The sequence below is a fragment of the Nicotiana sylvestris genome, chromosome 3, assembly GCF_000393655.2.
Source record: "Nicotiana sylvestris chromosome 3, ASM39365v2, whole genome shotgun sequence".
Classification (NCBI taxonomy): domain Eukaryota; kingdom Viridiplantae; phylum Streptophyta; class Magnoliopsida; order Solanales; family Solanaceae; genus Nicotiana; species Nicotiana sylvestris.
Window position 1 is genome coordinate 117,031,855 of NC_091059.1, and position 144,179 is coordinate 117,176,033.

A 144,179-nucleotide genomic window follows, 5' to 3' on the forward strand; every position below is an offset into this window, starting at 1 on the left:
TCAGCAAGTACACGACCTCGTAGGTCTCAACAGTGATCACATAAGGCCTAAACATGATTTCTAACATGAAGTACAGTCAATTTCTATGAAAACAGAGGGAACATGTATTAAACAGTAGGCCAATTAATTCCATAGTCTCATGGGACGGACCAAGTCACAATCCCTACGCTGCACGCCCACACGCCCATCACTAGCATGTGCATCACCTCCAAAATAGTCATACGACACAATGTCCGGGGTTTCATACCCTCAGGGCCAGATTTATAACCGTTACTTACCTCAATCCGAGCAAAATCTTGCTCTGCAATGCCCTTTCCGCTCAAATCGACCTCCAAATGCCTAATCTAGCCACAATAATTCGATTTAGTCAATAAAAATTATAGGAATTAATTCCATATGAAATTCTATATTTTACATTAAAAATTCTAAATTGCACTAAAAATTTGCACGTGGGGCCACATATCGGAACCCGGCAAAAATCACGGAATATGAACCCTCATCCAACCACGAGTCCAACCATACAAATTTTACTAAAATCTGACAATAATTCGGACTCCAAATCATCAAATCTTATTTTCAAATCCCTAGGCCGAAATCCCCAATTTACACCTCAAAAACATGTAATCTAGTCGGATTATTCGATGATAATTCAATATTATTTACTAAAAATGATCACAGGGGACTTACCTCAAGAATTCCCGTGATTTCTCGTTCAAAATATCCCAAAATCCGAGTTTGAAACTCAAAAAAATGAGAGAAAAATGGACTGCTCGCCCTTTAACTGCCCAGAATTTTTGGGGGTACCGTTCACTCGTACTGTTCAAACTGCTATAAAAAAATCCAGCAGCTGTCCAAAATAATTTCCGCAGCTTTTCTTCAGTCTGAATCAATCCATTAACCTTCCGAAATCCACCCGAGGGACTCGGGACCTCAACAAAATACATCACTAGTCCTAAAACATAATATGAACTTAGTCGAAACCTCAAATTGTATCAAATAACGCTATAACCGTGAATCACACCCCAATTCAAGCCTAATGAAACTAGAAACGTCCAACTTTTATATTCGATGCAAAAACCTACCAAATCAAGTCTGATTGACTTCAAATTTTGCACACAAGTCATAAATGACATAACGAAGCTATGAAAATTTTCAGAACTGGATTCCGACCCCGATATCAAAACGTCAACTCTCGGTCAAACTTTTCCAAAAATCTTCTATTTTCCAACTTTCGCCAAAATGCGCCGAATTGTCCTACGGACTTCCAAATCCAAATCTGAACATGTGCCTAAGTCCAAAATCACCATACGTAGCTATTGGAATTATCAAAAATCTAATTCGAGGTTGTTTGCTCAAAAGTCAAATCTCCGGTCAAACTTAAGAAATCTTTAGCCTTAGATTTCTATATTACGTTAAATGTTAATTTGATCTAGGGACCTCCGAATTCGATTTCGGGCATCTGACCAAGTCCCAAATCATGATACGGAACTACAGGAATGGTCAAAACTCGGATCCGGGTTCATTTGCTCAAAATATTGACCAAAGTCAACTCAGTTGAGTTTTAAAGCTCTAGTTCACAATTTAATCCATTTTTCACACAACAACCTTACAAAAATTATACGTACTGTGCACGCAAGTCGAGGAATTATTGATAGTGCTTTTCAATATCTTAAAACACCGAGATGATAATTTAATTTAAAGATGACATTTTGGGTCATCACATTCTCCACCTCTAAAACAAACGTTCGTCCTCGAACGTACTAAGAATTATTCTCAAGTTACTACATTGATGATTTTACTTTTACACAAATATCCGCGGTTGATCCCAGCTTACCGCATTCGACATAAGTCCGACAACACCATTTCAATTGAGATTATTTTCTTTATCCATATTTGTAAACTAAAGACCAAATTTCTTACACTCCAATCATTTCTAGAAAGGTCTGATTTTCACGTCAACACACGATATTAGTCTCGACTGGCTATAGCAGCTCGTGCCTACGCACCCATCAAATATGGGGAGTTACATTATCCCCCACTTAGGGTCATTTGTCCTCAAATGAGAACTAGAGTTCGTCCTCAAACACATAATATAACTTATCTCTTTCTTTGTACATCTCAATATCCCAAATTTTTCTAACTCCCAAATTTTCAGAAATTTCGGCAGAGTCTCCCCAGTAATTGGGACTATCCACCTGTCATATTAACATCAAAACAACTTCTAACAACATGTCCACAACCCAGCAAAGCACCACAAAGTATATATCAATAACACTAATCTCCGCATTACAAGAACGACATTATCACAATGATATCTTGACATGAAACGCATCATATGTATGACCATAACCACATCTCTGGTCTTAATAGTTGTTCATAATAGATTACCACATCGCCAATTAACCTCATGTTGACAAAATCTCGTTTTAAACCTCCAGTTTACTAACAACAAGACATGAAGATCTCATAATTACTTACTCGAATTAACGAGTAACAATTTACATCCCCGAGCACTAACCTCGTAGTCTAAAACTCAATAAATACAATACAAGCCTAGCAAATTATGCAAAAGATATTCATACAGGAATTTTTTTTTTTGGCAGATAAGTCTAATAGGCATGACTCCCTATAAGTACAATAGTACAAATTTTAATTTCACAAAGGGAGCATTTAAACAAATAATTTTTTTTTCACCACAAGGAACTCGTCCTTATATAACATATACCACAGCTTGTAGCCCGGTTTAAATACTTCACATTATATAAAACATGAGGATCTCGTCCTCAACTCTGTACCACAAGTAATATGCACATCGTGCCAAATTGGAACATTCCATTTTCTTCTTTTGAATAATTTTCCGTTTAACAAAATCACAACATATAATGATAGATATAGCTATCTCCATCGAATCTCCCAACAGGAGTATTCACATAAGAAGATTTCAGAATTACGAAGCTCACTCATAAGTGGAGCTCAATAGGAGGACTTGCCTCGATACTCATAACCGAATCAAGTTAACAAAATTGTTACTTTATAATAATTCGAGACCGTACTTGTAACAACACCATCTGGTGTTGCGACCTCAGCGATACCATAGGAAATATATCAACGGCTCGGTCTCCACTTCTAGGAGTCTCACCTCCACCTCTAACATCCTGACCCCTACCTTTGGTTGGTCATGTAAGTGGAGTAGTAGCTGTAATGGGGCACATAGCCTGAGTGCTTTTACAAAATATGTTTCTCCCAAGTCTAGGACAATTTTCCCATGATGTGCCTAGTACTACCACATTCATAACAATCCCTTTGAGGGTTCGGCTTCTCATACTGAGTCTATGCTAGATAACTGGAATAACCATTATACAAACCTCGTGGTGGTGGTGCATTAAAAGAACTTTCTAGAGCACCCCGAGTAATTAGATATATTGACTGGGCTGGCCGGCTGCCCGAGCCCCTGTCATAATAATTTGTAGTGTTAGAGTAGAATCCGCTGAATCCTTTAAAACCTCAAGACCTCTTGGTCTTCTTAGCTTCCTCTTTTCCTCATCCAGAACACATTCTAACATTTTGGCAATTTCTACCACTAGCCGAGATGAAGCATTAGCCTGTAGCTTCCCGAATTGTACAAAATTTCAATATCATAATTGAGTCCTTTAATGAGTCTATGGACTCGCTCTCTAGCTTAGGAACCAAAGTAGGAGTATGACGTTTAACTTATTGAACCTGATGACATATTCTAACACTGTCATGCTGATCTGACACAACCGTTTAGACCACATATACCACATATTACAGAGAATCCGGGAGACAAACTCCTTCAAAAATATTTCTGAGAGCTAAGCCGAGTAGGTGGTGTTGCATTGGCTAGTCTGCCCTCTTCATAGGCTTGCCACAAACACTGGCAACTAATTTCCTCTTTTGCTATGTTGACTCAACACTGTTGTGCTAACCTATTTATTTATATACTCTTCGATTCTTCTTTGGGGTAACTCTTTCCCATAATTATGCACAATAATCACAAAAGTATAGCTCCATCAAGAAAAATCTTGGCGGAACTCGTCATCTGAAACACAGTAAAATCAACCCCCATTGCTTTCAACTATTCCCATGTTCTCTAATACTTCATAGCAGCGGTTGAGAAAATTATGTGGGTCCTCAGAAGGTATACCACTGAAATGGATTGGAAATAGCTTGGTAAACTTGTCCAATCTCGGCAAAGCCTCAAAAGACAAGGAAGGCCTCTCATCATCCAGTGCCGCAATAACTGGTTGAGCTGCCCCAACTAGATGAGATTAAGCTAAATCCTTCATAAGCTCATGCAACACAACCCATCTAATTCCTCAAACCATTTACAAATCTCTCATTCACCCTCGTAACAATCAATCTAACTCTCATATGCGATCCAAACTCAAACTGCAACACGTATATTTCACTGGTAAAAGAGAACTGCCAACCAACAATATAAGGATCACACAAACTTCAGAATATCCCGCAGGAGATAATCCACTTGCTTAGCCTCAAACTGGTATCTCTCTATACTATTCAATAATCATAACTATTACACAATCACTTAACCTCCCTTTAAGTCTGAACTCATAACACAACATGAAGATTTACGCCGCTCAACAACTAAACTACACGAGAGGTCTTTCAATACACCCATAGCTCGAGGCCATATGCCAACTCAAGACAAAAGTCAAACACCCAATAATCCTTGCTACATCCTCAGCAAACTCTTCCCGTCACATTTGAACAATTTTAACAAATCTCCAATCAAATCATACGCACCCCCTAGTCATCCAGTCACAAATACCACCAGTAAGGACACAAACGGACATATAAGTCCCAAATGCACGTGCTCACACAATCGAAATCTCAGTACTCAAGCCACAGACAAAACCTGGACTCAAATCCTTCAGACTGGCCCAACATCACATACAGAAATCACATCTCGCACCTCATCCAAGAATAATAAGTTGTCGATGCACAGCAGATACCGAGCGCTCTTATGCACACACTAATGCGTGGAAGGAATTCAAGGAATTATGCTTCAAGTTTAATCAATGTCGCACAATAAGAATTCAAGAATGTGGAATTTCCTAAAGGGTTCTGCAGCCTCTCGAAGATAAGTACAAACGTCTCTGTACCGATCCGCAAGACTCTACTAAACCTGCTCATGACTCGTGAGACCTATGTAACCTAGTGCTCTGATACCAACTTGTCACGACCCAAAATCTCACCCATCGTGATGGTGCCTATCGTGGTACAAGGCAAGCCTCATCTCAACATCTCAACACAGTAGAACTTTTAAATAAAGGCGGAAGTAGTTAATATTAAATAAAACATTTTAGAACAGAATATAACTCCAAAAGTACTAACAATCCATCCCCAAAACGCGGTGTCACTGAGTGCATGAGCATCTAAATGATAACAACATCCGACTGATAAAACACTGTCTGGAAATATAGAACAGTACAACATGAAAGGAAAGGAGAGCCAAGTTCAGCGAACGCCATGCAGCTACCTCAATAGTCTCATGAGTCTGACTCCTCAATCAGCAACCGCCATGACCAGAAGTGTCTAGATCTGTACACGAGGTACAGGGGGTAACGTGAGTACACCAACTCAGTAACTAACAGAAATAAATAAGGAACTGAGAAGTAGTGACGAGCTATGCAAATACAGTTATCTCAATAACTTTCAAATAAGAGTAGTCATACCTTCAATTTAATAGTTTAAGTCACATCAGTGCGTACTCAATAAACCAGATATCGAATTTGACTGAGTAGTAAGTAATATCTTTCAAAAAATTTCAAAACAATGATATGACATTTGCGATGCAACAGTAATGAAGTAAATGTATTTTCTCAAAATAACAATCACTTTGTCCTCTCATTCACTCCAACCTCACAATCACTCATCCTCACATTCACTCATTCCTCCCAGTCTCTTAGCACTCGGCACTCGCACTCAGTAGGTACCTACGCTCACTGGGGTGTACAGACTCCGGAGGGGCTCCTTCAGCCCAAGCGCTATAAACTGCATGGACAACTCACGTGCTATAATAATATAGTATCTAGATCCGCACGGACAACTCACGTGTTGCACGGACAACTCACGTGCTATAATATAATATAGTATCTGGATCCGCACGGACAACTCACTAGCTATAATATAATATCTGGATCCACATAGACAACTCACGTGCTGCACGGACTACTCGCGTGCTATAATATAATATCTGGATCCGCAAGGACAACTCACGTGCTATAATAATATAGTATCTGGATCCGCAAGGACAACTCACGTGTTGCACGGACAACTCACGTGCTATAATATAACATTGTATCTGGATCTACTCGGACAACTCACGTGCTTTAATATAATATCTGGATTCGCACGGACAACTCACGTGTTGCACGGACAACTCACGTGCTATAATATCAATAACCTCACAACTAGGCCCTTGGCCTCACTCAGTTATCAATCTCTCCAGTCTCTCGAGCTCTCAAAAATCATATAAACAGCCCAAACAGAGGTAATGTCATGTATCAATAATGAACAGCAAGAGACGGAGGCATATTAAGTAAGAAAAGCTATGACTGAGTACAAAACAGCAATTAGCAGCTAATTCAGCAAGTACACGACCTCGCAGGTCTCAACAGTGATCACATAAGGCCTAAACATGATTTCTAACATGAAGTACAAAAAAATTCTATGAAAATAGAGGGAACATGTATTAAACAGTAGGCCAATTAATTCCACAGTCTCGCGGGATGGACCAAGTCATAATCCCTACGGTGTACGCCCACACGCCCATCAGCTAGCATGTGCGTCACCTCAAAAATAGTCATACGACACAACGTCCAAGGTTTCATACCCTTAGGACCAGATTTATAATCTGAGCAAAATCTTGCTCCGCAATGCCTTTTTCCACTCAAATCGACCTCTGAATGCCTCGAATCTAGCCACAATAATTTGATTCAGTCAATAAAAACTATAGGAATTAATTCCATATGAAATTCTACATTTTTCATTACAAATCCGAAATTGCACTAAAAATTTGCCCGTGGGGCCCACGTCTCGGAATCCGACAAAAATCACGGAATATGAACCCCCATCCAACCACGAGTCCATCCATACAAATTTTACAAAAATCCAACAACAATTCGGCCTCCAAATCATCAAATCTTATTTTCAAATCCCTAGGCCCAAATCCCCAATTTAAAGCTCAAAAACATGTAATCTAGTCGGATTATTCGATGATAATTCAATATTATTGACTAAAAATGTTCACAAGGGACTTACCTCAAGAATTCTCGTGATTTCTCGCTCAAAATCGCCCAAAATCCGAGTTTGAAACTCAAAAAAATGAGAGAAAATGGACTACTCGCCCTTTAACTGCCCAAAATTTTCGGAGGTACTGTTTACTCGTACTGTTCAAGCTGCTATAAAAAATCTAGTTGATGTCCAAAACAATTTCAGCAGCTTTTCTTCAGTCTGAATCAATCCGTTAACCTTCTGAAATCCACCCGAGGCCCTCGGGACCTCAACAAAATACATCAACCAGTCCTAAAACATAATACGAACTTAGTCGAAACCTCAAATCGTATCAAATAATGTTAAAAGCGTGAATCACACCCCAATTCAAGCCTAATGAAACTAGGAACGTCCAACTTCTATATTCGATGCAAAAACCTACCAAATCAAGTCTGATTGACTTCAAATTTTGCACACAAGTCATAAATGACATAACGAAGCTATGAAAATTTTTCAGAACTGGATTCCGACCCTGATATCAAAAAGTCAACTCTCGGTCACATTTTTCCAAAAATCTTCTATTTTCCAACTTTCGCCAAAATGCGCCGAATTGTTCTACGGACTTCCAAATCCAAATCCGAACATGCGCCTAAGTCCAAAATCACCATACGAAACTATTGGAATCATCAAAAATCTAATCCGGGGTCGTTTGCTCAAAAACCAAATCTCCGGTCAAACTTAAGAAATCTTTAGCATTAGATTTCTAGATTCCGTTAAATGCCGATAATTTGATCTAGGGACCTCCGAATTCGATTTCGGGCATATGACCAAGTCCCAAATCACGATACGCAACTACCGGAATGGTCAAAACTCGGACCGGGTTCGTTTGCTCAAAATGTTGACCAAAGTCAACTCAGTTGAGTTTTAAAGCTCTAATTCACAATTTAATCCATTTTTCACATAACAACCTTACGAAAAATTATACGTATTGTGCACGCAAGTCAAGGAATTATTGATAGCGCTTTTCAAGATCTTAAAATATTGAGATGATTATTTAATTTAAAGATGACATTTTGGGTCATCACAATATACGCATACACCAAAATTGTGTGTGTGATATATATATATATATATATATATATATATATATATATATATATATATATATATATATCAAATCTTGGTTTCCAATTTTGGCAGGTTTTAATTAGATCAAGCAGAGGTTATATACCAAATTTTTGTTTTCAATTTTGGCAGGTCTTAAGATCAATCTATATTTTTTAAATTACATCCTGGTTGGGGTGAGGGGAGAAGGAAAACGAAAGGGGATACTACAGTAATGATGGGGTTTAAACCCTCAACATCAAGTGTAAAATTCAGAAATTTCACCGAGTAAGCCAACCCCGATCAATTTATCGGGGTTAAAGTGCACAAAATACAACTAGGAGTGTGCCAGCTAGCAAAAACAAAAAGGTAGTTAATTGACAGCTGTACATATGCTGTCATCTAAGTAGTGGAGAAGCTGTATATACAGCCTTGTATGTAACGAGAAAACTCAGATTTTAGAATACAATTTCAATTTCTCTTCTTCCTTCTCAATTCTCTCTCACAATCTAACATGGTATCAGAGCGGGATTTAACTCCGATCTAGCTCCGGCGAGATTCAACTTTACGGCAGGAACACGGAGGCAAAACTTATGTGAACAGTGCAACTAGTGAAGAGAAACATGTTCCAATGCTCCCCACACAAGGAAATTTCTTCACTGAGGAGCAGTACAAATAGCTGGTAAATCTATTGCAGAAGACTACCACAGATGAGTGTTCCATTAATACTGCAGGTATCTTTACTTTAATGTCAAATACAAGTGTTAGTGATCAAGTTTGGATAGTGGATTCAGGTGCTACTCACCATGTGACACATTGTAAGGATGCCTTAAATAACCTTAGAAAAGCAGATCATAAAGCAGATGGAGTATAGTTGCCTACAGGCAGTAGAGCAGAAATTACACATACAGGAAATGCAGTAGTTTTAGGGAATAAAACTATTGAGGGAGTACTGTATGTTCCAGACTAAAATTCAACCTATTGTCAGTGTCTAAGCTCACTAGGCAATTATGTTGCTCAGTTGGATTTTATCCTGATTTTTGTATATTTCAGGGTCTCTACAATGGCAAGGTGATGAGGATTGGTAGAGAGAATAATGGGTTGTACCTAATAAGAGAAAATTTGCCAACAGCAGCAATCAATTTTTTGAAGGAACATGGAGAAATGACACTATGGCATCTGAGGCTTGGTCATGCATCAACCAAGGCAATGCAGCATATTTCAGAACTAAAGAATAAAATACAGACAAGAAGAGAAAACAACTGTGAAGTATGTCCCTTAGCAAGACAATGTCGATTACAATTTCCAACTAGTAGCACTAGATCAAGTAATTGTTTTCAACTCGTACACATGGATGTTTGGGGACCTCATAAGGTACCTACATATGACAGAAAGCTTTATTTTGTCACAATAGTAGATGATTACAGCAGGTTTACTTGGGTGTGCTTAATACAGTCTAAATGTGAAGTGGTTACTGTGATTAAAAACTTTCTTGCAATGATAAAGACCCAATTTGAAGCTGCTGTGAAGATTGTTAGATCAGATAATGGTATAGAGTTTTTCAACTCTCAATGTAATACTTTATTTGCTTCTCTGGGAATTATACACCATAGTAGTTGTCCATACACCCCACAACAAAATGGGGTGGTTGAACGAAAGCATAGGCATATACTGGAGGTTGCAAGGGCCTTGAAATTTCAAAGCTCAATTCCTAAGAGATTTTGGGGTGACTGTGTAAGAACAACAGTATATTTGATAAATAAGCTACCTACCAGTATCTTGCAAGGAAAATCTCCTTATGAGTTGTTGTTTGGAAAGTCAGCTAGAATAGATCACTTAAGGGTGTTTGGTTGCTTATGTTATGCAAGCAACTTACCTAAAGGTGATAAGTTTACAGCTAGAGCTAAGAAGGCTGTTCTCATTGGATACTCAGAAACGCAAAAGGGTTATAGGTTGTATGATTTAGAGAATAGAAATATTTTTGTTAGCAGAGATGTGATCTTTAGGGAGCAGAGTTTTCCTTTTGCAAGGGTTGCTGATTCAGACTGTACAGAGGATCTATTTGCTTCACAACCTCCAGTTGTGGAATCACAAGCTCCTATAATTACAACTCCATCTCAGAACATACAAGTGCCAGTTAATGCAAATGGCACCACAGAGGTGGAGACTGCTGATATGGAGTTGGTCACAGACCATGCAGAATGTAGTGATAATTATGAAACTTTAGATAATCTGGATTCAGCCACAGTTCATGCAGAGTCCCATATACACCATAAGATCCCAGCAGATGCTTCAGCAAATGAGAATCCCTCTCCTATCATCTTGGAACCAGAAGCCCAGACAAGCATAGAAGAAGCAGGGTTAGAAGTTGTTCACTCACAGCCACCATCTATAGTGGGACCTCCTAGGAAATCTGATCGATAAGGAAAGGGAAAACCTCCTATATGGCTTAAGGACTACATCACTGAGGCCAAGACACATACAAATACTGTGTACTCTATCTCTAATGTCTTTTCATATGATCATCTATCTCCTGCCTACCAGTCATTCCTCAATGTTTTTTCAGTTTTAACTGAACCACAATCCTTCAAAGAAGTTGCAAATGATCCAAGGTGGATAGAAGCCATGGATCAAGAAATCAGGGCACTTGAAGAGAACCATACCTGGGAAGTAGTTGATTTACCAGAAGGAAAGAAACCTGTTGGTTCCAAATGGGTGTTTAAGATCAAGTATAAGTCATCTGGTGAGATTGACAAGTTTAAGGCACGGTTGGTAGCTAAAGGATACACACAACAAGAAGGGCTAGACTATCATGAGACTTTTTCACCAATTGCCAAAATGGTAACTGTGAGAACTGTCTTAAGTATAGCAGCCTCAAAGGGATGGAGCCTCTATCAAATGGATGTCAATAATGCATTCCTCCAAGGGGACCTTTATGAAGAAGTTTACATGGTTTTGCCATAGGGTTTTAAACGACAGGGGGAGAACAAAGTCTGTAGGTTGTTGAAATCACTCTATGGGCTGAAACGGGCTTCAAGGCAATGGAATATTAAACTCACAGATGCCTTAGTGGGAGCAGGGTATCAACAGAGTGCATATGATCATTCTCTATTCACCAAACAAACGTCACATGACATTATGATTATATTGGTGTATGTTGATGATCTCTTGATTACAGGCAGTAATATCTCCTTAGTAGAAGAGGCCAAACACACATTGCATAACAGCTTTAAGGTCAAGGATTTGGGTGAGCTCAGATATTTTTTGGGGATTGAGGTGATGAGATCAGACCAGGGGATATTGTTGAACCAACGAAAATATGCACTGGAATTAATCTCTTCCACAGGCTTGGCTGCTGCTAAACCTGCATCTACCCCTATTGAGCTAAATCAGAATTAACCACTACAGAATATGACAAGCATGTTGGGCACAATGGTGATGAAGAGTTGCAAGATGTGGGGAGCTATCAAAGACTAGTAGGCCAGTTACTCTATTTAACCATTACACTGCCTGATATTTGTTTTGTTGTGCAAGTTCTTGGCCAATTCATGCAGCACCCCAAACAATCACACTTAACTGCAACACTTCGAGTGGTTAGGTACATTAAGGGGTCACCTGGACTTGGGATTTTCCTCAAGAAAGGTCCTATCGCCCACCTTTCTGCCTTCTATGATTCAGACTGGGCAGCTTGCCCAAACACCCGAAGATCGATCACTGGATATGTTGTCAAGCTTGGAGATTCCTTATTGTCGTGGACGTCAAAGAAGCAGCAGACAGTGAGTCGTAGCTCAGCTGAAGCTGAATATAGAAGCCTTGCTGCAATAACAGCTGAAGTTACTTGGCTTGTTGGATTGCTGCAAGAATTGAGTATTGAAATACATCAGCCTGTTGATGTCTATTGTGATAGTAAAGTTGCACTTCAAATAGCAGCAAATCCCATTTTTCATGAACGAACAAAGCACATTGAGATAGATTGTCACTTTGTTCGAGAAAAAATCAAGTCTGGCTTGCTTGCTCCTCATCACATTTCGACCAAACTTCAGTTGGCTGATCTCTTGACAAAGGGACTTGGTGTTGCTCAACATTCCTTCCTTCTTTCCAAGCTTGGAGAGTTCGATGCTTTCCACCCTCCAGCTTGAAGGGGAGTCTTAGCATATGGGGGTTAAAGTGCACAAAATACAAGTAGGAGTGTGCAAGCTAGCAAAAACAAAAAGGTAGTTAATTGACAGTTGTACATATGTTGTCATCTAAGTAGTGGAAAAGTTGTATATACAGCCTTGTATGTAAGAAAACTCAGATTTTAGAATACAATTTCAATTTCTCTTCTTCCTTCTCAATTCTCTCTCACAATCGAACATAAGCCAACCCCGATCAATTTATGTTATGTATTCTTTTGGGGTAAAAAACGAAGCTAAATCAAATACTCCATATATTTTGGCGGAACTCGTCGCTTTACCGGAAAGTTAAATTTTGCTTTAAACGCAACGTCGGAAAAAGAAAAAAAAAACGAAATGGGTATCTAACTTTGTAAATAAACAACACTCAATAGTCTCGCTTCATTCAGTGACCGTCGATAAGATTCCAAAAATACGAAAAAGAAGGCTATCTTATTAAACAATATACTTCACTCAGGCATATTGTTAACGAGTTCGTGCTGACACCTCTACGTGTAAGTTGTAAATTAAGGACCTGATTGTTCATAAAAGAATTTCTTTTCGAAACTCATCTTCAAAATATTATTTGGGTATAAATTGGACTAAATTTTTGAATTTTTCTCAAAGACGAGTTTCAAGTTTGAAAAAGTAGTTTCTACCACTTTTTCAAGTACAAATTTATTTTTCCTCGTAAAATTGGAGTAATATTTTTTAAAGTGAAATGCATGTCCAAATACAATTTCAAATTTTAAATGCCTTTTTTAACTTAGCTCCACATGCTAGTTTTTTTTTTTCAAAAATTGCAATTTTTATATGCAAACGCCTACTAAGTATACCATGTAGCAAGATTTTGTATCCATCTGCTTAAATTTTTAAATCCACCTAAGGTTGGCATTGGTTATTTGGTATATCATCTGAGTAATAATTATAGCTCTATTAGGCAAATTAAGTACACATTTTTATGTAATATATGAATTCGGCCTTAGCTTTGAATAGTTTGAATGACTGTCAATATTGCTGAATAGCAAGAAACACAAAAGAAACAATGGAAGGAAAGAGAAGGGCAGTGTAGCATCACGTAGGGGCAGAGTCGTCTTCTTACATAGCGGGGACCAAGACCAGACCTCACTCGCCGTTGCGTTATCAGTTACTTTATCATCTCTCTCTCTCCCGTTGCTGCTCAATTTCATTTCAGAGTACTGCTCCCAACTCTTATTATAACAACCTCCTTCGTTCCATTTTTTCGTTGCATTTTGCAACAACACAATTCCAAATTCCAGAATCATCTAAACTCCATTTATATACATGTTTTTTTAACCATCTCTCTATCTTTCCCATTCACTATCTCTCTTCTGCTTCCACGGCATTTTCTCCATACTTCAGTGTCTTTAATTTCAGCATATACGATAGGTATAAACAAAGCTTTTCATTTTCTCTCTTATTTTCTTCCTTTTATTTCTCACTTCAATCCTCAATCGCCTCAGTAAAACTTCGTCTTTGTACTCTTGCGCATGAATAATATCTCTGACTCTTTCTCGCTGTGTGTAAATGTTTGTATCGGTGTGTGCCTGTGTGCATAGACGGGAAGGGATATATGACAGTTAGGGTTTCTTTCTTTTGATGCTGTAAATATTTTTCCAAGAAACCATCTTGATTCTTTTTCTCGGGAAAGAAAAATGGAGTACTCTAGGATGTTCGATCGAAATTGCAACCATTTTCATGTGTTTATTCTCTTTAGTAAACTAAAATCTCCAAAACAAAACAAAAAGATCACAACTTCTTGTTTTTTGGTCTTGCTTTGATATGAATATGAAAGTTCATGAATCATTTATTAGAGATTTCCGTAAGGTTACAGCCTTTTCAGATTGATCAGCAGCAGTTTAGTCAAAAAGCAGTGGGATTTTTCAACTTTTTATCAGTGCTTGAACTGCTTGTGTATGATGAATATTATATGAATATACAAATATTCAGTTGGCGTATACAGAAGAGCATGAGAGTGTTGAAATGTACGGACACTGAGGGTTAGCGCAGTTCATGTCTGGGTTATTTATCCGTATGAGTGTTTTTGATCTTTTTGCTTTTCAGCCGCTATCTTTAATGCATTACTATTCATGGAACTGATCGTTTCTGGGAAAAAACCCTAATGGCAGCTCAACTCCACTTTTCTTTTGATTTCTGTTTTACCCAGATAGTCATTTTCAACTTTTTCAAATTTGACCCCAAAAAATCCAACTTTTTATGCTAATCATTAGCGTTAATCACTCATATTTATATATTCTTTGCTTTATTTGCTTACAGATAATGGCAACAATGGAAACTTACTACAGAAAAAGATCCAAAAAAGCCATTCAAGCCAACCTCGTAAGCTCTCTCTCTAAACGCTTTTTCTCTCTCTAGATAGGTGCACTACTTCAGGCATGGAGGTGGTTTTTTATCAGATCTGAAAGTCTCCTTTTTCTGTTATGCTATTCTTTGGCTTCATTAAATGTGATTCCTTTACACGCGCCTTTAACATATTGTTATGATCAAATGCACGCGCCACATTAATGGTATTTTTACTTGAGCAGTAGCTTTCAATACTAGTGCGTGCATGTATTGTGTTTTCCTGCAAAAAGACAAAAAGAAATCTGCTTGATAATGATGATGGTGATTGCTAAATAACCCGCATGAGTGGGTCGAAAGAAACACTTATTAGACAAATACTATCAGATTATGCATATGTTAATAGTATAATATTCTAAACTAAATGATCATATCATAGTGTATATATTAAACTCGTGTAGAGTATATTCTGTGACATATATTTGAAGAAGAGAGAGAGAGAGTACGTGCATATATATTGCTAGTCTGAGAGAAAGGATAATGGTGGTAGTGGGTGTTCATCTTTTGTAATACAGCTTTATTTATATATATACGTACAGGAAATGGATTACCTGAAAGGGCAAAAGCAAGGCAGTGTCGCCTGCGCAGACACTCCAGCTTTGGCCAGACATGACAACCAACCTCTTCTGCCCACATCTGATCGCTGTACCCTAAAACGCAATGGTACTCACTCACTCACTCTCTTTCTGCACTAGTTGTACTGTATTTTAACCTCATATGAATCAATTTCTTATACCCCCATTTGGCCATTTGTTTGTGTAGTAGTATCTACATATCTAATACTAAGCTTTTGGGTTTGCAAAAGTAACTATAGTTTCTGGGAAAATGTATTCTTATTATGATCCTTTTCTTTGCTTTTCAGCAGACCATGAAATTCTGCAGAATGCAAAGATGAATATTGAGATGGGTTCTATTTACGAGATTGATCATATGTATTTGCCTCCTAGGACCCCAGTTCAACTCAAGTCCATCCGAGTTGCTATGGTGAGAAAATCCTGATGTTATAGTACAAAAATTATTTTCTGGTTTTAAATTTGAACCTAGACTAATTAAGCGAAATATGTTCTGATTTTTCAGGTGAGCGAGAGAACTGTATTGAATGTGGCAGTGAGGTACCCGAGCATGCAGTCACTACAAACATACTTCAGCAATAGCAAACGAGAGATGTATCCAGCTTTTGATGAGAAGTTCGTAATGGGAACAGCTCTGGCTAGTAAAGTGCTTCTTCGTCAAGTTCCTTCTCAGGAGTTTGCCGAGAAGAAACATCTTCATAGCTTTTGGTTAGTCAACTATACTACTTTGGGCGCTGTTCCTGCTGCAAAGAATGGCATCTGCTTATCTCAGCTCAAGGTCAATGGTATGGTTACTTGGGGAATACGCCGGCAGGTCAAGTTTATGGGGAGACACGAAGACCAAAGCAACAACACCAAGTCTTCTTCCAGTTTCGTTCAAGGAGAAGAAATTCCAAAACTGAAAACACCAGAAAAATCTGAAGAAGAAGATGAAGAGGACGATGATGAGGAAGAAGATGAAATTGATGGTGAATCAGTAAAGCAAGAAGATGAAGAAGCAGAAGAGGACGATGATGAGGAAGCTGTAACAGAAAAGACTAACAAGAATCTAAAGAGAAAGAGGTATAGCTTTAGAGCAACTACAGTAAAGAAAAAGGCAAAGACAACAAGGGGTCCTGAGAAGAAAAATAAGATTAAGAAGAAAAACAAATGCAGGGTTTTGTCAGTATACAAAGACCCCAAAGACCGTTGGTCTGCTGAGAGGTAATTAAATACTTTATATGTATTGCAGTTTCAGAAGGAAACAAAAGACCCCTGAATCATTTCCTTTTTCTAATGTGTTAAGGTACGAGTTGGCGGAGAAAAACTTAATGGAGGTGATGAAGGCAAAGGGAGCAACGGCTAATAACCCTATTATCAGGCCAGAGTTGAGAGCAGAGGCGCGGAAGCGCATTGGAGATACGGGCCTTCTGGATCATCTGCTCAAGCACTTGGCTGGTAAGATTGCACCTGGAGGAACTGAACGTTTTCGCCGTCGTCACAATGCTGAGGGAGCAATGGAGTATTGGCTGGAGAGTGCTGACTTAGTCAACATCAGGAAGGAGGCTGGTGTTAATGATCCTTATTGGATTCCCCCACCTGGTTGGAAGCTTGGAGACTCCCCCATTCAACACCCCATTTGTACTCAGGAATTCAAGCACCTGAAAGATGAGATTTTTGTACTCAAAAGGTTAAGCAGAAAATTCTTCACTAGTTTTTTAATGTGCATATGTCTGTAACAGAAAAAAATTGAAGTAGTTCTATGAATATTATTCATGTGGAGCACTGATGAGTTTTGTTATGTCTGTAATCGTAAACAGAGACTGGGAGGAAATGGCGAGTTCCAAGGAACAGTTGGAAGAAGAAGTTGGAAGACTGAAAAGGTGAATACTGTACTGATGATTACTGTAATTCAAAGTTTTTGTGTTGGTGAAATATAATCTATGATTGTGTTAATATGTTCCTTTTTTTTTTTGGTTTGAGCAGAAGGATTGAGGAGCTTGAATTCAAGAAGAAGCAAAGCCAAGCTATTGAGACGGCAAAGACAATGGTAATTTATTAATTTCTAAAAGACATAGTAGTAGTTTGCCATTGAGTTGTTTCAAAGTTATTACTCCGAGATTTATACTTCATGTTCCATTTTTGTGGCAGGAAAAGTACAAGAAGCAATTAATGATGACCACTTCAGATTTTATGGCCAAAATGGAGGTATTCTAATCAATTAACTAAACTTTTTGAATAAATTCTAGTCCTGCGATTTTATTTTAAATTAGTATTGGATATCCCAAAGTCCAAATTGGAGCCATGCTATTGCTTTGCATGTAGCCACATGAATGCTGGGAATTAATTAGAAGCCACTAACACTTTCACCTTGTGCTTCGAGTTACATCTGAGACACCCAACTTATTCATTTCTCTAATCCATCAAACATGCAATATTCCTCCTCTCTGGTTCTCTCTGTTTTTATGAATGTGGGTTGAGGCTAAAGTTTGACTGGTTAGGAAGTAGATGCATATTACTGTAGCATGTACTATGATATGTAATAAATAACTACTGTATGGACTGGTAATTAAAATGGGTGCTCTGGTTATGAATACAGGAAAAGTGTCTGAGCCTAGTGTCTAAACTGGAAGAAAAAGAAAAGTCAATCTCCACATTAATGTTGTCGACAGAAGAAAAGAAAAAGCAAGTGGAACCAGAGAAACAGGGAGTGCAAGAGGTAGTAACAGTGGGAGAAAAGAAGAGATCAAAAGTAGCTGATGATCAGAGCAAGGAGGTAATAGCAGTTGAACCCAAGCTGAAAGCAGCCACAAAAGCACAAAAAACTACTCCAACAGCTGAGGAAAAAGCTGCCAAGATACAAAGACTTAAGAGTGGCTTCAGGATCTGCAAGCCCCAAGGTAGTTTCCTCTGGCCAAACATGGTTCGCAACAACAAGAACAATGGTGGCAACATGTCCAATCAGGTTATGGTCCTGGTTGAAGATGTTCATATGGTCCCAACACCACCTTCAGTCTCTTCTTCCACTGCCATAGCAGCTCCTTCACTGCTGCCTTACTATCAGCATAATAAGCAGCAGCAGCCAGTTTCCCCTGTCAAGCCTGTCCCCGAAAGACGAGCTGTCACTGTTACTGTCTCCACCATCTCTAGTGAAACTCGCTATGAAGCTGGGGATAACAATTACTCTACTAGCAACAAGACAACCACTTTGATCAACTTAAATGATGTCCCTTTTAGCGCTGGTGAAGGATTTCAACAAGCCCCAACATCAAGGCAAACTATAACCACAACTACTGTCATGCCTCATGTGAGTATACCATCTTCTCTCTTCAATGCCTATTGCATTTTAGTGAATTCTTCATGTTGTAGAAAGGACTTAATAACTGATTGCCACTTTCTCTATGTATGTATTCAAGACATTGTCCTCTCCTGTGAATGGAGACAAGATGAGTAAACCATGGCAAGCTTCAAGAGATGACAGGGCTAGCCAGGTGGCCCTGAGTGGGAAGGACTCAGGTCAGCAACAAGCAAGCAAATGCTGCTCTTCTTCAGCCACATCCTTGCCCCAGGGAGCTGCAAGTTGGTTAGTTCTGGCTACTCCAAGCAACACTGACGCCTCAGATGAGTCCATCATTGGATGAGAAATTGGCAACTGGTTCATATTTAGGGGAACTATATAGAGTATAGTATCTAGACTATTATTAGGTCCTTTCGTTTCCAAGCGTATATAAGTTGAAGATTCTGCTTTTTTGGCCTTGTTTTGCTTTTGCTATGGATGCTGTTATTCCAAGGGTATTGGTAGTAATCTGTGTATGGAAGGAAAAATACTCCAGCATTTGATACATCCGGAACCTTTGGAAATCGAATTTCCTGGGAGACTCTAGTACCAAATATTCCCAGTAGATTCAGTAATATATTAATTCACATAATATCTTGCATGATTGAGAAGAAAAAGTCTCCTCGTCTTCCTATTTAGAAGCCACAGCTTACTTTGATGCGATCATGAATCAAACCAGATCGAAACAGTATCAAATCAACAATACAGTGGAAGTGTATTGAATCAAGAACCGACAGTAAACTAAACGCACCTATATCCAACCTCGAATTAAAGTTGCGAGTTCAACTGACACTTGACAAAATGATACTATGATTTATGGCATTAAATTTTTCATTTAAACCAGAAAGTGGCTGAGAACAGATTTTTCATTTAAACCAGCAAGTGGCTGAGAACAGACTTCGTACCCTTCATCAATTGGGTGCCAAAATTATTACTATTGAATTTCATTAACTGCTAGATTTCATAGCCAGATGGGGCAAAAACCATGTAAATAATGCACGACTTCACTTACTGAAGAAGGCATCGTTTTCATTAATTGCGGCTCGTATTTACTGTACGAAAAGAAGACCTGCTCAATTAGTATTGAATGCTAAGAACATTATAAGTCACTCTTGTGCAGATGTCTTCACTTACTGAAGAAGGCATCGTTTTCATTAAAATTCACTCTTCTACAAATGCAAATGAATATAACTAGAGTCTGGCATTCCAGCTTGTGCAGCAGAATCCGATCTCACTGAAGCTGACACATTGAGACAGCGCCGCTATGAGCTTTCTTATATCATCCAATGTGTGAGCTGCACTCAAAGTTATCCTTAACCTGAGGAGAGGAGAGTAGGCAGGAGAGAATTTGAGTTCAGAGAAAATGAGAAAAGAAAGTAAAAATTAACCTATTGCATTTGTAGGATAATATTCTGAAACTGCTTAACAAGTAAAAGCCCAAGATAAGCCACTGTCAGAAAAAACAAATTAAGCAAGGTGCAATTGATGACCGAAAACATCATAAAAGCATGTCAACATTTGAGGACAGCTTCATTCAGAGTTCCTCGAAAACAAAGAGGAAATGCAAGAAAACCAACCCAAAATTCTACACCTAGCCAAGTACGAGACGCCCCAACACTATGAATTGCAGACTAAAAAGAAAGTAATGTAATATATAATTATCATGCAGATGAAGATGTGAAAAAATCATCAGCAGTCATCACAACTTCAGAGAGATAGATCAGCGACAAACCTGCATGAGCTAGGAGCCACTGTTGGCGGTCTTATTGCAGTTATGTGAAAGCCAAGTTGCAAAAGATGTCTGTTAAGAAATGAATGAGACAGTTATGAACAAATTAAGAGAGACCGTGCTGGACAAAGAGAGATGGATAGTAAGAAAGGTAACCTGCTAGATTGCAGAGCCGTTGCTTCATTTCACACAATAAGGGAGATGATAGGACTTGTAATGGGGATTCCTGTTAAATCACGGAAACCTTGCACCCTATTCCAAATAGCTCTTCTACGCCACATCTCCTTTTTTGCCACAACAACAGCAGCTACATATGTTACATCATTAACAATGTATAAGTAAGCCACAATAAGCTCGCAGTTCAGAAATCATGTCCAGTCTCCATCCTAACATGGTTCAGTTTTCCAGCTCACACTTATTTTTAATAGGCCACATTTTGTTTGCACTTTTTCCATCTAGGATAAGGAAAAAATTGCCCATAAATATGGGAATGAGAAAGACAACATTTCACGTAAAGTGCCAGATAAGGCTATCCATTTCTTGCAGCCTATCAGTCGATGAAGATGGAACGAAGACCATGAGAGACCAGGGTTCGAATTACACCAGAGACAAAAAAGGGTAATTTCTTCTCTTCTATCTAAGATTTGGCAGGAAGAGTTACTCAGTACTTGTGGAAGGATTAAGGTACGACAAGATAGTTGAGGTGCATGCAAATCGGACAGATACCACCATTATTTAAGTGAAAAAGAAGGAAGGAAAAGGCAGGAAGGAACGGAGGAGAAACTCTCCACTTCTCCGCTAATAGATGAGATCATGAGATACAAAAACAAATACCGTCATCTATAAAATGGCCTCAAATAAGAGCAGTAACTGAATTTTCCATTCTGATAAGTCGATTTACCATGGGCAGCAGCAATTACAGGCACCGGGGTAGAAGTTGAAAATATGAAAGAGCGGCCTCTTGATTGTATCAATTGCTTCCATTTCTTGCTGTTCATTTAGCATTTCAACCCCAAAAAATAGAAGAACTGTAAATAATAACTTCTGATTGAAAATAATGGTCAATATGACTATCTAACATGTACCTAGTAGTCCAATTTTTTTTTATAACCGAGAGATCCCCGAGGCTAGTGTGTCCATAAAGCAATTGTGGCTCACAACAAGCAATTTGACTTTCAAAAAGGTGGGCAGTGTGGCCATAATCAAATTTCTTTCTGTTCAGATAAAGGCGGCTATCATTGGATTGTTCAATATCTATGTGCTGTTGTTTGAGGGAAAAATTCCACATGTAATAGGAATAAAAGCAAATACAGCACACCAGGTATTGCCTTTTGCATGGATAAATATCTTCAACTGAAACTTCACGGATAGAGAACCAGATCTAAACCCAGAGTTTTATGCATGATCCGCACAAATAAACGTAAGCAAAACCAATCTTCTACATAGACTAATTCAAGTTCTCATGAAGCGAGACTGGCACCAAAGTGTTATTCAACTGTCAACCGGTTTCAATGTTGGGACTCTCAGCAGTACATAAAATATTTTGCTCCTAAATGCAAGTCTCAGGTCCATTGAACAAATTAATCAACAGAAGATGAGAACTATAAATCCATGCAGTACTCGACAATGTTAAATCAGAGAGCATATATATCAAGTTTCCTCTGTTCTTTCAATAGTTGTACCTGCATGCTATGAATCCACCATGGCAACCTGCAGCCTTGCTCAGAGTACCTAGGCAAATGTCCACATCACTTTCACAATTGAACAACTCAGCGGCCCCACCACCAGTTTCACCACAAACAAATGTTGCATGAGCCTACAAGTGAGAGGGAAAGAAGAACTAAATTATGTCACAATCAATTACGCTGTCATAGCAACTCAATTTAACTATACAAGTAGAAAAATGCAGTTCTCTTTCACAAATGATTACACGAACAGGATTTAGGGAGAAAGTAAATGAACATGGAGACTGAAATTTTAATTTGTTTTATTGTTATATCCGAGAAATCCCCCATGCTAGTGGTGCCTGGTTCGAAGATCGATGGATAATGGGGCCGCAACTCTATCCTTCTCCAGTTAAATTCCAGGCGGGTTCAACTACGCGACGTACGCCTAACCCACACATCACGCTTTACGCACTTACCTCTACAAAGACCGGGGGTGAAATTTTAATTATCATTTACTTTGTAAAATATTTCAAACAAAATATGCACTAGATTTATGTATAAAAGTGCACTAGATTTATGTATAAAGGGAGGAAACTTTAATATCTAGAGCTATGTGAGATTAGAGTAACAAAATAAAGTGACAGGTGTTGGGCATCAGAAGCTCTGAAACTTGCATCATCAATTGATAAAATGACAGATTTTTGTATCAGGTGCTTTGAAACTTACATCATCAATTGCCAATAAAAATCCATGCTTCTTACGAAGCTTCACAAGCTCAAGCATTGGGGCAAAGTCTCCATCCATACTAAATAAGCTGGTAATAAGAACAAAACTGAGGATTCATCAAATATTCCTACAACTACTTTTCTCAATCACTGCATCATCTCTGCACAGCAAAAGTTATCATACAAGTAACTCAATCAAAGAGAAGCAATTCTCTATGTACATTATGACTTCAGCACCGCCGTAATTCCTTCGTTCTTTTATCTCAGCTTTTGAGTTTACTGCTTGTCTTTCTTTTCATTGTAGATTTCTTGGATGATGCCAGTGCACATGAAATTCATAAACATTGAAACTTTAATCGAGGCTAACCTGTCAGTAATGACAACTTTTCTCTTCATTGTACAATTTGTTCTGTTAAAAGACAAACACACGATTAGTCAAGGAGAAAATAACATCCACGGAAGGTAGAAAAATAAAATAAAATAAGAACATACAATAGCTCATTAAGATGGCGCATGTCGCAATGCCGGTAGACAAAAACAGCTATGCTCTTTTGTTTCTCGGCTAGGCGCATACCATCAATAATTGAAGCATGATTCAGGGCATCAGAAAAGACAGCAACCCTTGCATCTACTGAAGGTTCACCTCCATTGGCTAAGAGCATACTGACATTGCCTACAGCAGTCATAAAAGCCATGTTCGCTGAAAAGCCTGTGGGACAAAGAAGGCAATCCTAATATGAAATTAGAGGAAGAATGCATCAGTTTATATCAGTGATTCCCCTAAAAGGTGCAGGTTCCAGCATCATACTCTTCAGCAGTTAGACTCGAAGCAAATTTTGAATTTTTTCATGCAGAGAAAATTTTAGAAATTATCAGCCAGTTAAAATGATTCCCAACGGGTTTTCTCATTTTAATATGTATTCTGGAGCCAGATGGTAAAAACGAAAGTCTGTGACCAACACATTCTTGTAACAAGAACATGAAGGCAGACAGAGATGTAATTTGATAGTAGTTCATGGCAATCAAGTCTGTTAGATATGTACATAATGTAATCTTGTGTCATATTGGAATAGGAGTAGTATGTCCTTGTATAGTATAGCTATAAATAAGGACCTCTTGTATTGTATTGAACACACAATATCAATATATCATATTTTCTCCCGTGCCTTCTCACATGGTATCAGAGCTATCGTGAGAGATTTATCGCTGTGCATAAATTCCAGCGATTCCGGGAAGTGAAATCAGTCACCGGAACCCTTTTTTCGTGTGACTTTTCAAAGTTGTTTTGCGTCTGCTTTGTCTCGATTAGTGTTGTGCAAAATCCAACACTACCACAAAAGTAGTCACTGTCCGGCGACCAAATCCCAGTGAAAATCTCCGGCGGTAGTGTAGCGGTCGGAAGAAAATTTTCCGGCGAAGTTCTGACGTCGCGTGGGCCACCTTGCGGCCATTTTTTGGCGACGATTCTTCAGGACAGATTGTTCCCCTTGCAATTCCGAGCCTACCCATCCAGGTTACACCAAATTCCGACAACTTTTATACTTTTCCGGCGTGAACAGTGATTCCAGAAGTGGACTTCCGGCCATTTTTTGAAAAAGTTTCTTCAGAACAGTTGGGTCGTCTGGTAATTCCGATCCTACCCCTACTGTTTTTATTTCATTCCGACCACTTTGAATTTTTTCCGGCTGCTACAGTAATATTCCGAGAGCTACAGTATTCCTGGAGTGAACAGTGTTTTCCGGCGCAGAACAGTGTTCTGTTTTCCTGCTGTAAACAGTGTTTTCTCAGCGATTTCTTCCGTTTTCCCAAAGGAGTTACTAATTTTCACTATTTCAAGTTAACCCTACTTGAATTAGGGTTAACCGATACTTCGAATAGTCGGATGGTTTCTTTAGTGGATTATTTTGAGTTTCTTCAATACAAAGCAGGTAAGCAGACATCTTCTGAGATAGTTTCCGTTGTTCAAACAGGTAATAGCATGACTTGTGTCTCTCAATCTTCATCCTCTGAGTCTTGGGTCATTGATTCGGGTGCATCGGATCATATTTCTGGTAACAAATCTCTTTTCACTACTATTTCATATTCTCAATCTCTTCCAAGAGTCACAATGGCCAATGGATCTCAAACCATGGCAACTGCAATAGGTCAAGCAAGCCCAATTTTTTCCTCACCTTTAGATTCAGTTCTTTATGTCTCTAATAGTCCTTTTAACCTCATAGTTGTTAGTCGCCTAGCCAAATCACTTAAATGTGCCGTTTTATTTCTTGATGACCATGTTTTTATACAGGAACGCAGTACAGGGCGGATCATTGGTACCGGGCATGAATGAAATGGACTTTATTACCTTATCCTTGCTAAATCACATGAACTCACATCTTGTCTTCCTTCAACAACTTGTCCTGTTACTGATTCACCAGATTTATTACATAAACAGTTGGGACATCCTAGTTTGTCAAAACTTCAAAAAAATGGTACCTGATTTATCTCACTTGTCAGCTCTAGAGTGTGAGTCTTATCAGCTCGGTAAGCATACTCGCTCTCATTTTCCTCGACGTATTGATAATCGAGCAGAGTCACCTTTTACTTTAGTCCATTCAGATGTTTGGGGTCCTAGTCGGGTCAGTTCTACCTTAGGATTCCGCTACTTTGTTAGTTTCATTGATGACTATTCTAGGTGCACTTTGATATTTTTGATAAAAAATCGATCTGAGTTATTTTCTATTTTCCAGACCTTTCACGCTGAAATTCAAAATCAATTTGGGGTTTCTATTCGCACATTTCGTAGTGATAATGCCCGAGAGTATTTGTCTTTCCCATTTCAGCAGTTTATGAAATCTCATGAGATTATTCATCAAACATCTTGTCCGTACACATCTCAACAAAATGGGGTAGCTGAAAGAAAGAATAGACATCTTATTGAAACTGCTCGTACCCTACTCATACAATCTCATTCTCCGTTGCGTTTTTTGGGGGGATGCAGTTCTTACATTTTGCTATCTTAAGCTATCTAGAACCAAGTTCCATTCTCTGTTATGTTTCCCCACTTACCTTTGTTCTCTCTTCCACCCCGTATCTTTGGAAGCACTTGTTTTGTCCATAACCTTACTCCAGGAACAGATAAGTTAGCTCCCCGTGCTCTTAAGTGCGTATTTCTTGGTTTCTCGAGAACGCAAAAGGGGTATCGATGCTATTCTCCTGACCTCCAGCGGTACCTTATGTCCGCTGATGTTACCTTCTTTGAAACCCAATCATACTTCACAGGTCCAAGTAATCACTTAGATATTTCTGAGGTACTACCAGTCTCTTCTTTTGGAGATTCAGTCACTATCTCCCATCCATCTTCCTCTACATCTCCAGCTCCACCACTTATAGCTCTCGTTCCATCATCTATAGCTCCAGTTCCACCACCTATAGTTCTAATTCCTCCACATAATCCAGCTCAACCTTCTGCAGCTCCACCACTCTTGACTTATCATCGTCGTCCACATCCAGCATCAAGCCTAGGTGATTCACGTCCTACATCAGATTCTGCACCTACTGTGGACTTGTCTCCTCTTAGTCAACCAATTGCACTCCGCAAAGGTGTACAATCCACACTTAATCCTAATCCCCACTATGTTGGTCTAAGTTATCATCGTCTGTCGTCACTTCATTATGCTTTTATATCTTTTTGTCCACTGTTTCTATTCCTAAGTCTACATGTGAGGCACTATCTCATCCTGGATGGCGACAGGCTATGATTGACGAGATGTCTGCTTTACATGCGAGTGGCACTTGGGAGCTTGTTCCTCTTCCTGCAGGTAAGTCTACTGTTGGTTGTCGTTGGGTTTATGCAGTCAAAGTCGGCCCGGATGGCCAGATTGATCGGCTTAAGGCTCGTCTTGTTGCAAAAGGATATACTCAGATTTTTGGGCTTGATTATAGTGATACTTTCTCTCCCGTGGCTAAAGTAGCATTTGTTCGCCTTTTTTTGTCCATGGCTGATGTACGTCATTGGCCTCTTTATCAGTTAGACATTAAGAATGTTTTTCTCCACGGTAATCTTGACGAGGAAGTTTATATGGAGCAACCACCTGGTTTTGTTGCTCAGGGGGAGTTTAGTGGTTGTGTATGCAGATTGCGCAGGTCACTATATGGTTTGAAACAGTCCCCTCGAGCCTGGTTTGGTAAGTTCAGCACAATTATTCAGGAGTTCGGCATGACTCGTAGTGAGGCTGATCACTCTGTGTTTTATCAGCATTCTGCTCCAAATCTGTGTATTTATCTGGTGGTTTATGTTGATGATATTGTTATTACTAGGAACGATCAGGATGGTATTACTAATCTGAAGCAACATCTCTTTCAGCACTTCCAAACTAAGGATCTGGGCAGACTGAAGTATTTTCTAGGTATTGAGGTCGCTCAGTCTAGCTCAGGTATTGTTATTTCACAGCGGAAGTATGCCTTAGACATTCTTGAGGAGACTGGAATGATGGGTTGCAGACCTATTGACTCTCCTATGGATCCGAATGCTAAGCTTCTGCCTGGACAGGGGAGCCTCTTAGAGACCCTACGAGATATAGGAGGTTGGTTGGAAAATTGAATTACCTCACAGTGACTAGACCTGACATTTCTTTTCCGGTGAGTGTTGTAAGTCAGTTTATGGATTCTCCCTGTGATAGTCACTGGGATGCAGTTGTTTGTATTCTTCGGTATATAAAGTCAGCTCTAGGCAAAGGATTACTATTCGAGGATCGAGGCCACGAGCAGATTGTTGGGTACACAGATGCTGATTGGGCAGGATCACCTTCTAATAGACGATCTACATCTGGATATTGTGTTCTAGTAGGAGGTAATTTGGTCTCGTGGAAGAGCAAGAAACAAAATGTAGTTGCTCGATCTAGCGCCGAAGCGGAATATCGGGCCATGGCTATGGCAACGTGTGAGTTAGTTTGGATCAAGCAGTTGCTCAAGGAGTTAAAGTTCGGAGAAATCAGCAGGATGGAACTAGTGTGTGATAACCAAGCTGCTTTTCATATTGCGTCAAATCCGGTATTCCATGAGAGTACTAAACACATTGAGATCGACTGTCACTTTGTCAGAGAAAAAAATACTTTCAGGAGATATTGTTACAAAGTTTGTAAAGTCGAATGATCAACTAGCAGATATTTTCACTAAGTCTCTTACTGGTTCTCGTATTAGTTACATGTGTAATAAACTCGGTAAATATAATGTGTATGCACCGGCTTGAGGGGAAGTGTTAGATATGTACATAATGTAGTCTTGTCCCACATTGAAATAGGAGTAGTATGTCATTGTATAGTATAGCTATAAATAAGGACCTCTTGTATTGTATTGAACACACAATATCAATATATCATATTTTCTCTCGTGCCTTCTCACAAAGTCAATGACAGTTACTTCCTTAACTGGAAGTAATTTTGCCGTTAGATGCGATAATCAAATTTATTAAAGAGTAAAACTGGATGCCACTGCATTTTTCGGTCATCTCACAAGAAGGTATTATCCCTTTCTTTAAGACGAAGAAGATGCCAGAGGAATGGAGGTGGAGTATGATGATTCCGTTGTACAAAAACAAAGGTGATATCCAGAACTGTAACAACTATAGGGGTATCAAGTTGCTTAGTCATACGATGAAAGTGGGGAGAGGGTGGAGGAGGCAAGGATGAGGAGGTCGGCGTCTATATCTGAGAACCAATTCGGATTCATGCCGAGTCGTTCAACTACGGAAGCTATTCATCTTATCTGAAGGTTGGTGGAACAGTACAGGGATAGGAGGAAGGATTTGCACATGGTGTTTATTGACCTAGAGAAAGCGTACGACAAGGTCTCTAGGGAGGTTCTTTGGAGATGCTTGGAGGTAAAAGGTGTCCCGGTAGCATACATTAGTGTGACTAAGGACATGTATGATGGAGCCAAGACTCAGGTTAGGACAGTAGGAGAAGACTCGGAGCATTTTCCGATGGTTATGGGGTTACACCAAGGATCTGTGCTCAGCCCTTTCTAATTTGCTCTGGCAATGGACGCACTAACGCACCATATTCAAGAGTAGGTGCCATGGTGTATGTTATTTGCTGATGATATAGTTCTGATAGATGAGACGTGAGGAGGTATTGACGAGAGACTGGAGGTTTGGAGACAGACCCTTGAGTCAAACGGTTTCAAGTTGAGCAGGACTAAGACGGAGTACTTGGAGTGCAAGTTCATCGATGTTACGGAGGAAGTGGACAGCGACGTGAGGCTTGATTCACAAGTCATCCCTAAGAAAGGAAGTTTTAAGTACCTTGGGTCGATTATCCAGGGGAACAGGGAGATCGACGATGATGTCGTGCACCGTATAAGGGCAGGTTGGATGAAATGGAGGTTAGCATCTTGCATTTTGTGTGACAAAAAGGTGCCCCCGAAACTTAAAGACATGTTCTACAGAGTGGTGGTTAGACCGGCAATGTTGTATGGGTCAAAATGTTGGCCAGTTAAGATTGCCCATATCCAGAAGATGAAAGTAGTAGAGATGAGGATGTTGAAATGGATGTGCGGGCACACGAGGTTGGATAAGATTAGGAATGAAGATATTCGAGCAAGGGTGGGCGTGGCTCCCATGAAGGACAAAATGCGGGAAGTGAGGCTTAGATGGTTCTGGCACGTGCAGAGGAGAAGCCTAGATGCCCCGGTTAGGAGGTGCGAGCGGTTGGCGCTCTGACGGGTATGAGGAGAGGTAGAGGGCAGCCAAAGAAGTATTGGGGAGAGGTGATCAGGCAGGACATGACGCAACTTCAGCTCACCGAAGACATGGCCCTTGATAGGAAGGTATGGAGGGAGAGTTTTTGAAGGTTAGTAGGTAGTTGAGCGTTTTTCTACTCCGTTCTGTGTGTAAGTATAGTCGGTCAGTGTCGTGTTTTAGTATGCCAGTGGTACATGTTATGCTCGTACTATTTTCTAGGATCTTGTCACTACATTGATTATTGATATTGCTATTCCAGGTATATTTCCTGACTCTTGGCTCGCTGGTACTATCTTTCTGGTTATGTTATTGTTACTATTCTATTGTCGCATTTCATCTTCTTGTGCCGAGGGTCTATTTGGAAACAGCCTCCCTACCCTAGGGTAGGGGTAAGGTATGCGTACACACTACCCTTCCCAGACCCGACTTGTGGGATTATACTGGGCCGTTGTTGTTGTTGTTGTTGTGGGGGGAGGGGGGTTCCTTGTAATAAGAGTATTAAGGTAGACAGAGATGTAATTTGATAATAGCTCATAGCAATCAAGTCAGTGACAGACTGACAGTTGCTCCCCTAACTGGAAGTAATTTTGCCGCTAGATGCGAGAATCAAATCTATTAAAGAGTAAAACTGGATGCCACTGTATTTTCCGGTCATCTTACAAGAAGGTAGTTATCCCTTTCTTTTTCTTTTCTTGGGGGGGGGGGGGGTAGCTTTTCACAGTGAGGAACATTAGGAGTTCTGTTTTTTCTTTTTCTTATGTATTTGTTTTTAGGAGTTGTTTCTTAACTAGATGAAGGATCAATTTGGCAACAGAGGACTATTTGCGTTACTGGGTGCATGTTGGATCATCAACATTCATCAGAACAACAGAGTGCTTTCATTTCTGCATAAGTTATTTCTCTTCTACATTCTACAAAGCTTCCAGAGGCAAGAAACTTTCATGACTATATCAACACTATAACTGAAACCATTGTTCATTCTCTCCTCTCTCTCTCAAACAGACCATGTTTAGTTGAATATATAACAGCTGCAGCATCAACTACAATGGAAGCATTATAGATTAGACACTTTAACCTACAGAAAGATTATTCAAATCCTGCAACTACCAAAATCAAATCCTAGCATCAGTTAATCACTAAGAAATAAGCAATCAGCCTCCAACAATGAGAATTTGGATCTGTTTGAGAAATTTCTGTGGAGATTATTTGCTATTATGAGAATGTTGATTGGTATGAATAATAATGGTTGTAGTGGTTGAGTCCAAAGGTTTTACTAAATTTCTTTCCTGCCAGCTCAAAGAGATCCAAATTGCAATGGTTGAAAGGAAAGAGACAGCTGTTTAGTGGTTAAGTCCAAGGTAAATCAAAGAATATCAGTTCCCTTTTTCAGGTATTTCTCAAGTGGATAAGCATTTTTCTCATTTAATTGTTTAGTGAGAAGCTTGTTGAAGGCTTGAAGCAAGGAATACACCCATAAGATGGAGAAGAAGATGTAATTACTGAACCATTGCGAAGGTACAGATAAAGTATGGTAAATTGACTTCTTTGATGGGGAAAATCCCTCATCGCTCACACAAACATGTAGATGTTCATTTCCTGTTGTAAATTTTTGACTATATTTATTTATGAATAAATTAAAAGTATGAAAATGATTATTAACCATAGACTTTGGACATGAAAGAACATCCTCCATCAATCTGGTTGATTTCGACATCAATATCAAGATCACAAATCACAAACAAGCTAAGGGAAACATGTGTCATACTACTATACCAACTCCACATTACTCTAACATGAATGCTTCATATAAACAAACATATGGGTTTTTATATACCCTCATGCAGCATTATAGGTCCTAAGTTCTTCTAGTACCAGAAGGAAAAGACAATTAGGAGAATAACGTGAGATGCCAACTCATTTCACTCCAGTGCCCGCAATTATTTACGGGGTATTTTATATTTGGTTTCCATTTAAGCAAGTTCACTATTCGAAACTTAAGACGATTATCAAAGAAATAAGTGAATACCTCCTTGTTTTTTAACTCCGCCAAGGATGACTCTAGTTGTCGATGATAATTGGTATAACCACATATTAGTGCAGAACCTCTTGGACCCATTCTATGCCTTTGAACTGCCTGAACACAAAAATTATAACAAATTAGCTAATGGGGAGCATTTAGTATCAGCCAAAAAAATCATCAATATATGAAAAGTTGAAGAGGCATAATGCCTGTGTTGCAGCCTTGATAATTGTAGGATGCGAACTCAAGCCCAGGTAATCATTTCCAGAGAATAAAATTAACGTCTTGAATGTTCCAGCACTTGCCCCTACTTCAGTATCCACCACACCGTTGCAACCAACCTCATCTCCTACAAGGGAATTTTAATGAAAATAGTGAAGACAACATTTCAACTTCGTAGAATAACCAACTGAAGAAAATTACAGCATAAGCATTTGTATCATTCTTTTCTGTAACCAGTGGTAGATTCAGTCAGAGGGGCTGCACTTGCTGCAAAAACATATATTTATACTAAATTCAGCCTATGTGGTTAAAATTTACAGTATTCTAACGCTGCTACCTAGGTCGTTATTTCCAAATTTAGCAACAAAAAAACGAAACTTTTCGCAAGTGAAACTACCAACAAGAGAAGACTAAAATTGAAATCGAAAAAAAAATGAAAAAAAAAAAACGAAATGGAGTAAAAATAACCCGCACCGGAACTGGGAATGTCTTGCAACCATTTATGATACGTAGTTTCTGAAATCTGAACTTCCACTGTGTCTCTATCCCATTGGCGTAATTCATCGAAAAATTCGAAGTCGTCGGCATTAGAATGGCTTAACGAGTTTGAATCCTTGGATAGATGAATGGGTCTAACAGAACGAAGGAGTTTATGCGACTCCAGTTTCTGCAGTGCCAACTCAACCCATTCGTCCCATGAGTTCATTCTTCCTTCGCCGGCGAACAATGGCAGCGGCAGTCGTACTGAACCCCGACCCGATAGGGAAATCACTAGCTGTTGGTTTTTGTGAAATGTTTGTGGTGGAATGGTATTTTATTCTTCTTTTTTTCTGGATAATTTTATTCAGCTTGATTATACTGATTACACGAATTAAAAACTTAAAATGTTAAGTACTACTTAACTCATTTGCTTGTGAAACTCTTTTTAAGTTCTTGCCGCGAAAACAAATTCTAAATTTAGGAAATGATTTTTCTCTAAGGGTGTGTTTGCTATAATGGAAAATGTTTTCCGTGGAAAATGTTTTCCAAGAAAATGTTTTTCCGTCGAAAATGTTTTTCCGTCGAAAATGTTTTCCAAGAAAATATTTTATTGGAAAACAAATAGTAATCTTATTCATTTTTCGGTGTTTGGTATGCAAATTAAGGAAAACAACTTCTCAAGAGTATTCATAAATAATTTAAATATAATAAACATGAATGCATAAACTTCAAACCAACAATCTTCCGCACCGGCGGCCTTTCCATAAAGCAAGTAAAGCAACTATGTTAGGCCCCACATTTGTGGAGGCCCAATTTTTTGTTACACATAATAGGCTATGTATAAGTGTAGAAAAAGGTTATGTGAAGTGAAAAAGCTTGATTTCTTTCTTTAACAATTATTGAGAATAATGATTTGCAACTGCTATGATTCCTGCCACGAATATTGCACTTGAAATGAATATCGAACCCAAATTTCGTAAGATTATAGGAAGTAACAATTTGATGAGAATGTTGATAATAAAATCTCATAATCTTTCGAATAGTCCTTTGGTTGATTACTTTATACATAGTAAACAAGGCTATTTTTTTCACTTCAAAATAGATTTGAACAATTCGAAGCGTATGAAAATATTTTGGTTTACTATTTAGCTGTAAAAATTAAGATCACTAGATGATGGAAATTTGGAAAAATATTGCCTCAATCTTGAATGTTCCTTAAAGCATAATAATTTTCGATATCTAGTTTAGATTTATTTTCGAAATTAAAAATATTAAGAAAAATAGTACAATTAGAAGATAACAATTTAATTGATACACTCGGTCAAATAAAAAGATCTGATTCTTTTTTTCAATGTATATATTAATTATGGAATAATGTTAATTAATCTTGTTACCCTCGCTTCAACGGAAAGAAATTTTCAAAATTAAAATTGATAAAATCTTACCTAAGATTAACAATGTCTCAAGAAAGGTTAAATGGATTAGTTATATTGTCAATTAAGAAAGATTTATTAGGAGTTATTGATTATAAGAAAATTATTAACAACTTTGTACTTAAGAAACGCTAGAAAAAATAGACTTTAAATAAATAAATATTTTTTTAAAAGTTAAGGCCCCTCATAAAGTTTGGCTTTAGGCCACAAAACCCGTCGGGCCGCCCCTGTCTGCACCCACAAATTTCATAAACTTTCGAATTGCTAAACTTTCGAAATCGCAGAATTTGAAACCCGTAAACTTTATAATTCTAAACCTGTAAACTTCCAGTCACATAAACCTCTGAACTCATAACTTTAGAACTTGTAAAATTTTAAAACTTTAAACCAATAAATAAAAAAACTAAAACTAAAAAATATATTTTAAAAATATTTTTTTGGAGGGGGAGCAGAAAAACGAAAAAATAGAAATCTGAAATTACAAAAAAAAGGTAAAAAAAAATTGTACGGAGTGGGGGGCAGGGGAAAGGGGGTGGGTGGTGAAGAAAAACGAAAAAATAGAAAGTTTTTAGAGTGAGGGGGTGGGGTGGGTGGTGCTGAAAACAAAAAAAATAGAAATTTGAAATTGTAAAAAAATTAAGGTAAAAGAAATAATATTTTTGCAGGAAGGGGGTGGGGGTGGGGGTAGTAGGGTGAGTGGTAACAAAAAAACTGAAATTTGAAAAACAAATGCCTTTTTTGGAGAGAAGGGTGGGGTAGGTTGGTGAGGGTGGGGAAGGTTGAGAAGGAGTTTTGGAAAATGTTTTCCCTTCTCTTGGTAAGGAAAACATTTTACTCCAATTGGAGAAAATGAGTTCATAAGGAAAATGTTTTCCAAAACATTCAAGCCAATCAAACATGGGAAAATTGGAAAATATTTTTCGGAAAATATTTTCCTTCATACCAAACACACCCTAAGAAAATATATTTTAGTGTTTAGTTATTTAAGTTGTGAAGATATTCTCCGATAAAAATATTTTTCACCTAACGGAGAAAATATTTGAACTCTTATATGGGAAGGCCTTTATTTTAGAAGTATCCGAGTAGTTATGTTGTGTCATTGCCCATAGATAATATTTGGAAAAAAAGTTTAACAAATATTGGGTCTACTTTTTTAACTTCAAGTTGTACTAGATGATTAAAAATTTAATAAACTAGTTTGAGGACATTTTAAGTGAAAATGGTTTTTATCACTTCAAATAAAGATCCCAATAAAGAAACATAAAACTTTAACTTTTTCCCCAATTGAATTCACTTTCAAATATTTTTATTTTTTTTGGTAATTAACTGAACTTTTTATTAATTACCACTTGTAATCTTTACAATACCATAGCCAAGCTCGCACATCTTGCTATCTATAGAGAAAAAAAAGTATACAAATCAAAACTATCTCATAAGCTACTACTTAGAATATAAATTTGTCTAAAAGTATTTGAATTCTAGTGGGCTTGTACACAGCAGCTATACGCAATCTCCTTTGCATTTTGATCTCATCCTTTCCTCTTATTCTCAAACACTCTTTGATTCTCTCCATTCAAACTGCATAGACACTCTCAACATATACCACCCTGAATATTTGAGCAACCTTTGATTTGCCTTTTGGCATTCTAATGATCCAATCTAAATGTTGTTCCCAGGTTCCTACCTGCATGTGATCATATTGTATCCATCTCATATGTTCCTTCCACAATTGTTTTGTGTAATCACATTGCACAAATAAGTGATCTCTCAACTCATTACAATTTGGGCATAGGACAAAACATGAATCCATTTGTAGTCCTTATCAAAGCAATCGATCAGTTGTTAATAGCTTTCCTTGTAATTGCAGCCACGTAATAAATCTGGTCGTTGGTCTTGCATCATTATTAAATACTAAGCATTTTCATGGTACTCTGGTATAATCTCCCAATAGCTGCATAACGTTTACCGGGAGGGAAAATATATTGAAGTTGTTGTAAGTTCCCCGCAACATGCAAAATTTGCCACATCATCTAACAGGCATGTGGTGGTACTCGAATTTCATTGAGTTGTTGTCTCTTGATGTAATATTCATGAATCCACTTCATCCATAGTCTTTCTTGTTTACGAGCTAAGTCCCACTAGGATTTAGTTATAACTGCTTTGTTACATAGTTGGATATTTGTTATATTCAAATCACCTGCAACTTTATGTACGCATACTCTATCACAAATTATTAGAGTTTTTTTGGTTAGTTGATTATCACCAGACTACAAATAACTCCTACAATAGGCATTTATTAGTTTGATCACTTTCATGGGCAAGGTGAAAAGTTGTGCCCAGTATGCTTGTATAACAAATAATACATACTGGATTAACTGAGCTCTTCCAGCATATAGTCTTTTTGTTGTCCATAAGGAGATTCTAACAGTGATTTTCCCCCCCAATGGTTGCCATTGGAGCAATGTGAGTTTTTTTAGTTGACGATGGGATCCTCAAGTACTTAAATGGTAATTCTCCCTGCACAAATCCAGTTGTTTCAAAATGTCATTTTTGGTCTGTTGTGTGATACCCCAAAATAGACTGAACTCTTTCCCATGTTTGCTTGCAACCCTGAGGCATTTGAAAAGTCCAGAAAGCATTATTGCACAGCAGAGATAGACATCAAATCACTTCTTGTGAATAGGAGCAGGTCATATGCAAAAACTCAAACGAGTTATTCCTAGCTTAGCACATTTGGGATGAAATTTGAACTGCTTGTTTTCTTTAAGTACATTGAGGCTCCTACTCAAGTATTTCATTGCATTTGCAAATAAAAATGGAAACATAAGATCTCCTTGCCTCAGCCCCTTAGCGACAGAAAAAAACTCTGTAGTTTTTCCATTTTTCAAGATAATGTAATTGATTGTTTGCACACATTCCATAATCCATGATATAAACCTTGATGGAAATTCCAATCCTTCCAGAACTTGCGTCAGGGAGATCCATTTCACAGAGTCATAAGCTTTCTGGAAGTCTATTTTATTCATGCATCTTGGAGATATATTCTTTCTAGTATAGGATTTCACCAATTCATAAACTAAACTGATGTTGTCAGCTATTCTCCTCCAAGATATAAAACCAACATGTGCTTCACAAATGAGACCTACAATTACCTTTTGGATTATATAAGCTAGAATCTTGGAGATCAATTTATAGAGGATAGAGAAACAAGTTATTGACCGAAATTCCTTCACTGTGGTTGGGTTAGAAACTTTAGGTATTAAAGTTACACTAGTGCAGTTCACAACCTTCATCAATTTACTAGTGGCGAAGAACTCATTCACTGCATCAGTTACTTCATCTTTGACTATGTGCCAATCCTTTTAAAAAAAATATAATATTATAACCATAACTCCAGGTGTCTTATAACCATCGAAGATTCATTTTTTACAAACGTTTTTTATCGATATGGACCAAGCCCCATCTTCCTTTTAGCTTTGGCTCGGAAGAGGTCGGCCTTTGAGCCCATGTTGAAAAGGGATCTTAATTTTTTTTATTATAAAAGAAACCCCAATAGTTATGTCTTATTCCTGAGGAAATATTTGATCTCCCTAGCCTATGGACTTCTTGCAAAGGCTCCTTATTTATAGAATGGTTAATGTGTTAAAGGATAACTTAAATACTGCAGTTGGTTTGGAATTAGACTACCTTAATATCAGACATCAAAGACAGCACAGAATCCAAGTGCAAGACTTGAGTGATAATGCTATAGAACATATTCTTCTTGGCAAGGCAAATAACCTTTGCCAAGGTTCCGAATGAAAGATAGATCTAAACTTACATAACCACTATACTCATCCCTCTTGTATGTATATAAGTTTTTAGATGAAAATAGAGGATTATGATACCTTAGGAGCATGTCAGAAAGATGGGTACGCGAAGTGAGTAATGGTTAAATTCTCTGTCACAAATCCTCCGAAGGGAGAATGCACACTGCTTTAAATATCCTTTTCAATACCAATTTCAAACACTTTTTTTTTATTGTAGAAAAAACAACCAAATATTTTTTATCTTTTACAATGAAAAAATATTTTAAACACCATCCTCATATTTTATCCTACATCTTGTAATGTTATTGTATCTACTTGTTACAAACACCAACATGCTGATATGTTAACAACTTATTTGGATGGTTATTACATGTTGTATTGTATTGTAGTGTATTGTTACTTTAAATACTATGTTTGTTTTGATTATTATTTAAATTTTATTGTATCGTATTGTTAAATTCGTCATTACGTAACGACGAAAAGCGTCACTTTATGGAACGATCGATTTGGTGTAGTCGCGTCGTTACCTTATTCTTTTTCTCATCCTGCCCTTTTTATTATTAAATAATCATACTTTATCATTTACCCTACCTTTCTATATAACAATATTACCTAGTACCTTACTTTTTCTTTATAATATTACAAATTTATTCTTCATATTATTGGTGCACGCATCATGAAATGACAACAAACAATACAATCAATCCAAACATTGGATACATCAAAACGATATAGTACAATACAATGCAATATTTTATGATACATTATGAAACGATACATAACAACTATTCAAATAAATTGTAAGTGTTTATAAATTAAAACGAATCAAAAGTCATAAGTTGACTTACAAGCACTTTTAGTTTGACTAAATACTTTACTATTTCATCTCTAATATCTTTTTAAATTCTCCAAATACTCTTACCATAGCAATATTAATCATTTTTATAATAAATATTTATTAGCATTTTATTACCAAACAAATCAACTACATATAATACCTTGGTAATAATATATATGAAGCCACGAGTTTAAGGACTTTGTGATTCCACCAATTAAGAAGTAGCATTCAACAATTGATGTTTCCAAATCAGTTGAGCAAAAACACGATAACTTAGTTTTGGCACTTGTACCCATACATAATTGCTTAATTATAAATCTACTTGAACTCAATAAAATGCTCTTCGATTAGTCCTAAATTATTAATTTTTATTCCAGTAAAAAATAATCCAAATGATTTTAAAAAAAGAAATACTTATTTTGTCAGAACCATTTTTTTCCATGGCTTCCTAAATATTATCCTATAAAAAACGATAAATATTGACTCGCACCGAGTATTTAACCCAAAATATATGATACATATTTTTACAAGTATGATATCACTAAATCATAATTAATTAATATGCATTCTCAATTTTATTTTTCACTTAACTATTAGAGATAAGTTTGAATTGGTGTAAACATTACCAGCTAGTGTTTTTTGGCTCCCAATTACCAACTAGTGCGTTGTAGCGTATGACAAAATAAATGTATGGGGTGTGAATTGATAAAGGTATAAACATAACGGGCCAAGTTGAAGATACGGTAATTGGGCGCAATACTAGCCCCGTAAGGACACGGAAAGCACCGTGAGTCGTCGACTTCCGACTTCCAACAGGAAAGGTGAGAAGTCTTTATAACTCAGTTCTCGGAATTCCGATACCTGTGAAAGTGGAGGGTGGAGAAAATGGTACTGTCGCAGAAGATTCACGAAGCATTCAAGGGCACAGTGGAGAGAATCACAAGCCCTCGCACCGTTTCTGCTTTCAAAGAGAAAGGCGTTCTCAGCATCAATGAGTTCATCATCGCCGGCGATAATCTCGTCTCCAAATGCCCTACTTGGTCTTGGTAAACCCTTCACTTCGTTTTCCCCTTCAACTTTAGCATCAATTGCTCAGTTTATAAGTCAAAGAGAAAAAAAAGGTGAAAAAAGAGATTATGAGAAAGCGGAAGAGAAGCCAGATTTTATCGTCTAATTTCTATGCATAAGCTCCAATTCATGCTCTAAACTTATGTGAGATGGAATTAGATCAGTATACGTGTATATGATGGTACAATTAATATAAAATTTGGTGTGTATATATAGTCAGTGGACATTACTGGTAGGATGAGCTGACTTATTGTCGGAGATGGATCCAGGCTAAAAGCCCGTGGTTCCAGAGTACAGCTGCGGACTTGATGTAGATATATTATTGAAAAAGGTTTACCTAGATATATAATTATAGTCAAAAGTAGTTAGTGTCCCGCACTTGCTGCTATAAGAGGTGGATTTGCCCCTGCTTCTTGTTGTCAAATTCAAAAACTGGATTGCTGAGCAGTTATGTTTTTCTTTTGAGTTTTGACTTACTGTTTACCATATGACTGCTCTTTCTTTCATATCTGGTATTGATTATCAACGAGCTAAGATGATTGATGCCCACTATTATTAGTTATGTCGTCTGAAATGATGAATTTACTGACTAGAGACTATTGTTATCTCTCATGCTTTAGGTTTCCTAGTTTTCAGTCTTTAGGGTGTTGTCTACTTTTGCTTGTTCTACATTGATTCTCGGCTTCTGATGCATATTATTATGCTTTGAAGATGAAAAATTTGTTTGCTTTCTAGGATTTTGTTTAAGCATGGGTCAATGTAGTATTATTGCTATATGTTACTCGTGTCACCCTTCAATTGTTCATTGACAGGGAATCAGGTGAACCTAGCAAGAGGAAGTCATATTTACCTGCTGACAAGCAATTCTTGATAACTAGAAATGGTACTTATCATATAACTCCTCCACTCTTCATAGCATTCAATACATTTGGGTTGACATGAGCTAGCTAACTTATGTGCTCATGATGATTTCATTTTTTATCCACAATTAGCTAGAGTATTAATTTTCACTTCTTTATTATAGGAAGTAGCAGAGTTGATTTTGAAAAGCTAAATTAGGTGTTAGAAGTACTTTAAATAACTGAGAAATTAGTTCTGATAGAATTGCCAAGTATTTTCTGCGTGTTGCTTGGTCTAAACACAGTTGATGTACCCATTTAACTGTTGGAACAAATATTATCTTCCCGTTTCACACCTACTACATCATCAAATTCTGGAACGTCAAGAATTACACAAATTAAACTTTCTTATCATGCTAGTTTGAGTAGACCTTTTCTGATATTCACTTGCTCTTAAACGTCCTCTTATCTTATTTTTGGAATGCCTAGAATGGAAGAGTTTTATCATTCACCAGTAAGTTACGTGCCAATTTAACTTTTATCGCAGTTCCTTGCTTGAGGAGAGCTGCATCAGTAGAGGAAGAATATGAAGCTGCTGGAGGTGAAGTTCTGCTTGATAATGAGGAAAATGATGGCTGGCTTGCCACACATGGGAAACCTAAAGGTATTCTTCATAACTGTGTGTCTAACAACAAATTGCATTAATCTTTCATTGTGACATTTGTCTCATTTGTTTCGTAGAAAGCAAAAGTGACGAGGATGACAATTTGCCATCAATGGAAACATTAGAAATTAGCAAAAGGAATACTATCCAGTCAATCTCCTCATACTTTGGAGGTGAGGAGGAGGAAGATATTCCAGACATGGGAGAGTACGATGAACCTGACAATCTCATTGAAACGGATCCTGTATGTGCTGAATCTCCGTGTGGTTTCCTTTTCTTTTTCCCCTTGTTACCTGCTCTTCTAAAAGTGTGTGATTTGTGGTTAATCTCTCCTATCTTCAGTTTCACCCTGCTGCAATTTCTTGTATTTTATCTCCAAAAGGCCTTTACAGAGTTTTTGCATCTATCTGCTGTTGTCTTTCTTTTTAATCAGACAAATGAATTGTTTTATATTACAAAAAAATGATCTATTCACCTGGTTGTAACTGTTCACACTCATCAAGTAAATTGCATGATGGTAACAAGATTGTTTTTGATAACGGTTTTGCTCGACTCTAGCGGGAGTTCATATAAGAAGAATATGCATGCATTTGTTGGACCACTAGTTACGGGTGTCATCAGTGTCGGAGGCAGAATTTCCGCTAAGGGGGTTCAAAAAAGAAAAGGTTAAAAAATTAAAAGATACTGTGGCCAGTGGGAATTGAACCAACAACCTCACAATGGATTTTGACCCCCCTTGTCTACTGAGCTATGCATTTGGGCCGTGCCAAGGGGATTCAAAATATAATATATAGAGACACAAAACAGTTTTTGCCATATATAGACAGTGTAATTTTCCGGCGAAGGGGTTCGGGCGAACCCCCTTCTACCCCCCTAAATCCGCCCCTGGTGTCATAGTGCTAGAATTTGTGGGACTCGCTACATGCATATATATAAGATAATATGAATTGAAGCAACATTACAAAGATTAGGAATTTTTTTCCCACTATAACAAAAAAGAGATGGAAATGGGAGATGGTGGGTAAAAGTCAGAAATGTAGCCATGTAGGTGTAGTGAAGAGACGAAAATGCCCCTTGGTTGCTGATATTAATAGTGCAAACACAATGACCAGTCTGGGTTCCAGCTTTTGTGTCATGCACAGTTGGTTAGCAATGGCCGACCTACATGAAGAATCATGGGTGTTCACGCGTCCATTGTAGTTGATCAGATTTGATATGCTTACATAGGCAATGAGGAACAAGTACCATAAAATTCAGTGAGCACCCTTAAATATAAAAGACAAATAGGTCCACTTGGAAGCAGGTGATCTGCCATACATTGTGGTGCAGGATCATTTCCTGCTTTGAAAAATTTCAACTGAGTGCTGTTTTTTTCTCTTTTCCTTTCATTTTTCTTTATTTGCTTTCTTATTATCCAATTTTTCCTTATTTGCTTTCTGTTTTACTTTCGTTTTTCTCTTTTTACCTTTTTTCTCTAATCCCCCAAACCTTCGTTCTCAAACTAGAACTCTTTTCTTTCCTTTTCTATTTTCCGTTCTTAATTCCTCTTACCTTTTGTATTTCTTCCTTTTCCAATCTCATTTTCCCCCAAACAAACGAAATTTTCTCTTCCCTCACAACACAACATAACTTCTTTTCCACTCCTCTTTTGGAGCTCCTTCCAACAAGCACTCACGACTATAAAATCTTGGGTTTGCTGCTTCTGGTTAGTTTAAGGAATTGAGGTTTTATTTGTACTATAGATGATCACATTACCAACCAAATGGGTCTTATAACTTTCATGGCAAAAGTTGAATGTGTAACTAACTAGGATATTCTTGGAAAAGATCTGTTATGAAAGTCTCTGAACAGCTAAGGATACTACTCTACAACATACAAGTACAAATGATTATGAAAGTGTTGTGGAGATCATACAGGTTACTCAAAAACCTTCTGTATCTATTTGCTTGTATGAGGGCCTGTGCGGGCTTATGAGATTATATAATAAGTTTATGGTTTTCTGCCGTTAATATGTTCTGGAAAAAGATCTGTTCAAAGCTAACGGTGTTGTTTTAAAAAAAAAAAATTTAACAGATAAGGTTACTATTCAAGAGCGTACAAGTACAATTGCAATGAGAGTGTATTGGTATGCACTTGATTGTTTTTTTCCAAACCTTTTGCATCTCCTTTGTCTGTGTAAGAACCCATGCACGTATATGCATTAATAAATAAGTTAATGGTTTAAAAGGAAGGCTTGAAGAGCCAGATAATTTATTTTATGTTGCTGTAACTTTGTTGGTGTGAAAAGAAGGGTCACAAGTCCTTTGGCTATTTTTAATGAATTAATCTTATCCTCCCCGAGGGAAAGAAAGTTGTTGTTGGGGTTTTTTTTTGGGGTGGGGCTGGGGTGGGGTTCTTTCTGAAGTTGAAATCTTTTTTATGAGTAAACAACATTTCCTTGGGTCGGAAATCATTTTTAATTATTTCGGTACCAAAAGATAAAATATATTGTCTTATATATTTGTTCAAGTTTTGAGCTCTTTATTTAAAACAAAAAAATTATATATATATATATATCCAAAAATACTATAATCTAGAGCATTCTTTTGTTTATGGAATTTTTTTTAGTCATCTATTCTTCTTACTCAACAAGTAGTATTTTACTTAAATACTACCTATTGTGATCCTTTTTGTCCTCTCTGAATCAAATCATTTTATTCGTGTATTTTCAGTTATGATTAAATCCATACAGTCAATCCTCTGTATTCAACTATTCTTGCTGAATTTTGTTGTTTCCTTTGTTTATTTTTTCAGCATCATTGTTTCTTCTCTTGTCAACTCATGAGCCTTTTATATTAGAATTCTACAATAGAAACTTTCTTTTGAAGTCATCCAGATTTAGTTACCTGGCAGAACTACAAAGGAAAACTCTATAGTAGTAAAAGGCTTGAGTGAATTTTTTTTTATTGAGGGACAAACACGAGGGTTGTGTGAAATTGAGCGAGTGTAAACACGTGAGGGAGTGTTGTGAGGCCCTAATTTTTTTTTGTATAAGCATGTCACATGCAGGTAATGGTAGTGAAAGCACAGGAAGTGTAAATGCCAATCCAGATATATTGGTTGCCATTCAAGCGATGCAACGAGAATTTTCAAGGATGAGCATGAGATTAGATAATATGCAAGAGAGGCTGGAAGAAAATGAAAATAGGAGAAGAGTCCTAGGGAACGAAAGGAGGCAAGAACAACCACGTGCACAACCACGGGTTGGTGAAGAACACTTCAATGGCATTGAAGAAGATAGTGATAATGATTATATTGATATGGGAAGACATGGTCAAAGAGGGGGTAGAAGAGTAAGACCGCAAAGAGGACTTAGGAATGAAGAAGGGGTTGATAGGAATTTGGGTAGTATTAAGATGAGCATCCCTTCCTTTCAAGGGAAGAGTGATCCGGATGCCTATCTAGACTGGGAAAGAAAGGTTGAGAAGGTGTTTGATTGCCATAATTACTCGGAGCAGAAGACGGTAAAATTAGCAATTACTGAATTCACCGATTATGCTTCAACATGGTGGGATAAGATAGTGGTGAATAGGAGGAAAAATTTGGAAAGACCAGTTTCTTCTTGGGAAGAGATGAAGGCTATTATGAGGAAACGATTTGTTCCCTCACATTACTATAGAGATTTTCATAGGAAGCTTCAAACCTTATACCAAGGTACAAAAGGTGTTGAGGAATATTACCAAGAGATGGAGATGTCTATGATTAGAGCCAACATTGAAGAAGACCGCGAGGCAACGATGCAAAGGTTCATTAGTGGATTGAATAGAGAAATTGCAAATGTTGTAAACTTACAACATTATGTGGAGATGGAGGAACTTGTGCACATGGCTATAAAAGTAAAAGGCAGCTCAAGTTCAAGGGTCGAAACAAACAGCCTATTCCTAGTCCAAGTTGGGAAAAATCGAAGGATACAGGCAACACTTCTTGGAGGGGAAATTGGAGTAAGCCAAGAGATGATAGAGCTGTCCAAAGGCCTAAAGAAGACAAAATCAAGGAAAACAAAGCTCAAGGTACTAGTTCATTCCCTACTAATACTAGAAACAGAGATACTAAATGTTTTAAATGTCATGGGGTTGGGCATATTGCTTCTGAATGTTCTAATAGAAGGCCAATGATTTTAAAAGCTGATGGGAGCTTTGAGACGGATGTGGAGAGTGATGATGATGATAGTGAAGATGTGGTTGGCGCACCTCACTATGAGGAGGGTAGTGATGTTGAGTCACCTCTAATTGGTGAATTGATGGTGCTAAGGAGAGTCATGAGTTTGCAGATAAAGGAAGATGATGTTCTTGTGCAAAGAGAAAATATCTTTCACACCAGGTGCCAGGTAAGGGAAAAGATTTGTTCCATGATAATTGATGGGGGTAGTTGTACTAATGTAGCAAGCACAACTATGGTTGAGAAATTGGGTTTACATTGCTTAAAACATCTTACTCCTTATAAGTTGCATTGGTTAAATGATAGTGGAGAAGTGAAGGTGAGTAAGCAAGTGATGGTGCCATTTTCCATCGGGAAGTATAGTGATGAAGTACTGTGTGACATTGTGCCTATGCAAGTATGTCATATTTTGCTCGGCCGACCATGACAGTTTGATAGGAAAACAATGCATGATGGTTACAAGAATAGATATTCATTTGAAAAAGATGGAAGGAAGGTGACACTTTCACCTTTAAAAACGAAGCAAGTTTTTGAAGATCAAATGAAGTTGAGAGATTCTCATGGGAATAAGGAAAAAGAAAAAAAAAGAGCATAAGAAAAAAGAAGAGAAAAAAATAAATGAGGGAGAAAGAAAAGATGATTTTGTGAATATTGAGAGACCCAATGAGTAAGAAAAAAAGAGGGAAGAGAAAATGAAAAACATTTGTGAGGAAAAAGAAGATGAGGTAAAAGAGAGCAAAATAAGCATATATGCAAAATCTAGAGAGTGTATGAGTGCTTACAAATCTAGGTCACACCTTGTGGTTCTTTTGTATAAGGGATCTTATTTGAGCACTATTGAACTAATCATTCCTTTTCCTAGTGTTGCTTCTTTTCTTTTGCAGGAATTTAAGGATATCTTCCCTGAGGATGTTCCAAATAGATTGCCACCAATTCGAGGAATTGAACATCAAATTGATCTCATCCCGGGAGCGTCTATTCCAAATAGGCTAGCTTATCGAAGCAACCCCGAGGAGACAAAAGAGTTGCAAAGGCAAGTAGAGGAGCTTTTAGCAAAGGGATACATCCGTGAAAGTATGAGTCCATGTGCAGTGCCAGTGCTTTTAGTGCCAAAAAAGGATGGAACTTGGCGAATGTGTGTTGATTGTCGCGCCGTTAACAAGATAACGGTAAAGTATCGTCATCCCATACCTAGACTAGATGATATGCTTGATGAATTACATGGTTCATGCATATTCTCTAAAATTGATCTTAAAAGTGGATATCACCAAATTCGTATAAACTTGGTGACGAATGGAAAACTGCATTCAAAACTAAACATGGTTTGTATGAATGGATGGTGATGCCTTTTGGATTAACTAATGCACCTAGAACTTTCATGCGTTTAATGAATCATGTTTTACGTGCTTATAATGGAAAGTTTGTTGTGGTTTATTTTAATGACATCCTTATTTATAGCAAGTGTCTTGATGAACATGTAAAGCATTTAAAATGTGTTTTAGAAGTGCTTAGAAAAGAAAGATTGTATGCTAACTTGAAAAAGTGCACATTTTGTATGGATAAGGTAATCTTTCTTGGGTTTGTTGTCAGTAGTAAAGGGATTGAGGTAGATGAGGAAAAGGTGAAGGCTATCAAGGATTGGCCAACGCCAAAATCTGTGACCGAGGTGCGAAGTTTTCATGGTTTAGCTAGTTTCTATCGAAGGTTTGTTAGGGACTTTAGCTCTATTGCAGCACCATTGACTGAGGTCATAAAGAAGGATCAGGGTTTTACGTGGAGAAAGGAACAAGAGAATGCCTTTAATTTGTTGAAAGAAAAACTTTGTTCTGCTCCATTATTGCAATTACCAGATTTTAACAATGCTTTTGAGGTTGAGTGTGATGCATCAGGAATCAGGATAGGTGCTGTGCTGATGCAGAATCAAAAGCCAATTGCATTCTTTAGTGAAAAGCTTGGAGGAGCTACATTGAATTATTCAACATATGATAAGGAGCTTTATGCATTGGTGAGGTCGTTGGAGACCTGGCAACACTACCTTTGGCCTAAGGAGTTCGTTCTTCGGACGGACCATGAATCTTTGAAGCATTTGAAAGGCCAAGGAAAGCTCAACCGAAGGCATGCCAAGTGGGTTGAATTTATAGAAACATTTCCTTACGTGATTCAATACAAGCAAGCTAAGGAAAATATAGTTGCTGACGCACTATCTCGCAGGTATGCCCTTCTGTCAACTCTTACATCTAAGTTGTTAGGATTTGAACATATTAAAGAATTGTATGCTAAAGATCATGATTTTTGTCAAATATTTGCAGCATGTGGAGACTCTTCTTTTGGTAAATATTATAGACACGAAGGCTATTTATTCAGAGAAGGTAAACTATGTATTCCTATGTGTTCTATAAGAGAGTTACTAGTAAGAGAAGCCCATTCTGGAGGCTTGATGGGGCATTTTGGTGTTCAAAAGACTTTGGACATATTGCATGAACATTTCTTTTGGCCTTATATGCGTAGGGACGTCGAAAGAATTTGTGTCCAATGCATATCATGTCGGCAAGCAAAGTCCAAACTCTTGCCTCATGGGTTGTACAAACCTTTACCTGTACCTAGTGGACCTTGGGTTGCTTTGTCTATGGACTTCGTGTTAGGACTACCTAGGTCAAAAAGAGGGATGGATTAGCATATTTGTTGTTGACAGATTCTCTAAAATGGCTCATTTCATACCATGTCACAAAACTGATGATGCTACTCATGTTTCTACTTTGTTTTTTTTAGGGATGTTGTTAGGTTGCATGACATTCCTAAAACTATTGTGAGCGATAGAGATGCAAAGTTTCTTAGCCACTTTTGGAGGGTTTTGTAAGGTAAGTTGGGAACTAAATTGTTATTTTCTACTTCTTGTCATCCCCAAACTGATGGTCAAACAGAAATGGTTAATAGAACATTAGGTTCTTTACTACGTGCTGTGATTACAAGGAACTTAAAAAGTTGGGAAGATTGTATACCTCTTGTTGAATTTGTATATAATAGAACAATGCATTCTTCTACTGGCTTTTCTCCGTTTGAAGTTGTGTATGGTTTTAATCCTTTGACACCATTAGATTTGGTTCCTTTACCGGTAAAAAAGCTGGTTAGCTTAGATGGTAATAGGAAGGCTGAGATGATGAAGAAAATCCACCAACAAGCACAACAACTGAAGGTGTTGGTTTATGTTTAGTCAACAATGGCATGCCAATTGGAAGAGTTGGTGGAAAGAGTTGGTGTGGATGCTAGAAGGAAGCTTCCTCCTCTGATGTCACCCATGACATCAAGAGGAGGTAGTTTGATGTCACCAATGACATCAAGAGGAGGTCTTTACCTCTATAAATAGATGCACTCCTTCATTTGTAGAAACCATCCCAAAAATAATACAACACATTGTAGTGAGTAGAGAGTTAAGAGAGAAATTCTCTTAAGTGTAATTGGGAACTCTCCCCTTCCTTTGTTAATATTAAAAAGGCAACTGTTCTCTGGTGGACGTAGGATTATTTTGATCCGAACCACGTTAAATCTTGTGTTCTTTCTTTTACGTTTCTGCTAACAATTGGTATCAGAGCAACAAGATTCTTTAACGATCCAAGGAGGAAGAACAAGCAAAGATGAGTTCCATGAAGTTTGAAATTGATAGATTCTGTGGACGCAACAGCTTCAATATCTGGAAGATCCAGATGATGGCGTTACTGCGGAGGGAAGGTTCAATCCATGCTATTGACGGAAAGTATCCTAAGGATATATCAGCTCCCGACAAGGAGAAGATTGAAGGGGATGCATTGAGTGCAATCCAACTATCCCTTGCACCTAACGTGCTTTGTGAAGTGAGTACGGGTACCGAAGAGACGGCCAAACAGTTATGGGAAAAGCTAGAAGGGCTATACCAAGACCGATCAGTGACAACAAGGATGTTGTTACAACGGCGTCTTCACACATTTAAGATGGGGTCAGGTACTTCGTTACAAGATCATTTAGATGCGTTCAATAAACTTGTCATGGACTTACAGATTGCAGGAATTAAAAAGGAGGAGGAGACGCTTGCATGTGCTTTGCTATTTTCATTGACTTCAGGATATCGTGATATTGAGAATTCAATGATGTATAGCAAGGAGCCTATCAAGCTTGAGCAAGTGCGGCAGACACTTAACTCTAGTGATGTGCGGAGGCACATTGAAGGAGATAGAGATGACCAGGCAAGTGGGCTCTTTGTGAGAGGCCGGACTAGCCAACAGGGAAAGAGCAAATCAAAGCACAGATCAAAGTCTCGTGTGAACAAGAAGAATACAGAGTGTTGGGGTTGTGGCAAGAAGGGGCACTTTGAACGAGACTGCCCAATGTCAAAGTCCAAGGAAAAGGCGAGTGCATCCACAGTTGAACAGGTACATGATTTTGATAATGATTATGTACTAACAACATCGTGTAATAATAATAGTAGTTATGGAAACAAATGGGTGTTAGACTCTGCTTGCACTCTGCATATGACGTTCCGAAAAGACTGGTTTAGCAGCTATGAGAAAAGTGGAGGAACCGTAGTAATGGGCAATAATGCAACTTGTGCAATAGTTGGCATTGGCTCAGTTCGGGTTCGCTGCCATGATGGAGTCGTGAGGACTATTACACAAGTCCGTCATGTTCCTGATCTGAAGAAGAATTTGATCTCCCTGAGTACTCTGGATGAACAAGGCTACAGGTACATGAGCGAAGCAGGAACTATAAAGGTGACTAAAGGTTCTTTAGTCATGCTGAAAGGCAAGCTGGAGAACGGCCTTTACACATTGGCCGGAAGCACCATTGTTGGCTCTGCAAATGCATCTACAGTGCAGTTATCTAATGATGACAAGGCAAGACTATGGCACATGAGACTGGGTCATATGAGCGCACGTGGACTGGAGATGTTGAGCAATCGTAACCTTTTGGAAGGTGAGAAGATCAACACACTTGACTTCTGTGAGCACTGCGTTCTAGGGAAGCAAAAGAAGGTCAGCTTTAGCACTGGCAAACACAAGACGAGAGGAGTGCTAGACTACATCCATTCAGATTTATGGGGTCCCTCTAAACTTCCATCGAAGGGCAAAAAGAGGTATCTTCTCACTTTTATTGATGATTTCTCACGAAAGGTTTGGGTGCATTTTTTGAAGGCAAAAAGTGATGCTTTTGAAGCATTTAAAGAGTGGAAGATTTTGGTTGAAAATCAAATGGAGCGGAAAATCAAGTATCTTCGCACAGACAATGGCTTGGAGTTTTGCAATGAAGAGTTTAATGAATTCTGCAAGGTTCATGGGATCTCAAGACATAGGACTGTCAGGCATACCCCACAGCAGAATGGAGTTGCCGAGAGAATGAACAGAACTCTTCTTGAAAAGGCTCGTTGTATGCTCCTACAAGCCAAAATGTCCAAAGTATTTTGGGCTGAAGCAGTTCACACTGCTGCTCATATTGTCAATCGATCTCCAGCATCGGCAATTGACTTTAAGACTCCGAATGAGGTATGGTCAGGTGAACCCTCTAACTATTCATACTTACGAGTATTTGGGTGTCCAGCTTATTATCACGTTAATGAAGGAAAGCTTGAACCAAGGGCTAAGAAGGCCATATTCGTAGGGTATGTGGATGGAGTAAAAGGGTACAAACTTTGGTGTTTGTCTTTACTCAAATTTATAGTTAGTAGAGATGTCACCTTTGATGAATCCTCTATACTTGATCCCCGTAAAGTTTCCGTGGAGTTTTCAGGAAACAAGAACGACGAGCAGGTGGAGCTTCCAGTGGAGCTTGCCAAGGAAAAGGATCAAAAGACTCAGGTTAAAGATGAGTCAGAAGATGTAGACCTTGAAGAACTTGCTGTCAATGAACCATACACAATTGCAAAGGGGAGGGAGAAGAGGCAGACACGAGAACCGGAACGCCTTATAGATCAAGCAAACTTGATTGCATATGCGTTCGTAGCTGCACAAGAAGAGATTAAGGATCTGGAGCCCTCCTCGTATATTGAAGCAACTTCTTGCAAGGATGCTGTACAATGGCGGTTAGCCATGACTGAAGAGATGGAGTCTCTTCACAAGAATCAGACATGAGTCTTAGTGAAAAGACAAAAGGGGAAGAGGACAGTTGGATGCAAGTGGGTCTACCGAAAGAAAGAGGGAATTCCTGAAGTGGAAGATGCTAGGTTCAAGGCGAGATTGGTTGCAAAAGGATTCAGTCAGAAGGAGGGAATTGACTACAATGAGATTTTCTCTCCAGTCGTGAAGCATAGCTCAATTCGCGTGCTACTAGCATTGGTTGCCCAATTTGACTTGGAGCTTCAACAGCTTGATGTCAAAACTGCTTTCTTACACGGTGATCTAGAAGAGACAATCTATATGGATCAGCCTGAAGGTTTCCTAGCTGAGGGAAAAGAAGATCACGTATGCCAACTAAAGAAGTCTTTGTATGGTTTGAAGCAATCCCCTAGACAGTGGTACAAGAGGTTTGATGCATTCATGACTACACATGAATTCTCAAGGAGTGCATTTGATAGCTGTGTGTATCACAAGAAGATGTCTGGTAACTCAATGATTTATTTACTGTTGTATGTTGATGATATGCTTATTGCTGCTAACAACATTACAGAGATAAATGCTTTGAAGAAACTGTTGAGTAAGGAATTTGACATGAAGGATTTAGGAGCTGCAAAGAAAATCCTTGGTATGGAGATTTCAAGAGAAGACGGTGTTGTACATCTTTCTCAGAAGAGGTATATTGAAAGGGTTCTCAAGAGATTCAATATGCATACGTGCAAGCCTGTAAGTACACCATTAGCTCCTCATTTTAAACTTTCAGAGTTACAAATGCCTCAGTCCGAGGATGAGGTGGAGCATATGTCAAAGATTCCTTATGCCAGTGCAGTTGGTAGCATTATGTATGCTATGGTATGCACACGTCCAGATATTGCTCAATCTGTAAGTGTGGTAAGTAGATACATGTCCAGCCCAGGAAAGAGGCATTGGGAAGCTGTCAAGTGGATATTGAGATATCTCAAAGGAGCTTCTGGTGTTGGTCTGACCTTTCGAAAAAGTGGTGGAGGTATTTCAATTCTCGGTTATGTAGATTCTGACTATGCAGGAGATCTTGACAGAAAAAGGTCCACAACTGGATACATCTTTACCCTCGTTGGCAGTGCCGTTAGTTGGAAGTCGACTCTGCAGTCGATTGCCGCTTTGTCTACGACAGAAGCAGAATACATGGCAGCAGCGGAGGCGGTGAAGGAAGCTATCTGGTTGAAAGGTTTAGTAGCAGAATTGAGTTTGGTTCAGCTGGAATCAACTCTTAGATGTGATAGTCAGAGTGCTATTCATCTAATGAAAAATCAGAGATTTCATGAGCGCACTAAACACATTGATGTCAGATTTCATTTTATTCGAGATGTTGTTGAAGAGGGAACTATCAAGGTCGTGAAGGTTATCACAGACGATAATGCTGCAGATATGTTGACCAAGATAGTCCCACTCGCTAAGTTTGCACACTGCAAGGACTTGGCGGGGGTGTGCATCAACTGATGCAACTCCGAAGAGAACAGTTGTTAGGTGGAGGTGGTATGTTCAACAATGGTTTGATTCTTCTTGTTTCTTACAACGGGGTTGCCCAGTAAGCTTAGAAGTTTTGGCCAGAGTTGTTCACACGCACGCTCGAAACGCAAACCAAGGTGGAGATTTGTTGGTTTATGTTTAGTCAACAATGGCATGCCAATTGGAAGAGTTGGTGGAAAGAGTTGGTGTGGATGCTAGGAGGAAGCTTCCTCCTTTGATGTCACCCATGACATCAAGAGGAGGTAGTTTGATGTCACCAATGACATCAAGAGGAGGTCTTTACCTCTATAAATAGATGCACTCCTTCATTTGTAGAAACCATCCCAAAAATAATACAACACATTGTAGTGAGTAGAGAGTTAAGAGAGAAATTCTCTTAAGTGTAATTGGGAACTCTCCCCTTCCTTTGTTAATATTAAAAGGCAACTGTTCTCTGGTGGACGTAGGATTATTTTGATCCGAACCACGTTAAATCTTGTGTTCTTTCTTTTACGTTTCCGCTAACAACAACAAATTGAAAAAAAAAATGGACAGTATGCATCGAAAGCTAACAAAGGAAGAAAACGTATTACCTTTCAACCAGGAGATTGGGTTTGGGTACACATGAGAAAAGAAAGATTTCCGACTAAAAGAAAGACCAAACTGCATCCACGTGGAGATGGACCGTTCCAAGTCTTGGAAAGAATCAATGATAATGCATATAAAATCGACTTGCCAGGTGAGTATCAAGTAAGTGCGGCTTTTAATGTCTCTGATCTTTCTCCCTTTGATATAGGTGAAGATTCGAGGACGAATTCTTTTGAAGACCGGGAGAATGATACGAGCACGCTCGATGAAATTGCAATCAAGGATTTGTATTTACCATCTGTACCAATCACGAGAGCTAAAGCTAGAAAGCTCAAGAAGTAATGCATGGGTTGGTAAAGAAGCTACTTGACATAAGATCGGAAGTCATAGGTGTGGATGAGAATTTAAAATTTATACACGTATCTCAAGTGAGCCTAAATGGAGATACTCATGAGTAAATGGTGATGAACTAACTTGTGATTAACTCTTTTGCATCTCTCTTAATAATATATTTTGTAACACTTTATTTTTAGAATATATTACTTTGAGTGTGTTTGTATTTTATTTTGTAGGCATGCAACATTTGGTAAATACTTTGGGAAAATTGGAGCAAAGGAATGATACTTAATACTATCCAACATTCACAAAAATGTACGAACAATGGCCCAACTTCAAATATTAATCTGTTCAAGTATAGATCAAATTAGGCTACAAAATTCATCATGATTAAATATATTGAAGTCTAGATTCTAATGAGCCAAAGCGTTCTTAATTTGGAGCTTCCTACATCAAGTTATGGCCATACAAGCTACAGTTGTACAAATCTGGACAGAATCACACTACTCCACTTCGAAATTAGTTGTGGAATAGAATACAATGAATTTAGCTGTGAAACTTACCAAAAGTATAGCCTCATATGTCTTCTTATCAGAGAATCAAGAATTGTGCAATTTCAACACTCCTAGACAAAATTATAGACTGCACCAATCTGCCGAGATTTCCAATACAAGAGATTCAATCATTCATACTTGGCGGAAAACATTGAATTGAATTGCTCTTGTGAAATCATTTAAAATGTGCAGCAAGTAGTTAGATGGTATGGCAATATTTGTAGGCCACCATAAGATTTCTATGATGACTTTAAGGCCTCCATTGTTGAAGATTGTATGTAGCCACCATTGAAGACCATTTTAGTATTTGTTTTCATACTTGTAGTTTGGTAAAGAGTAGTTGAAATGGCTGTATAAATAGTCATCACTCTTTCATTGTAAGATCAGATTATTGAGTGTTATATGAAATATATTTTTCTCTTTGAGAGTTTAGGGGAGTTCTCCTTAAGTTCTTGTCTTGATTGCTTCAAGGATAGTTTCTCCTTGTAAGTAATCTTCTATCTTAGGTGATAGATTAGGTTACTAGATTATTGCTCTTGAGTTTGTGGATTTAATATATCCATGGTTGCTTGCGCTTCTAATCTTGGGGTCTAATCTCCTTGTAAGTTTCATAATTTTATCTTTTATCCTACGTCACTTTCTATCATATTTACTTCATATATCTTTTTTTGTTTTGTTTTTTTGTTTTAAATAAAGAGCTCAAAACTTAAACAAATATATAAGACAATATATTTGTTCTGCTCCATTATTACAATAAGACAAATATATAAGATAATGCATAAAGCTCCGTATCATATGTTGAATAATTCAATGTAGCTCCTCCAAGATTTTCACTAAAGAATGCAATTGGCTTTTGATTCTGCATCAGTACAGCACCTATCCCGATTCCTGATGCATCACACTCAACCTCAAAAGCTCTGATACCAAATGATGCGGAACCCAAAGATCAAAAGATATATGACGTAAATATGATAGGAAGTGACGTATGATAAAAGATAAAATTATGAAACTTACAAGGAGATTAGACCCCAAGATTAGAAGCGCAAGCAACCATGGATATATTAAATCCACAACCTCAAGAGCAATAATCAAGTAATCTAATCTATCACCTAAGATTACTTACAAGGAGAAACTATCCTTGAAGCAATCAAGACAAGTTCTTGGTAAGGGGAACTCTCCTAAACTCTCAAAAAGATGAATATATTTCATATAACACTCAATAATCTGATCTTACAATGAAAGAGCGATGACTATTTATAGAGTCATTTCAACCACTCTTTACCAAACTACAAGTATGAAAACAAATACTAAAATGGTCTTCAATGGTGGGTACCTGCAATCTTCAACAATGTTGGCCTTAAAAGTCCTCCAAGAAATCTTATGGTGGCCTACAAATATAGTCATATCATCTAACTACTTGCTGCACCTTTTAAATGAGTTCACAAGAACAATTCAATTCAATGTTTTCCACCAAATATGAATGATTGAATCTCTTGTATTGGAAATCTCGGCAGATTGGTGCAGTCTTGGTAGAAAGTCCATAATTTTGTCTAGGAGTGTTGAAATTGCATTCTTGATTCTCTGAAAAGAAGACATATGAGGCTACACGTTTGGTAAGTTTCACAGCTAAATTCATTGTATTCTATTCCACAACTAATTTTGAAGTGGACTAGTGTGATTCTGTCCAGATTTGTATAACTGTAGCTTATATGGCCATAACTTGATGTAGGAAGCTCCAAATTAAGAACGGTTTGGCTCATTAGAATCTAGACTTCAATATCTTTAATCATGATGAATTTTGTAGCACAATTTGATCTACACTTGAACAGATTAATATTTGAAGTTGGGTCATTATTCAAACAGTTTTTGTGAATGTTGGATAGCATTAAATATCACTTCTTTGCTCCAATTCTCCCAAAGTATTCACCAAATGTTGCATGCCTACAAAAATAAAAACACACTCAAAGTAATATATTCTAAAAATAAAGTATTACAAAATATATTATTAAGAGAGATGCAAAAGAGTTAATCACAAGTTAGTTCATCACCATTTACTCATGAGTATCTCCATTTTGGATCACTTGAGATACGTGTATAAATTTTGGATTCTCATCCACACCTATGACTTCTGATCTCATGTCAAGTAGCTTATTTACCAACCCATGTATTACTTCTTGAGCTTTTCTAGCTTTAGCTCTTGTGACTGGTCCAGATGGTAATATAGATCCTTGATTGCAATTTCATCGAGCGTGCTCGTATCATTCTCCCGGCCTTCAAAAGAATTCGTCCTCGAATCTTCACCTACATCAAAGGGAGAAAGATCAGAGACATTAAAAGTCGTACTTACTTGATACTCACATGGCAAGTCGATTTTATATGCATTATCATTGATTCTTTCCAAGACTTGGAATGGTCCATCTCCACGTGGATGCAGCTTGGTCTTTCTTTTAGTTGGAAATCTTTCTTTTCTCATGTGTACCCAATCCCAATCTCCGGTTTGAAAGGTCACACGTTTTCTTCCTTTGTTAGCTTTCGATGCATACTGTCCATTTTTTTCGTGGATTTTCTTCATCATCTCAGCCTTCCTGTTACCATCTAAGCTAACCAACTCTTTTACAGGTAAAGGAACCAAATCTAATGGTGTCAAAGGATTAAAACCATACACAACTTCAAACGGAGAAAAGCCTGTAGAAGAATGCACTGTTCTATTATACGGAAATTCAACAAGAGGTATACAATCTTCCCAACGTTTCAAGTTCCTTGTAATCACAACACGCAGTAAAGAACCTAACATTTTATTAACCACTTCTGTTTGACCATCAGTTTGGGGATGACAAGAAGTAGAAAATAATAATTTAGTTCCCAACTTATCCCACGAAACCCTTCAAAAATGGCTAAGAAACTTTGACTAGGAAGTGCGTTTCCTAGGGGTGAAACTTCAATGATTCAAACTAGGAAGTGCGTCTCCTACGAATGAACTTAAATGAACAAAATAGGAAGTGCGTATCCTAGTGGTAATGTGTGATCTTCTCAATAGCCTTTGCGTAAGCAGAATTGGGGCATTACACCTGAAAATATCTCTATCGCTCACAATAGTTTTAGGAATGCCATGCAACCTAATAACATCCCTAAAAAACAAAGTAGAAACATGAGTAGCATCATCAGTTTTGTGACATGGTATGAAATGAGCTATTTTAGAGAATTTGTCAACAACAACAAATATACTATCCATCCCCCTTTTTGACCTAGGTAGTCCTAACACGAAGTCCATAGACAAATCAACCCAAGGTCCACTAGGTACAGGTAAAGGTGTGTACAACCCATGAGGCAAAAGTTTGGACTTTGCTTGTATTGAATCACGTAAGGAGGTGTTTCTATAAATTCAACCCACTTGGCATGCCTTCGGTTGAGCTTTCCTTGGCCTTTCAAATGCTTCAAAGATTCATGGTCTGTCCGAAGAACGAACTCCTTAGGCCAAAGCTAGTGTTGCCAGGTCTCCAACGACCTCACCAGTGCATAAAGCTCCTTATCATATGTTGAATAATTCAATGTAGCTCCTCCAAGCTTTTCACTAAAGAATGCAATTGGCTTTTGATTCTGCATCAGTACAACACCTATCCCGATTCCTGATGCATCACACTCAACCTCAAAAGCTTTGTCAAAATCTGGCAATTGCAATATTGGAGCAGAACAAAGTTTTTCTTTCAAACAAATTAAAGGCATTCTCTTGTTCCTTTCTCCACGTAAAACCCCGATCCTTCTTTATGACCTCAGTCAGTGGTGCTGCAATAGAGCTAAAGTCCCTAACAAACCTTCGATAGAAACTAGCTAAACCATGAAAACTTCGCACTTCGGTCACAGATTTTGGCGTTGGCCAATCCTTGATAGCCTTCACCTTTTCCTCATTTACCTCAATCCCTTTACTACTGACAACAAACCCAAGTAAGATTACCTTATCCATACAAAATGTGCACTTTTTCAAGTTAGCATACAATCGTTCTTTTCTAAGCACTTCCAAAACACACAAAATGTGCACTTTTTCAAGTTAGCATACAATCTTTCTTTTCTAAGCACTTCCAAAACACATTTTAAATGCTTTACATGTTCATCAAGACACTTGCTATGAATAAGGATGTCATCAAAATAAACCACAACAAACTTTCCAATATAAGCACGTAAAACATGATTCATTAAACGCATGAAAGTGCTAGGTGCATTAGTTAATCCAAAATGCATCACCATCCATTCATACAAAACATGTTTAGTTTTGAATGCAGTCTTCCATTCGTCACCAAGTTTCATACGAATTTGGTGATATCCACTTTTAAGATCAATTTTAGAGAATATGCATGAACCCTGTAATTCATCAAGCATATCATCTAGTCTAGGTATGGGATGACGATACTTTACCGTTATCTTGTTAACGACGCGACAATCAACACACATTCGCCAAGTTCCATCCTTCTTTGGCACTAAAAGCACTGGCACTACACATGGACTCATACTTTCACGGATGTATCCCTTTGCTAAAAACTCCTCTACTTGCCTTTGCAACTCTTTTGTCTCCTCGGGGTTGCTTCGATAAGCTGGCCTATTTGGAATAGACGCTCCCGGGATGAGATCAATTTGATGTTCAATTCCTCGAATTGGTGGCAATCCATTTGGAACATCCTCAGGAAAGATATCCTTAAATTCCTACAAAAGAGAAAAAGCAACACTAGGTAAAGGAATGGTTAGTTCATTAGCGCTCAAATAAGATCCCTTATACAAAAGAACCACAAGGTGTGACCTAGATTTGTAAGCACTTATACGCTCTCTGGATTTTGCATATATGCTTATTTTTTCTCTTTTACCTCATCTTCTTTTTCCTCACAAATGTTTTTCATTTTCTCTTCCCTCTTTTTTTCTTGCTCATTGGGTCTCTCAATATACACAAAATCATCTTTTCTTTCTCCCTCATTTATTTTTTTCTCTTCTTTTTTCTTATGTTTTTTTTTCTTTTTCCTTATTCCCATGAGAATCTCTCAACTTCATTTGATCTTCAAAAACTTGCTTCGGTTTTAAAGGTGAAAGTGTCACCTTCCTTCCATTTCCTATCAAACTGCCATGGTTGGCCTGTTAAGAACTCACATACCCAGAAGATGAGAGTAACAGAAATGAGGATACTGAGGTGGATGTGCGGGCACACTAGGATGGATAAGATTAGGAATGATGATATTCGGGAGAAGGTGCAAGTGGCTCCCATTGATGACAAGATGCGGGAAGCGAGGCTCAAATGGTTCGGGCATGTTCAGAGGAGAAGTCCAGATGCTCCAGTAAGGAGGTACGAGCGGCTAGTTGTGGAGGGGACGAGAAGAGGTAGAGGGCGGCCTAAAAAGTATTGGGGAGAGGTGATCAGACATGATATGGCGAGGCTCCAAATTTCCGAGGACATGACACTTGATAGGAAGTTGTGGAGGTCGAGTATTAAGGTTGTAGGTTAGGAGGTAGTTGAGTTTTGCCTTACTTATACCTTTGCGAGACTAGTCTGGCAGAGTTTTTACCTAAGATAGCTAGTGCCATTGTTGTGTCTTACTATTTCAGTGCATGACGTATTTAATAGCTATCGCTTTACTTTGCATTTTTCTTCTGGATTTCATATTCATATTTTTTCTTATTATTTCTGTGGTGATACTAATATTCTCTGTTTTTGTCCTTTTGTTCTCTTGAGCCGAGGGTCTTTCGGAAACACCTCTCTACCCCTTCGGGGTAAGGGTAAGGTCTGCGTACACACTACCCTCCCCAGACCCCATTAGTGGGATTTCACTTCGTTGTTGTTGTTGTCTGTGTAAGAAGATTTTTTCCCTATGTTTTTCTGCAAATCTGTTCAGACTTCAGATACAAGGGCTGGATTTCAGTAAATTATCATGCTGTGAGATTATTTGATCACAATGCCAATATTTTCAATTTGTCGTGAAATTTTTGCAGGCTACCCTTCAGACTGCATATCTTGTGGCTCATGAGCCTGACGATGACAATATTCTAAGAACCCGAACTTATGATATCAGCATCACGTAAGGCAACTCATTCATTAGCTTAGTCATTCTTGTGCTTCCAATTTAATATAAGTGCTTATTTTTGTGGGCCTAATTTAGATGTCTCATCTGGATTAAGGAAGTGTTATCAGATGGTTACTTTTTACAGGTATGATAAGTATTATCAAACCCCTCGTGTGTGGCTCACTGGATATGATGAGGTCAGTCATAATAAACTGATGTTATTTTAATTAATTGTTGGTTTTCATACTACAACAACAGCTATCATTCTCAAAAAAAAAAAAAAATTATTCTCAAAAAAAACAACAGCTATGCCTCAATCTCAAATTAGCTGGATCAGCTATATGAACTCTCGATATCTTCTCATTTCATTCCTGTGCTCAACAATCTTTTTAAGACAAATTTGCACATATATAAAAAAACAGACAAATTAGTGGTTCCTAGAATAGAAAGTCCCATGAGTTTCCTTTCTTTTTTTATATCACTATGTATATGCTTGATGTACTCAGATTTTCCTCCCATTGTTTTTTCTCCATTATTTATCATTAATTTCAGAAACAAATGCAAAAGCATGATTTAATCTAACTGAAATCTGCTTAGATTATGTAAAATATAACCTATGTCCATTTCTCTGCAGATTTTTCTATTTCAAAATGATTGTTTATCCTGATTTTTGCAATTCACAAAAGAAGTTAAAAATTTACAGCAATATCTAATGCAGCGTATTAGATTATCTAATTCATCTTACCCATCTTACCCTCCCAAGACCCCACTTGAGAATTCACTGGGTTTTTTGTTGTTGTTGTTGTAATATCTAATGCAGTGTATCATCTTTGAGTTTACTGGTTCTGATAAACTGAATTTACTGGAGTTCCTGAAATCCGACCTTCCATCTTTATTTTATTTTTATCATGCCGTGCTTATATTTCTTTTATCTGCAGAACTGTGCAGCGTTCTTTTGCGACGAAATATAGGTTACCTATCTTAATGATTGATTTCTTTTGCCTATTTACGGATACTGCTTGAAGCACTGTATTCATACTTAACAATTCAGCTAACACTGAATCAGTGTGGTTCCCTTATTGAAAGTCACATAAGTTATATTCTGGTCTTTCAAAACATCATTATACAGGCGATAATGTATGTTCCTCTGGAGGAAATAAGATTCCCTTTCTTAGGCATGCATCACGGTCCTCTCTGCAGAACTTTATAATTGTTTGAAAACTGATCAACTATGAAAACTTTTGGGCCTTTGGAATTTCATGAGGCCTAAGTTTTTGTTTGGCACATAGTAAATGAGTGCTGCTCTTGTTTTTTTATGGCAGTCAAGGATGCTTCTGCAACCAGAACTTGTACTTGAAGATGTCAGTCAAGACCATGCACGTAAAACGGTGAGCAACATGTTTTAGGTCTGGATGTTATTTATGGACAAGCTTCAGTTAAATTTGTGAGACATTAGCTCTTTTCTTTCTTTAAAGCTACTGCTGTTGAGTTAGAGACTCACAGCAATACAAGCAGGTGCATTGTTGCTTGAATCTAGTTCCATTATAATTTCTGATCAAGTTGGAAAAATTGTGTTGTTTCCTGGCGGAGTCTGGTTTAAGCGCGTGTATTTTACCCTTATTTCTTTTTTAAGTTCTTATGCATTTTGTGAGTTTGTCTAGGTATTTTTGCCTTTAAGAAAAAGTCTCTGAATTCCTCATTGGGAAGTCTGTCACTTTACTTTTAGTTGTTGGTTGTCAATATTGGTATACAGGTAACCATTGAAGACCATCCACATCTACCAGGAAAACATGCTTCGGTACATCCATGTCGACATGGGGCTGTCATGAAAAAGATCATTGATGTTCTGATGTCACGGGGAGTTGAACCAGAAGTTGACAAGTACAGTAAATTCTAACTTTAGTTCATTTACCTATGTTTTTCAGCCAGTAATAGACTTGCTCACATAATATGCATGGTACAAAATGATCTAATTTGGTCACTGGAAGATCAATTGTACACAACATATGTGAATACATACAAATGCTTGTGCACGTCATGGCATCTATGTATAGCATGCATATGCAATACTAGTTATGTTAGTCATTACACACTGAAACGCTCTTTGATCTGTAGCTATTAACCACCTGGGGGTTTTAGCTTAAATTTTGCCATTAGCTTTTTCACGTGCAGTGATGGTTTCCCTCATGAAGTTTAGGAATCAATTGTGTCTTTGCTAGAAGCTATTTGGCAACCTTGCATCATGTTCTCGGATTCTTCTTCATATCTCATTGGGGACTCCTGGAAGGGATCATGCAGCTGCAGGAGCATCTTGTAGCCACAATAGTCTTAGACATGCTGTTTCATTTGAATAAATTGGACACATACAAATCTCCAGCCCCATTAGATTTTTCTTTTGAAAAGTAAAACATTATGATAAAAGAAATTCATTTTACTAGATTAAAAGTAATTCATTTGAATTTTTTGTATATTTGCATGAGGTTTCATGATAAAAGTTTTTATCTCTTCTCTGGAACATTGATCTGAAGCACCCCGATTGACAGGTACCTTTTCCTATTCTTGAAATTTATGGCTTCCGTCATTCCGACAATTGAATATGATTACACCATGGACTTTGATCTTGGTAGCAGCAGCACCTGAATTAAGAGGTAAACTTCCTTATTTGACGTCTATAGTTCTGTGAGTTATTTCAAGCTTATACTATAGGCTAACCATAAATCAGAAATGACCTCCATTAGATAAGTTTTTAGGTTACCTTGTAAGGCTTTTGATGAAGGGGGACCTTGGCGTAATTGGTAAAGTTGCTGCCATGTGACTAGGAGGTCACGGGTTCAAGCCGTGGAAACAACCTCTTGCAGGGTAAGGCTGCGTACACAGACCTTTGTGGTCCGGCCCTTCCCCAGACCCTGCGCATAGCGGGAGCTTAGTACACCGGACTTCCCTTTTTTTTGTAAGGCTTTTGATGTCGATGGGATTTTTTGCTGTTTGCTGTACCCAAAAAGAGGTTTCCTGCTTTGGCTTGTGTCTGCATTCTAAAGCTAGGGGCAAAAAAGACCCCAAGTGAAGTGTGTGCTGAAAATTGTATGCTTTATCATTTTCAGATACTAAGAGTGAATGGGGCATGGTGTCATTTTTTTTTATTTTTTTTTCCGGGGTTTTCAATATTTTGGTATGGTGATGATTTTGAATGTTCCTGCTTCAAGCTCTTTCCTTTTCCCCACCTCTTTTCAGATGAATATGTGTCATGCCGGAGACCCTAGCGATGATGCGTCTTTTCATTTCATCCAACCTGTGATCAGTGTTGCTTGTACAGTTTGTACATAGCATTATTAGCTCTAATTCTGAAATATGTGGTGCATATGCTTATCAGCAGCTTCTTGTTTATTTTACATTTAGTAAGACGAATTTGATCTTAATTCTGAATGTAAATTTGCACGATTAACTTAAAGGTTGAAACTTTTTATTAGTTTTTATTAAGGTAACTGAACGATAACAACAGAAGTGGTGATTAACTGAAATTGCTCTAAAAGGAACGGTCTCTGTTTCCCTACATCGATTCTTTTTCTATTTTCCCCCTTTTTTTGGTACTTAGGGGTCGTTTGGTAGGATGCATTAGATAAAATAATGCATGCATTAGCTTTGTGTATTAATAATACATTGTTTGGTACACATTTTGAACCTATGCAATAGTTATGCAAGCATTAGATATACATCCTATTTGGTATTATCCTATGCATAACTAATGCATAAAAAGTAATGGTATTAGCAATGCAATGAGTTTTAATACATGCATTAGCTTAGTTAAAGACAAAATTGTCCTTCAAAATTTATGTTTGATTAAAATATGCTAGTTAGTATATTAATGCAAGTTCAAAATAATCCAAATAGTGAGAAATAAAATTATCCCTAGTTAATAAATAAATACTTAGCATATTTTCTTTTTTATAAATAAATATTAAATTTATTTTACAATATAGGTAGACAAATCAAATAATTTTTTGTAAACTTTTTCATATAAAAATATTTCTCAACATAAATTTCTTTTAAAAAGTTAGAGTGTGAACTAGTTTTGAGGGCATTTTTGTAAACAAACAATTCTTTTAGAAATTGTGCAATGCTTTAATACATCAAACCAAATAATTGATAAGAAATATGTCAGCATAACTAATACCAATATAACTAATGCAAGCATAATTAATACCAGCATTACTAATACACCCTATTCAACATTATTCTTATGCACCCTCTGCGTAAAGTTTAGATGAGGAGAAGTTACATTAAATAACAGTGGTCAGGGCATTCTACTAACCAAATAAAGGACTGACATTGTCACCAACTCACCGTCATCACCAGCAATAATAGAACCTAAAATCGTTTGGACTTTTTTTAATAAAAAGTTCTCGAAATTTTTTCATAGAAGTTTAGCCATGCTTAAATGTAAATACACATGAAAATCAATCAACAAATATACTCCGGAGAACAAGACAAGAATCCAAATTGATGTTTTTGCTTTAAAAATAATAATAATAATAATATTTCGGACCAAGTATTCGAAACAGCACATTTCTTTGGATTATTTCCCAAAATCTTCTTTTTTTCAAGATGTAATTTTTCAATCCATGAGCTTCCACAATCTGTTTTCTTCTTTATTATATGCTTCAACTGTTAAGCATACAAGCATTATACACCGATATAGCTGATTCATACACTTATTTCTTTTCATGTATATTTTTTCTCTGTAATTCTGTTCTGGAAAACTCAATTATCCCTTCCATCAGGGGAAAATATCTCTGATTCAATATGAGGGTGATATCAGTTGATATTCGTAATAAATTTTTATTATAAAAAAGAATAGAATAATTAGCATGATAACAGTGTCGATCTTAGATGCCTGTCGTGGTGCTCGTTCTTATCCCCTCATACGTGAATCATCATCCATTCTTAAATATTTTATGTTCAGATTGAGTAGGTGAACAATTAAACAGTTTTTAAGCAGAGGCAGATCCAAGATTTAAATTCTATGAGTTTAATTTTTAAGATTTTTAACATTGAACCCATTATATATTTAAAGTTATGGGTTCAAATCTATTATTTTTGCAATTTTAATGAATTTTTACACATAAATTTTTACTCCGTGTCGAAAGTTATGGGTCCAATTAAATCCGTAACTCTCACACTGAATCCGCCTCTGTTTTTAGGTATGGTCGAAATAAATCTGCCAATGCCCATGTGTGACAGCAAATACTAGAAAATTTGCCAATTTGATGAATAATTATCATTTAATGCCTCTCGTGGCATATCTTTAAACCTGCAGTAGAGACGAGGCCTTCCCGAAATAGCCTAATTTTCAGAAAGTAATGTAGACATTAGATTATACACCCTTATATATTTACTGGTTATTAATTATTATTGTCGTTACTCATTATGTGTATTTATTATTTTAGGGCTCTGGTCCCATTAGCTTTTTTTTTCTTAACAAATACAATATCCAGTTCTGCGCTCCACGTTCCCAACAAATAGATTAAAGAAAATAATTTATCTCAAATGGGAAAACAAAAGGCAGATATAGGTTACCGATGAACCCGGAAAAAAAGAAAACCAATGAACTGTTCACGAACTGGTAAAATAGTAATGATCTTCTGAATAAGAAATGTGAATTTAATTGTTGAAATTGGAGAGTAGCTTGAATATCTGAAGTCAATGAAAAGAGCAAAATAAAAATATTAGAGAAAGATAGAGAAGAGTGGATTCCGGATCGAGAATTTACATATAGTATTTTCTTTTTAATAAAAGAAATGATATGAATAAAAAAAAGAAGAGAAAAGCAATTTAACTTTATTTCAAAAGTTGTTGTTACACAAATATCAATCAATATTGAGTAACTTTTGTTAGCCGATATATATATAATTCATCCATTAGGTTATTGAGTTAATTAATGAAAGGGGGTGTGGTGGGCCTAGTGACTTTTTCGCACAGCAAATCAGTAATGACGCGGCCCCGTATTTCCTATATAATGAAGGGTGCTATTTTTATTTTAATTAGACGAAGCCAAGTTTGGGAAAATCTCAAAAGAAAGAAAGAAATGATGACGAATCGCCACTTCCTCTTTGCTGTTGTTTTCACTTTCTTTCTTTCAGCTGTTGCTGCAGATTCTTCTGTAAGCCCTTTATATATTTCTTGATTTCACTATACTTGAATCTTTTAGCTTTATTCCAGCTGAAATCTTAAAGATCAATTGATCCAACTTTAGGATTGAGTTTCATTAATTTTGGTGGTACGATATGTTGACTCTAATACTTACTGTTGCTTCTTGTTTCTTTACATAATCGTCAAACTCTACTATGATTACAGATCATATGTTGCTTTTGTAATTATTAATTTATTGCATAATCCAGATTCCAGTATAATGTGACTGCTTTTATATATGATATATGATTATGTCCCTTTTTGCTTGCCTTGCTCTTCATTTTTAGATCAACACACTCGTATAACTTTTTGAACCAGTATCTATTTACCTGTTTTCCCTGCTTCTTTTCATTCTATAGTGAAGCATATGCTTGAGATCTGAATCTGTACATTCATAAACACCATCCTGTAAAGCTAGTCTTTTTATTAACTGTCATAGTCATAGAGGAAAATGTTAAAATTTATAATTGAATTGTTAGTTTGACAAAGGAACATCACATCAAAGTTTAGTAGTAGTATTTGATTAGCTTGACGGATTTCATTCTTAGAAAAGTTGGATATAAATACAATGGTTTTGAGACATGTAAAATGTTCCAAGAAAAGGAGGAACGAGAAATTTTAGTACATTATTTACTCCTCCTGGTCAATTGCAGCTTTCTATGCCATGACTTTATGGTTACGTTTGTGATAACTATAAGTTCAAAATTTTATGCATTAACGATACAAAAAAGACCGTGCACAATCAGGTAATTTATAAGATAGTTATAGGTAGCTTTTTATGATAAAACGTTACTCCCTCCTATTCACAATAAGTGACCAATTTACTTTTTCATTTTGGTTCAAAATAAGTGTCCAGTTATGTAATCAAGAAAGAATTCAATTTGTTTTTACAACATATTCCTAAAAAGTTTTCTTACTCCTCACATTAAATGTTTAATTAGGGGTAGTTTAGTCATAGTAGGTATTTTTGTATAGAATTTAGTATTTTCTTAATGGGCGTGCTAAAAGCAAATTGGACACTTATTGTGAACCGGAGGGAGTAACTGATTACCAAATAAAAATGGTGACTGACCTGGAATAACAAATTAACTACGCTGCTAGTGTAAAAAAATCTTTATACTTTCGGTGTTTATTATTCTTAAACTTTCGCAATTTTTGGAAGATGATGTCTTATGGATATTTTGGTGATGCAGGAAGAGTGTGTATACACATTGTATGTTAAAACTGGATCAATCATAAAGGGTGGAACAGACTCCAAAATCAGCGTTACACTTGGCGATGCTAAAGGAAAATCAGTATATATTCCAGATCTAGAAAAGTGGGGTTTAATGGGCCCAAATTATGATTACTACGAAAGGGGTAATGTGGACATCTTCACTGGTAGAGGCCAATGTTTGAGCCCACCAATTTGCAGGCTTAATGTTACTTCTGATGGATCAGGTGACCACCACGGTTGGTTTCTTGATTTTGTTGAGACTACTTTTACTGGGCCACACAAAACTTGTAGCCAATCCATATTCTATGTCGAACAATGGTTGGCTTCTGATGCTCCTCCCTATGAGTTATCAGTTTCTCTTGATGGTTGTAAAAAGAAGACTGGGCTTCGACAACATGCTCGGCGTTTTGTTGTGTGAAAGCCCAATGAGATGATTTTGATGTGTACGCGTTGTCCTGTGTTGAAATAAATTTCTTGTTTGTTTAGTTGTCATATCTTTTGACTTATTGGCTCTTTGGCAATTGCAATCTTTTATGTACGGGTTTTAAAACTCTCTTAAGAATTAACCCAAATAACCGTCTGTGCAACCACTTAAACTAAGAATAGCGAATAGCTAGTAAAAGTATAATATATGCATAATTTATATGTTATATGTGTATAATTATGTATAGTCAATGTATAAACTATATATCGCTAGAAAAAATAAATAATAAATATGGCTCGCAATTTATGTAAAAATCCCAAAAATTAACGTAGCATAAGCCTATAGCTATGGTGGAGCCATGATTTTCTTAAAGGGGTGTTAAAATATAAAGAAGTAAACACACGAATAAATTTAAAAAATACAATTCTATGAATGAAAACACAACGTAATTACATTATCAGAATTGTACTCAACGAAGTTTCAGTTTTTGAAATATTTTCACAATAGCATTTTTTTTCTGCACAAGGTAATATGCTATCGCTCAAAAATTCGTCGTTGATTCGAGTTCGCACTGATAAAGTTCGTTGTTGAAAAGACTCTTTCGATGAATGTTTTTGTCCTATCTATTTATGCTCAATTAGTTTATATTCTTATGTATATTTGTTAGTATTCTAAAAAGAGACAAAATATCTTTTGTTGGACAAATTATTGAATTGCAAAGAAGGTAAGTTCTTATCAACCCGAGTGATAGAAGAAATGTGTTTATAACAGAAGAAATGATGAAGCTGCTGCAGACTCTAATGGATAAAAGACAGTCTTTATAATTTATGCTTGACATTTGTGTGTCTTGTGGATCTATAAGATATTAGCTCGAAATTTCTCCTCAAAATCTTTTGCACTATAAGTCTTTTGTTTTAATATTTTATAATTTTTTACTTAGCTTCTTTATAGTCGTTAAAAAATTAGCCGTTGCTAACTTTAAAAACTAGCCATTACAAAACTATTAAAAAAATAGTTGTTGGTAACTTTAAAAGAATAGTCTTTGCCAACTTAAATTAATAAATTATTTTTTTAAAATCACTTATGACCTATGTACCGTCCCATCCCGCTGTTAGTTAGTAGGACGGACGGGACTAACGAGTCGCCCGGCCTGGGTAAGGCCCAACCCCTTTTATTCGATTAAGTTTACGTCACGTCCTATTCCGTTCTGGTAAAATCGTCCCGTTCCGTTCCATTGGACACTCATAGTTAGGCTTAACATATTTTCAATTGGAATTTTTATATTCCTATGCCATATAGGAAACTATATTACCCTCAATATTTAAGGTTTGATATAATTACATTTAGTATACCTAATTACCAATTATATACCATAAGGTGTTTTAACTGTACATTAATTGTACCTTATATCACTCCTAAATTTATAGTACCGTATTCCTCCAAATCCCCACCCCCCACGTTTCTCTCTCCCAACCCCACAACCTCACCCATGTATCACCATACACCCACATTTCAAACCATTATTCCCTCTGTTAAAACCAGAAAAACAATTGAAACTCTCTATCATTACCGTCCAAAATCAAGGTTTTTTCTTCTACAACCAGTCAAAATTGAAGCCAAATCTTCAAAGCTCATACACAACAATAACTTTTGATGGTTATGATTTCGGGTTCCTTCAGTGATATAAGAGGGAAGGAAAAGATTTTCTTTCTACTTGTATATTTTCTTTAGGACTAAATAAGATAATTAGGGGTTAAGGGATTGGGCTACTGTATTTTAATTGAAATTAAGCCAAAATTGGCCCAAAATCAGAAGCCCAAAGAGCCACAGATCCGATCCAAATGGTGCTGTCAGTGGAGGGTCCGAACGACGTGGTTTTATATCGAAACTACGTCGTTTTGGTTAAATATTCAAGATCAGATCCTGGCCACATACTTCCTCTGATCCAACAGTGCAAACTCGATCTCATATGACGTATATAAAGCTCTAATAATCGGATTTTTGACCTCATTTTCACATAGCACAAACCCTAGCCCCCTCTCTTCTCTCCCACTCCTCCTATGCCGCCGTCGCCGCCCCTCTCCATGGCGGCACCACCGCCTGCCGCCGTCCAAAACACCCAAAACTTCACCCAATCTCACTCTCTTCACCCTCTACCTGAATCCAAACTCCATATCTCTCAAATCTCTCTCAATCCTCTCAAGTCTACCCCAAAACCGAACCCTAGCCGCCGCCTATTTTCCCGAATTAGAAGAACTCCGGCCATCTCTGCACTTTAATTCTTTCATCACCGGATAGATGTCTTAAAGATCTATCAATCCCCCCTTGGTTTCACGGCCAAACTCCGGCGACCGTCACTGCCATACCACCATTACTACTTGAAATTGCCTTCTTTTTGAGCCATTAAGCTTGAGACGCTGTGCGCTCTTCAATGCAAACAACAACAACAACCCAGTATAATCCCACAAGTGGGGTCTGGGGAGGGTTGTATGTACGCAGACCTTACCCCTACTCCGAAAGGTAGAGAGGCTGTTTCAATGCGTTGGTTAATTTTTGTTACATCGATTGGAGATGGCACAACATCCCAAGTTTGGTGGCTGCCCGTTTGTTATTCCAGCAAGGCGATTGATTCTCCAAGACTCGTGTATTCGGTAAACCCTATCTCTTTTTTTCTTTTTCTGATTTTTTGATTTTGTAAGTTGTATCAGGTTTAAGGCTTAATTTTTTATTCATGTTTCTGTTAGTTATGTGTAAATGAATGATGATCATATAAGTTTTGAATTACCTATTAGTTCATAACTTTGAATAATATTTTAGCTTAGGTTTTGTTAAATTCTGTTTTCACAATAATTGTGATTGTAGTCGTTCACTATTTTTAGTTTACTTGAATCAGTTTATATCAATCTAGTTTGTTTGAGTGTTGCTTTATCAATCCATAATTGGTTGAGTTTGAAGGTTTGAGTTTTGAATTCAGTTATTTATTGATAAAGTCAGAGGGTACTTGAGTGCAGGACCCATGTTTGATTGCTTTTACTATTTTAATAGCTATTTTGAGTACACTGTTCCAAACGCTCTACACAGTTGGTAAAGAAACTGTCCTTTAGACATATTTTTGACCAAAAATCTGTCTATTGAACTGTTGGGACAGATTTTTCGTTGGCAATAATAATTGAATGCCACCCTCTCCTATAAAAGGAGTTCTTTTTTCAATTGGGCATATTTTTCAGACACTCTAACACACTTAGCCATCACCTTCTACACACTAAAAAGGCGCAAAAACTTCAGAAAAGATCAACTGAACATACAAAATAGTAAGCTGAAAATTCTGAACTTCGTGAGTGTTTCCTAGAGTGTTAAACTTGTAAGCAAATAGAGGAATCCTAGGTGATTGCTGGAGAAGTAGCAACTGGTTTCAAATACTTTCTTGCTGGATTTTTCTGGGTTGTTTCTCGGATCATAAGTTGTTGATTTTGCTGTTGTTGCATTGCTGTTTGTTGCTGAAATTTAGTTCCTCCCTTGCTGATATTTTCTTCTTGCTATCAAGGTAATTCTCTTATAGTGCTACTGTAATTTTGAGTCAAGAATGAATGGAGACCAAGCAATTTGAGTTCTCTTCAGTTTATTCTAAGCTTTTAAAAGCACTCTGTTTGTAAGGATTTGTGTGTGAGCATATATAATAAATAGTTGCTTTGTTATTGTGACTCACTGTCACCTTTATTTATTTTTTATTTTTTTGTGAAAAATCGCCAATGAAACAGCAATGTACTGATATAGGTTCAAATGTTTAAGTTGCTGTGTCTCAGTTTTTAATATCATAAATTTCAGTTAAATGTAAAGATATTTCCATGACAAAACAACATGTTAACTTGCCTTTTCTTTCCTTGGTTTTAAACATGGAGTAAATATTGTAGGTATCAATCAGTTTTTCTTTGTGGTTACACCACAAATAAAATCTGTGGTGTAGTTATAAGAAAGTATTTTATATTTCTTTGTCTCAGCCCGTAGTTGAACTTAAATTAGGTCCTCAGCTTTATTGGTTTTGAAAAAGTTTCTATTTTCATGTAGAGCAGTTTTGATAATGAAATGACATATAGATTCATGTTACTCGTTTCAAGAGAACGGGAATCCATGGTCATACATCTAGCAAATAAAAGTATTTTCTTTTTGGGTTGATGTTTTAAATTAATTGAAATATTGTTCCACTAAAGTAAAGTAAAACTGAATCTCATGTTTGGGTCTCTATTTAAACGTTATTTAGCTGGCCAAAATTAAGCTTCGGAGAATAAAATTTGTTGTTATGATGACGGTCCGTTCTTCAAGTGCAATTCTTAAGAGTAGAGTAAGTTTTCTTATTTAAATAATGTTTTTTTCATTTCCTTATGGTTCAATCATTAGCATTAAATGATGTTCTTGAACAAAAGTTCATTTGATTTGGTTGATTTTTAAAAAAATAATAATATTAAAGCCTCAAAAGGCGATCGTTTCATGGCAGTAAGTCAATTGGTCTGGGTTTAATAATTTAGTAAAAATAAAGGCGATAAATAAAGTCCAATAATATTCGTATGTTGTCCTACCACCTTTATTTTATAAAGAGGCATTTTCTTTTCATAATAATGATGAACAATTATTTTATCATAATTTAACCCCTATAGTAATTTGTCTTAACTAAGGTAAATAGTTTCGTCTTAATTGATGTCGGGAAGACTCGCTTCAGAATAAAAACATAAATAAATGGCAAGATCGTGAGGTCGTCTTGTTCCAATTCTTTCAAATAAATAAAAGTTTTGTTATTTAATTAACTTCGAGTAAACTCTAATTTTGGATACAACGCACGAACTAAGGTTGGGGAAACTCGTCTTGGTTAGTGTAAGGTAGGGTCGGAGGTACTCGTCTTAGTTTGAGATTAATAAAGTCATCAACAATAAAAGTGGGCATAGACAAACATAAAAATTAAATAAAGCACAGTTTATCCAAAATTAATTCAATCCGATTTTAGTCAATAAAAGCGACCGTGCTAGAACCACGGGACTCGGGGAATGCCTTACATCTTCTCCCAGGTCAACAAAATTCCTTACCCGGACTTTATTTTCGCAGACCAATAATAATAGAGTCAAACCTTCTTTTGACTAGGGATTCAAACAAAAGGTGACTTGGAACGCACAAAAATCAATTCCAAGTGGCGACTCTGAACAATAAAATAATCCCTACTCAAGTTTGTCACTTTAATTGAAAAAATTCTTTAACCCACAATACATCATACATATCTTTATTGGGGGTAGAAAAGGGGTGTGACAGCTCTGGCGACTCTGCTGAGGACTTATAAGAATTCGAGCTTGTACATTGATTAATTTTTGGCTTTTATTAATTTTAAATATTACTGTGTATGTGAGCCTAATGTGCTAATTGTCGCTCATTTACTGCTTTGATATTGTTTTAATTATATATATAAACTATCTTCTCTCTTACCCCATCTGAGTCTTCTGATAAGTAATAGTGTTGTATGTGCTGACCATCTCCACAAAATTTTCTGTCTGAGATAAAGCCAGTGTGCAGATCTGCTCCTGGTGAAGGATTTAGTCACACATGTTTAGGCGGGGAGAACCACCAGTAAAGCTGGAATCATTCTATGGCTGGCACGCTGACGCTCCTCGTCTTGGGTTGTCCGCCCGAGTAAGCCATGTCTAGATACCTTCTCCTGTAAGATTTAAAAACCTAGAAGAACAAGCCACATGTCTGGTTATCCCTAGTAGGATCATTTTATTGCATCATTCAACTTAGCGAAGGTCGACATAGGGGTCAGACTCGTATAGGACAAATATCCTTTTTGAGACCACCATGTTCACTTATGTGCTACTTGTTACATCATTTGGAAGGCTTGTTTGCATGGTTGACTGGCTTTAAAAAAATTAGAGCGGAGTTATAAAAAAAATCATCATTCCCCCCGGGCTTGGTACAAATACCCAACTTTTACTAATATTTTGGAAGTGGTTCGGTGTAAAGTTGTAAAAAAAAATTATAATCAAAATTTTCAAATTGGTCAACTTTTTTTGTGTATTGGTTTGAACTATACGGGTTCTCACAAATCCAATGTGATACGTAGGCAACCTCTATCGGGTTCGGCCTCTATTTTTGCAAAAGTTTTTGAAAACTTAGTGTGTCCATAATATTTTTCAATAATAATAATAATAATAATAATAATAAATAAATAAATAATCGAAAATTTTGTCGTTTTTGTCATTTTGTCATTATATCTGATTATTTTTTCCAATACATCCCTAATATCTTTCTCAAAATTACCAAATGGTTGTTTTCGAATAAATAGCCATTTTCTCCTTTGCGGTAATTTTTATTGTTTTGTCCCTATGTCTGGTCCTTTTTACCGAGACAGTCTTAAATCTTCCACGGAAGTGCTGAAAGGCTATTTTTGTAAAATTAACAATTTCATCTGTTTTTGTCTGCCTTTTACTTTGTTGCCTTTATATTCGACGTTTTTGCCGAGATAGCCTTAAACCTTTTACGAAAGTACTGAAAGATTGTTTTCATAAAAATAACCATCATATCTAGTTTTGTCTGATCATATTTGTCGAGACAGTCTTCAAACCTCTCTGCAGAAGCGCCAAAGGGTTATATTCGTAAAATAGCTAACATTCTACCATTTCCCCCATGACGAATCATTTTACCGAAATGGCCTTAAAACCTTCCTCGGAAACGTCCAAGGGCCATTTTTAAAAATGGCTATTTTGCTCGTTTTTCGAACACCTTTTACCAATTGGTCCTTGTTTTTGGCCGTTTTTTCCGGGACAATCTTTAAACCTCCACTGGAAGGGTCGAGGAGCTATTTTCGCAAAATATTCATTTTGTTTATTTAGTTTCATATTTTTGCTTTGTAGCCCTTATTTTCGGCCATCTTTGTTGAGTCAACCTTAAAACTTTTTTATGAAGTATCAAATGGCTGTTTTCGTAAAAGAATAAATTTTTGTCTGTTTTTACCCGTTTATCCATGTGTCCGGATGTTTTTGCCGAGACAGCCTTAGTACTTTCCTTCAAAGTACTGAATAGTCGTTTTCATAAGAATAACCATCTTGTCCCTTTTGTCATCTTTTATCATTTGTCTCTCGACCAACCGGGTTTATCATGTCTTGTTCCTCGGTGAGATACGTGGTTAGTCGTTCTTGAGTCTGGTCCGTTTCGTCCAAATCTGGCATATCAATCAAGTCTGATAAGTTGGGTCTTAGTTGACTGATCCTTCAATACGCGGAATTCTTCCCTGAGAAGTTCGTTCATTGTCTTATCCACAAGTCTGCTTGGTGTCATTTCTTCGAGTTTATATTAGGACTTGACCTCACATTTTTATTTATCCAGGTAAGATATGAATTCAATAAGTGGAAGACATGATAAAAAGCCAAAGGAAGATGAGCCCTTACAGATTTGGCTTGTGCATAAAACACCCCGGTTGCTGAGGCAATGGTGGAAAAATATGGGCGTTTGTGAGCAGGAAAAGATAAAGGACCATCTAGGTCACTTTGTGTATATTATGGAGATCAAACCATGGCGGGACTTAATCAAGGCGTTGCTGCATTTCTGGGATCTTAATAACAATATGTTCCATTTTAATGGTTTCGAAATGAGTCCCACTTTGGAGGAGTTAGCTGGATACATAAAGTTAGGAGATGAGCTTCTGAAGAAGAGACCCTTGGCCCCAAGGGATGTCCCTGGCAGTAAGTTCTTTGAGCAGATGACAATCAACCAAAATAAAATAGCAAATGTGGAATGAGGGCACATTCGATTAGATTTCTTGTATGACAGGTATGAGTGTCCGGGTGGATTTTCAAAGCACGGGAAAAAGCTTGATAATAAAACTGGATACAAAGCTTGACAAAGCCATGAGCGAAGAGCATTCTTAGTGGCATTTCTAGGGACGATGTATTTCCTGAGGCATGACAAAATTTTTGATATTTGATTATATGGCATAGTCACCACTTTATTGCATGGAAAGGATGTCACTATCATTCTTATGGTATTGTCGGATATTTACCGTGCCCTAACCAAATGTTAGAAAGGAAAAGATTTCTTTGAGGGCTGTAACATCATACTCTAGATATGGTTTTTAGAGCACCTTCTCCTTCATCCCGTGCGGGTAAATTTTAGCGTTCGTTGGTGCAACAATGAGCTCGAAGATAGGTCTAAAGTTTTGACCGAAGATAGTAGCTTCCCCAAGGGCGTCGAAGCATGGAGAGGGTATTTCAAAAGTTGACCGCTACTGGAATCACATGGAAATACCACGCGTTCTCACTAAAAGAGGTCATATACAGGTCTTACCACCATTCGTTTTTTATTTTGATGGGTCTTCGGGGTTTTCAGCCGTATGTGCCTATGAGAGCTCTACGCTAATTAGGTCGAAAACAAGTAGTGCCCACAGTGGAGTACATGCAAAGATTCATGTGGGAGGTAACATCGGAGGTCTTGTTCGTGAGGCTTATGCTCAGCAGGTTTGGGATGAATTTAAGGTGCTTGAATTTCATACTATGGTAGAAGATCAGGATCGAGGAGAGTTAGACCCCCATATTTTGGGTAGTTCTATGACCAAGATGCTTTTGGATCTAGGCAAGAGACAGTTCTAAAGAGCACGACAGAATGAGAGACTGAAATCAGAACAAGAGTGGGGCAGGCCAAGGAGGAAATATCAAGAGATTATGAATCCATCATCCAAGAACTATGTAGGGATATAAGTATTGCCAACGTGAATAGGGATTTGCAGTATATTGAGTTTAAAGAGGAGAAAACCAGATTAATACATGAGGTTCAAGCGCTTCAAGCACAACTTCAACAAGCGAGAATAGAGGCCGCTACTCAGCAACAAACGGCCATTCCAAATCATGAAGAAATGTATTACAACCTTATCATCCATGATCTAAGGGCTCGGGCCAGGGCTACAAAATCAAGTAAGAACCAGCTAGAGAATGAGATAGCAAGGGTCCAGAACCAGCTGAATCTTGCATTACAATGTGAGGCGGATATATCAGACATATCCAATAACCATGAACGACAGATCCAGTTCTTAAGTCAGAGCTAGGAGCATGTTAGAAGGAGGGTCTATGAAGTGGCTACTTATACCGCCTGAGGGTGTGTGACTTGTCAAGGTTTGACTCGAGAGCAATTTGCTATAGTAGCGCCCAACTTTGCACGCCATATTGTCACAGACTTGAAGTGCATATACCATGATATGGGAGGTCAACCACAAGAATAAGCACCTTGACTACAATGATGTTAGTGGATTCTCTTACAGAGATCGAAGTCTTCTTTTAGTTAGCAGTCCACTTTGATTGTTCATTTGTTGTCATCAACTCTGTAAGAGTCTTTTGGTGTTTCGAGTCTTGTTATTTGACATTTATTTTTTAAGATTTTTTTGAATCGAGTCCGTTCTTGTTTAAATGTTTGTCTTTTTTAGGTTTTATCTTTATGTAAGTTTTGTTTTTTGAGTCTTGTATAAAGAAAAAGAGAAGAAAAAATTCGAAAATCAATGAAAATGATTTTGTTTTAGAAAAATTCAAAAATGAACCAAAAAGAAGTTGTTTTTGTAAATTTAAAAATAAAACAAAACAAAACAAATGGTCATGGTCCTTGAACTACGTAATGATCTGATTCATGCGGCGACATGATATGTAGGCAACCCCCAAAAGGTTCGACCAAAATATTTTTCAACGGCTCTAAAATAAGGCGAGGTGTAAAAAAAGGCGAAAAAGATGAATAAATAAGAGTGTCGATAAGCAGCAACTTTATAAGCCGGAATGAAACATGAAGCCTTCTAAAAACATGTTAGAGGCGGTGACAATGTTAGGAGCGTTGCATATTTACGTGTGATTCGTATTTGTAAAATGCTTAACCCTAACACGTTTGTTCCTCTTATATAGTAAGCTTAAGATGGTCAGTTTATGGTGAAAAAACACATCATTACTTTACCAGATCTAAGGGGAAGGTAGCGATGGTTAACAATGATGAAATCGAGTTGGTCAATGACGACCCTCAGAGTCAATCGGTTGAGCAAGAGATGGAGGAAGTAAGAAGATTGAAACATCAACTGACTGATGTGTATCAGGCTTGGGTCTCTGGTCAGCCTCCGCCTTAGGGTCCCTCTGAGGGAACTTCCACCATACCCCAGGATATTCAACCATCGCTCCCTGCAACGAGCGATCACATTCTACCACCAGGGTATGTGCCAAACTACAGCTTCCATGCCGACCCTGGTTCCTCTAATGTGCAGCCTCCTGCCGCACCGGTTAGGAACACACCTCTCGTTGTGTCTGGTGCGCCTGTGTATACAATTCCGCCACCACCTCCTGTGACGAGGCCAAATAATGAGCCACCATATCATGTTTATGATGGACAATACTACTCCCCAAACATGGCTTTAATGTCAAGAACCTGTCCACTGAATGCAAGTCAATCAAAATTGTTGAAGGTCTTGTTTGATGCTGATGCCCAAATTCGTAGCTAAGATGTTGAACTTGATAATTGGAAAGCCACTCCCCACTTTGCCGGGAAGGAGTTTTGGTAACTTATTTTGTCATAATCTCTATCATCTGGATTATTTCGAGGTTGTGATCCAGATGTTGTTTGTTTGTCCTGTCATCAAGCCTCTTTATCCTTTAATTAATAAAATATAACTTTTCGCTTTGTGTCATTTTAATCCATTCTGTATGGTTCTTTTGCATATATAGTTCTTTTCACGCCAATTTTAGTGACATGACATGCATGCGGAGTTTTCGGCTAGATTTTAGAAAGACAGTCTAATCTTGAATTGAATCGAGAAAAAATAGTCAGAGGATAAACAAGAGGTTGAAGAACTTTGATAATAAGCTTGTGTCATATGGAACCAATATAGTCATATCCGTAGAGGTTAAAGATGTTTATCTCAAACCTATCATGAATATCGGCTTAAGGATAATTGAAAGTTTTGAAGCCTAGTTGGACTAATCGATGAAAGGCTTTTTGGCCACGACCTGCCATAATCTAATCATATCAGTAAAGATGACCCAAATCTCCAAAGAAGTTGCATTCCAGGGAATTTAAAATTGATTAGATGGTACTGAAGTGCATCATTTCACATTAAGGCAAAGACCAAGAAAAGGTGGCTCCAATTTGTCAAAGGCCATTTGATGCGAACAAGATATTGACTACAGAGCTATACAACTAGCAAAACTAAGAAGGCAGTCATGTCCATCAATGCCGAACCTGAGAAGAGATAGAATGTTTGGCATTCTTGAGGCTGGGAGGCCTTTTTTCTGCTAACCAAATACTTTATACCCTTCGATACCCCTTTGAGCCTATTTTTTTTTCCTGACCCCCCTCTGTTGGAATCAAGTATAGAGTAAAAAAAAGAATCTAATATCCATGCCACTAGAAAATAGGAGCTAGGACATTTTGTTTTATAAAAAAGAGGAAGAAGAGAAGAAACGGAAAAGAGGAAAGAAAGAAAGAAAAATGAAAAGAAAAACAACAAAGGAATCTTTCGTGTTAGTTTGAACTATGTTTGACTTGATTCCTTTAAAAGATACATAGGCAGCTCTACACTAGGGTTTAGTCTAACCAAATCAAAAATAAAAAATTCCCCAGTATCTGAAACTAGGGCAGATTTTTTTTATGTTATGTTTTTATGAAGAGTCGATTCCAAGAGTTGTAAATATACGACATATCATCTTGAGTTTATTTTGAGCCTTAATATGACTCTTTCTTTCTACCCTCTCCAAAACCCTTCCAAATAAATACCTTCCAATTAGTCTTTTATCATACCATCGGAAGCACACAATAAGCAACAATTGTCACACGACATAGAACAATGTCAAGTTGCTCGCACAAAAAGGCAAAAAAAGAAGAAGAAGAAAAAGAAGAAGAAGATAATGAATGAAAATGAGAGAGTCTTATTGGTAAAAACCCTCATGGGAACTGTAAGACGATGGTAAGTAGAGATAAATAAATGAGAGAGGATGGTTGGTGAAAATATTTCAGGGCACTGCTCGTCAAAAGTGAGTTGTGATTTGATGCAAATGTTTGGCATAAAGAGGCCAACTTTAAAGACGAAAAAGGAACAACAAGAAGAAAAGGTAGATTTGTTGGACAGATTCGGCAGCTCAGTCCAAAATGCATGTCATGATCATTAAAGTTGGCTACCACATTCAAAAGATCCCTTTCTTTCTTTCTTTTCCCCTAAAGTAGCATTTTTTAGTTAAATACTGTTCCTTCTCACTTTTACATCGCGTCATTGTGTCCATTTGCATTATTATTTTGAGTCAAACTTTGTTAAAACAAACAAGAAATGATTTCAAAATCTGTTACTAGCTTTCTAACTGTCTATCCTATCACATCAAAGAGGAGATACCTAGGGAGCAACATGCACAATAAGTTGTTGAAGTTAAACAAGATCCGAGGGTTCATGCAAATAGAAGTTCCAAAGAGAAAACTTTGCTGGTCTATTTTCTTAGAAATCCATCAAAGAAAGAGCCACAAAATTGGTTACCGTTTCCCGAAAGTGCAAAACAAATGATGTGGGGCATACACGACATTGACAAAGGCACAAACCCAACCGTGATTTTCTCTGATAAGCCGAACAAAGTGTTTCGAAGAAATTGAAAAGGTCGCTAAGCAAGACTTACTTCATGGGAAAAGTGGATCGCACCCCAGACATAAACTGATACCGGCCACAATATAATCAAAATTGATAAAAAAAAATCGCCAAAGGGTGTGTGACATCCGGGTACGAAATAGTCGGGGGCAACGATAGAAAGCCAAGGTATTCATAAATTAATACAGATTATCCGAGCAACTCAGTACCGCACTGAAAGAATCAATTCTTCCTCAGAAGGTCACCGCAAATTTAGACTACTCAGGACCTCAAGGCCACAAACCGACCACCACTTTGAAAACTCACAAATCTTTCTTTGTTTGAAGCATGAAACAAAGTAGTGTAGAAATGAAGTTTTCAGAGGAGGAATGTCACCAAAGGTAAATTCTTCAAAGTTTGTGCTTTTTCTTTCTAGATATGCCTATAATCACATAATCGACCACTGCATTTTCCAGCATAAGGTACAACAGTCCTTAGTTGAGGTTACATTTTGACATAGAGCACACCACTCCCTAGTCTCATCTTTAGTATAGGGTACACCAATCCATAGCTGAAACCATAAGGTACAACAATCTTTAGTGAGGTTCCATTTTCATACAAGGTATCTTATCCCCTGGTTACTTTATCTCTAAGTGATACAAGGCGTCATCCCTTGGTTACATTCTCTTAGCGATAAAGGGTGCCAATCCCTAGCCATATTCTCTCTTAGTAATACAGGGTGACAACCCCTAGTTACATTCCTTATCGCTAATACAGGGCGTCAACCCTTGATTATATTCCCTCTTAGTGATACAAGGTGCAAACCCCTGGTTATATTCTTTCTTAGTGATATAGGGCACCAACCCCTGGTTATATTCTTTCTAATTGATACAGGGCGCCAACCACTGGTTACATTCCCTCCAAGTCTTTCAACCTCAGTCGTAGGATACACACTTTCTAGTTTGAGTTATTAAATAGGAAACGAACTTCCTAATCAGAACTATCAATCCTAGGAGATGCATTTCATAGTCCAAGCCTTTCCACCTCAATCGTTGGAGACGCACTTCCTAGTTTGCGTTATTCCAATGGGAAACGCACTTCCCAATCTGAACCATCAATCCTAGGAGACGCACTTTCTAGTCCAAGCCCTTCAACCTCATTCGTAGGAGACACACTTCCTAGTTTGAGTCATTCTATTGGGAGACGCACTTCCTAATCTGAATCATCAATCCTAGGAGACACATTTCCTAGTCCAAGCCTTTCAACCTCACTCGTAGGAGATGCAATTCCTAGTTTGAGTCTTTCCAATAGGAGACACACTTCCTACTCTAAACCATCAATCCTAGGAGACACACTTCCTAGTCTAAGACTTTCAACCTCACTCGTAGGAGACACACTTCCTAATTTGAGTCATTTTAATAGGAGACTCACTTCCTACTCTGAACCATCAATCCTAGGAGAGGCACTTCTTAAATCCATATCTTTATTCCAATAGGAGACGCACTTCCTAATTTGAATCATTAATCCTAGGAGATGCACTTCCTAGTCCAAGTCTTTCAACCTCATTCCCAGGAGACACACTTCCTAGTCCAAGCCCTTCAACCTCACCCGTTGGAGACACACTTCCTAGTTTGAGTTATTCCAATAGGAGACGCACTTCCTAATTTGAACCATTAATCCTAGAAGACGCACTTCCTAGTCTAAGTCCTTCAACCTCACTCGTAGAAGACGCACTTCCTAGTTTGAGTTATTCCAATAGGAGACTCACTACCTAATCTGAACTATCAATCTTAGGAGATGCACTTTCTAGTCCAAGTCTTTCAATCTTATTCCTAGGAGATACACTTCCTAGTTTGAGTCATTCTAATAGGAGACACACTTACTAATCTAAACCTTTATTCCTAAGAGAAGCACCTCCTAGTCCAAGTCCCTTAACCTCACTCCTAGGCGACACACTTCCTAGCTTGAGTCAACTTTATTCATCCTATTAGGAGACACACTTCCTAATATGAATCATTAATCCTAGGAGACGCAATTTTTAGTTCGAGTCCTTTAACCTCGTAGTCATTCCAATGCTACCCATGAGAAATGCACCTCCTAGTTTAAGTTTATCAATTATACTCTTAAGAGAAACACATTCGATTCAGAGTCTTCAGTATCTTTTTTTGCATCTTTCAAATAAAATAAAGCTGATCTGCAGTGTTACCCAAAACTCACAAAATTTTCTCAGTGCCAAGATAGGGCAGAAAATTTTGTTTGTTTTGTTTGACTTTGATGGCTTTGCAGGCCCCGCCATAGAGCACATGTTGTGATGATCAAAGCTTGTAGTTTTAGTTATCATTAGAAGAAAAAGGTCTTTTGATCACAAGATAGTTGGAGTTAACTTTGACAATCTGTTAGTAACCCAGCTTCTGAAGATTTATCATCTCAATTTCGGATCAGGAAAGCAAGCAATTCAGATTGAGTCATAATCTTTTCTTCAAAGAGTATCAAGATCCAAACTAAGGTCAACAAAAACGTGCAAGTCAAGAATCAAGATTTGACTCTAGAAGACACAGATAAGAATTTTGTAACTTTTTAGTTTGTAGTAATATGTAGTTCTCTTCTCTTTTTCTTTTAATGTAAGCAACAAGTAATTGTAACAACAATAATAACAACAGTAGAAGTCTTAACTCTAGTGTCGGTAGTCTCAGCTACTAAAATTTTTCCAGAACTATACTGACCTGATTCCTTTATAGCCAAGGATATGTAGGCAACCTCGGAATCAAGGTTCGATCACCTTTTTCACAAAAAGTGCTTTCATTGTAGTGATGTACGAGCAAAAATTAGTCATAGCATTCACTTTTCTTTGCACAAAAACTCTTCATGTTCTCGAGCAAAGAGAGGCAGCTGTGAATAACTAATTTTTGCTCGCTTCAAATTCTCCTACAAATATTAATTTTTGGATGATTTTTAGTTATTTGTGCATTTTTATTTGCCTTCCTTTATTAAATATATAAAAATATTTTTTACCTTTTATTTGTATATTTTAGTTTGCATCTTTAAATTATATATACCAAAAAGATTTTCTTTCTACTTGTATATTTTCTTTAGGACTAAATAAGATAATTAGGGGTTAAGGGATTGAGCTACTGTATTTTAATTGAAATTGAGCCAAAATTGGCCCAAAATCAGAAGCCCATAGAGCCACAAATTCGGTCCAAATGGGGCTGCCAGAGGAGGGTCCGAACGACATAGTTTTATATCGAAACTACGTCATTTTGGTTAAATATTCAAGATCAAATCCTGGCCACTTATTTTGTGCAAAATCAATCTCATATGACGTATATAAAGCTCTAATAATCAGAATTTTTGGCCTCATTTTCACGTAACACAAACCCTAGCCCCCTCTCTTCTCTCCCACTCCTCCTCTGCCGCTGCCCCCGCCTTCTCCATGGCGGCACCACCACCTGCCGCCGTCCAAACACTCCAAACTTCACCCAACCATCCCTCTCTTCACCTTTTACCTGAATCCAAACCCCATATCTCTCAAATCCCTCTCAATCCTCTCAAGTCTACTCCAAAACCGAACTCTAGCCGCCGCCTATTTTCTCGAATTAGACGAACTCTGGCCATCCCTACACTTTAATTCTTTCATCACCGGATAGATCTCTTAAAGATCTATCAATCCCCCTTTGGTTTCACGGCCGAACTCCGACGACCAAAATTCCGGCGACCATCACTTCCATACCACCATTACTACTTGAAATTGCCTTCTTTTTGAGTCATTAAGCTTGAGACATTGTGCGCTCTTCAATAAGTTGGCTATTTTTTGTTATATCGATTGGAGATGGCACAACATCCCAAGTTTGGTGGCTGCCCGTTTGTTATTCCGGCAAGCCGATTGATTCTCCAAGACTCGTGTATTCAGTAAACCCTGTCTCCTTTTTTCTTTTTCTGATTTTTCGATTTTGTAACTTGTATCAGGTTTAAGGCTTAATTTTTTATTCATGTTTCTGTTAGTTATGTATAAATGAATGATGATCATATAAGTTTTGAATTACCTATTACTTCATAACTTTGAATCATATTTTAGCTCAGGTTTTGTTAAATTCCGTTTTCACAATAATTGTGATTGTAGTCTTTCACTATTTTTATACTTGAACCAGCTTATATCAATCTAGTTTGTTTGAGTGTTGCTTTATCAATCCATAGTTTGTTGAGTTTGAAGTTTTGAGTTTTGAATTCAGTTATTTGTTGATAAAGTCAGGGGTACTTGAGTGTAGGGCCCATGTTTGGTTGCTTTTACTGTTTTAATAGCTATTTTGAGTACACTGTTCCAAACACTACACACAGTTGGTAAAGCAATTGTTCTTTAGACAGATTTTGAACTGTTGGGACAGATTTTTGGTGGAAAATCTATCCTTGAATATAGGTTGTCAATAATAATTGAATGCCACCCTCTCCTATGAAAGGAGAGGTCTTTCTTTCAATTAAGTTGCAGATTTTTCAGACACTCTTAACACACTTAGACATCACCTTCTACACTCTAAAAAGGCACACAAACTTCAGAAGAGATCACCTGAACATACATAATAGTAAGCTGAAAATTCTGAACTTCGTGAGTGCTTCCTAGAGTGTAAAACTTGTAAGAAAATAAAGGAATCTTAGGTGATTGCTGGGGAAGTAGCTACTGGTTTCAAATACTTTTTTGTTGGATTTTTCTGGGTTGTTTCTCGGGTCATAAGTTGTTGATTTTGCTACTGTTGCGTTGCTATTTGTTGCTGAAATTTAGTTCCTCCCTTGCTGACATTTTCTTCCTGCTATCCAGGTAATTCTCTTAAAGTGCTACAGTAATTTTGAGTCAAGAATGAATGGAGACGAACCAATTTGAGTTCTCTTCAGTTTGTTCTAAGCTTTTAAAGCATTCTGTTTTTTTGTAAGGTTTTGTGTGTGAGCATATATAATAAATAGTTGCTTTGTTATTGTGACTCACTGTCACCTTTGTTTTTTTTTTTTTTTTTTTTTTTTTTTGTTTTTTGTAAAAAATCGCCAACAAAACAGCAATGTACTGATATAGGTTCAAATGTTTAAGTTTCTATGTCTCAATTTTTAATATCATAAATTTAGTTAAATGTATAAGGTATTTCCATGAAAACAACATGTTAACTTGCCTTTTCTTTCCTTGGTTTTAAACATGGAGTAAATATTATAGGTATCAATTACTTTTTCTTTGTGGTTACATGACAAATGAAATCTGTGGTGTTGTTATGTATTTTATTTCTTTGTCTCAGCCCGTAGTTGAGCTTAAATTAGGTGCTCTGCTTTATTGGTTTTGAAAAGGTTTCTATTTTCATGTAGAGCAGTTTTGATAATGAATTGGCATATAGATTCATGTTACTCATTTCAAGAGAATAGCAATCCATGGTCATACATCTAGCAGATAATAGTATTTTTTTTGGGTTGATGTTTTAAATTAATTGAAATATTGTTCCATTAAAATAAAATAAAATTGAATCTTGTATTTGGGTCTCTATTTCAACGTTATTTAGCTAGCCAAAGTTAAGCTTCAGAGATTAAAATTTGTTATTATGATGACGGTTCCCTGTTCTTCAAGTGCAATTCTTAAGAGTAGAGTAAACTTTCCTATTTAAGTAAGTTTTCGTATTTAAGTAATTTTTCTTTCATTTCCTTATGGTTTAATCATTGGCATTAAATGACGTTCTTGAACAAAAATTCATTTGATTTGGTTGATTTTTTTAAATAATATCAAAGCTTCAAAAGGCGATCGTTTCATGGCAGTAAGTCAATTAGTCTGGGTTTAATAATTTAGTAGAAATAAAGGTGATAAATAAAGTCCAATATCAATCATATTCGTATGTTGTCCTACCACCATTAACTTATAAAGAGGCATTTTCTTTTCATAATACAGATAAACAATTATTTTTCCGTAATCTAACCCCTATAGTAATTTGTCTTAACTAAGGTAAATAATTTCGTTTTAACTGATGTCGGGAAGACTCGCTTCAGAATAAAAATATAAATAAATGGCAAGGTCGTGAGGACATCTTGTTCCAATTCTTTCAAGTAAATAAAACTTTTGTTATTTAATTAACTTCGAGTAGACTCCAATTTTGGATACGACGCACGAACTAAGGTTTGGGATACTCATCTTGGTTAGTGTAAGCTAGGGTCGGGGATACTTGTCTTAGTTTGAGATTAATAAAGTCATCAACAATAAAAGTGGACATATGCAAACATGAAAATCAAATAAAGCACAATTTATCCAAAATTAATTCAAGCCAATTTTAGTCAATAAAAGTGACCGTGCTAGAACTACGGGATTCGGAGAATGCTTTACACCTTCTTCCCGGTCAACAGAATTCCTTACCCGGATTTTGTTTTCGCAGACCAATAATAATAGAGTCAAACCTTCCTTTGACTAGGGATTCAAAATAAAAAGTGACTTGGAACACCCAAAAATTAATTCCAAGTGGCGTCTCTGAACAATAAAATAATCCCTACTCAAATTTGTCACTTTAATTGAAAAAAATCTTTAACCCACAATTCATCGTACATATCTTTATTGGGGGGTAGAAATGGGGTGTGACAAACATGTTACAAGTTTATAGAATTTTCTTACTTGCCAATTTGTAAATAAGCTAAAACAATGACACATGACTCGACTTTAGTGATGATATACGATGTTTTGGTATAAATTGCACGGGGCGCCCTATTTGGTCGCCCCCATTTAACCTATACCTATTTTTTAAAAAGTTTTAACTTGTACCCACTTTTTAAACAACTTCAGCCCCCTTTCTCCCCCTCTTTCTCCAATACTCGCACCATTATAGAAAACCAGCTTTGCCATGAGAAACAAAGGCTTCTCCAATACTCGTACCATTATAGAAAAAATAAACACTGCTGTCTCTGTATTTGTAAGGTCCAAAATTGGTGTTCTTGACACCAAATTCAGCATTTATTGTAATGTTGAATGAAGAGTTTTCTGCATTTTTAGACAACACATCAAAGGTAGCGGACTGGACGTGAAACTTGGGAGTTCTGACTTTCATTATGTACAATGAAGAGAGGAGAGTGATTGCAATTTGAAACAGAGTAGAGAGTGCAACAAAAATTAAGAATTTCTTGCGTTTCTTTTTGCTCAGCTCTTTGGATTGTATGGAGTTGGCTGATTCTTCAGCTTGCTTTGCATGTCCGTTAATCTGAAGTTGATGTTCCCCTTTCTACTGCCATTTAGTTTCAAGTCAAATTTTATTTCAAAAATTTCAGCTTATATAGTGCTGAAGTTTTTACAAATGAACTAAATAACTTCAGCATCTTCTGCTGAAGTTTTTGAAAAAGCTTATCCAGAACAAAAAAACTTTAGCGTTTTTAGTGTTGAAGTTTTTACAAATGAACTAAGTAACTTCAGCATCACAAAACTCAGCTACTAGAATGCTTAAGCTCAGTAAATAGAAAATAAAACTTCTTTACTAGAATGCTTAAGTTCAGCAATTATAACAAAAACAAGTTAATCAAATAGAGAACAAAACTTCAGTACTAGAATGCTTAAGTTCAGCAAATAGAGAACAAAACTTCAGCACTAGAATGCTTAAGTTCAGCAATTACAAACAAAAACTTCAACACACTTGGTCTACTTCAGACCCGGCTACTAAAATGCTGAAGTTTTGCGTGATTACCTTTGCTACTTCAGCCCCGTATGCTGAAGTACCGCGAAAAAGTGAGTATGATTGCAATTTTTTTTGCAAAGCGGGCACAAGTTAAAACATGACCCAAAAAATAGGTATAGATGCAAATCCCCTGATGTTTTGTCTAACACAAAAGGAAAATTAAAGGTGACAAAGGGTCGGGGCCGTTCCGCGCCGATCTTGGCAAAAAACAACATGGCCGGTCTTCGTACCGAAATGATTATCGGGCTGCATATATCGATCCTAACGGTCCCAATCACAGCCAGTTAAAATATGGATCAAAATGACACCAAACTAAAAATACCGGGCCTATATATATACAAGTCTATTATATTTACAAAAATATTTCGCTATAAGTATTTTGTTTTAATATTTTATAATTTCTTACTTAGCTTTTTATAATTCAATTAGTTTAAGATCATAAAAATAGTACGAGTTGCTGACTTTAAAAAACTAGTTGTTGCAAACTTTTAAAATATTAGTAGTTGGTAAATTTAGAAAATAGTCGTTGCCAACATAAATTAACTTTTTTTAAATAAAAAAATTCACGTGGGGCCCATATCCCGTCTCGTCCCTTCCCCTCCCGTTAGTTAATAGAACAGGACGGGCCTAACGAGTTGTTCCATTTACACCATTGGACAACCATAGTTAGGCTCAACATATTCTCAATTTCACATATGAGCTTAGCAATACGAAAAAACTAAGTATATGGATGATTATATTTAATATTCTGCACAAGCATAACAAGTACATTTTGATATGAATGCGAAATAGCTAGGGCTTTTTACAGAATCTATACTTCACATTGATGACTTAGAAGTTTATTATCTCTTCGAACAAAGAGTTAAATCTGATTTCAAGGTAAAATTTGACTCGCTACTTGTTTTTGGAAGCTGTTAGAGTTAGCAAAATATTTAGCGACTATTATTCAGTATTTGTATATGGTAAAAATCGGTGGTCCAATTTTATGATCATTAAGGCGCCTCGTAAAGATTGCCCCCAGAAGGCTCGAAGCTCAGCCTGGGGTTTCAACCCCGAGGTTCTCAATGATCGACCTCGAGGCAGTGTAACTTAGTGGCTACAGTGGATCGATGTGAGGTTCCCAAGGCACGTGACTAGAGCTGACAAAGTCTATTTGGCTAGTTCAAGCCCATACCGTGACATTAAATGGCTGTACCAGCTATCTATCTTGGTAATAAATGCATTTGTACTATTTTGGGATTCCCCCTTCATATATAAATTGGACCCTTGTCATTTTGTAAGAATAGATACTACACACCACATTCAATACAAGAACATTCTCTTTGTTCTCTAACTTGGACTCACTGTCTTGATACTTACATTTATTGCTTATATTCATTGTGTTCTATTTATTGTTCTTCATTTTATTGCTCATTATTGGTCATAAAGAGCCACAATCAAATTTGTCATAATTGTTAGTCCCCCATCAACTGCCCTTAGCCGGGCATCCGACTCGATCTCGAAGCCCCGTATATGCAAGTTTGCGGCCCCGATTCCCAACCATTCAGTTTGATTATTACACTATCTACAAGTTATTATATTATTTTCTAATCCTTCACTTAGCATCTATTCCCTAACAACTAGCATAAAATAGATCACATATTTTTAGAACCACAAAATCAAATCTAATTATTATCATTTTCAAAGTAAACAGTTTGGCGCCCACCGTGGGTCTAAAAATAATAGTGATTTTTTTCTTGATGGTTTACTACATAACACGAGTTATCTTTCACGTTTTTCCTTGTCCAAGAATCTTTGATTTCAGGTCAAAAATGTCTAACTCAGTGAATGCGTATGAAAACAACGGTCTTGAGGACGATGGAGAAAATGGTGTAGCTGTTCCAGGTATTGGCGAACCATCACTGAACCCTGAAGGTGTGCCAGAGCAAATCTCTGCAGATGTGGTCTCACGTGATGCCCAACACATCGATATAAGCTCCCACACTAACAGGAGCATACACCAAAGAGACCAACAAAAAGCTCATAAAATCCTAGCTAGGGAAGAAGGAGAGGTTAGCCTTCACGTTATTTTTGAAATGTTACAGGCACAATAGCTGGCAATTGCTCAGCTAGAAAGCCACCAGAAAACTCCCAGTACGGTAGCATCGGAAACAGCTCCCCAAGCCGAGCAGGCACTAGAAAGATCAAACAACAACGAGTCGGCAACCGACCCCGCCATCATAAAGATGTTCGAGGACCTCACAAAGAGGATCGAGTGAGGCGAGAAGAAGATAGAAGCCAATGACAAGAAGGTGGAAACCTACAATTCTAGGGTCGATCAAATTCCAGGCGCACCCCCAATCTTGAAGGGTGTAGATTCAAAGAAGTTCGTACAAAAATCGTTCCCACAGGAAGCGGCCCCAAAACCCATTCCAAAGAAGTTCAGAATGCCCGACCTTCCGAAGTACAATGGAACCTCGGACCCTAACGAGCACGTCACTGCTTACACTTGTGCAGTAAAGGGCAAAGACCTGAAGGACGACGAGATCAAATCCTTCCTACTAAAAACGTTCAGAGAGATGCTTTCAAAGGGGCTATGATGTGGTATCACAACCTGGCCCCAAACTTGATAGATTCATTTTCCATGTTGGCAGATTCCTTCATAAAGGCACATGCTGGTGCCATCAAGGTAGCTACAAGGAAATCCGACGTTTTCAAAATCAAGCAAAGGGAGAACGAAATGTTGTGAGAGTTTGTATATCGGTTTCAAATGGAATGAATGGAACTACCACTAGTCTCCGATGACTGGGCAGTGCGGGCCTTCACTCAAGGTTTGAATGAATGAAGCTCGGTAGCTTCGAAGCAGCTGAAGCAGAACTTAGTCGAATATCCCGCCGTGACTTGGTCATATGTCCACAACCGTTACCAATTAAAGATCAGGGTCAAAGACGACCAACTAGGAGTCCCCTCGGGATCGGTATATCCTAGAAGGCTTCCGGCAAAGGAGCCAAAACCAAACAAAGAAAGATACCAACCATACACTGAGGATAGAAGGAATGCCCCGAGGCACAACATACCCTACAATGATCGAAGGATGGATCGAGGCCAGAATCCTCGGGGACTTGTTAGCAGAGCTGGATTCGATAGGCCCACAGGGCCGACGGAGGCACCTCGCTTGTCGGAATACAACTTCAACGTCGACATTTTGGACATCGTATTTGCCATCAGTAAAATCAGAAACGCCAGGTGACCAAGGCATGTACAGTCAGATCCTTCGCAAATGAACCACAACTTGGCATGTGAATTTCACGGCACACACGGTCATAGGACCGAGGACTGCCGACAACGCCGGGAAGAAGTAGCTCGATTACTCAGCAAAGGTCACCTCCGAGAATTCCTTAGCGACCGAGCCAAAAATCAGTTCTGGGAAAGAGAGACGACCAAGAAGAATAAAACAGATGTGCCACAACATGTCATCCACATGATCTTAGGAGGCATCGACAAGAACTCATGGTCAGGAGAACAAAAATATCCATCACCAGGGAAAAGCGAACTCAAGGTTACATACCTAAGGATGCTCTCACATTCAGCGACGAGGATATCGAGACCTTGTCCCATCCTTACAACGGTGCACTGGTAATCTCCTTTCTTGTAAATAAATTTCAAATTAAATGTGTACTTGTGGATCCAGGTAGCTCGGCCAATATTATCAGGTCGAGGGTAGTATAACGGCTCGGACTTCTTGACTAAATCGTTCCCACCTCTTGAGGCCTCAACGGGTTCAACATGGCGAGCGAAACAACGAAAGTGGAAATCACCCTCCCGCTCAATGTGGCCGACACTATCCAAAATGCAAAATTCCATGTCATCGAAGGAGATATGAGGTACAACGCATTGCTTGGAAGGTCGTGGATACACTGCATGAGAGCAGTACCATCCACCCTCCATTAAATGATGAAATTTCCGACAACGGATGGGATAAAAACCGTTTATGGGGAACAACATGCAGCAAAAGAGATGTTTGCGGTGCACGATGTGGCACCGGTGCCAATACCCCCACCGTCAAAGGAGCTAAAGGATAAGCAAACAATAAAATAGAAATAACAAGCTATATTCTCGGCTACACCCGACCAAACAAAGCAAAGGACCATACCGCGTCCTCAGAACAAACGATTAAAACATATCGAGGCCCGAAGCGCCATCATCACTAAGGTATGGTCATCTCTTCTTTTTAGTAGTTACATTTTATACTAACCCGAGTGTAGGTATCCGATTGAAATGGCCGAAGCGCTTTCCAAATCGAAGGCCTTAGGTTCCAAAAGCGTACGTTGCACTCTTTTCCTTCGACCGGGTTTTTATCCCAAGAAGGGTTTTACCGGCAAGGTTTTTAACGAGGCAACATCCATATGCTACCTAAGGAAGACTCAACAAGTATTCAAGGCTTATCTTCAATCAACCTCGAATACTGGGGGCATCCCCCCAGAAGGTCACCTCCTCGGAGAAGCCAAAATGTGTTAAATGGGGTCTCGATAGGAAAATGATGTACCGGGCCAAACGGTCGAATGAACCGTGTTCGTATAGAATAACCGAACCCTTGACAACAAAAACATGTATACTTGTACGAAGTAATCAAAGAATACTTTCCCCTCCATCAAAGCATTTCGAAGGAGTTCGGTATTTTTAAAAAAATGGCTCCAGAGCCAAAAACGTCCCGAACATTCGGGGACTGATGTCAAAAAATCGAAGTCGCATGACCTCCGAGTCAGAATCTTTGAACTTGTAAGCATTTAATGAGGCAACGTCAAGGTTACAAAAATGGTTATAGAAGCCAAGAACGCCCTGAACACTCGGGGACTGGCGTCAAAAACTCGAAACCGTATGACCCCCGGGTCGGAAGCTTCAAACTTGTAAGCCCTTAATGAGACAACGTCAAGTCTACAAAATAGCTCCAGGGCCAACAAAACTTTCAATTTCCCGGGGACTGCCGAGGCCATAAGACCCCATATGGGCAACCTCAATCCCGTAAGACCTTTATAAGGCAACACCAAAACTGTAAGACCTCAAGCAAGGCATGAACCATACTTGTACCAGGTAACCAAAACTATAAGACCTCAAAGGCATGTAAAAATTATAAGACGTTACAAAAAGGCATTATCCCGAACTTAAAGTTAAGGATATATATATTCGAACTTGTAAGACCCCTAAAAAGGCATACCCTCGATATAGACGCCGAAACTACTTCACTCGGGGACTGAAAGGCTCCGGCCAAACACAATGACTACTATCACAAGGCTGTACTAGACAAACTAACGTGACTCGGGGATGCCTGACTGTCATTGTAAAATCATAGGCCTTCAATTACTTTGAAAGTACTTCGAAAAGAACAAGTTAAATAGGCTACTCTCGACATAGGCAAAAGAGCTTCGACCATGTCAGCTCTGAACTATAGGCTTCGAAACACTCAGCCACCGAGCAAAACCTCCTGAGGTGCTCGTCACCACATAGCAACTCACAATCAAGGTTTTTATCGAACCGTCAAAGAGTCATGCAAACACAATTTCAAAAAGTCCTTCACGAGGGAAAAATAAAGCCTATACTAGAGGTTGTTGATACCCAATTTTTCCCTATATATTTCTAATATGAAAAATACTTTCAAAATAGCATATGTATGCATATATAAGTATGTCGAAATATTTTATTATTTTTTCTTAATTTTTAAAAATTTTTAAAATCAATTTATTGCCCTATTTTATCCATAAAAAACCCAATAATTATTCCTAAAATTATCATTTTCGGTGATTCATTTATTGGACTCTCATATTTATACTAAAATATAGCTAATTTGATTTTTGCATATTTTTATAAATTTATTTAGTATTTTTAAAGCTAAATTGCATATAATTGCAATATTAGCCTCTTTTAGATTTAATTACGTTTATGTCTATAAAAATCAGGTCCAATATTTTTAATTTGATAATTATGTACTATTAATTATTTAAGTACCTTTAATTTATTTTCAGAAATTATTTTATTATTTTTTATAAATCAAATAGGGAAAAGTGGCTATTTAAATGCTAGCCTCATTTTGTTTCAATTATGGCCTGAATTGAACCCCAATTTGGAGCCCAATTACTAGGACCCAATCTCTATCTGAACTGACCAATGACCACTTTTAAACGACCCACCCGGATTCCCATTTAATCCCAACCGTTGATCGCTTAGATCAACGACTCACATTAAACCTTTCCTTTTTTAATTCCCAACTACCCCTAACCCTAATCACTTTCCATCTGCAGCCGCCTTTGAATTCCCCCTTCTCTCCTAATTCTCTCTCAATCTCCCTCTCAAACCCTAGTCGCCACCTTCAACCACCACCCTAAAACCGCCTGAATCAATGGCTTCCAAAGCCATTAAAGGCCTGTATCTACCTCCTATGACTTCTACCTGCCTGATTATCATGTTTTCAAGGCCGGACTTTGAAGAAGTTTTGGTCCAGACCTGGGCTGATTTCAGTACTATGTCTGTCTCCGACCTTGCTCTGGCCAGCCATGGCTATTCAAGCCTGATCTTGACTTCTCTTGCTTAGATCAATGACTTTCCAAGCCTTTCTCACTATCTGGGTTCTTCTGAAACCCTAAAACTTCGAGGTTCTTCCGACTCTTTTAGATCCATTGTAGATATATGTTTACTCTAAACTTTTAAATATTTTCTCAAAGTTTCTTTCAAAATTTTACCTTCAGAACCTTTATCTTTTCCGATTTAGGGTTTGGTTAAGTTATTCAGAAGCTTCTCTGATCTTTAGCATGCTCTATTGTGTTTCTTTATGTTGTTCTTCTACTGGAGTGTGCATGATTAAAAGTCTTAGTTCTTTCTTGAGTTTTTTGATTTTATTTTGTTGATGTTTTTGCCTGATTTACTTGTTTTTCATCTCTATACTTGAGTGATGGTGAAAACCCTAAAATTTGGAGTTCATTCAAGTCCTGAGACTATTTGCTATGTGATTTACTCGTCATACTCTGAATACGATGGGTTTCAAAACCCTGATTCCTTTGAACCTATTCAAGTTTCTGAAGTTGCTTCACCTGTTGCTCGACTGAATTTCAAAATCTTTGTTTCTTTATATGATTGTGACTTCCTGCTAAACCCTATAAGGTCTTTTACTTGACCCCCTTTGCATGCTATTTGATACTTTCTCTTTTCTCTATTACTGAGTTACTAAGATTGACCTATGGGACTACTATGTTCCTATAGTCCACTACTTACTGACTTTGTGACTGCATGACGCTTCTCTTTGTCTTAAATTCAGCCTTGCATGCCTAATACTTGTGTACTCTTTTATAGGTTGAATTTTCCTATGAAGTGACCTTCAATTTTGGGATTGATTTTAGACCTCCTTGTGTAATTTTGATTGCATTCATGTGTTAAGTGATTGACTCTTTACTTGTTTCGCCTTACTGATTTTCCTGTTTCTTAGGTTGATTTGAAAACTTTCCTTAGACTTTCCATTCTCCTGTTTCTGACTTGGTTTATTTGTTTGTTCATGGGAACCCCTGTTATTCTCCCCAAATCCGTAATTTCAAATTCCTGACTCCTTGATTTACTATTTGCCACTATATTCTGCAACTTTACTCTGTTTTCTTACCTTATTTGGTTAACCGAGTATTTCAAAGATTTTCCCCTTAATTAAACCCATATATATTTACCCCTAATTGCCTACTTTGCATAAGATGCTTACTTGATTTCTTTCCTTAAAGGTTTTTTGTCCATTACCGTTTAAGTTTAAACTTCTTAATTAAAGGAAGCTCTTATACTGATTGATTTTAATTGGTACACAATTTCATAATTATTTTCTTGCCTTATTTTTCTACCTATTTTCACACTATAAATATCTTGTTCTTTCATTAACACACACACGAACACACTTAGTTCTAAAATCTCTTACACTAAAAACATTCTCTCCTGCTTTACTACTACTGTGACCCATTTAGCTGGCTGAAAGCCAAAGCTATTTTCAAAGTCTTACTACCTGCTTTTACTGTATTTTACTTCTTTGTACTGGTATATTTCGATTAAAATTCCAGCATCACAACAATGTGTTTACTTAATACTTTTACCTTCTCATTTGCCTACTGCTTCTGTTCAGTCCAGTACTTATTTTAGCATGCTGTAATTTTCTTCTACCTGTTTTGAATCTATTATGTATCCTAAACCCCTACCCCAATGTATTTGATACTGATGGTTTGTTTGAGGCATGACAGTATTAAGTATTGCTGTCTATGACTCAAACATGATTCCCTCGGGATCATAGCCTCTATGCTACCATTATATGGTTGTGTATTCTGGTTGATTTTGTAAGCATAACAACACTCCCTATTGCTGTGCATGCCCTGAATTAATAAAGCCTAAGTGTATAGGCCTTTTGCAATCCCCAATCCCTGAACCCCTTTGTGTGAAGTCCTTAATTCTGTAACTGTTTCCCAGCACCTCTTTCCCTCTTCTTTACTCTGTTTCTTTACATGCACTCTCTCTTAGACTTAAGATCTGCCCCCTCTTGTGAGCCTTTCCTTGGGACCCATGATCTCCCTCTGAACTTGGACACTTCAGGGCTGGCACTTCCACACTGCACTGGTCCCTATTCTGGTAATACAATTTGGGTGTGATCACTGTCCGGAGTCCCATTGAGGCTCTTAGGGAACTCTAACACACTTAAATTGGAGAAAGGCTTTGGATCACTGATCTTTGAGTTGGTTTATCTCGTAACTCAAAGAGGAAGTCGAGAATCAGGCCTCCTCTGGTTGTAATTTCTTTGTATTTTTTCTATTCTGATGTAATTCGCTATTCTGGTTTGTAATTCGTTGTAATAAACATTTGGGTCTAGCTAGTGAAAAGGGTTGGGTAGCTATGCATGCAAGGGTAGAAGTCATGCTTATAGGAATGCTTTAATTTTTGCGTATTCAGTCACATATAGAAATCATGCCTATAGGGTTGTTCTAATTCTGCACATTCAACTCCATATAGAAACCATGCTTATTGGACTATTTAATCCTGTATACTCAACAGTATTTAGATGCCATGCCTATAAGGTTTAAAACAAGCTTCTACATTTAGATACCATGTCTATAAGGCTTAAACGAGTCATGCATTATGTCTGAAATCAGTCACGCATAGAAATCATGCCTATATGGTTTCTCGAGTAATTCTGCTCCGTTCTCATTTACAACCGACGTTAGATATAAAATCAGTAATAGTAGAACCTGTAATAAATTTGTTTAAATTATGCATCTTTTTGACAATCTAAGCCCCTCGCTTAATAAAGTTTAGCAAGCATGCCTATAGGGGTCAAATAATTCATTTCGAGTTTTACTGTCTTATCCCATTCTAAATTTGGTAGATATCATGCCTATAGGACCCGTTTAACACTTAGGAAAGCCTTAGAGTAATAACTATAAACTGAACCTGCTCTTGTTAATCATTACGACCAGCAGACAGGCATGATTCGGGCTTCTTATCTGACTTATGTAATAAACTAAAACTGCTTCAACAATCCCCCTTCCCTCGTCTTTAATACCTTGAAATCAGACCTAAACAGTATGTGCAAGTCATGCTAATTATGTGCTTTCTTTGTTTAAGGAGGTATATATGAGCCTTGTTTGTGTATATGATTTCCCCTTGATATGCAATATGTGTTTTGTATGTCGCCTTAGAATTGTTTTTACCTTTGAAACTCCAAATAAGCCTAGCATCCCCCTCTTTTAGGATTAGTAGTCCTAGGTGCCTCTGGGACTGATAGGAATGGGACGGGTAATAGCATGCAATAAGTAATCGAGACCAATCCGCGCTTTAATACCTTAACGGGGTGGGAAAGGTAGATATAGATATAATGACCACGCGATAATGTCACGTGTAGCCCTTCATTGAGGAGTGATTTCCGGAAATTGTGTGGGGTGATCCATATTTTTTATAAACCTAGGACCCCCCTTTTCTTTATTCTTTATTCTTTTAGCAATTTAACTCCTTATTCTAAAAAATCAGCTTTTCTAATTGTTCTTTCAAACTTTATTTACTTTCAAACCAGCATGTGTTGAAATTCCCTCTTATTTGAGCCTTATTTGCTTATATGGTAATTGTACTCCAAATTCACAATAATTGTTTGGCCGGGAACCACACTAGTGGATTCTGAGGGGTGCCTAACACCTTCCCCTTGGAATAATTTCAATCCCTTACCCTATCTTTGGTTGTTCATAAACTCGGACTCCGCGAGGAAAAAGGGGGCACGACAGCCTGGCGACTCTGCTGGGGATCTTTAGGCTTTTACCATTTCAGACTATTGTTGTGAGTTTATGCGCAATTATTTATTTATTTCTTTTAAGCATTCAATTTCCTTTTCGATTGCCAAACTGACTTGTCTTCTTGTTTCTTTCCTTTACTGTTTTCCTTTACTACTGCTTTAAATTATGAAACTGTTGTATTTACTGCTTTCTTAAATATGCAAATACATGACAACATGCCTTTAATTTTTGCATAATCATGTTCGACATCTTATTCCACTCGTGCCAAAACAAATCCTATAGCAACGCTTATAATGAGTATTTGCGCTCTTCCGATATTATCACCTCCTAAATCCAGAAAAGATGTATTTGCGGTAAAACCAGTCGATTAACGGTGTAGTCGACGGTTCCGTGCCTTTCCCCCTTGAGTTGTCCACTCAAGGGTATCAGTCTAAAACCCCATAGAAACCTTACTCTCTTTGAATTGTGCATGCATCATGGTCAGCCTACCCGAGTAAGTTATGTTGTCCACATAATGACTCCTTCAGATAGCCTTGTCCAAAGTCCACTAGGTTTCCCTAAACCCAAACGGACATTATCATGTTCTATGCATTTATTTGGAGAACTAAATGCTTTATGCCAATTATTGATATTAAATAGTCGAGTCCGGTGGGGGTAAGGGCCTAACCCTTTTGTCTTGCAGAAATATGAGGCACGAAGTCCCCAGATTCGGCATGGTCACTAACATCCACCCAAAGTTAATAAGCTGGTGGGGGGATCTTCATTACAGTGATCAGACTCTTGTCCAAAAATATTTGGGAAATCTATCTTCCCTTCTGGAAATCCAACCCAACAATAAGATCATAGAAGCTGCTACTCTATTCTGGGATTGCAAGAGGTCTATGTTCCGTTTTGGGGATATTGAAATGACCCCCTTGATAGAAGAAATAAGAGGATTGGCTGGTATACCGTGGGAATCTCCGGGTCTGTTAATGCCCGAGAACCGCAAGGGCAGGGGTTTCCTCAAAATGATGGGTTTAAAGAAGAATTCCGGAACTGACATGTCTGAAAGAATCCTATATCCCTTTTGATTATTTGTACGAGAGGTACGGTCACAACAAATCCTACTGTACCTATTCAGACGAGTTTGCTATCACCTCATTAGGGCATATTCACCGAAGGGTCTTTGTTTTCATGTTCTATTTCCTGGGTATGATCGTGTTTCCAATGAAGAAAGCAAGGATCCATACCAGGCTGGCTATGGTAACTAAAACTCTGATGGAGGGCATTGGGGGGCAGCCATTTAGTATTGTGCCCATGATCATTGCGGAAATATATCGAGCCTTGGAAAAGTGACAACGAGGAGCCAAATACTTTGAGGGATGCAATTTGGTACTTCAGCTCTGGTTTATGGAGCATCTTCAAAGAGGTGAATACCGACAAGAGATCCAGCGAAGAGAATGGGATGATCATATCGCTTTCCATCATCCGAGGCGAATGAATTACATGCCCAACATGTTCGCCCAGCCAGAAGACGCCAAGGGATGGGTAGAGCTGTTCGAAAATCTAACTGAGGATTAGGTACAATGGATGTTTGAGTGGTTCCCTACCGAGGAATTCATCGCTCAGTCCAGGGATGCACCCTTTCTGATACTGATCGTTCTGAGAGGAATATACCCTTACATCCCTCTCCGGGTTATGAGGCAAGGTAGTAGGAAATAGGTTATACCCAGGGTCGACAAGATGAGTCATTTCCGGGCTGACTTTCAGGCTGATGATAGTCCTTATAAGTGCCAAGCTCAGCATATGTGGCACTGCAAGATCATCATGGGAAGAGATACCATTGAGCCAGACAGATACCACGCTGGTTGCGCTCCCTACTATTCGGGCTGTTTGGAAGATAATCACGATGGTCTGGGCCAGCCAGGGTTTGCTAGGGGTCACAGGATCATAGATGAGAGGGCTGAGGCACAAGTTAAATACAATCAACTATGCAAGAGGATTCGGGAATGTGAAAGCGAGCACCGTGAGATACAAGAAGCCAACCAAAAGCTGATTGGGGAGTGGAAAGACATGGTTGTTAGTGCCAACAAGCGACCGGAATACTTGGAGCGAGGCATAGTGGAGCTATAAAGGAAGTTTCTTAAGAGGGTCAAGGACTGCCAAAATGCTGAAGGAAACAAAGCCGGACGTCTAGCCCAAGCCTACCTATTGCTGGGACTTCGCGAGCTAGGAAAGCTATTCGACAGAGCCAAGGATGCCGAGTCTGGGGAGGGTCCTTCTGGGACCAAGTAGACAAGGATTTTTCTTTTGCTTTATGAAATGTAATAAGGCTAATGGCCATTAGTGACTTTATTTCCTGTTATTTAATGTCAATTTGAGATTCGTCTATTTTTTTTTGATCAATAAAATGAGGCATTTAGCATTCTGAGTTCTCCAAATCAACTTGTCGCTAGGCCTACCTCGGGTACAAAGAGGTTCCCAAATTAGCACGATTTACATTCTTGCATTATGTGTTTAAACATTGCCACATTTTCTTATAATCCTCACTAACTTGTTACCTTTTGTTGTTATTTTTTGTTTTATTCCCCTCCTCAAAGGTTAGTTCGTGCACTCTGGAAACATCATCTTATTCCACGAGATCCAGGGGCCCTCCACTCACTCCTCCTCTTAGTCTTGTCAGAAACAAGAACAAAGGAAAAATGGAAGATTTGAACAATGCCAGAAAGGAGAATTCAACTAAACAGGTAGAGGTCACTCATGGTCATGGTACTTTGGTTCCTAAGGAAAGTGCATCCCAACTTGAACAAAAGCTACTGAAATTTCAAGAAGAACTTGATCAGGTTCGGAATTTGGCGAATCTGTCATTTTCCCTCACCACTCCAGATGTCAATTTTCCAAATGCTCAGAACCCTACACCTCCACAAAATATCCCTAAATCATAAAACCATCCCTCTCCTCACCACCACTACAACACCTTCCATACTTCCAACAATACTCCACTGCTCGTCCCAAAACCCTTGAACTCCACAAATGACCACTTCCATACTCATCACAACACTCCTATCTACGTGGAGACCATGCCACACTCCACACGACACATTTCAAGCACACCCGAGTCTGATGATAAAGACTCGCTCATCAGGAACCTGGCGGAAGAACTTAAGAAATTGACTAGATGAATTCAAGGCGTTGAAGGAAGTAAGGGAATTGAAGGTCTAAATTATGAGGATCTTTTCATATAGCCCGATGTCGAACTGCCTGAGGGGTCCAAACCTCCGAAGTTCGAAATGTTTGATGGTACAGGGGATCCAAGGGTCCATTTGAGAACTTACTGTGACAAGTTGGTCGGAGTAGGGAAAGAAGAGAGAATCCGCATGAAGCTTTTCATGACAAGTTTGAAAGGAGATGCTCTGTCTTGGTACAATAGCTAAGATCCGAAGAAATGGTCAAGCTGGGTAGGCATGGCGTCCGACTTTATGAACAGGTTCAGGTTCAACACGGGGAATGCGTCGGATGTGTTCTACATTCAAAATCTAAAGAAGAAACCTACAGAAACATTCCGCAAGTATGCTACTCGCTGGAGGTCCGAAGCTGCTAAGGTCAGACCTGTTTTAGAAGAGGAACAAATGAACAAATTCTTCGTCCGGGCTCAGGACCAACAATATTATAAAAGGCTGATATTGATTGAGAGCCATAAATTTTCTGACATTATCAAGCTGGGTGAAAGGATTGAAGAGGGCATCAAAAGCGGTATGGTTACGAACTTCGAGGCTTAGCAAGCTACCAATAAGGCCTTATAGTCTGGTGGTACATCCAAGAAAAGGGACGTAGGGGCCGTAATGGTTGCACAGAGAACCGAATCTCTTATCAAATACCAAACCTATCCAATGCCTCCATTCACATATCAACCTACTCCAAACTACCAAGCACCCTTACCCTCTTACCAAACTCCACCACCCACTTATCAATCACCTCCACCTCCCACATATCAGCCTACTTCACCCTGATATTCCCAACCTACACATGTTTACCAAGCCTACAATGCTCAACCGTCCCACTATCAATCGCCTCCTACACGCCAAAACTTCCCTAGACCCCAACCAAATTTTGACCGCAGACCTCCAAAACAGTATAAAACCATTACTGAACCCATTGACCAGTTGTACGAGAGACTCAAAGCTGCTGGTTATGTCATCCCTATCCCTGTTGTAACCCTTGAGGACCCTTCTTAGTGGATTAATCCAAACAAATCCTGTGCATACCATTCCGGCATAAAAGGGCACACCATCGTTGAATGTCATTCCTTGAAGGAAAAGATCCAGGATCTGATTGACAACAATATTATTGTGGCAAAGGAACCTGCTCTAAATGTATGCAACAACCCTCTGCCAGACCATAAGGGTGGAGGCATTCACATGATTGAAATAGAGGATGATTGGGATCCTGAGGGGTCTATCGGGTTGATCACAGAAGGTGATGACTAAAGGAAGCCGATAATTACTCTTAAACCGATCGTGGTCCAGATTCAGCCCTCGAGGAACACTGAAAAAAATATGTCCGTGCCACTTGAGTTTGAAACCACGTCATCTACAAAGACACCAATGCCAATTGAGGTCGAATTCGTGTCTCTAGCGAATGCACCTACGCCATTCAAAGTTGCAGTTTTTCCTCCCAAGGCCCATGCTCCATTCGGAGTAAAGATAGCAGCGCTGATCCCAGTAGCGATGTCGACCATGACACCATTCCACACAAAGGTTATACCATGGGACTGTACAACTGAGGCAAGGAGGAAAGGCAAGGTTAGGTTCGAGAAAACTGTTGCCGCACAGGGTATGACAAGAACTGGTAGGTTCTATACCCCGGAACACCTAGTTGAGTCAAGCAAGCAGGCCTCCAATCGGTCGCCCATCATTGAGACGGGTCCAGACGATCTTTGGAGAAAGATACAGGCCAAGGAATACTCGATCATCGACTAGTTGAACAAAACACCGGCACAAATCTCCATAATTGCTTTGCTACAAAATTCTGAGGCACACAAGAATGCTCTATTGAAGGTGCTGAGTGAAGCATACGTGCCAAACAACATCACTGGCGGGGAAATGGCCAACATTTACGGACAGGTATTGGAAAGTCACAAAATTACTTTTCTTGAGGATGAGCTACCGCTTGAAGGGTTAGGACACAACAAAGCGCTGCACATCACTGTGCAATACGAAGACTACTTCATCACAAGGATCCTGATCGACGGGGGTTCCAGTCTCAACATCTGTCCACTGGTAACACTCAAGAAGTTGGGAAAGGGGTTGCACGAGGTAAAATATGGAGCCATCAACGTGAAAGCTTTCGACGGTTCCCAAAGGTCCACTATTAGGGAGATTAGTCTGTGTTTGCAAATGGGGCAAACTTGGTTCGATGTTGATTTCCAGGTAATAAACGTGCGAGCATCTTACAATATACTGTTGGGATAGCCATGGATTCACGCTGCCGGAGCCGTAGCATCAACACTGCATCAGGCGGTAAAGTTTGAATGGAATCACTAGGAAGTGATCACTCACGGCGATGGTAGCAATCCTATATACAGTCGCCAGACCATTCCATCAATCGAGGGGATAAAGAAGCTGGGAGGAGAGACTTACCATCACATCGAGTGGGTAAATGCTATTGACAAAGACAAATGATGGGATGACAAGATCGAAAGTATACTAAACTGGAGTGGGTACGAACCTGGCAAAGGGCTCGGAAAGAACCTCCAAGGATTCGTCAAGCCCATAAACTCAAGAAACATGGCACCACTTTCGGTATAGGATATGAGTACACTTGGGAAGAATTCAATAACTGGTCGCCTCTATGGCGTAGTCTTTACTATCCACTGGAGCAGCCAATACCACATTTGGAGCAGACTTTCCAACCGGCCGATGTTATCTATGGGTCAGAAGAAGAGGAAGCACTGGCACCTGTGAAAAACTTGTTCTTAGAGGACAATGACATGGATTGTTATGTTGTTCTCGAGGAGGAGGGGAGCAAGGCCCTTCCTTACAGGCTGTAAGAAGAGGAGCACGCCTCAATAACTAGACCATTAGGACAACCAGGGCCCGACGAGCCTCGAGGTAGCGAGGCTAAAACAAGCACTGTTTTGATTTCCTAAAAGATTTTGTTTTTCGCATGTTTTCAATTACTGCAATAAGATCTTCAACGTTCAAAATGATTATGCAATTTATCAAAGTATTTTGACCTTTCTTATGAATCAACACTCATTATTATTTTTCTCATCACTTTACTTATACATCATTACTATTACTTATCTTGATGAATCAATGACTGTGATATGCAACGAGACAACGTAACAAACAGACATAGATTCATAGGAAGATGTCATACCAGAAGAGATTGTTAAAGAAGTTGAGAATTTTGAGAACATACCTAAGTCCAACCTGGACGAAACAGAAGTGGTTAACTTGGGAGATGCAGAAAATGTCAAAGAAACACGAATCAGCGTCCACTTATCGCCATCAGAAAAGAAGGAATACACGGAAGAGAATATGAGGACATATTCGCCTGGTCGTATGTTGATATGACTGGTCTAAGTACATCTATTGTGGCTCATAAACTACTAACTAATCCAACATGTCCGCTGGTAAAGCAAAAGCTCAGAAAGTTCAAGCCTGACATGAGTCTGAAAATCAAGGAAGAAGTCACTAAGCAGGTCAAAGCTAAAGTTCTCAGGGTAGTAGAATACCCGACATGGTTAGACAACATCGTGCCAGTACCAAAGAAGGACGGGAAGGTTAGAGTCTATGTCGACTACCGGGATTTCAATCGGGCCAGTTCGAAAGACGACTTCCCTTTGCCAAACATACACATCATGATCGACAATTGCGCCAAGCATGAGCTGCAATCATTTGTAGACTGTTTCGCAGGTTATCATCAAATCTGGATGGATGAAGAAGATGCTGAGAAAACAACTTCATTACGCTGTGGAGGATGTACTGTTACAAAATGATGCCGTTCGACCTGAAGAATGCTGGGGCCACCTTCATGAGGGCCATGACTACCATTTTCCACGATATGATACATAAGGAGATAGAGGTGTACGTAGATGATGTTATCATCAAGTCCAAGAAGGCCACTGATCACATGGAAGATTTGAGGAAATTCTTCAATAGACTGAGAAGGTACAACCTGAAACTGAATCCCACAAAATGTACGTTTGGGGTTCCAGCTGGAAAGTTGCTTGGGTTCATTATGAGTCGCCGAGGGATAGAATTGGACCAATCTAAAGTGAAAGATATTCAAGAATTGCCACCGCCAAAGAACAAGAAGGATGTTATGAGTTTCTTGGGGAGACTCAACTATATCAGCCGGTTCATAGCACAATCTACAGTCATCTGTGAGCCAATCTTTAAGATGTTAAAGAAGGACACCTTTACCAAATGGACTGACGACTGCCAAAAAGCTTTCGACAAAATCAAGGAGTACTTGTCAACACCACCGGTTTTGGTCCTGCCCGAGCCAGGTAGACCTCTATTACTCTACCTTGTAGTATTGGATGGAGCTTTCGGTTGTGTTCTGGGGTAGCATGATAAAACAGGGAGAAAGGAGCATGCCATTTATTACCTTAGTAAGAAGTTCACTCCGTACGAGGCCCGGTATTCTCTGTTAGAGTGCACCTGTTGTGCTTTGACTTGGGTAGCCCAGAAGCTGAGACACTAATTCTGTGCCTAAACCACATACCTCATATCAATGATGGATCTCTTGAAGTACATCTTTCAGAAGCCCATGCCCACTAGAAAGCTAACCAAGTGGCAAATCCTGTTGAGCGAATTTGACATTGTCTACGTAACTCATAAGGCAATCAGGGGACAGACGCTAGTAGATAATCTGCTGAAAATCCCGTGGACAGAGAATACGAACCCCTGAAAACGTATTTTCTTGACGAGGAGGTATCATTCACAGGAGAAGATATTGCAGAATCCTATGACGGTTGGAGAATGTTTTTTGATGGAGCGGCAAATTTCAAAGGAGTTGGTATAGGAGTAGTCCTAGTATCAGAAATCAGTCAGCATTATCCAGTGTCTGCCAAATGCAGGTTCCCGTGCACCAATAATATGGCTGAATACGAAGCCTGCATCCTAGGGCTCAAGATGGCTATTGTCATGAACATTCAGGAGTTGCTAGTGATCGGAGATTCGGACCTACTTATACATCAAGTCCGAGAAGAATGGGTGACCAAGAACTCCAACATACTTCCGTATCTACATTATGTACATGAATTGAGAAAAAGGTTCACAAAGACGGAATTCCAACATATTCCTAGAGTCCAGAACGAGTTTGCCAGTGCATTGGCTACCCTATCATCTATGATACAACATCCAGACAAAAACTTCATTGATCCCATTCCAGTAAGGATCCGTGATCATCCAGCTTATTGTGCCCATATTGAAGAAGAAACAGACGGAAAGCCATGGTTTCATGATATCAAGGAATATTTGGCAAAAGGCGAATACCCAGAACTTGCAAATCCTACTCAGAAATGCAAACTTCGGAGGTTGTCCAATAATTTCTTTTATAGCGGAGGAATCCTGTATAGGAGGACTCCTGATCTTGGATTATTAAGGTGTATCGACGCAAAGGAAGCATCCAAGCTACTAGAAGAAATTCATGCTGGGACCTGCAGTCCACATATGAACGGTTTTGTCTTAGCAAAGAAGATGCTCCGAGCCAGTTACTTTTGGATGACTATGGAGACAGACTCTATCCAGTATGTCCGGAAATGCCACCGCTGCCAAATACATGCAGACATGATAAAGGTACCCCCAAATGAACTCAATGCAACAAGCTCACCGTGGCCGTTCACCGCTTGGGGAATGGACGTTATTGGACCAATCGAACCTGCCGCTTCCAACGGGCGTAGGTTTATCCTAGTAGCAATCGACTATTTAACCAAGTGGGTTGAAGCAGCATCCTACAGAGCAGTAACTAAGAAGGTCGTGGCAGACTTTGTCCTCGACCACATCATTTGTCGATTCGGGATTCCAGAATCAATCATTACCGATAATGGCTCCAATCTCAACAGTGACTTGATGAAAACTATGTGCTTATGCTTTGATATGTGATGTAAATTGAACTACGCCTGACCTGATTCCTGTTTAAGTGGGGATACGTAGGCAGCCCTATGAGTTCGGTCATAATGCAATAAATTTTTTATTTCCCCCGAAATTGGAAACTGGGACAAAATTTTGAGGAGGACCCTCAAAATTTCGAAGTGATTTTAGTAAATCGTCGCAAGAAATAGTCAGAAGCATCAACCCACTAAATTGGGGCAGAATTTTGAGGAGGACCCTCAAAATTCCGTAGCAAGAGAGGTCGCAATATCTTGAACCACGTCATAGTCGCCGGTTCATCTAAAAGGTTATTTCTTGATTATATACTTATGTCATAGTTTTACAAAATCATGCATGTTTATTGCTGAAATTGCCTTGTTTAGCAATGCTACCACAATGATACATATAGTATCACCATATCGAAGCCGAGCAAGTCAAGCAGAGCCAATGGGGATACGAACTAACCTTCCCCCTTTACAAAACTCACGATTTTTCTTTGGATGCAGGCACTGGGATTGCGAAAGCATCAGACATACTATACACTCATCAGATGAACGTTGTTCAGGAATTCTCCCAGAACTATCGCACTTACCAACATTTGCTATCCACGCACGCCGGTGATATTCCGTATGTCACAATATCCCCAGAAGTCATGATACCGCAATCTGCTATCAGCTAAGAAAGCTCTATCATCATTTGCCATTTTATTTCTTACATAAGGCTACCATTCTACCTTCTGAGGTTAAGCTCTACCTCTATCTGCATTCTCGCATTGCATAAGGCTACCATTCCTCCTTCCGAGGTTAAGCCCTGTCTCCATCTGCATTTCTGCATTGCATAAGGCTACTATTCAGCCTTCCGAGACTAAGCCCTGTCTCCATCTGCATTCTTGCATTGCATAAGGCTACCATTCTACCTTCCGAGACTAAGCTCTGTCTCCATTTGCATTTTTGCATTGCATAAGGCTACCATTCTGCCTTCTGAGACTAAGCTCTATCTCCATCTGCATTTCTGCATTGCATAAAGCTACCATTCTGCCTTCCGAGACTAAGCCGTGTCTCCATCTGCATTCTTGCATTGCATAAGGCTACCATTCTGCTTTCCGAGGTTAAGCTCTACCTCTATTGCATTTCTGCATTGCATAAGGCTACCATTCTGCCCTCCGAGACTAAGCTCTATCTCTATCTGCATTTCTACATTGCATAAGGCTACCATTCTGCCTTCCGAGACAAAGCCCTTTCTACATCTACATTCTTGCATTGCATAAGGATACCATTCTGCCTTCCGAGACTAAGCTCTATCTCTATCTGTATTTCTGCATTGCATAAGGCTACCATTCTACCTTCCGAGACTAAGCTCTGTCTCTATCTGCATTTCTACATTGCATAAGGCTACCATTCTGCCTTCCGAGGTTAAGCTCTACTTCCATCTGCATTTCTGCATTTCATAAGGCTACCATTCTGCCTTTAGAGACTAAGCTCTATCTCCATCTGCATTTCTGCATTACACAAGGCTACCATTCTGCCTTCCGAGGTTAAACTCTACCTCCATATGCATCTGCGTGGCTTAAAGATCGCCGCCTTATTTACACTTGCATGGCTGAAAGATCGCCAACTATTTATATTTGCATGGCTAAAAGATCGCCGCCTTATTTACACTTGCATGGCTGAAAAATCGCCGCCTTATTTACACTTGCATGGCTGAAAGATCACCACCCTATTTACGTTTACATGGCCGAAAGATCGCCACCCTATTTACGTTTGCAAAGCTGAAAGATCGCCGACTAATGCATTTCATGGGCTGAAAGATCGCCACCTACTGCATCTCATGGGCTGAAAGATCACCAAATTGTCCAAAGGCGTCATCGTTCGGAGGCACCATTTTCATAGCCCGAGAACACCATGCCATGGCCTGAGGACCCCTTTTAATATTTTGCATATCATTATTCAAAAACATCATGGTTCGGAGGCATCATTCTCATGGCCCAATAGTATCATTTCATGGCTTGTGAATCCTTTATTATACACTTCATGGCCCGGGACATCACAGTCTAAAGACATCATCCTAACCGTCCAAAGACAAACATTCATGGTCCGACAGAAATTTGCATCATGTTTAAATTTACACACCATACATGCTTGTATTACTTATTTGTAGGTGAATCGGCGAGCAATAACCATCTCGGTAGGGGCGATCCCGCTCCAGTTCCCGCAGCCCTATCAGACTTTAACCATTCACCCCATCTTAAATACTGCGTCCGTTCTTGAAAGTCTCTATCGACATACTCCGCCGATGGATCCTGAACTACATTTGGCCTGATTCCTGTAAGACCAGGGATATATAGGCAGCTCAGAAGTTAGAGCATGGCCCAGGTCTCCTCGAACCATTTCATTCGGTCAAAATTGGCCATCATATCTTTACCCGACAACTCTTTCATCCTTCCCGGGTAAAGAGAGGCAGCTGTTGATACCCAATTTTTCTCTATATATTTCTAATATGCAAAATACTTTCAAAATAGCATATGTATGCATATATAAGTATGTCCAATATTTAATTATTTTTCCTTAATTTTTAAAGATTTTAAAAATCAATTTATTGCCCTATTTTATCCATTAAAAACCCAATAATTATTCCCAAAATTATTATTTTTGGTGATTCATTTATTAGACTCTCATATTTATACTAAAATATAGCTAATGTGATTTTTGCACATTTTAACAAATTTATTTAGTATTTTTAAAGCTAAGTTGCATATAATTGCAATATTAGCCTCTTTTAGATTTAATTACGTTTATGTCTATAAAAATCAGGTCCAATATTTTTAGTTTGATAATTATGTACTATTAATCATTTTAGTACCTTTAATTTATTTCCAAAAATTATTTTATTATTTTTTATAAATCAAATAGGGAAAAGTGGCTATTTAAATGTTAGCCTCATTTTGTTTCAATTATGGCCTGAATTGAACCCCAATTTGGAGCCCAATTACTAGGACCCAATCCCTATCTAAACTAACCCATGACCCCTTTTAAACGACCCGCCCAGATTCCCATTTAATCCCAGTCGTTGATCGCTCAGATCAACGGCTCATATTAAACCTTTCCTTTTTTAATTCCCAACTACCCCCTAACCCTAATCACTTTCCACCTGCAGCCGCCTTTGAATTCCTCCTTCTTTCCCAATTTTCTCTCAAACTCCCTCTCAAACCCTAGCCGCCACCTTCAACCACCACTCTAAAACCGCCTGAATCAATGGCTTCCAAAGCCATTAAAGACCTGTATCTACCTCCTGTGACTTCTACCTTCCTGATTATCATGTTTTCAAGGTCGGACCTTGAAGAAGTTTTGGTCCAGACCTGGGTTGACTTCAGTTCTATGACTGTCTCCGACCTTGCTCCGGCCAGCCATGGTTATTCAAGCCTGATCTTGACTTCTCTTGCTTAGATCAATGACTTTCGAAGCCTTTCTCACCATCTGTGTTCTTCTGAAACCCTAAACCTTCGAGGTTCTTCCGATTCTTTTAGATCCGTTGTAGATCTGTATTTACTCTAAACTTCTAAATGTTTTCTTAAAGTTTCTTTCAAAACTTTACCTTCAGAACCTTTATCTTTTTCGATTTAGGGTTTGGTTAAGTTATTTAGAAGCTTTCTCTGATCTTTAGCATGTTCTACTGTGTTTCTTTATGTTGTTCTTCTACTGGAGTGTGCATGATTAAAAGTCTTAGTTCCTTCTTGAGTTTTTTGATTTTATTTTGTTGATGTTTTTGCCTGATTTACTTGTTTTTCATCTCTATACTCAAGTGATGGTGAAAACCCTAAAATTTGGAGTTCATTCGAGTCCTGAGACTATTTGCTATGTGATTTACTCGTCATACTCTGAATACGATGGGTTTCAAAACCCCTTTGAACCTATTCAAGTTTCTGAAGTTGCTTCACCTGTTGCTCGACTAAATTTCAAAATCTTTGTTTCTTTATATGATTCTGACTTCCTGCTAAACTCTATAAGGTCTTTTACTTGACCCCTTTTGCATACTATTTGATACTCTCTCTTTTCTCTATTACTGAGTTACTAAGATTGACCTATGGGACTACTATGTTCCTATAGTTCACTATTACTGACTTTGTGACTGCATGACACTTCTCTTTGTCCTAAATTCAGCCTTGCATGCCTAATACTTGTGTACTCTTTTATATGCTGAATTTCCCTCTGAAGTGACCTTCAATTTTGGGATTGATTTCAGATCTCCTTGTGTAATTTTGATTGCATTCATGTGTTAAGTGATTGACTCTTTCCTTGTTTCGCCTTACTGATTTCCCTGTTTCTTGGGTTGATTTGAAAACTTTCCTTAGACTTTCCATTCTCCTGTTTCTGACTTGGTTTATTTGTTTGTTCATGGGAACCCCTGTTATTCTCCCCAAATCCGTAATTTTAAATCCCTGACTCCTTGATTTACTATTTGCCTCTATATTCTGCAACTTTACTCTATTTTCTTACCTTATTTGGTTAACCGAGTATTTCAAAGATTCTTCCCTTAATTAAACCCTTATGTATTTACCCCTAATTGCCTACTTTGCACAAGATGCTTACTTGATTTCTTTCCTTAAAGGTTTTCTGTCCATTACCGTTTAAGTTTAAACTCCTTAATTAAAGGAAGCTCTTATACTGATTGATTTTAATTGGTACACAGTTCCATAATTATTTTCTTGCCTTATTTTTCTGCCTATTTTCACACTATAAATACCTTGTTCTTTCATTAATACACACACGAACACACTTAGTTCTAAAATCTCTTACACTAAAAATATTCTCTCCTGCTTTACTACTACTGTGACCCATTTAGCTGGCTGAAAGCCAAAGCTATTTTCAAAGTCTTGCTACCTGCTTTTACTGTATTTTGCTTCTTTGAACTAGTATGTTCCGATTAAAATTCTAGCATCACAACAATGTATTTACTTAATACTTTTACCTTCTCGTTTGCCTACTGCTTCTGTTCAGTCCAGTACTTATTTTAGCATGCTGTAATTTCCTTCTACCTGTTTTGAATCTATTATGTGTCCTAAACCCCTACCCCAATGTGTTTGATACTGATGGTTTGTTTGAGGCATGACAGTATTAAGTATTGCTGTCTATGACTCAAACGTGATTCCCTCGGGATCATAGCCTCTATGTTACCATTATATGGTTGTGTATTCTGGTTGATTTTGTAAGAATAACAACACTCCCTATTGCTGTGCATGCCCAAAATTAACTAATGCCTAAGTGTATAGGCCTTTTGCAATCCCCAATCCCTGAACCCCTTTGTGTGAAGTCCTTAATTCTGTAACTATTTCCCAGCACCTCTTTCCCTCTTCTTTACTCTGTTTATTTACTTGCACTCTCTCTTAGACTTAAGATCTGCCCCCTCTTGTGAGCCTTGCCTTGAGACCCATGAGCTCCCTATGAACTTGGACACTTGAGGGCTGACACTTCCACACTACACTAGTCCCTATTCTGGTAATACAATTTGTGTGTGAGCACTGCCCAGAGTCCCATTGAGGCTCTTAGGGAACTCTGACACACTCAAATTGGAGAAAGGCTTTGGATCAATGATCTTTGAGTTGGTTTATCTCGTAACTCAGAGAGGAAGTCGAGAATCAGGCCTCCTCTGGTTGTAATTTCTTTGTATTTTTTCTGTTCTGATGTAATTCATTATTCTAGTTTGTAATTCGTTGTAATAAACATTTGGGACTGTCTAGTGAAAAGGGTTGGGTAGCTATGCATGCAAGGGTAGAAGTCATGCTTATAGGAATGCTTTAATTTTTGCGTATTCAATCACATATAAAAATCATGCCTATAGGGTTATTCTAATTCTGCACATTCAACTCCATATAGAAAGCATGATTATAGGACTATTTAATTCTGTATACTCAACCGCATTTAGATACCATGCCTATAAGGTTTAAAACAAGATTCTGCATTTAGATACCATGTCTATAAGGCTTAAATAAGTCCTGCAATATGTCTGAAATCAGTCACGCATAGAAATCATGCCTATAGGGTTTCTCGAGTAATTCTGATCTATTCTCATTCACAACCAACGTTAGATATAAAATCAGTAATAGTAGAACCTGTAATCAATTTGTTTAAATTTTGCATCTCTTTGACAATCTAAGCCCCTCACTTAATAAAGTTTAGCAAACATGCCTATAGGGGTCAAACAATTCATTTCGAGTTTTATTGTCTTATCCCCTTCTAAATTCGGTAGATATCATGCCTATAAGACCCGTATAACACTTAGGCAAGCCTTAGAGTAATAACTATAAACTGAACCTGCTCCTGTTAATCATTACAACCAGTAGGCAGGCCTGATTCGAGCTTCTTATCTGAATTATGTAATAAACTAAAACTGCTTCAACAATCCCCTTTCCCTCATCTCTAATACCTTGAAATCAGACCTAAACAGTATGTGCAAGTCATGCTAATTATGTGCTTTCTTATTTTAAGGAGGTATATATGAGCCTTGTTTGTGTATATGCTTTCCCCTTGATATGCAATATGTGTTTTGTATGTCGCCTTAGTATTTTTTACCTTTGAAACTCCAAATAAGCCTATCATTCCTACCTTTTAGGATTAGTCCTAGGTGCCTCCGGGACTGATAGGAATGGTACGGGTAAGAGCATTCAATAAGTAATCGGGACCAATCCGCGCTTTAATACCTTAACGGGGTGGGAATGGTAGATATGGATATGATGACCACGCGATAATGTCACGTGTAGCCCCTCATTGAGGAGTGATTACCGGACATTGTGTGGGGTGATCCATATTTTTTATAAACCTAGGACCACCTTTTCTTTATTCTTTATTCTTTTAGCAATTTAACTCCTTATTCTAAAAAATCAGCTTTTCTATTTGTTCTTTCAAACTTTATTTACTTTCAAACCATCATGTGTTGAAATCCCCTCTTATTTGAGCCTTATTTGCTTATATGGTAATTGCACTCCAAATTCACAATAATTGTTTGGCCGAAAACCACACTAGTGGATTCTGAGGGGTGCCTTACACCTTTCCCTTGGAATAATTTCAAGCCCTTACCCTATCTCTAGTTGTTCAAATCAAACCTTTTAGTGACCTAATTCACCCTAATCATTAGGTAGCGACTCTTCAAATTCAAACCCAATTCCCAAAAGGAATGAGTTGTCCTTCCAAATGTCATAAACCCGGACTCCGTGAGGAAAAAGAGGGCGCGACAACATGGCGACTCTGCTGGGAATCTTTAGACTTTTACCATTTCAGACTATTCTTGTGAATTTATGCGCAATTATTTGTTTGTTTCTTTTAAGCATTCAATTTCCTTTTCGATTGCCAAACTGACTTGTCTTCTTGTTTCTTTCCTTTACTACTGCTTTAAATTATGAAATTGTTGTATTTAATGCTTTCTTAAACGTGCAAATAAATGACAACATGCCTTTAATTGTTGCATAATCATGTTCAACATCATATTCCACTCGTGCCAAAACAAATCCTATAGCAACGCTTATAATGAGTGGTTGCGCTCTTCCGATATTATCACCTCCTAAATCCGAAAAAGGCGTATTTGCGGTAAAACCAGTCGATCAACAGTGTAGTCGACGGTTCCGTGCCTTTCCCCCTTGAGTTGTCTGCTCAAGGGTACTAGTCTAAAACCCCATAAAAACCTTACTCTCTTTAAACTGTGCATGCATCATGGTCAGCCTAGCCAAGTCAGTTATGTTGTCCGCATAATGACTCTTTAAGATAGCCTTGTCCAAAGTTCACTGGGTTTCCCTAAACCCAAACGGACATTATCACGTTCTGTGTATTTATTTGGAGAACTAAATGCTTTATGCCAATTGTTGATATTAAATAGTCAAGTCCGGTGGGGGTAAGGGCCTAACCCTTTTGTCTTGCAGAAATATAAGGCACGAAGTCCCCAAATTCAGCATGGTTACTAACATCCACCCAAAATTGCTAAGTTGGTGGGGGGATCTTCATTCCAGTGATTAGATTCTTGTCTGGAAATATTTGAGAAATCTACCTTCCCTTCTAGAAATCCAATCCAACAACAAGATTATAGAAGATGCTACTCTATTCTGGGACTGCGAGAGGTCTGTGTTCCGCTTTGGGGATATTGAAATTACCCCCTTTCTAGAAGAAATAGGAGGATTGGCTAGTATACTATGGGAAACTCTGGGTCTGTTAATGCCCGAGAACCGTAAGGGCAGGGGTTTCCTCAAAATGATGGGTCTAAAGAAGAATCCGGAACTGACATGTCTAATAGAATCTTATATCTATTTTGATTATTTGTACGAGAGGTACGGTCACAACAAATCCTACCGTACCTATCCGGACGAGTTTGCTATCACCTCATTAGGGCATATTCACCGAAGGGTCTTTGTATTCATGTTTTGTTTCCTGGGTATGATCGTATTTCCAATGAATAAAGCAAGGATCCATACCAGGCTAGCTATGGTAATTAAAACTCTGATGGAGTGCATTGGTGGGCAGCCATTCAGTATTGTGCTCATGAACATTGCGAAAATATATCGAGCCTTGGAAAAGTGTTAACGAGGAGCCAAACACTTCGAGGGCTGCAATTTTCTACTTCAGCTCTGGCTTATGGAGCATCTTCAAAGAGGTGAATACCGACAAGAGATCCAGCAAAGAGACTAGGATGATCATATCGCTTCATCATCTGAGGCGAATAAATTACATGCCCAATATGTTCGCCCAGCCAGAAGACGCCAAGGGATGAGTAGAGCTGTTTGAAAATCTAACTGAGGATCAGGTACAATGGATGTTCGAGTGGTTCCCTACCGAGGAATTCATCGCCTGGTCTAGGGATGCACCCTTTCTGATACTGATCGATATGAGGGGAACATACCCTTACATCCCTCTCCGGGTTATGAGGCAAGCTGGTAGGAAGCAGGTTATACCCAGGGTTGACAAGATGAGTCATTTCCAGGCTGACTTCCAGGCTGATAACAGTCCTTATAAGTGCCAAGCTCAGCATATGTGGCACTGCAAGATCATCATGGGAAGAGATACCATTGAGCCAGACAGATACCATGCTGGTTGTGCTCCCTACTATTCGGGCTAGTTGGAAGATAATCACGATGGTCTGGCCCAGCCAGGGTTTGCTAGGGGTCACAGGATCATAGATGAGAGGGCCGAGGCACAGGATAAATACAATCAACTGCTCAAGAGGATCCGGGAATGTGAAAGCGAGCACCGTGAGATACAAGAAGCCAACCAAAAGCTGATTGAGAAGTGGAAAGACATGGCTATCAGTGCCAACAAGCGTCTGGGATACTTGGAGCGAGGCATAGTGGAGCTAGAAAGGAAGTTTCTTAAGAGGGTCGAGGACTGCCAAAATGCTGAAGGAAATGAAGGCGGACATCTAGCCCCAACCTACCTATTTCTGGGACTTCGCGAGCTGGGAAAGCTGTTCAACAGAGCTAAAGATGCCGAGTCTGGGGAGGGTCATTCTGGGACCAAGTAGATAGGGATTTTTCTTTTGCTTTATGAAATGTAACAAGGCCAATGGCCATTAGTGACTTTATTTCGTGTTATTTAGTGTCGATTTAGGATTCGTCTATTTTTTTGATCAATGAAATGAGGTATTTAGTATTCTGAGTTCTCCAAATCAACTTGTCGCTAGGCCTACCTCGGGCACAAAGAGGTTCCCAAATTAAGACACGATTTACATTCTTGCATTATGTGTTTAAACATTGCAACATTTTCTTATAATCCTCACTAACTTGTTACCTTTTGTTTTTATTTTTTGTTTTATTCCCCTTCGCAAAGGTTAGTTCGTGCACTCTGGCAACATCATCTTATTCCACGAGATCCAGGGGCCCTCCACTCACTCCTCCTCTTAGTCCTGTCAGAAACAAGAACAAAGGAAAAATGGAAGATTTGAGCAACACCAGAAAGGAGAATTCAACTAAACGGGTAGAGGTCACTCATGGTCATGGTACTCTGGTTCCTAAGGAAAGTGCGTCCCAACTTGAACAAAAGCTGCTGAAATTTCAAGAAGAACTTGATCAGGTTCGGAATTTGGCGAATCTTTCATTTTACCTCACCACTCTAGATGTAAATTTCCCAAATGCTCAGAACCCTACACCTCCACAAAATATCCTAAAACCACAAAACCATCCCGCTCCTCACCACCACTGCAACACTTGCCATACTTCCAACAATACTTCACAGCTCGTCCCAGAACCCTTGAACTCCACAAATGACCACTTCCACACTCATCAAAACACTCCCATCTACGTGTAAACCATGCCACACTCCATGTGACACATCTTAAGCACACTCGAGTCTGATGATAAAGACTCGCTCACCAGGAACCTGGCGGAAGAACTTAAGAAATTGACTAGCCAAATTCGAGGCGTTGAAGGAAGTAAAGGAATTGAAATTCTATATTATGAGGATCTTTGCATACAGCCCAATGTCGAACTGCTCGAGGGGTACAAACCTCCGAAGTTCAAAATGTTTGATGGTACAGGGGGTCCAAGGGTCCATTTGAGAACTTACTGTGACAAGTTGGTCGGAGTAGGGAAAGACGAGAGAATACGCATGAAGCTTTTCATGAGAAGTATGAAAGGAGATGCTCTATCTTGGTACAGTAGCCAAAATCCGAAGAAATGGTCAAACTGGGTAGGCATGGCGTCCGACTTTATGGACAGGTTCAGGTTCAGCACGGGGAATGCACCGGATATGTTCTACATTCAAAATCTAAAGAAGAAACCTACAAAAACATTCCGCGAGTATGCTACTCATTGGAGGTCTGAAGCTGCTAAGGTCAGACCTGCCTTAGAAGAGGAACAAATGAACAAATTCTTCGTCCGGGCTCAGGACCCGTAGTATTATGAAAGGCTGATGTTGATTGAGAGCCATAATTTTTCGACATTATCAAGCTGGGTGAAAGGATTGAAGAGGGCATCAAAAGCGGTATGGTTACGAACTTCGAGGCTTTGTATGCTACCAATAAGGCCTTACAGTCTGGTAGTGCATCCAAGAAAAGGGACGTAGGGGCCGTAATGGTTGCACAGAGAACCGAATCTCTTATCAAATACCAAACTTATCCAATGCCTCCACTCACATAGCAACCTACTCCAAACTACCAAGCACCCTCACCCTTTTAGCAAACTCCACCACCCACTTATCAATCACCTCCACCTCCCACATATCAGCCTACTTCACCCTAATATTCCCAACCTGCACATGTTTACCAAGCCTGCAATGCTCAACTGTCACACTATCAATCACCTCCTACATGCCAAAACGTCCCTAGACCTCGACCAAATTTTGACCGCAGACCTCTAAAACAGTATACAGCCATTGCTGAACCCATTAACCAGTTGTACGAGAAGACTCAAAGCTGCTGGTTATGTCACCCCTATCATTGCTGTAACCCCTGAGAATCCTTCTCAGTGGATTAATCTAAACAAATTTTGTGCATACCATTCTGGCATGAAAGGGCACACCATCAACGAATGTCGTTCCTTGAAAGACAAGATCCAGGCTCTGATTGACAATAATATTATCGTGCCAAAGGAACCCGCTCCGAATGTTTACAACAACTCTACCAGACCATAAGGGTGGAGGCATTCACATGATTGAAATAGAGGATGATTGGGATCCCGAGGGGTCTATCGGGTTGATCGCAGAAGGTGATGACCTAAAGAAGCCAATAATTACTCTTAAACCGATCGTGGTCCAGATTCAGCCCTCGGGGAACACTGAGATAAATATGTCCGTGCCACCTGAGTTTGAAACCACGTCATCTGCAAAGACACCAGCGCTAATTGAGGTCAAATTCGTGTCTCCAGCAAACACACCTATGCCATTCGAAGTTGCAATTTTTCCACCCAAGGCCCATGCTCCATTCGGAGTAAAGATAGCAGTGTCGATCCTAGTGGCGACGTCGACCATGAAACCATTCCACACAAAGGCTATACCATAGGACTATACAGTTGAGGCAAGGAGGAAAGGCAAGGTTAGGTTCGAGAAAACTGTTGCCGCACAGGGTATTACAAGAACTGGTAGGGTATATACCCCGGAACACCTAGCTGAGTCAAGCAAGCTGGCCTCCAATCGGCCGCCCATCATTGAGATGGGTCTAGACAATCTTTGGAGAAAGATACAGGCCAAGGAATACTCGATCATCGACTAGTTGAACAAAACAACGGCGCAGATCTCCATACTTGCTTTGCTACAAAATTCTGAGGCACACAAGAATGGTCTGTTGAAGGTGCTGAGTGAAGCATACATGCCAAACAACATCACTGGCAGGGAAATGACTAACATGGTCAGACAGGTATTGGATAGTCACAAAATCACTTTTCATGAGGATGAGCTACCGCCTGAAGGGTTAGGACACAACAAAGTGTTGCGCATCACTGTGCAATGCGAAGACCACTTCATCACCAAGATCCTGATCGATGGGGGTTCAAGTCTCAACATCTGTCCACTGGTAACACTCAAGAAGTTGGGAAAAGGGATGCACGAGGTAAAATATGAAGCCATCAACGTGAAAGCTTTCGACGGTTCCCAAAGGTCCACCATTGGAGAGATTAGTCCGTGTTTACAAATGGGGCCAACTTAGTTTGATGTTGATTTCCAGGTAATAGACGTGCTAGCATCTTACAATCTACTATTGGGATGGCCATAGATTCACGCTGCCGGAGCTGTAGCATTATCACTACATCAGGCGGTAAAGTTTGAATGGAATCACCAGGAAGTGATCATTCACGACGATGGTAGCAATCCTATATACAGTCCCCAGACCATTCCATCAATCGAGGGGAGAAAGAAGTTGGGAGGAGAGACTTACCATCACATCGAGCGGGTAAATGCTATTGACAAAGACAAATAATGGGATGACAAGATCGAAAGTATACTGAACTGGAGTGGGTACTTACCTGGAAAAGGGCTCGGAAAGAACCTCCAAGGATTCGTCAAGCCCATAAAACTCAAGAAACATGGCACCATTTTCGGAATAGGATATGAGTACACTTGGGAGGAATTCAACAACTGGTCTCCACTATGGCGCGGTCTTTACTATCCAGTGGAGCAGCCAATACCACATTTGGAGCAGACTTTCCAACCGGTCGATGTTATCTATGGGTCAGAAGAAGAGGAAGCACTGGCAGCTGTGAAAAACTTGTTCTTATAGGACAATGACATGGATTGTTATGTTGTTCTCGAGGAGGAGGGGAGGAAGACCCTTCCGTACAGGCTGTAAGAAGAGGAGCACACCTCAATAACTAGACCATCAGGACAACCAGGGCCCGACGAGCCTCGAGGTAGCGAGGCTAAAACAAGCACTGTTTTGATTTCCTAAAAGATTTTGTTTTTCGCATGTTTTCAATTACTGCAATAAGATCTTCCACGTTCAAAACGATTATGCAATTTATCAAAGTATTTTGACCTTTCTTATGAATCAACACTCATTATTATTTTTCTCATCACTTTACTTATACAACATTACTATTACTTATCTTGATGAACCAATGACTGTGACATGCAACGAGACAACGCAATAAACAAACATAGATTTAGAGGAAGATGACGTACCAGAAGAGATTGTTAAAGAAATTGAGAATTTTGAGAACATACCTAAGTCCAACCTAGATGAAACAGAAGTGGTTAACTTGGGAGATGCAGAAAATGTTAAAGAAACACGAATCAACGTCCACTTATCGCCATCAAAATAGAAGGAATACACGGAATTTCTAAGAGAATATGAGGACATATTCACCTGGTCGTATGATGATATAACTGGTCTAAGTACATCTATTGTGGCTCACAAACTGCTAACTAATCCAACATGTCTGCTGGTAGAGCAAAAGCTCAGAATGTTCAAGCCTAACATGAGTCTGAAAATCAAGGAAGAAGTCTATAAGCAGGTCAAAGCCAGGTCAAAGCTAAGGTTCTCAGGGTAGTAGAATACCCGACATGGTTAGCCAACATCGTGCCAGTACCAAAGAAAGACGGGAAGGTTAGAGTCTGTGTTGACTACCGGGATCTCAATCGGGCCAGTCCGAAAGATGACTTCCCTTTGCCAAACATACCCATCCTAATCGACAATTGTGCCAAACATGAGATGCAATAATTTGTGGACTGTTTCGCTGGTTATCATTAGATCTAGATGTATGAAGAAGATGCTGAGAAAACGGCTTTCATTACACTGTGGGGGATGTACTGTTACAAGATGATTCCATTCGGCCTGAAGAATGCTGGGGCCACCTACATGAGGGCCATAACTACCATTTTCCATGATATGATACACAAGGAGATAGATGTGTACGTAGATAATGTTATAATCAAGTCCAAGAAGGCCACTGATCACATGGAAGATTTGAGGAAATTCTTCAATAGACTAAGAAGGTACAACCTGAAACTGAATAATGCGAAATGTGCGTTTGGGGTTCCAGCTGGAAAGTTGCTTGGGTTCATTGTGAGTCGTCGAGGGATAGAATTGGACCCATCAAAAGTCAAAGCTATTCAAGAATTGCCACCACCAAAGAACAAGAAGGATGTGATGAGTTTCTTGGGGAGACTCAACTACATCAGCCGGTTCATAGTACAATCTATAGTTATTTGTGAGCCAATCTTTAAGATGTTAAAGAAGGACACCTCTACCAAATAGACTGACGACTGCTAAAAAGCTTTCGACAAAATCAAGGAGTACTTGTCAACACCACCAATTTTGGTCCCGCCCGAGCCAGGTAGACCTCTATTACTCTACCTGTCCATTTATTACCTCAGTAAGAAGTTTACTCCGTACGAGGCCCAGTATTCTCTGTTAGAGCCCACCTATTGTGCTTTGACTTGGGTAGCCCAGAAGCTGAGGCACTACTTCTGTGCCTATACCACATACCTCATATCAAGGATGGATCCCTTGAAGTACATATTTCAGAAGCCCATGCCCACTGGAAAGCTAGCCAAGTGGCAAATCCTTTTGAGCGAATTTGACATTGTCTACGTAACTCAGAAGGCAATCAAGGGACAGGCGATAGCAGATCACCTTGCTGAAAATCTCGTGGACGGAGAATACGAACACCTGAAAACGTATTTTCCTGACGAGGAGGTATCATTCATAGGAGAAGATATTGCAGAATCCTATGACGGTTGGAGAATGTTTTTTGATAGAGCAGCAAATTTTAAAAGAGTTGGTATAAGAGCAGTCCTAGTATCGAAAATTGGTCAGCATTATCCAGTGTCTGCCAAACTTAGGTTCCCGTGTACCAATAATATGGCCAAATACAAAGCCTGCATCCTAGGGCTTAAGATGGCTATTGACATGAACATTCAGGAGTTGCTAGTGATCGGAGATTCAGACCTACTTATACATCAAGTCCGAGAATAATGGGTGACCAAGAACTCCAAGATACTTCTGTATCTGCATTATGTACATAAATTGAGAAAGAGGTTCACAAAGAAGGAATTCCAACATGTTCCCAGAGTCTAGAACGAGTTCGCCGATGCATTGGCTACCCTATCATCTATGATACAACATCCAAACAAAAACTTCATTGATCCCATTCCATTAAGGATCCGCGATCAGCCAGATTATTGTGCCCATGTTGAAGAAGAAACAGACGGAAAGCCTTGGTTTCATGATATCAAGGAATATTTGGCAAAAGGCGAATACCCAAAACTTGCAAATCCTACTCGGAAACGCACACTTTGGAGGTTGTCCAATAATTTCTTTCATAGCGGAGGAATCATGTATAGGAGGACTCCTAATCTTGGATTATTAAGGTGTATCGACATAAAGGAAGCATCCAGGCTACTAGAGGAAATTCATACTGGGACCTGCAGTCCACATATGAATGGTTTTGTCTTAGCAAAGAAGATACTCCGAGCCAGTTACTTTTGGATGACTATGGAGATAGACTGCATCCAATATGTACGGAAATGCCACCGCTGCCAAATACATGCAGACATGATAAAGGTACCCCCAAACGAACTCAATGCAACAAGCTCACCGTGGCCGTTCGCCGCCTAGGGAATGGACGTTATTGGACCAATCGAACCTGGCACTTCCAACGGGTATAGGTTTATCCTAGTAGAAATTGACTATTTCACCAAATGGGTCGAAGCAGCATCCTATAGAGCGATAACTAAGAAGGTCGTGGCAGACTTTGTCCGCGACCGCATCATTTGTCGATTCGGGATTCCAGAATCAATCATTACCGATAATGGCTCCAATCTCAACAGTGACTTGATAAAAACTATGTGTAATCTTATGCTTTCCTATATGATGTAAATTGAACTACGCCTGACCTGATTCCCGTTTAAGAGGGGATACGTAGGCAGCCCTATGGGTTCGGTCACAATGCAATAAAATTTTCATTTCCCCCAAATTGGAAACTGGGGTAGAATTTTGAGGAGGACCCTAAAAATTTAGAAGTTATTTCAGTCAATCGTTGTAAACAACAGTCAGAAGCATCAACCCACTAAAATGGGGCAGAATTTTGAGGAGGACCACGTCATAGTAATATCTTGAACCACGCCATAGTCGCCGGTTCATCTAAAAAGTTATTTCTTGATTGTATACTTATGTCATATTTTTACAAAATCATGCATGTTTATTGCTGAAATTGCCTTGTTTAGCAACGCTACCCCAATGATACATATAGTATCACCATATCGAAGCCGAGCAAGTCAAGCAGAGCCAATGGGGATACGAACTAACCTTCCCCCTTTACAAAACTCACGATTTTTCTTTGGATGCAGGCACTGGGATTGCGAAAGCATCAGACATACTATACACTCATCAGATGAACGTTGTTCAGGAATTCTCCCAGAACTATCGCACTTACCAATATTTGCTGTCCACACATGTCGGTGATATTCCGTGTGTCACAATATCCCCAGCAGTCATGATACCGCAATATGCTATCAGCTAAGAAAGCTCTATCATCATTTGCCATTTTATTTCTTACATAAGGCTACCATTTTGCCTTCCGAGGTTAAGCTCTACCTCTATTTGCATTCTCGCATTGCATAAGGCTACCATTCTGCCTTCCGAGGTTAAGCCCTGTCTCCATATGCATTCCTGCATTGCATAAGGCTACCATTCTGCCTTCCGAGACTAAGCCCTATCTCCATCTGCATTCTTGCATTGCATAAGGCTACCATTCTGCCTTCCGAAACTAAGCCCTGTCTCCATCTGCATTCTTGCATTGTATAAGGCTACCATTCTACCTTCCGAGACTAAGCTCTGTCTCCATCTGCATTTCTGCATTGCATATGGCTACCATTCTACCTTCTGAGACTAAGCTCTGTCTCCATCTACATTTCTACATTGCATAAGGCTACCATTCTGCCTTCCGAGACTAAGCTCTATCTCTATCTGCATTTCTGCATTGTATAAGGCTACCATTCTACCTTCCGAGACTAAGCTCTGTCTCCATCTGCATTTCTGCATTGTATAAGGCTACCATTCTGCCTTCCGAGGTTAAGCTCTACCTCCATATGCATTTTTGCATTGCATAAGGTTACCATTCTGCCTTTCGAGACTAAGCTATGTATCCATAAAAAACCCAATAATTATTCCCAAAATTATCATTTTTGGTGATTCATTTATTGAACTCTCATATTTATACTAAAATATAGCTAATGTGATTTTTTCACATTTTTACAAATTTATTTAGTATTTTTGAAGCTAAATTGCATATAATTGCAATATTAGCCTCTTTTAGATTTAATTACGTTTATATATATAAAAATCAGATCCAATATTTTTAATTTGATAATTATGTACTATTAATCATTTTTGTACCTTTAATTTATTTCCAAAAATTATTTTATTATTTTTTATAAATCAAATAGGGAAAAGTGGCTATTTAAATGTTACCCTCATTTTGTTTCAATTATGGCCTGAATTGAACCCCAATTTGGAGCCCAATTACTAGGACCCAATCCCTATCTGAACCGACCCATGACCCCTTTTAAACGACCCGCTCGGATTCCCATTTAATCCCAGCCGTTGATCGCTCAGATCAACGGCTCACATTAAACCTTTCCTTTTTTAATTCCCAACTACCCCCTAACCCTAATCACTTTCCACCTGCAGCCTCCTTTGAATTTCCCCTTCTCTCCCAATTTTCTCTAAATCTCCCTCTCAAACCCTAGTCTCCACCTTCAACCACCACCCTAAAACCGCCTGAATCAATGGCTTCCAAAGCCATTAAAGGTCTGTATCTACCTCCTATGATTTCTACCTGCCTGATTATCATGTTTTCAAGGCCGAACCTTGAAGAAGTTTTGGTCCAGACCTGGGTTGATTTCAGTTCTCTGGATGTCTCCGACCTTGCTCCGGCCAGCCATGGCTATTCAAGCCTGATCTTGACTTCTCTTGCTTAGATCATTGACTTTCCAAGCCTTTCTCACCATCTGGGTTCTTCTGAAACCCTAAACCTTCGAGGTTCTTCCGATTCTTTTAGATCCCTTGTAGATCTATGTTTACTCTAAACTTCTAAACGTTTTCTCAAAGTTTCTTTCAAAACTTTACCTTTAGAACCTTTATCTTTTCCAATTTAGGGTTTGGTTAAGTTATTCAGAAGCTTTCTCTGATCTTTAGCATGTTCTACTGTGTTTCTTTATGTTTTTCTTCTACTGGAGTGTGCATGATTAAAAGTCTTAGTTCCTTCTTGAGTTTTCTGATTTTATTTTGTTGATGTTTTTGCCCGATTTACTTGTTTTTCATCTCTATACTCGAGTGATGGTGAAAACCCTAAAATTTGGAGTTCATTCGAGTCTTGAGACGATTTTCTATGTGATTTACTCATCATACTCTGAATACGATGGAATGCTTTAATTTTTGCATATTCAGTCACATATAGAAATCATGCCAATAGGGTTTTTCTAATTCTGCACATTCAACTCCATATAGAAACCATTCTTATAGGACTATTTAATCCTGTATACTCAACCGCATTTAGATACCATGCCTATAAGGTTTAAAACAATATTCTGCATTTAGATACCATATCTATAAGGCTTAAACGAGTCGTGCATTATGTCTGAAATCAGTCACGCATAGAAATCATGCCTATAGGGTTTCTCGAGTAATTTTGATCCGTTCTCATTCACAACCGACGTTAGATATAAAATCAGTAATAGTAGAACCTGTAATCAATTTGTTTAAATTTTGCATCTCTTTGACAATCTAAGCCCCTAGCTTAATAAAGTTTAGCAAGCATGCCTATATGGGTCAAACAATTCATTTCGAGTTTTACTGTCTTATCCCCTTCTAAATTCGGTAGATATCATGCCTATAGGACCCGTATAACACTTAGGAAATCCTTAGAGTAATAACTATAAACTAAACCTGCTCCTGTTAATCATTACAACCAGCAGGCAGGCCTGATTCGAGCTTCTTATCTGAGTTATGTAATAAACTAAAACTGCTTCAACAATCCCCTTACCTTGAAATCAGACCTAAACAGTATGTGCAAGTCATTCTAATTATGTACTTTCTTTGTTTAAGGAGGTATATATGAGCCTTGTTTGTGTATATGCTTTCCCCTTGATATGCAATATGTGTTATGTATGTCGCCTTAGAATTTTTTTACCTTTGAAACTCCAAATAAGCACAACATCCCTCCCTTTTAGGATTAGTAGTCCTAGGTGCCTCCGGGACTGATAGGAATGGTACGGGTAATAGCATTCAATAAGTAATCGAGACCAATCCGCACTTTAATACCTTAACGGAGTGGGAATGGTAGATATGGATATGATGACCACACGATAATGTCACGTGTAGCCCCTCATTGAGGAATGATTACCGGACATTGTGTGGGGTGATCCATATTTTTTATAAACCTAGGACCACCTTTTCTTTATTCTTTATTCTTTTAGCAATTTAACTCCTTATTCTAAAAAATCAGCTTTTCTATTTGTTCTTTCAAACTTTATTTACTTTCAAACCATCATGTGTTGAAATCCCCTCTTATTTGAGCCTTATTTGCTTATATGGTAATTGCACTCCAAATTCACAATAATTGTTTGGCTGAAAACCACACTAGTGGATTCTGAGGGGTGCCTTACACCTTCCCCTTGGAATAATTTCAAGCCCTTACCCTATCTCTGGTTGTTCAAATCAAACCCTTTGATGATCTAATGCACCCTAATCATTAGGTAGCGACTCTTCAAATTCAAACCCAATTCCCAAAAGGAATGAGTTGTCCTTTCAAATGTCATAAACCCAGATTCCGCGAGGAAAAAGGGGGCGCGACAGAGGTCGTACCGACCCAATATGTAAGAGCCACTATCGCTAGCCCATATAAAGGGTCGTACTGACCTAATGCATAAGAGCCACTATCGCCAGCCTATATAAAGGGTCGTACTGACCCAACGCGTAAGAGCTACTACCGCTTGCCCATATAAAAGGTCATGCTGACCTAACACGTAAGAGCCTAAGGACCAACTTTAAATTCAAAAACTTAAGGGTCAATGAACTCGAGTCGAAACCTGACTCGAAGACTGAACCCGAAATAGTTAATTGGATATGCCTAGGAGCAAAAGCATAAGAGCTTAAACGCTGGCTTATACTTAAAGGTCATACCGACCAAACACGTAAGAGCTTGCGGGCCAGCCCAACAAGCCCTAGGGCCGTACTATAAACCTAAGGGTTCTTTTGACTCGTAGACCAGTTCATCTGGCTAAAGCAAGGGGAAGTGCATAAAAAATGAAACCGCAAGGCTTCCTTTTATATACGTATATGTGATAAAAATACAAAGCTCCATGTTCTTTAAAAGCATTATACACAAAATCAGAAAAGAACGGCCTAATCTATATCCCCCTCGAGGACTATGGCCCGTTGGCCTCTTTCTCGCTATCTTCAGCATCAGACAGAAGGAACTTAGCGTCATATTCGTTCGCCTTTGCCTGCTTTATCTCTTCCGAGAGATCGAAGCCCCTGGCATGGATCTCCTCAAGGGTTTCCCTACAGGATTGACACCTAACAAACTCTTTGCTCCTACTCTCCTGGTCGATAGCCCCCATCAGCTCAGCACGAGCGTCGGCAGCGTCCTTCAAATAGACGGCCACTTACTTATCAGCCTTAGTTAGGATCGCTTCGGCTTCAGCTCGGGCATCCACAACTTCAGCCTTCATCTTCACAAGTTCAGACTCGAGCGTTGCAAAGTTTCACTTCAAGGGCGGAAGCCTTGGCCAAAGCATCCTTCTTAGCCGCAACCTGGGTGTCCACCCGAGCCTTTAGCTCATGAGACTCACACTTGGCTTGACCAACTTCGCTCCAAAGGCGTTCCAGGTCCTCCATCTTTTTCTACAACTGAATTAAACAAAACATTAGCCTCAGAAGATAGAAGAAGAAACATGCACTCCCTTGAAACAAAAATTACCTTCTCCTCAAGGTAGCTTTAATAGTTCAGACTTCGACTCGCCTCATACCGCAAGTGTGCCAACTCGTCTTCCCTTTCATTGCAAAGAAGCCTGAGTGATTTCTCCCCATCCACGACTTTTCGCAGCCTGGTCTCACGATGAAGTAGCTCAGACTTGAGCTTGTTAAAAGCCTATAAAGGAGAAACTCAATAAGAGAGTAAAAATTGCAAAAACTAAAAAACCAATACGATCGACCAAAACTCACCACAAAGTAGAGCCGCTGAGCTTCCTCAAAAGTTGAGCATACATCTACTAGTCTAGCTCCATCAACCCTAGTAGAATTTCTCCCAGTTGGGATACGATCGCTCGATATATGTGGACCCTGGCTTCGAACATCCCTCGGAGTGCCTTCGACGGGAGAAGAAGTCGGTGTCACACCTCCTTCTTCCGCCCCCGGCGAGGGTGCGAGGGAGTTTTCTCCAATTAAAGGACAGTCGAAACGGAATTTGTTTGTTTGTTTCAGAGTCGCCACCTGGGAATTTTAAGGCGTCCCAAGTCACCGATTTTAATCCCGAATCGAGGAGAACATGACTCTATTTGTTATTCTGCGAACCAGAAATCTGAGTAAGGAATTCTGTTAATCCGGGAGAAGGTGTTAAGCATTCCCGAATTCTGTGGTTCTAGCACGGTCGCTTAACCATTTTTATATTTGGCTTAATTATCTTGATTTGTTAAATACATTTTTATTGCATGATTTTTGTTACCGCTTTAGATTGTTCATAATTATAGACCCTTAAACGAATCACGCGTACGTATATTCGTGTTGTATATTTTTTATAAACGTGAAGAATCGTGTCACGCATACGTGTACACGATAAGATTGATAATATAAAAAATAAAATAGACTTATGTTCGAAAATGTGCTAAAAATAAAATTAAGAATGTTAGTCGCTCTTGTATGATTAAATAGTGAACTGCACATCTCGGGTTATATGAAATTAATTTGATATTCTCCGAAGAACCCCTTTTTTATTAAATGTTCGCTCGAAATTGCGCGAACGCATAATCCGAATTGCTTTCAGAAATATAATCAGGTCACGCGAACGTATCCCTAATCACACAAAACATTCTTGATGGTAGTATAAATTTTCCACAAATTGTTTATTACGTCCATGCATTTTTATGTGAAAGTCATTAGAAATCCCTATTTGAGATGCCTCTAAATTCCTTGGAAAGAATTCACAATTTATTAAGTGTTAACCACAAATTATATTTTTTCGCTTGTGAATTATATTCCTCAAAAACCATTCGAATTTAAAGAGTAAAAAAAATAAACAGCGTGGGCTTAGTACTACCATTTTTATCGTGAATACAACATTGGTATACACAAAAATCGAATCACATATAAAAACTGGGAAAAGAATTAATTTGATAAACAAGTTAATAGTTTCCGAAGAATTTTTATTATTTATATTTAGTGCAAACTCTATTTCTACATATCCTTGACATAAAATGTTGCAATTCGTGCTTATACATCCCATCTCATTCTCATATACTTGTTTTTAGTCCAAAGTTATAATTGTTTGGTTAATTTGTTTACAATGATAAATAATCTAGTTGGTGAGAAAAAGAACTATTATACAAATTGACTTAATAAAATGGCATCACATGCAATGTAGTGGTACGTCCGAACCATTCATCATATTCCAACATCATAAACGGGACGGATCATATCAATTCATATTTCTACCATGGCTATTCACATAACCGTTATTATGCCATCTGTGAACGAAATACAATTAACATTATCTAGCCTTAAACAAAATCGGATATTTGACAAAATAGGCTAATAATATAGTTTTTTTTTGATATTTCTACACTATTCTTTACTTAGCTAACAATATCACAAGATCGAATTAATGGCCAACTTTCTACCATGTTCCCTATCTTGACAATTCGAACATAACTTATACTTAACGAAATTCTGAAATAGATAACATTATTACAACCCTTATATGAACTTAAAAAGGGAATGATTAACTAATAGTCATCATGTCAAGCATACTACTATATTAACCAACTGAAACAAAATTACAATTTAAACCAATCGACTTAAACGAGTAGAAGACATAATATTAATTCCAAACTTCATTCATTTTGCAATTTTGAAACTTTCCACAGCATGAGTCTAAAGATATATACCTGGAAATATGGGTGAAAGAGGTAAAGTTCAGCAGTAGCAACAACAGCAAAACCGACAGAATATACCAATAATGCAGCAGATTTGAGCAAGACAAGTCCCGTGAAACCAAACGAACAGTAACAAAAATTTAAGAAGAATTTCGGTTTAAAACCAAGCAATATCGACAAACAAAACCCGAACAGATTCAAGAAACAATGTTTCAGATTTTCTTTCTTTCTCTTCTATTTTTCTTGTTCCAGATTCTTTCTTCTTTTTTATTTTTCTTAGTTCTGTTTTTCTTCTCTTCTCAATCTCTCTTTTTCAGATTCCTCTCTATATTCTCCCTCTGTGTGTGTTCTTTCTCCTCTGTATATACTTCTCTCTCTCCTCTCCTTTTTTCAAATTAGTCCCAACCCCTCTATCTTATACAGGTCTGCCCCCTTTCTAGCAGCCTACTGTCCGGACCCCTTTCTCTTTTAAAAATCAGAAAATCTCCACTCCCATAGCACTAAGGCTGATTTTTAATAAATCAGCCACTAAAGGTACTTTTTCCTTATTTTCAGCATTTCCATTATCCTTTATTTCCCATTATCCCAATAAATTATAGTCATCAACATTCCACTATAACACACTAATACTAACATATTATCCCTACTGTTTCAATCCCAGAAATACCCCTGAAATCCTACTGTTATTACTGCCCTTAGTACAAAAATCAGAATCTGATACAAAACAGATTTTATAATCTGTTCAAACTTAATTATCAACCTGCTTTCTGATTTAAACAGCTATAACCAATTTTCTTAAGCTCTAGACTGAACCTTAACTGAGAATGCAACCTTCTAACACAATTGTATCTAATCAAAACTTGTGAAATTGCATTTAAACCCAACATCACAATCACACTAAACAACAGAACAATTTGAACTAACCTTGAAATAGAACTAAAATCAAACAAATGCAGGAGCATTGTCAGTATTGACACTGCCTGAAACCAACTGCTCAGAAATCAATACACAAATATTAGATAAACTTTTTGACTTATTAAACAAGAACCAACTAATTAGCAAGAACTAATTAACTGATTACAATAAAATGATAATAATCAATCAAAAACAGGTAAACAGGTTATTACAATCAGCATTATCAGAAACAGGATTTTATAATATAACTAATCGACGAACTTAATCGAGTCGATTACACACATTGTCAATAATCATAACCAACAGAAACAATGCCCCTATTTGATCACATGAACGGGTATGAGACAGAATCAAATAAACAAATAGGAAAATTACACAGGCTACTGAAAATAGGCAACAATATACACATAAAACTCAGAAAGGAGTAGGAAAAATACCTTTGAACCTTCAAATTTATACGGACACAGGGTCAACTTGGATTTGGACCTTTTGAGGCTGAACAGACTTTATTCGAAGTATTCTCAATTGAGAATACCTCGATTAAAGTCTCTTAGACCTCAATCCCTTAATTAATTGGACAACTCCCACGATTTGGCATTTAGGGTTTCGGATTTTTTCAAATTTAGGGTTCGACCAATTCTGGGTAGATTCGAAGGGAATCAAAGATGCCTTAGGGGTGAGGGAGGCCTAGGGGTCATTGGGTGTGAATGTAAGACAGATCTGGGTGAGTTCTTGTTTGACTCGAATCTTCAAATGAAGATTCGAGAAGCTCTGAGGTGATTCGAGCTAAACTAATAACAGATCCATAACGAGGCAGGTTAGGGGGTGCTATGGTGTTAATTAGGGGCTGGTTGGTTTGGATCTGAGTTTGGCTCGAATCTTCAAATGAAGATTCGAGAACCTCCAGGAGGATTCGAGCTCAGTGGCTAACAGATTTGGATAGAGGATGGTCAAGGGATTCAGGGGTGTTAATGTGGTGACCGGCGGTGTTGTTGCCGCTGGGTTTCAGGCGAGGGGGAGTTAGGGCAGCTAGGGTTAGAGGTGTGTTTTCGGAGATGATGATGAACAGGAGAGGAGGGGGGTGTTTAGTTAGGGGGTCGGGGTATGGATTTGGGGTTTATATAGGGGAGGGGTGAATTGATCTAAACCGTTGGATCAAGCGGAATAGATGGCCAGGATCTATCCACTTACAAGAACGGCGTCGTTTTGGTTTAGTTAGGGAATGGGTCGGCCCGGGCAATGGATCGGGTAGGGGTTATGGGTAAGGGGTGTGGAATATCAACCGTTGGATTGATTTAATCCAACGGCCCTTGATGAAATATGACCAAACGTCGTCGTTTGGTTTGGTTGAATTCGACCGGATATGGGGTGTTTGGATTGGGCTGTGGGGAAGTTTATTTTGTTTGGGCCTGGATTTCAGTCCAGGTCCGATTTTTTTACCTTTATAACTTATTTTCCATTTCCTAATTTTATTCCTAATTATTAAATTCCTAATTTTAATTATAAAAACAAAATTAACCTTACAAAACATTAATCACCCTTTATCAAACATTAACATACAAGACAAATCATTAATCACACAATGGCATATTTAAATGACGAACAAATAAGATAAATGCATATTTTTTGTGATTTTTAATTAACTCTTAAATGCATAATTAAATCCTAGATATGCATGCAACATGTATTTTTATTTTATTTTTTCATTTAACTATAACAAAGTAAACATTTACGGACAAAACACAAATAATTAATAAACGCCACATAAATTCTAAAAATTGCATACTAAGAGAATTTTGTTTTATTTTTTGATTTATTTTAGAGTAGTTTTCGTGAGGCAAAAATCACGTGCTCACAGCTGCCCCTCTTTGTGCGGAAACGCGAAGAGTTTTCGTGCAAAGATAAAGTGAGCGTATACGAGCGATTTTTGCCGGTTCGAATACTCTGTGGGAAGCACTTTTTTAAAAGATTTGACCGAACCTCTGCTTCAAAGGTTTCCTACATATCCTTGGCTATAAAGGAATCAGGTCAATGTAGTTCGGGAAGTTTCGGGTAGCTGGGACTACCATGGGACTGTGATGCTACTGCTGTTTTGTGCTGCTTTTACTGTTTGCTGACCTCCTTATTACACCATGCTTTAAAGGTAAAACAAAAAGCTAAACTAGAATATGGTATATGAATTACAAAATCTTATCTAGATCCTGCCCTTGCGTTTCTTGTTGTCTTGATGTCTTGGTGACTCTTGGGCATCTTTTACGCATTTCCTTTCATTGTGTTTCGTATTTCCTTTATCTGTTTGGGACTCTTGTTGTGTCCTGCTGGGGACTTGGTTGGTCTCCTCTGCTTTATTGACTCTAAGTGTGCTCCTTTCTTATATGGGTGGGCTTTTGACTTCATCCCGCAATGTCAAGATAAATTGCCATTCTGTTCTTTAGGGGGGCGCCTGATTGCTTGATACTTCAATTGCTTTTCCTTGTTTTCCAGGTGGACGCCTGACTTCTGATACTTCAACTACTCTTCCTTATTCTCCAGGTGGACGCCTGATTGCTTCTTCCTTTCTTCTTCCTTGTTCTCCAGGTGGACGCCTGATTGCTATTTCCTTTCCTCATCCTTGTTCTCCAGGTGGACGCCTGATTGCTATTTCCTTTGCTCTTCCTTGTTCTCCAGGTGGATGCCTGATTACTTCTTCCTTTCTTCATCCTTGTTCTCCAGGTGGACGCCTGATTGCTATTTCCTTTCTTCATCCTTGTTCTCCAGGTGGACGCCTGATTGCTATTTTCTTTTCTTCATCCTTGTTCTCCAGGTGGACGCCTGATTGCTATTTCCTTTCTTCATCCTTGTTCTCCAGGTGGACGCCTGATTGCTAATTCTTTTCTTCATCCTTGTTCTCTAGGTGGACGCCTGATTGCTAATTCTTTTCTTCATCCTTGTTCTCCAGGTGGACGCCTGATTGCTATTTCTTTTCTTCATCCTTGTTCTCCAGGTGGACGCCTGATTACTTCTTCCTTTATTCATTCTTGTTCTCCAGGTGGACGCCTGATTGCTATTTCCTTTCTTCATCCTTGTTCTCCAGGTGGACACCTGATTGCTATTTCCTTTCCTCATCCTTGTTCTCCAGGTGGACGCCTGATTTCCATTTCAATTGTTCTTCCTTATTCTCCAGGTGGACGCCTGATTGCTATTTCCTTTCTTCATCCTTGTTCTCCAGGTGGACGCCTGATTGCTATTTCCTTTGCTCTTCCTTGTTCTCCAGGTGGATGCCTGATTACTTCTTCCTTTCTTCATCCTTGTTCTCCAGGTGGACGCCTGATTGCTATTTCCTTTCTTCATCCTTGTTCTCCAGGTGGACGCCTGATTGCTATTTTCTTTTCTTCATCCTTGTTCTCCAGGTGGACGCATGATTGTTATTTCCTTTCTTCATTCTTGTTCTCCAGGTGGACGCCTGATTGCTAATTCTTTTCTTCATCCTTGTTCTCCAAGTGGACGCCTGATTGCTAATTCTTTTCTTCATCCTTGTTCTCCAAGTGGACGCCTGATTACTTCTTCCTTTCTTCATCCTTGTTCTCCAGGTGGACGCCTGATTGTTATTTCCTTTCTTCATCCTTGTTCTCCAGGTGGACGCCTGATTGCTATTTTCTTTTTTTTCATCCTTGTTCTCCAGGTGGACGCCTGATTGCTAATTCTTCCTTCATCCTTGTTCTCCAGGTGGACGCCTGATTGCTATTTCTTTTCTTCATCCTTGTTCTCCAGGTGGACGCCTGATTGCTATTTCCTTTCTTCATCCTTGTTCTCCAGGTGGACGCCTGATTGCTAATTCTTTCTTCATCCTTGTTCTCCAGGTGGACGCCTGATTGCTAATTCTTTTCTTCATCCTTGTTCTCCAGGTGGACGCTTGATTGCTATTTCCTTTCCTCATCCTTGTTCTCCAGGTGGACGCCTGATTGCTATTCTTTCTTCATCCTTGTTCTCCAGGTGGACGCCTGATTGCTATTTCCTTTCTTCATCCTTGTTCTCCAGGTGGACGCCTGATTGCTATTTCCTTTCCTCATCCTTGTTCTCCAGGTGGACGCCTGATTGCTATTTCCTTTGTTCTTCCTTATTCTCCAGGTGGACGCCTGATTTTTTCTATTTCCTTCATCGGGTGTTTCCTGACACAAATGTTGTTTTTGCCCCTGTTTCAAATCAAAGAAAATTTCGTCAGTTTAAAGCAGGGTGGTCAGTTGTGGCATTCTTGCTGAGGGTGGTGTTTCTCTTTGTCTTGTTTTACTGCCTTGGAGCGGTTGAAAAGACAATTTTGTCTTTGTAATTGATCCTTAACCATAGTATCCTCAACTGTTGTTTTCACTTCAAACCCTTTCAAGTGTAATCATATGTCTCTCCTGACATTGCTGAACCACTTTTTGATTCAACTTTTCTTACATCCATATCTTATTTTTTATCCTATTACTTCCTGCCCATCATGGCCGTATTTTGCCTTATGCAATCTTGAATCTTGGTAGTATACCTTGACATTCCTTCTTGTTTGGTTTGGAACAAAACTTACCTCAAAAGCTTTAGAAGAGTAAGATTATTAGTGACGAAAACATGACGATTTTTGACAATCTAGAATGAAAAGAAAAATCCAAATTTGGATGACTGTTGGAGAAGGAATAAAGAACTTATCTGATTGGAGTCACTGGCACCAATGATCAGGGTATGCATTTTGGATTAATCAACCCAGTCTTTTTAACCAATCTCTTTTTCAATTGTTTTTGTTTTCCCAAAATTTCCATAACCCAATTTTAATTTTACCAATTTACAAACCTTGTTCGACTTGCAGTATCTAAAAGAGTTTTCACTGACAAACCTTCCTCATTTGTTCATTTCTTAATTCCTTTTCGCCTTATGGTGCCTGCGAAGGTTTTCACCAATAAGACTCTCTCATTTTCTTTCTCTCAGCTTCCGTCGTCTCATGGTGCCCGTGAGGGTTTTCACCTATGAGACTCTCTCATTTTCATTACTTCTTCTTGTTTGGACCAGAGTGTTATGAATCATCTTCATTTGTTTGACTCGGCGTTCTTTCTAAGATTGGTCGAAAGGTCTTTTGGTATGTGGTTGGAATGGAAAGGTATCAAAAGTTAAACAATTTTGATAGGGGCTTAAAAAATTACAACCCTTGGAATCATTCTTCTTATTTGCCAATACAATTCCTGCCCCAGTTTCTTGATTGAGGTCTCTTGATGTTTCCTTTTGTGCACATTATGCATATTATGCATATTATGCACCCTACGACCGAGCCGTGAGGCGCCTACGTATCCTCTTTGAGGAATCAGGTCAAACGTAGTTCGCTCCATAATAGTGATTTTCTATCTTTCTTTTTTTTTTTTAATTTTTTTTATTTGACTTTCATTGATTCCAAGAGAGGGTAAGAAATAAATGAATGTGGCTCAAAGGGGAAACAAAGGGTACAGTGTTTGGATAGAAGAATAAATTGCCTTTGTCATTCCAATCTTTGAAATAATGCCGAATACAAACATTTAATAACTATATCAAAGAGAAATCATGCATAATATCTCTTTACCGCATCAGAATTGATAGCCATGTCTATGCATTTTCCTTCAATATCTGTTAAACATAATGCACCATTGGACAATACTCTGGTCACAATGAATGGTCCTTGCCAATTCGGGGCAAATTTGCCCTTTGCTTCGACCTGATGTGGAAGAATACGTTTCAGCACATGTTGACCTACTTCAAACTTTCAGGGACGCACCTTTTTGTTGTATGCCCTTGCTATTCTTCTTTGATATAATTGGCCATGACATACTGCTGCCAATCATTTTTCATCAATCAAGTTTAACTGTTCCAGACGGGTTTTGACCCATTCATCATCATCAATCTTAGCTTCGGCGATGATCCGAAGGGAAGGAATTTCAACTTCTGCAGGAATTACTGCCTCAGTGCCATATACCAACAAATAAGGAGTTGCTCCTACTGAAGTGCGAACAGTAGTGCGATATCCCAATAACGCAAATGGTAATTTTTCATGCCATTGTCTTGAACCTTCTACCATTTTCCGAAGTATCTTCTTTATGTTTTTGTTGGCTGCCTCGACTGCTCCATTCGCCTTGGGCCGATATGGGGTAGAGTTGCGATGTGTAATCTTAAACTGTTGACATACTTCCTTCATTAAGTTACTGTTAAGATTAACACCGTTATCTGTGATGATCACCTTTCGGATTCTGAATCGACATATGATATTTGAGTGAACAAAATCGACCACAGCTTTTTTGGTCACTGATTTGAATGTTTTGGCCTCAACCCATTTGGTAAAATAATCAATGGCTACCAGAATGAACCTGTGCCCATTGGATGCTGCCGACTCAATTGGTCCAATCACATCCATGCCCCAGGCGACGAAGGGCCATGGTGCCGACATTGTATGCAACTCAGATGGTGGAGAATGAATCAAATCCCCGTGTATCTGGCATTGATGACACTTGCGCACAAAACTGATACAATCTCGCTCCATGGTAAGCCAATAGTAACTGGCTCGGAGAATTTTGCTTTTCCAACACATATCCACTCATGTGGGGTCCGCAAACTCCCGCATGTACTTCAGACATGACAACCGTAGCTTGTCTGGCATCTACGCATCTTAACAATCCAAGGTCTGGTGTTCTTTTATACAAAACTCCTCCGCTTAAGAAGAATCCATTTGCCAATCGCCTAATGGTTCTCTTTTGATCCCCTGTGGCTTGTGCTGGATATATCCTCATTCTGATATACTCTTTGATGTCGTGGAACCATGGTTCACCGTCAAATTCCTCCTCAACCATATTGCAGTAAGCGTGCTGACCGTGGACTTAAATATGTAGTGGATCCACATAAGCTTTGTCCGGATGGTGCAACATTGATGCCAAGGTAGCCAATGCATCGGCAACCTCATTATGGATCCTTGGAATATGCTGGAACTCCACTGATTGAAACCGCTGACAAAGATCATGTAGACATTGTCGGTATGGTATGAGCTTCAAGTCTCGGGTTTCCCATTCTCCTTGAATTTGATGTACCAGAAGATCCGAATCTCCCATGACTAAGATTTCCTGGATACCCATGTCTGCGGCTAGCCTTAACCCCAAAATACAAGCTTCATATTCAGCCATATTATTGGTGCAATAAAATCGTAGTTGAGCCGTAACAGGATAGTGATACCCGGTCTCAGAAATAATTACAGCTCCTATCCCAATTCCTTTCATGTTAGCGGCTCCATCAAAGAAACGTTTCCAGCCAGGTTTTTCAATTTGCTCCATCTCACCGATATGCATTATTTCTTCATCGGGAAAATAGGTTTTCAATGGCTCGTACTCCTCGTCGACCGGGTTTTCGGCTAAATGATCGGCCAATGCTTGGGCTTTCATTGCAGTCCGAGTCACATAGATGATGTCAAATTCGGTGAGCAATATCTTCCACTTTGCAAGTCTCCCCGTTGGCATAGGCTTTTGAAAGATATATTTCAACGGATCCAGACGCGAAATGAGGTAAGTAGTGTAGGATGACAAATAGTGTTTCAATTTCTGAGCTACCCAAGTTAGGGCGCAACATGTCCTTTCCAGATGAGTGTACTTAACCTCATAAGCTATGAATTTCTTGCTAAGGTAGTAGATGGCCTGTTCTTTTCTGCCGGTGAGGTCATGTTGCCCCAATACACAACCAAAGGAATTTTCTAAGACCGTCAAGTAAAGAATCAAAGGTCTTCCTGGCTCTGGCGGAACCAGCACAGGTGGATTTGACAAGTATCCTTTTATCTTATCAAATGCTTCTTGACATTCGTCAGTCCACTTGGCCGCAACATCTTTCTTCAACAATTTGAAAATAGGCTCACAGGTTGCCTTGAGCTGAGCAATAAACCTGCTGATGTAATTCAACCTCCCTAACAAACTCATTACTTCAGTTTTGTTCCTTGGATGTGGTAGTTCTTGGATGGCTTTGATTTTTGATGGGTCTAGCTCGATGCCTCGCTGACTGACTATGAATCCCAACAGCTTTCCAGATGGAACACCAAATGCGCACTTGGCAGGGTTAAGCTTGAGGTTGTACCTGCGAAGTCTCAAGAAGAATTTCCTCAAATCCCCAACGCTTGATGCTTTGATTTTATGATCACATCATCCACGTATACCTCAATCTCCTTATGTATCATATCATGAAACACCGTGGTCATTGCTCTCATGTAAGTTGCCCCGGCGTTCTTCAAACCAAAGGGCATTACCCTGTAGCAATAAGTTCCCCATGGGGTGATGAATGCCGTCTTCTCTGCATCCTCTTCATCCATCAGAATTTGATGGTACCCGGCATAACAATCCACGAAAGATCCTATCTCATGCTTGGCATAATTATCGATCAAAATATGGATATTGGGCAATGGGAAGTTATCCTTCGGACTTGCTTTGTTGAGATTGCGATAATCGACGCATACTCTGATCTTGCCGTCTTTCTTTGGCACAGGAACGATATTAGCCAACCAAACAGGATATCGAGTGACTCGAATGACCTTTGCCTCCAACTGTTTGGTGATTTCTTCTTTAATTCTCACACTCATATCAGGCTTGAACTTTCTCAATTTTTGCTTGACAGGAGGCACCATTGGATCAGTGAGCAATTTGTGAACCACTAAATCAGTGCTCAAACCTGGCATGTCGTCATACGACCATGCAAAAACATCTTTGAATTCTATGAGTGCTTTAATTAACTCTTCTCGGATCTTTGGTTCGAGATGGACACTTATTTTAGTTTCTCGGATATTATTCGTGTCCCCTATGTTGATGCCTTCGGTATCACTCAGGTTAGGCTTGGTTTTTTCCTCAAAATGAATTAACTCTTTACTAATCTATTCGAAAGCCTCATCCTCATCATATTCTGATTCATAATCACAATATACTTCTTGAATTATTATTTCGGAGTCAGATTGATTTTTAAGACTGGGTTGAGGATTCCTCATGCATGCCATATCACTAGAGCCAGCGTAAAAAGAACTGTACAGAAAAAGAAGAAAAGAAAAGAAAAATATCAGGAATGATAATGAAAGGGAAACTGTATTTTATTGGATGATGAAAGATAACATGGTTCGCACACTTCAAACAAACTGTAAGATAAACATTGGGATTACAACACTGAGGTAACCCAAACAAACTGAAGGAAAATCAAAATAAACTACCAAGACTCCTTTCGAATAGGGAGAGGAGTGGCTTTCCAATTATTAAGCCTTGTCTCTGGCCCGACGAATTGCACTTCTGTGTTGCTAGAACCTTCACTGCTTTCCACCATATTCACATCGTCAAACAATTTCTCGAATCTTTCAATTAATTCCTCCTCAGGATTGACCAAGGATTTAGGAATCGTTGTTATCGGGTGATATTTAGCACCGATCTTGATAAAAGACTTTGATAGATGTGGGACTGGTTTTGGAAGAACCCATGCCTTTTGTTTCAGCTTTCTGGCCTTTCTCACGTCTGTGACAGTGGGTATGAATCCCAAATCAAATGTTCCCCAGTTCTCGGGGAGAGATACTGGTTGTATAATTCCTTGCAAAGATGAGCCCAAACCTTTGCCGGGTATAAAACCATTTTTTAACATTTCATAGGCTACCATGACTGAGCAGAGGTTATCTTTGGATTTAGAAGGTACTTCCCCTCTAGAATTTTCTCTACCGACACTGTGTCGGACACTTGGTAAACCCATGGTCCCTGGTCATTTTCTATTCCCTCGACTGGTACAATGGCACCGCTGCGAGCATTTAAACTGTCTTCCCCATGCACAACTATTTCCTGTTTATCCCATTCAAACTTGACTACCTGATGTAGTGTTGACGGGACTGCTTTAGCAGCATGGATCCATGGTCGACCCAACAACAATTTATAGGAAACAGTTATGTCCAGCACTTGAAACTCCATTGTGAATTCAACTGGCCCTATTGTCAGTTCCAGCATTATGTCGCCAAATGAATCTCTGCTTCCACCGTCAAACCCCCATACGCAAATACTATTCCTCTGGATCCTCTCCTCTTTGATTTTCAACTTGCCCAGAGTGGAGAGAGGGCAGATATTTGCGCTTGACCCGTTGTCAACCAATACCCGGGTTACTACGGAGTTTTCACATTTCAATGTGAGGTAAAGAGCTTTGTTGTGCTCAGTACCTTCCATAGGCAGTTCATCATCAGAAAATGTGATTCTGTTTGCCTCAAAGATTCTGTTGGCTATTTTTCCAAATGATTCACGGAGATCTTATCAGGAACGTGTGCCTCATTCAGGATTTTCATCAAAGCTTGACGGTGCTCCCCTGAATGGATTAGTAATGACAATAATGAGATTTGAGCGAGCGTCTTTTTCAATTGATCCACAACAGAATAGTCATGGAGCTTCATTTTTCTCAAAAATTTTTCCGCTTCTTCTTCCGTCACAGCTTTCTTTATTAGTGTTGGATTTTTAGTTTTTCTTAACTCTTCGGGAGTGAAACATCTTCCCGACCGAGTCAAGCCTTGCACCTCACAGACTTCTTCCTTGACTTCTTTTCCTTTGTACATTACCATCATCCGTTCATAGTTCCATGGAATGGCCTTGTTGTTGATCACTGGTAACTGGGTTACCGGTTTGATAATAACCCGCTCTTTACGGGCTCCTTCCACGACTACAATGGGTTTGTTGGCGACCCCTGGTACAATCACTTTTAATCCTTCCTGCTTTGTAGCAATTTTGCTTGAAGATCCCTTCTCAAATACCACAGATGGTTCAACACCATTTTTGTTTTGCTCAGGAACCGAGTTCTCTTCTGTTAACTGCTCAACAGGCTTGGTTTCATGAGACCTAATCATCATGACGGTTTGCGATGGCTTCTTTGTTTCCCCATCAGCCTGTACTATTTATATCATATTGGCCTCCTGATGGGCTGACATTGGATTTTTGTTGATATTGGGAGCTTCGGGGGTTTGAACTTCAATTTTGTTAGTATCAATCAGCTCTTGTATTGCATTCTTCAAATGCCAGCATTTTTCTGTATCATGGCCTGGTGTACTGGAACAATATTCACAGCTTATGGTGTAGTCCAGATTCTTTGGAGGAGGATTGGACAGCTTGGATTGTATCGGCCTTAGCATGTCTAGCCGTCTCAAGCTGTGGAACAGACTAGTGTAGGATTCACCCAATGGAGTGAAGGTTTTCTTTTTCTGTTCCCTTTCTCCCCTGAATGCTTGCCTAGGCCTGAAACCTGGTCCGGGGTAGGCTCGTGGGTAAGTACTTGATATGACAGGGGCGCGCCAATGAGCGTGAGCAAGTGGTTGATTATATGCTTGTGCATGATTGATGGAAAAATAAGGTTCCGACGGGTGATAGTAATGTTGCGGTGAATTGTGGTGGTAAGTTGATTGGTGGGACCGATGTTGATTGTAGTAATGAGGTGAACCTCCGGATCCTGACCAAGTTCCTGAATCAACCACCGCTGCTTCCTCCCTTTTCTTTCTTCCGATTCCTCCTACCCCGCCTTGAATAGCTTGAGTAGTCGCCTTAATAGCCGAATAACTCATGATTTTATTTGTCTTGAGGCCTTCTTCCACCATACCTCCCATCTTCACTACTTCGTTGAATGATTTTCCTACCGCTAAAACCAAATGGGCATAGTAAGTTGGCTCCAGGGCTTGTAGGAAGTAGTCTACCATTTCACTTTCCTTCATAGGAGGATCCACCCTTGCTGCCTGTTCCCTCCACCGGAAACCATACTCTCTAAAACTTTCATTGTGCTTTTTCTCAAATTTTGTCAAAGATAGTCGATCTGGGATGATTTCCAGATTGTATTGGAAGTGGTAAGCAAATGCCTGTGCTAGGTCATCCCAGGTGTACCATCTCCCATGGTCCTGGCGTGTATACCACTCTAAAGCTGATCCGCTCAAACTTTGACTGAAGTAAGCCATCAATAATTCGTCTCTTCCCCCAGCTCCTCGCATCTTGCTGCAGAATCCTCT

General features: G+C 38.6%; 5 protein-coding genes and 2 long non-coding RNA genes across 13 annotated transcripts; 5 read left to right on the forward strand and 2 right to left on the reverse strand.

Annotated features, from left to right (window-relative positions):
* The first annotated feature begins 15,439 nt into the window (after positions 1-15,439).
* On the forward strand, positions 15,440-19,313 carry LOC104219559 (protein DYAD-like). The gene is made up of 9 exons (XM_009770254.2): positions 15,440-15,560; positions 15,760-15,881; positions 15,975-16,672; positions 16,755-17,138; positions 17,269-17,331; positions 17,435-17,498; positions 17,600-17,656; positions 18,048-18,755; positions 18,865-19,313. The coding sequence occupies exons 1-9, from the start codon at positions 15,440-15,442 to the stop codon at positions 19,087-19,089; spliced, it is 2,442 nt and encodes an 813-aa protein (XP_009768556.2). The 3' UTR covers positions 19,090-19,313.
* Positions 19,314-19,759: 446 nt separating this feature from the next.
* LOC104219562 (8-amino-7-oxononanoate synthase-like) lies at positions 19,760-32,664 on the reverse strand. Of its 2 annotated transcripts, XM_070170972.1 has the most exons (11): positions 32,344-32,664; positions 31,857-31,996; positions 31,654-31,761; positions 23,399-23,637; positions 23,274-23,315; positions 22,908-22,995; positions 22,197-22,330; positions 21,416-21,504; positions 20,671-20,821; positions 20,518-20,586; positions 19,760-20,103 (listed from the first exon to the last, which is right to left on the reverse strand). In XM_070170972.1, the coding sequence occupies exons 1-9, from the start codon at positions 32,573-32,575 to the stop codon at positions 20,700-20,702; spliced, it is 1,194 nt and encodes a 397-aa protein (XP_070027073.1). In that variant the 5' UTR covers positions 32,576-32,664; the 3' UTR covers positions 19,760-20,103; positions 20,518-20,586; positions 20,671-20,699. The 2 variants fall into 2 exon arrangements, with proteins under 2 accessions (XP_070027073.1, XP_070027074.1); XM_070170973.1 differs by lacking the exon at positions 21,416-21,504.
* Positions 32,665-39,149: 6,485 nt separating this feature from the next.
* Positions 39,150-63,828, forward strand: LOC104242299 (autophagy-related protein 3). Of its 6 annotated transcripts, XM_009797328.2 has the most exons (10): positions 39,150-39,475; positions 40,310-40,380; positions 40,884-41,000; positions 41,078-41,244; positions 60,208-60,293; positions 60,424-60,475; positions 61,601-61,666; positions 62,032-62,159; positions 62,822-62,926; positions 63,510-63,828. In XM_009797328.2, exons 1-9 carry the CDS (start codon positions 39,315-39,317, stop codon positions 62,916-62,918), a joined length of 945 nt encoding a protein of 314 aa, XP_009795630.1. In that variant the 5' UTR covers positions 39,150-39,314; the 3' UTR covers positions 62,919-62,926; positions 63,510-63,828. The 6 variants fall into 6 exon arrangements, 1 of the variants encoding a protein (XP_009795630.1); XR_011406155.1 differs by lacking the exons at positions 39,150-39,475; positions 40,310-40,380; positions 40,884-41,000; ... (3 more) ...; positions 62,822-62,926; positions 63,510-63,828 and adding exons at positions 43,600-46,366; positions 46,791-47,408; positions 47,507-47,566; positions 47,967-48,055; positions 56,860-56,970 and having other exon boundaries at positions 60,424-60,445; XR_011406152.1 differs by lacking the exons at positions 39,150-39,475; positions 40,310-40,380; positions 40,884-41,000; ... (3 more) ...; positions 62,822-62,926; positions 63,510-63,828 and adding exons at positions 43,600-47,408; positions 47,507-47,566; positions 47,967-48,055; positions 56,860-56,970 and having other exon boundaries at positions 60,424-60,445.
* A 2,487-nt stretch (positions 63,829-66,315) lies between these two features.
* On the forward strand, positions 66,316-68,172 carry LOC104242300 (PLAT domain-containing protein 3-like). The gene is made up of 2 exons (XM_009797330.2): positions 66,316-66,435; positions 67,658-68,172. The coding sequence occupies exons 1-2, from the start codon at positions 66,361-66,363 to the stop codon at positions 68,096-68,098; spliced, it is 516 nt and encodes a 171-aa protein (XP_009795632.1). The 5' UTR covers positions 66,316-66,360; the 3' UTR covers positions 68,099-68,172.
* Positions 68,173-70,122: 1,950 nt separating this feature from the next.
* Positions 70,123-71,983, forward strand: LOC104242301 (uncharacterized). The gene is made up of 2 exons (XR_714964.2): positions 70,123-70,755; positions 71,649-71,983. It is a non-coding gene; the product is annotated as an uncharacterized lncRNA (long non-coding RNA).
* Positions 71,984-84,061: 12,078 nt separating this feature from the next.
* On the forward strand, positions 84,062-85,860 carry LOC104242302 (uncharacterized). Its single transcript, XR_714965.2, has 2 exons — positions 84,062-84,611; positions 85,513-85,860. It is a non-coding gene; the product is annotated as an uncharacterized lncRNA (long non-coding RNA).
* Positions 85,861-128,551: 42,691 nt separating this feature from the next.
* Positions 128,552-143,036, reverse strand: LOC138887901 (uncharacterized). Its single transcript, XM_070169692.1, has 4 exons — positions 142,812-143,036; positions 129,148-129,276; positions 128,874-129,029; positions 128,552-128,773 (listed from the first exon to the last, which is right to left on the reverse strand). The coding sequence occupies exons 1-4, from the start codon at positions 143,034-143,036 to the stop codon at positions 128,552-128,554; spliced, it is 732 nt and encodes a 243-aa protein (XP_070025793.1).
* Between the last annotated feature and the right edge of the window lie 1,143 nt (positions 143,037-144,179).

What these genes read in the sequence shown, in the direction of transcription:
- LOC104219559 (XM_009770254.2), top strand. Translation starts at nt 15,440, where the DNA reads ATGGATTACCTGAAAGGGCAAAAGCAAGGCAGTGTCGCCTGCGCAGAC. An exon ending in GAGATTTTTGTACTCAAAAG is followed by an intron (nt 17,139 to 17,268) that starts GTTAAGCAGAAA and finishes AATCGTAAACAG; the next exon opens with AGACTGGGAGGAAATGGCGA. An exon ending in TTGAGACGGCAAAGACAATG is followed by an intron (nt 17,499 to 17,599) that starts GTAATTTATTAA and finishes TTTTTGTGGCAG; the next exon opens with GAAAAGTACAAGAAGCAATT.
- LOC104219562 (XM_070170972.1), bottom strand. Translation starts at nt 32,575, where the DNA reads ATGAACTCATGGGACGAATGGGTTGAGTTGGCACTGCAGAAACTGGAG. An exon ending in AAAGTTGTCATTACTGACAG is followed by an intron (nt 22,996 to 23,273) that starts GTTAGCCTCGAT and finishes TCTTATTACCAG; the next exon opens with CTTATTTAGTATGGATGGAG. An exon ending in TGTAATTGCTGCTGCCCATG is followed by an intron (nt 20,822 to 21,415) that starts GTAAATCGACTT and finishes TAACATATGTAG; the next exon opens with CTGCTGTTGTTGTGGCAAAA.
- LOC104242299 (XM_009797328.2), top strand. Translation starts at nt 39,315, where the DNA reads ATGGTACTGTCGCAGAAGATTCACGAAGCATTCAAGGGCACAGTGGAG. An exon ending in AAATGCCCTACTTGGTCTTG is followed by an intron (nt 39,476 to 40,309) that starts GTAAACCCTTCA and finishes GTTCATTGACAG; the next exon opens with GGAATCAGGTGAACCTAGCA. An exon ending in CACACATGGGAAACCTAAAG is followed by an intron (nt 41,001 to 41,077) that starts GTATTCTTCATA and finishes TTTGTTTCGTAG; the next exon opens with AAAGCAAAAGTGACGAGGAT.
- LOC104242300 (XM_009797330.2), top strand. Translation starts at nt 66,361, where the DNA reads ATGATGACGAATCGCCACTTCCTCTTTGCTGTTGTTTTCACTTTCTTT. An exon ending in CTGTTGCTGCAGATTCTTCT is followed by an intron (nt 66,436 to 67,657) that starts GTAAGCCCTTTA and finishes TTGGTGATGCAG; the next exon opens with GAAGAGTGTGTATACACATT.
- LOC138887901 (XM_070169692.1), bottom strand. Translation starts at nt 143,036, where the DNA reads ATGATTAGGTCTCATGAAACCAAGCCTGTTGAGCAGTTAACAGAAGAG. An exon ending in AGCGGGTTATTATCAAACCG is followed by an intron (nt 129,277 to 142,811) that starts GTAACCCAGTTA and finishes TCTCCTTTATAG; the next exon opens with GCTTTTAACAAGCTCAAGTC. An exon ending in TGGCACACTTGCGGTATGAG is followed by an intron (nt 129,030 to 129,147) that starts GCGAGTCGAAGT and finishes ATTCAGTTGTAG; the next exon opens with AAAAAGATGGAGGACCTGGA.